This window comes from Pithys albifrons, chromosome 28, assembly GCF_047495875.1.
Source record: "Pithys albifrons albifrons isolate INPA30051 chromosome 28, PitAlb_v1, whole genome shotgun sequence".
Classification (NCBI taxonomy): domain Eukaryota; kingdom Metazoa; phylum Chordata; class Aves; order Passeriformes; family Thamnophilidae; genus Pithys; species Pithys albifrons.
The window spans coordinates 2,792,662-2,933,334 of record NC_092485.1 but is presented as its reverse complement, the minus strand read 5'-3'; the positions used below and the strand labels follow the sequence as shown (position 1 = coordinate 2,933,334).

At 52.0% G+C, this 140,673-nt stretch overlaps 4 protein-coding genes across 5 annotated transcripts; 1 reads left to right on the top strand and 3 right to left on the bottom strand.

Annotated features, from left to right (window-relative positions):
• Window positions 1-52,399: 52,399 nt before the first annotated feature.
• On the bottom strand, window positions 52,400-56,362 carry LOC139683422 (monocarboxylate transporter 1-like). The gene is made up of 5 exons (XM_071578543.1): window positions 56,107-56,362; window positions 55,271-55,414; window positions 54,528-54,816; window positions 53,150-53,724; window positions 52,400-52,766 (listed from the first exon to the last, which is right to left on the bottom strand). The coding sequence occupies exons 1-5, from the start codon at window positions 56,321-56,323 to the stop codon at window positions 52,492-52,494; spliced, it is 1,500 nt and encodes a 499-aa protein (XP_071434644.1). The 5' UTR covers window positions 56,324-56,362; the 3' UTR covers window positions 52,400-52,491.
• Window positions 56,363-64,271: 7,909 nt separating this feature from the next.
• LOC139683432 (monocarboxylate transporter 1-like) lies at window positions 64,272-68,130 on the bottom strand. The gene is made up of 5 exons (XM_071578562.1): window positions 67,914-68,130; window positions 67,078-67,221; window positions 66,335-66,623; window positions 64,957-65,531; window positions 64,272-64,557 (listed from the first exon to the last, which is right to left on the bottom strand). Exons 1-5 carry the CDS (start codon window positions 68,128-68,130, stop codon window positions 64,283-64,285), a joined length of 1,500 nt encoding a protein of 499 aa, XP_071434663.1. The 3' UTR covers window positions 64,272-64,282.
• A 10,820-nt stretch (window positions 68,131-78,950) lies between these two features.
• LOC139683508 (monocarboxylate transporter 1-like) lies at window positions 78,951-93,924 on the bottom strand. Of its 2 annotated transcripts, none has more exons than XM_071578705.1 (5): window positions 93,851-93,924; window positions 84,903-85,160; window positions 81,807-81,950; window positions 80,864-81,727; window positions 78,951-80,477 (listed from the first exon to the last, which is right to left on the bottom strand). In XM_071578705.1, exons 2-5 carry the CDS (start codon window positions 85,117-85,119, stop codon window positions 80,203-80,205), a joined length of 1,500 nt encoding a protein of 499 aa, XP_071434806.1. In that variant the 5' UTR covers window positions 85,120-85,160; window positions 93,851-93,924; the 3' UTR covers window positions 78,951-80,202. The 2 variants fall into 2 exon arrangements, with proteins under 2 accessions (XP_071434806.1, XP_071434807.1); XM_071578706.1 differs by lacking the exon at window positions 93,851-93,924 and adding an exon at window positions 92,722-92,774.
• Window positions 93,925-114,014: 20,090 nt separating this feature from the next.
• LRIG2 (leucine rich repeats and immunoglobulin like domains 2) lies at window positions 114,015-139,804 on the top strand. The gene is made up of 18 exons (XM_071578489.1): window positions 114,015-114,313; window positions 119,070-119,141; window positions 119,615-119,689; window positions 120,181-120,315; window positions 120,856-120,999; window positions 121,130-121,273; window positions 122,019-122,162; window positions 123,159-123,302; window positions 125,931-126,011; window positions 126,825-126,896; window positions 127,032-127,100; window positions 128,459-128,622; window positions 130,496-130,816; window positions 132,261-132,542; window positions 133,623-134,072; window positions 134,562-134,711; window positions 135,517-135,792; window positions 136,658-139,804. Exons 1-18 carry the CDS (start codon window positions 114,054-114,056, stop codon window positions 136,981-136,983), a joined length of 3,309 nt encoding a protein of 1,102 aa, XP_071434590.1. The 5' UTR covers window positions 114,015-114,053; the 3' UTR covers window positions 136,984-139,804.
• The last annotated feature ends 869 nt before the right edge of the window (window positions 139,805-140,673 follow it).

Genomic DNA, 140,673 nt, shown 5'->3' with positions numbered 1-140,673 from the left:
GCAGGTCTCTTCCAACCCCAGTGTTGTTCCCACACATCCCCAGGTCCCCACACTCCCTGTTTCAGGAGGACAATAATTTGGGCTGAATTCTTATACCTCTGTACATCATTTTAGCTGTGGAATAACTGCATTACCTGCCATGGAGACAGTACAACCAGGGAGCAGTTTGGCAGCATTGTGTCCCCGTGTATGTTATTATATCCAGAATGGAAATAATCATCTCCCAGGCATGGAAGTGAAGCTCCTTTGTCATACTCCCAGCAACCAGCTGGGTGTGTGAGGGGCACAGTTCTTACCCCAGCCCTGTGCCAAGGGGGTGAGCCCCTCACAAGTGAGCTTCAGGTCTGTTATCACAGGAATCAGGGCTTCAAAGGACAATTTGCACTCGCTCTAAAGCGGGTATTGAAACCAGATATATAATTTATACCTGGATCTGATCCTTTATAATGCAAATGTAAAGAACTTCAAACGCCAGCTGGTTCACACTCTGCAGGGCTGAACACCTTAACCTGGTGCTGGAAAAGACACTTTCACCCATCAGGGCAGTTTAACACATCAAGGTAAAATTTTTTGTCATTCAGGACACTTTTACCCACCAGTGCCCATCAGTGTCCCATTAGAACAATTTTAGCCATCAGCACATCTTGATGTTCCAATTTCCCTCCCATCCTCCAGCTCCTGTTCCTGGTGGGGCAGGGATGCAGTGCCTTTTCCCTGGAGAAAATGCTCATTCTAGATCTTTTCTGGCCAGTGTCACCATTTTACCCTTGAACTGTCTCACTCTTCAGGCTTTTCACTTTCATTATTCTGCTCTTGCCAGGGGAAGAAGCTGCACGTATAAAATACCCAAACTATAAAGGATGTGAAACAACTGAAGTGACAGAAGACATTCCCAAGCCTAAATCAGCAATAAAATTAGTTGGTACAACAGTCCTTGCCTGGGATTTTCCGAGGAGCCTCCAGGAAAGCCTCAGGCAGGCTGGTCAGACAGTGTGACAGCCAGGGAAGAGCAGAGTCACAGAACCATAGAATGGTTTAGGTTGGAAGAGACCTTAAAACCCACCTCATCCCACCCCCTGCCATGGGCAGAGACACCTTCCATAGCCCAGGTTGCTCCAAGCCCTGTCCAGCCTGGCCTTGGACACTTCCAGGGATGGGAATGCTGCAAACACACAGGAGAATTCAGGAGAAAATGAGATAGCAGGAAAAAAATCCTCAGTGTTGAAGCAAGAGCCTGCAGGGCAGCAGATCTAGAGGGAACCTCTGATGAGTGGAGCCCACACCAATCTGCAGGAGCAGATCCCACCACCCTGCCAGGATGGGCAATCAGCCAGAAGGTGAGGGGAGGTGTGGGCCCTGGACCACCACTGGTGCTGGGTTAGAGCAGTGAGCCTCGAGCCGAGCAGGAGCCTGTCTGTGCCACCACCTGCACGTGTGTCACACTTCAAGGGACATTATTTTCAGGCATTTACTCCCACACCTGGTTTTTGCAGGACACCAGAACCCACGTGCTCTGCCTGAAGCTCTGCTGCTTTTCCCTTTCCCTCACTCAGTGCAAGCCAAGGGTTAACAAAAGCCAAGCCAGGCACATTTACACTGAATTCCCCCCTGCAGATCCCCAAACAAAAGCTGCAAAAATGCCATGAATAAATTTCTTCCTGTTTGGCTGCGGTTCCAGTGTGTTAAATGGACCATTTCTGTGCTCTGATGCCCCAGCAGGGAGAGGGCTCTGGGTTTGCCGAGCAAACGGAGCTCAGTCTGCCTCTGCTGTGCTGTTATTTCATTTTCATCATGCCTGGTCTAAAGACTCGATAATCACAGATAAGCCTGAGTGAACCCTGGTTAAAGCCACCAGGCAAATAACCAGCCCAGCCCAGGGACCCCACAGAGCCCAGGAATTGCTTCTGCCACTCTGCTGCCTCCAGCCACGCAGGAGGAGCAGCTTTTGATCCGCCAACACTCCAAATCGAGCCGTCCAATTGGAAATTTCCAACAGGCTCCTTTCTTTCAAACAGAATAATTTGCAGTTTACTCCGAGTTTTTAAGCCGAGCTCTTTCCCTGCTTATTTTCTGAATTTGCTGCTTAGATGAAAGAACTGCCTCCTCTGCTCGATGGCAGCTCTGGGCTTGCTGCTGCAGCTTCCTTGGCAGGAAGAATGGCCAAAAATCAGAAAAATATCCCAAACAGGGTTCTGCCTTCAAAGGTAATTGCAGTCATGCCTGACCCCCTGACTCTGGTGGGTGTGTGACAGAGGAGAGGAGCATTGAGCTGTCGGGATTCCAAGGACAGCGTGGGGAATGTTGTCTCTGCCCCACCACGCTGCCACAATGAGAAGGGGGTGGGCAAGACCCTTCTGGCAGTGATGCTGATCATTTGGTTCCTTTGGGGGCCCCACCAGTCTCTGTGTTGGGAAGGACCACCCATCCCCAAGGTGGGCGTGAGCCCTGGTGCTCCCACCCCTCAGGGTGCTCCTGATCCCTCAGGGCTTTTCCACCTGGAACAGGAGTGTTATTTCCAAGGCGACTGCTCATGGTGTGGGATCAAAAAGGCTTTTTCACCGTCCTGGGGGTTTCCTGCCCAAACCCTCGATTTCACAAAGAATGACACTTAGGGTCCTTTCTCAAAATACCTAGAAAATGGAATGTGACTAACTCATGAATGACAAAAAACTGCCCAATGTGTCATTTTCTGAACATCCCTTGGGAGAAGGAGAGAGTTTACTTGCAAATAATGAGTTTCATATGTTGATAACAGGGGCTGTTAATTAGCTGTGGGCACCGCTGCCGGCAGAGCCCGAGGAAACGGGAGTGTGAAAACTTACACTTCTGGAAGTCTTTTAATAGTACTTTTAATATGACACTCGGGAGGGAGGGTTTCTGCAAGGAGACACAGCAGCCTCCAAGAGAACCAGCTTAAAGTGACAGACAGGAGGGAGGGAGGAGGGCAGGACGTGCCAGAGATGCTCTGCCAAGGGGTCCTGCACCAAGAGCTGCTTTATGGGTCAGAGACCACCACAACATCCATAGAAATGGATGCACAGTGAAGGCAAAACCTCAGGTTGTGTTCCTCTTCAGGTATTTACCCATTTTTAGGTTATTTAGGAAGGAATTCTTTACTGGTGAGGCCCTGGCACAGGTTGCCCAGAGAAGATGTGGCTGCCCCATCCCTGGGAGTGTTCAGGGTCAGGTTGGACAGGGCTTGGAGCAACCTGGGCTGGTGGGAGGTGTCCCTGCCCACGGCAGAGGGTGGGATGAGATGAGCTTTGAGGTCTCTTCCAACCCAAACCATTCTGGGATTCTGTGATTATTGCTCTTGAGTGAAGCAGACGAAGGATGTCAGGGAGTAAGAGGCTCATCAAGCAGAGTTAGGAGCCAGCCCTCCTTTCCCAGTCCTCATCGTCTCACTGCAGAGCTCAGAAGGAGCCAACTGCCTTATTTATTTATTTATCAGGCATTCATGAGTGCAGAAGATGCCTTTGAAGCTCTCTTAGTTATCTCTCTGTCTGGCTAAGGAATCCTGCACATCTTGGTGTTTTATTCCTTTTGATCTGGCTGCTCCCTCCAAGCTGCTTGCTCGGGTGCCCATCTTTGATGTGGGTTAACAACACCTGCCCAGCCCTTTGAAGCTCCCCCTGAACCTGCTGTTCCATTTTCCAGCAGCAGTTGGGACTGAGCCACTCTCCCTTCCTGGCACCCCCAGCTGGACCCTGGAGTCCAGTTTGGACCAGTTGTTGTGCACACACAGCAGGGGCACTGCTGGGGGCAATGAGTGGAAAAGACCCCTGTTATTACCTGCAGGTGTGGAGTTGTAGGAAATACAGCCCTGAAGTCCCCACTCCCACCCTGCTCTGCCAGAGGGGTCCCCCTTCTCCCAAATACCTTCTCCTTTGGCTCTCTTTGCTCCATCCCAGGGTTTGGCTGCTGTTCCCTGGAAGCACTTTAGAAAATGCCCCCTCAGCTGTGCCAGGTCCCAGGGGAAGGTGCCACGTGGTGCTAACCCATCACCACCCCAGCACAGCCCTGCACCCCAGGACCCCGAAAATGGGACCTTCATCATCCTTGAAAAACAAGGCTCAGCTTTTTGCCAGGAGGCTCAAGGGTAGCAGGAGCAGCTTTTACTTGACATTAAAATCGTTCACACCACGGTGTGCTCTGTGCTAATTGTTGCCACCGCTGAGCCGGGGGTCACTCCTCCCCCTGTACAAACAGCCATTAAATGTCACCTGAGGAGCCCCGTCGCAGCCCAGAGAGTGCTACTTAATGCAGAGCTCGTCCTGGCGTGCCAGCTGCTGATTGATTCCACTTCCTTCCGTCAATATTTTAATTAGGACTGTGTTTCCAGGGTTAGGTAAATTTGAGAGGCAGCCAGCCGTGCCAGGATGCTCTTGGCTTGGCTCAGACCTGCTGATGCCCCGGGCAAGTGGCTCTGGTGAAGAGCTTTCAACCTGCTGCAGACCTGGTGTGTTCCCTCTCGGGGTGCCTGATGCCAAATTTAGGATTCTCTGTGGTCCACAGAGCCCCAGCAGCAGCAGGGCCACTGCTTGACCCCAGTGGGGAGAAGGGACCAGGGGACAGGAGACTTGGGATGGGCATATGTGATCCTGGTGCCAGGCCAGCTGTGCTGGCACAGCATCCTGGGGGGCTTCAGGGGACAGCCACATGCTGGTGGCTTCCCTGTCAAGGACTCTGGTGGCACAGCTGCTCCCACAGGGTGATGGGCAGGATGGGTCCTGCAGAGCTGGTGTGGGGTGTGTGCCAATCCCGATGGCACCTGGGTACTGACAGCACCCTCCTGCTGGGTCACACAGGTATCTCTGAGGCAAACGCCCTCCTGAACACACTGCAGAGCTGGCTGATCTCATTACAGGGATAAATAACACACAGAGCAGGGAGAGGGAGGAGGCACAGAAAGGAACAAAGGACACAAGGGGTTGGATGGCACTGTAAGTGCACGGGCTTCATAGAATCACTGAATGGTTTGGATTGGAAAGGACCTTAAAATCCATCTCATTGCACCCCTTGCCATGGGCAGGGACACCTTCTACTGTCCCAGGTTGCTCCAACCCCATCCAGCCTGGCCTTGGACAGTTCCAGGGATGGGGCAGCCACAGCTTCTCTGGGCACCCTCTGCCAGGGCCCCAGCACCCTCCCAGGGAAGAATTTCTTCTCAATATCCAACCTAAACCTGCCCTCTTTTAGTTTTCAGGCTGCCCTGTGCTCTGTACTGATGCCTGATCCTTTCTAGGGTCTTACCAAGCCTTTTGCAGTCTCAGGGGATGAGTTTCTTAATCTAAGACAATGTAGAGGGGGGAAAACCCCATGGGAGCTGCATTATCCCCAGCACTTTGAGCCCCCTGAGCTCTCAGGGCTCTGCTGCAGCTGATGGATGCTCTGAGACCAAAGAAGAGCAGTCTGGTGGATGATATTGTACACGAAAACTTCACAAAACTCCCCCCCTCCCAGTGGGGAAATAACAGCGGAGGAGGAGCGAGGCAGAGGGGGGAAGGTTATAAGTTATCAGAGGAAACTGCTTTGAAGAAAAGTGTAAGTTTCCCCTCCAGAGGACTAAGAGCATATTATGTTCTAACCCGATTAAGACAGGGCTCCTTACAAATGCAGCTGGAAATGGCTTTGAACTTTTGCAGGGAGCATGATCAGCATACACTGCAGAGTGCAGGGGGACAGCAGATCACGGGGCTGCCTGGCTGGGGAGCACTTCAGCAGGAATTTAATTCCTCCAAAGGGAAGTTTAAGGCATTTCTCTGAGATGAAGGTTTGTTATCTGGCCCCTTTCCTGCCCTCTCCAGAGCCAGCTAATATTGCTAGGGCGTGGGAATCATCGAATCATAGAGTGGTTTGGGTTGGAAGAGACATTAAAGCTCAGCCAGTCGCACCCCCTGCCATGGGCAGGGACACCTTCCACCAGCCCAGGTTGCTCCAAGTCCTGTCCAAGCTGGCCTTGGACACCCCCAGGCATGGAACAAGCACAGCTTCTCTGGGCATCCTGTGCCAGGGCCTCACCATCCTCACAGGGAAGATTTTCTTCCTAATATTCCATCTAACTCTGCCCTCTGTCAGTTTAATGCCATTCCCCTTTCTCCTATAAAAGGATGTGCAAGACACTGGCTCAAGTACCCACCAGGTACTCCTTCTTTATCTCCATAACCTGTATGTTGACTCAAATGTGCCTTCCAGAAAGGCACTACCTCTGCACTATTTCCCTTCCTCCAGTTCACTTTATTTATGTCAAAAATTTACCCCAGGAAAGCTGGAGGGAGAAATTCACATCCTCATTCAACTTCAGGGACTGAGACTTTAGAAAATAAACACCAAAACACCTTGGAAAGCAGAGAACAGCAGAACCAAGAACAGCATTTTAAAAACTATTAGCACTGTGGAGAAGTTTGAGGAGGACAACTGGGAGTTTGGGGGCAGTTCTGCCATTGCTTTTCCCTGCAGAGGCTGAACAGGAGAAGGCACTTGGGGAGGGTACACCAGGTCCCACAGAAGGTTCTGTATGGCCAAAGGAATGGTGATGGGCAATAGCAGCATCTCCTCAGACTCCTGCACAGCGCAGGTTTGGGAGCCCCAAGGACCTGGTCCCTCCCAAGAGACCTGCAGGGAACAGCACGTTCCAGCACATTCCCTGTGTTTAATGGAACAGCTCACACAGAGCGGTGTCAGCACATCAAGGGCACTGCTGACCCTACACACAGGCAGTGAGCACACTTGGCTTGTTATTACCTTTATTAGGACTTTGCTTTCCTTGCTCTGCTCCCATTTAAAACCCTGAATCAACAGCAGACCTTTCCTGCTCTGTCAAGGCTCCCTGGGTGACTCCCTGGGCTCCTCCAGGCTCCCTCCTGCTGACATCCCCACACACAGCCCTACCTGTGTCTGCTGCTTTCCAAGCTCTCCATTATGAGCAACCCAGGAAGCTGGAAATGAGCTGCTGCCTATGAAATTATTGTGTTTTATTAGTGGAGATAAGCTGGAAATTTGTACCTGTATTGTTCTTGATCCAAAACACCCCCATTGCTGGGGGCCAGCCATGCAGGATAGAAAATACAGCCAAGCCTGGGCTGGAATCCTCATGAGATGTGCATTAGATAGATAATAAATAGTTAATAAATGCCTGTACTGTGCTGCTCAGAACCACCACACAGCAACTCTGTGGCTCACATGTACTGCATGTCTTGCACACTCCCAAAAGTGAGAAGATATTAAGGCTGTAGTTATGCAAAATTAAGAGTGTGAGCCCCTGTCAGCCTGAACAGGTTTATTTAGTCTTGCAGAAGTGTCTCTGTGGTTGCTTTATGAAGTCAGATGAGGACTGTGACTCCCTGCAGGAGAGGGGCTTCCAGCACAGCTCCATCAGGCACTGGGTGCTTGCTCAGAGGCCACGTGGGTGTGCTGAGGTGTTTGGGCTCCTTGCAGGGACAGAGGGGACAATGGGGACAGTGGGCACCTGTCACTGGTGCAGTGACTGGAGTGGGAAGGGGGGAGGTGGAAGCAGGAGCCCTGTGCTTTTCTGACAGCCATGGAAGGATCTTTGAAATGCCATCAGGGAAGGAGGGGTCTTGCCTTCTGTTGTTTCAGAGCTGTCAGGAGCTGCAGGGCTGTTCTCCACAGCTGAGCTCCTCCTGTGTTTTCCAGTTTAACAAGGAAGAAGGAAGCTCCCTGGGAGTGCTAGAAGTGTCTGGGAGAGCCCACATGGCTGAAGAGCCATCCTTGTGCCTCCTGTGAGCTGCCTGCACACACAGCCCTGCCAGCCTGGGGACAGTGTGTCACCCAGCACTCCTGATGGGAGCACCCAGGGCAGGGGATATCCATCTCCTTGGAGCCCCCCACTGCTTGTTTCCAGGTGGGAGACAGGGAATGGTTGGGATCAGAACCTCCTGGTCCCCACAGAGCAGCCCCTGGGAAGGCACAGATCTTGGATTTATCACTTTAACCACTAAAAGTAGTGTTTTTCTTCACACACAGCCTTACAAGTTATTCATTTAAATTTGCTCCATCCTTGAAGGTGAGTTTAATACCATTCATACATTTTCATTTGTAAATTTTGTCAGTAATAAGAGAGTTGGCACATGGGAGAAAGTAACTGCATAATTGCAGCTTACACGCTTGTCTTGCTGAAAAACTGCTGGCTCAGGCCTGGGCCGTGCTGGGTGTCATGCATGAAATTGCAAATAGAATTTAATTTGCCCTTGCATCCTGTAGGATCAGCTTAAAATGATTAATGCAGGAAAGAATGTTGTCAGGATTTTATTCATTACAATCTCGGAGGACTGCAGTGCAAAGCCGTCATGTATAACATGACAATGTGTAATATGCAGCTTTCTGAGCTGCTTTCTTGTGGCAAACAATCGTATTTCTGCTCCTTAATTCCACTGCTGAGGCAAGCAGGATTCATCCTGTTCATGTTGTGTTGATCTCCTGGACAGCTGGAAATGTAATTTGTTTAAATTTAGGACATTTGGAGCAGCACTGGGAGCAGGAGGTGCTGCAGGCACAGGAGGCTGTTGGACCTGTGAGAGGTTGGTGTTACTTGTTCCATCACCAGGCAGGAACAGACAAGGCTCTGAGACAGGGGGAGTACAAAAATGTTGAGTTTAGGACCTTCAGTCCTCTGTGAGCTCAGCTGTTGGTTTCTCTCACCCTCCCCTTCCCTCCCCTGGGTGCAAAAACAGGGTCTGGCCAAGCCTGGCATCATCCTCAGCATGGAAACACTGCAGAGTGCTGGGAGATGGAGCAGGAAAAACAGTGGGAAATTTGCTTAATCTGGAAAGGGCAGCCAAGGCAGAACTGCAGGACTGGAGAAATGGCTCAGGAAAGCAGTGGAGAGTGGGGAACCATGAGATGTACAACGTGCACCATCCCCACCAGGACCAGGGAGATGTGGGACCTCGTGGGGGGAGCTAATGGAATGGGTGGAGAAAATGGGACTGGACAAACCCCAACCTGCAACTCTCCACCAGGGCAACTCCATCAATGTCTCATCTTCACCTTGTGGCTGGTTTGTCCCAGTGTGTTCATTATTTGAAGACTGCAAATCTTAAAAAAAAAACCTCTGAAGAGATACATGTTCATTCCCTGAAACTTCTTTTTCCGCTGCCAATGAGTAGCCAATAAGAAAAATCCCTTCTGCTCCGTTGCCACTGGGCTAATTGGCTTAACATGGTGAGAGTAATTATTGGATTGTTCTCTCTAAAAAATCGTCTTAGTGGTGGGTTTGTGAGGAGGTTATGGCTTAGAAACTGTTCTCATCAGAACAGTAATTGAGGAATGAAATATGGGTTGTGATTATGTTATTGAAATGGATTGTCTGGTAATTATATTAATACAACAGAATTACTGTAGATCCCATGTAAACTGCAGTCGGGAGCGCTCCTGTCTCCGAGGAGAATTCCCTCCTGCCTCTGAGTTAATCACTGCATTGTTAGAATGAGAAATGGCTCTCCCAGTCCCTCGAGTGAGAGACAAACATCCTTTTTCCTTGGGTTGAAATCCATTTTTCCCTTGTGATGTCCTGTTGGCTGATCCACACCAGCTGTTGAAGCAAAAGCAACAGGAATCCTGTCCTCTCCCTGCCTGTGCCATCCCGTGGGTGATCCCAGGTCCCTCCTGATCCACAGGGATGCACAGTGGACTGCCTGAAGGTGCAGTCAGGGGCTGCTCCTGCAGCAGGTCGTGCTGCTGTAATTACAGAAGCTGTTGGGCTAATTAAGCTCAGGCACCTCAGCTCAGACCTCCAGCCCACACTTTGCTGCTCGTGCTGTGGCAGGGCCAGATCATGGGTGGGGCTGCCAAAGCAGCACCACAAACCTGCCCCATCTCCAGCATGGAGACCTCCCTCCAAACAGGTTTTTGTGGAAGGACAGAGTGTGCATCATCAGGGGAGCTCAAATGGTGACAATTAGATGGTTGTGGTATAAATCAGTGTCTGCTCTTCAAGTTTTTGGGCACCCATTGGCTTCACACACCTCTCCTGACTCAGCTGGACATGAGACCCTGGCACAGGTTGGGCAGAGAAGCTGTGGCTACCCCACCCCTGGAAGTGTCCAAGGCCAGTTTGGACAGGGCTTGGAGCAACCTGAGCTGGTGGGAGGTGTCCCTGCCCATGGCAAGGGGTGGGATGAGATGAGCTTCAAGGTTTCTCCAACCCAAACCATTCAGGGACTCCATGAGATGTTCTGCCCCTCACCCAGCCCATCAGGTGAAGGTGCATGTCCTTGTCCAGCCACACCTGCCTGTGTGAACACATTTAAAAGGCATCTCATTCTGATAGGTTCCACTTTTGCATTAATTTAGAAAACTGCTGCAAGTAGTAATTCTGCCTAATCCCCTTTGCAAGCCTTATGCCAAATTTTTGTAATTAATTATTAGCAAAAAGAAACAAGTCAGGCTTGAAGAAGCCGACTGGGCCTCCTGGCAGGAGCACCCAAACTAATGCCTTATTGGTTTAGCTGCCAGTTAGAATGAGATAAATCAATGTTAATTTCATTGTATTACAACAATATTGATTCCCTATTAAACAGCAGACAAAGCAGGTTATGGCTTTAGGAAAGCTATTAGGAGTTAAAGAATGTTTTTTCTGGAGAATAAACGGGAAATTAGTGTTTAATACTGCTGGGGCTGGAGAGTCAATGGAGGAGAAGGTGTATGGGAGGGAAAGAGGAGTGAAGGGGCACAGACAAGGCCATGCACTGGTGTCCAAGGAGAAACCAGTGCAGTGATGGACTTCCCCTGGATGCAGGAGAAGGGAATATGGGATTCAGCACAGGGATGCTCCTGCCTCTCCCAGTCCTGCTGAGGAGGATCAATACTCACATCCCAGCCCAGAGTGGGGCTGCTTGCCCTGCCACTTATCTCAGCTTCCAATCGATCATCAGGGCCAGCACAGCAGAAAATCCTTAAGGAATTTCATCACAGAGAAAAGCTCCTGCAGTCTGGAGGCCAGGTGGGAGCATCCTTAACACGCCTCCTCCAAAGGGTTAAACCCTCAGCTGCTGGGGGGCCTGGGATTAAGATAAATAGTTGTTAACTGAATCAATACTGATAACACAACTGGAACTGGGATCTTATTGACTCCTGGAGTCACTTCTAATGGTTCTTTACACAGTGAACTCCATGTTATCTCCCACCCATGTGAGCCACTGGCACAGATGGAAAATGCCCTGATACCACAGAAACTGCTCTGCACCAGGGGACAATAAAATGAGGAATTAGAAGCTGTAAGGTGCACTGTTAATTACCAACAGCCAACTAGCAATCAACTCAAACTGCCATGAAGGGGCAGGGAAAGGAATAACATTTTGATTCGCCCAATCACATGTTTATGTTCTATTTACTATGTAAATACACCAAAAAATAACATTTTAGATACTATTTACTGAGCAAGGCAGTGGCAGGATGAGGGCTGGGATGCTGATAACAGTCCCACCAGGATCAGCCCCAGGATGGGGTTATTGTGTTTATGGAGAATGGGGGATGAGCTGTTACAGCCGGACCAAGAACAAGTCCGTTCACAGAGGGAAAATTCTGTTTAACCTGGTGGCATTTTCTTTGTAAGCAAGTCCAGGGTTTGGTTAAGAACATGACCTGGACATGCCCCAGCTCTGCAGCCCCAAGGCTGGCTCAAAACCACATGAATGGTAAGGGGAAGGAGGAGCATCCCTATGGGATGAGCAGGGCAGAACATCCCACAGAGCATTAGCTCAATCCACTCTGCAAGGAAGTGGATGAAGATTAACCATAACAGGGATCAGAGCTGGAATTTCTGTGTGTTACATTGAGCTACAGCCTGGCTCTGTGCCAGAACAGTCTGCACCAGCCCAAAGGGCCTCGGATTGAAATAATCCAATTTAGGGAAACCAAAAGCATGAATCACAGAACACCAACTACAGCAAAAGCATCCAGGTAGGAATGAATGGGAGCAGCGTTGGCTGGGTGATAAAACCAGCCTGGCAGGAGCTGGAACAGGATGCTGATAAAGCTGTCATCTTTATCAATTTACTAAAATGCCTTTATAAAAGCTGGGCTTCCAGGCAGACACAGGCAGTGGTGGGAGGCAGTTTGAGCAGAGCCTTCCCTGTGCACACACAGAGCTCTGAGCACAGAGAGCAGCACTGCTCTCCTCTCTCTCTTGTGCTCAAATCCCTCTTGGTCAGCTCAGGCCTCTGTGCAGGTGATGCTTCTCAAAAATCAGGGCTTTGGGCTGAGAATGGAGGTTCAGGGATGAGTTTTGGCATTTTGGGCAGTGTGGCACCCCAGGCCAGCTGTGCCCTCCCAGCCCAGGGGTTGGGTCACAGGGAGCACAGGGGGCAGGGCTGGGAGCTGCAGCCTCTCCCAGCTGCTCCCCAGCCTTCCCTGCAGCCTTGGCAGAACAATCCAGCCTGGTTTCCAACAGCACCACACTCATCTTCACAAGGCAAATCCTCTGCCTGCAGAGCCCTGGGAGCAGCAGGTTTGGTGCCTTCGGGATTTGTGGGATGGCACTGCCAGAAACAGAGGTCAGGGCAGCAGTGATGCCAGGGAAAGATGCCACGGCCCCTTCTGGTTAATTACTTGTCTGAGGATTACATAATGCAGATGTGGTATTCAGATCTTAGCAAGGGATTTGAAAAAGAACTCAAAAGAAGGATGAGGAGGAGACACAGAAGCTGGAAAGACTATAAAAGAGCAGGGAATGAAATGGGAAGACAAAAGATCTAATTACAAATGACATTATTTGCATTCTCATCAACTTAATTCAATTTTGTTTTCTTATTGCTTTAATCTTGAAGCTTAATTCAGTGGAACAGAGTGGATAAAGGAGGCAATGAGATGCACACATGGTTGGTTTGGGGCAGGATGTGGTGGGTGCAGCCCCAGCGCTGCTTTTCCATGAGCTGGATATATCAGTTCTCAGGTTATTCCTCCGGTTATGGAGTCCCCAGATGCATCTGGATGTTTCAATTCAAAAAAAAAAAGAAAAAAAAAGGTGATAAAAATTCAACATTCCTCTCCATGCTTATGTGAAATGGGATCTGAACCAGCTCCAGCTTTGATTGGATACCCAGTGTGACCTGACATTTAATCGAGGATGGGAAAGCACAAGGATCTTAAAGAACAGGAGGAAAATAATTCTGACATTGTGCTCCTGATGAGAAAATAGCATTTTCACATCCCATTGTGTGCTACATTACATTTCAGGTACTGAGGGCAATGCAAGTGATGCTCGAAGAGAAACACATTTGGACTCCCAGAGGGAGCTTGTGATGCTTTGGGGGGGGTCACATGAATTTTAAATGAAATTATTAGGCAAAAATCTGGCCCAAAGTTCGAGGGCTACAGTTTATATAAAAATATTTAAATTGTTTGAAGTTTTGCATGCCCCCACAATGCAGCAGAAATCAGTGTGAAGCAAATTAAGTGATCTAAAGAGCTAAAGCAACAAAATGGTTTCATGTTTCATGAGAAATAACACACTCAAGAACCAAACTAAGTTCTGGTGTCTCCATGTCTCTCCTGCATGAGGAACAACCAAGCTGGAGATGAGCTGGGAGTCCAGCTGGGTCCTGCCTGGCAAAGTGGCTGGGATCAAATGCATCCTTGGGGCTTAGAAAAAGGAAGGAGAGGGACTATTTACAAGGGCAGATAGTACAATGAGAAAAGGTTTAAAGCTAAGAGAGGAGAGATTTGGATTAGATATTAGAAAGAAATTCTTCATTCAGAGGGTGGGCAGCCCCTGGCACAGGTTGCCCAGAGAAGCTGTGGCTGCCCCATCCCTGGGAGTGTCCAAGGCCAGGCTGGACAGGGTTTGGAGCAACCTGGGCTGGTGGGAGGTGTCCCTGCCCATGGCAGGGGGTGGGATGAGATGGGTTTTAAGGTCCCTTCCAACCCAAACCATCCTGTGATTCTGTGATTAAACCTCACCCCAGCAGCAGCACGGTGTATTTCACACCACACCATCCTTCCTGGCATGTCTTTTCCCCCCATGCCAGTCCCCACAGAGCAGACCCACCACCACCCTCCCTGTCCCTCTCCAGGCTCCCCTGCCCCATCCTCCTGCTGCAGCAGCAGCACACGACCTCCCCTTTCTGCTCCAGTGGAAGCAGGAACATTCACATTTTAAATTACAGATACTTCAGCCAAAGGGCCCATTTGTGTGCAGTCTTTATTATCATCTTGCACTGTTTTCCAATTGACTAAAAGCAGGCACAGGGATTTTTGGGGGTATATATAACGCTCGTACATGCAGCCAACATATCTCCATGCATTGATTTTTGGCCCAGCTCTGGGAAAGGCAATTCAACTGGCAATTAAATTAGCAGCTACATTTGTCATTTTTGGCCCAAATGAGATCCAGAGAAGAAATTGCCCTGATAACGCTCAGAGTTCATCACTCGATGAGGAACATTGGACATTAAAGCCTGAGCTGAGCTGTGTCTTCATCAGGCTGAGAGTCTGCCTGGGAGCTTCATTCTCTCTGCAGAGGATCCTGTAACATACCTGGAATGGGTTTAGATTAGATGTTGGGAGGAAATTCTTGGCTGTGAGGGTGGGCAGGCCCTGGCACAGGTTGGGCAGAGAAGCTGTGGCTGCCCCATCCCTGGGAGTGTCCAAGGCCAGGCTGGACAGGGCTTGGAGCAACCTGGGCTTGTGGAAGGTGTCCCTGCCCATGGCAGGGGGTGGGACTGGATGAGCTTTAAAGTCCCTTCCAACCCAAACCATTCTGGATTCATTTACAGGATTCTATGATTTTAGGAACAGAGTTATTGGCTACGACCACAATAAGAACTTGGTCCAATGTCTTTCAAGACAAAATTAGGCAAGACTTTTAATATGAAGCTCAGAATTTCCCTCTTGGTTTGCATTTTGACTATTTCTGCAGCCACTCTGTGCCATGCAGGGGAGTTGAAGCAGAAACAGGGTCACATTCAGTTCTGTGTGTGATGCTGAGGGATTTCTGCTCTCCCCTGCTGAGATGCTGTGCTGCATCAGGAGGGCCAAACCCAACAATTCCAGGGTTAGTTTGCACAGCTGTGTCTGCATTTTCTATATCCAGTCTTAGATTTCTCTTCCTTTGATCCCCATCCCAGCCTTTGGCACCAAAACCACCTTCAGCCACCCCTCTGGGAGTAAAGGAGACAGAACTTGTGCCCTGTGCCCTGTGCCAGCCCCTGGGACCTGGCCTGGGGAGGGTTGTCTGCAGAGCTGTGTCCCTGCTGTCCCCTGCAGCAGAACAGGGAGATGCCTCCACCCCAGTGATTTATGGGGAATGCTGAACCAGTCCAAAAGGTTTCCCATCAGCAAAACACCATGTTTATGGCTCTAGGGCACATGTAGGCTGTAAATCTGATGGTGCCAGGAGGATCTGCTGCCCAGAGTCACCTCTGTGCCCAGGAAACCATCAGTGTCCACAACGGCAAAGCTGCTGAGACATCCCACATTCCTGGGCTTCACAGCCAGAGAGAAAAACATGCCCTGTGGCCAAGAATTGCTGCACAGGCTCTTGTCTCTTAAACGTTTTTTATATCATTTTATTCCCCAGCATTTATTGACTGTGTCGGGTACAGCCAAGCTCAACAGCAACACCCAAAAAAACCAGCTGAAAATAATGGTTCTGGTTACCACCAGAGGACCAGAAAGCCACAGAAAGAGGTTTTCAACCCTCATTAAAGCAACAAATAACCAACAAAAAAAAAAACCAACAACCACCCCACGCCTGGAAAATCCCTCAAACACAGGAGCAATTGGAAAAGCTCCTTTTGTGCTCCAAGCCTTGTACTTCTGCTTTCAAAGCCAACAGTGAACAGAAGGCTCAAAAGCAGAGGCAGAGGGATGCAATATTCATAGTTCTGCCTTGGCTGAACATTCTTCTCCCAACTCCTTAATTACCCAGGTAAGTGGGTAACCCAGGCTCGCTGGCTAATTGTACAGGAATATCTGCCATCTGCTACTGTAGCCCAGATTTGTGGGGGCACAGCTGCCTGCAGAGTGCTTAGTGAAACAACAGCAAGCTTTTATAGACACTTACAACTTCTGCCACAATGAATCTGTTCTAATTAGTACTGGGAATAAATGTTTATGATGTAGGAAATGACAAAATGTATTTATCACCAAGCTAATAATTCACTACAGAGGAAACTTCAGGCTGAGCTGTACAGCAGGAATCGAAGTGATCCTCAGTTTCGGTACATCCATTCAGGCAGTTGTAATTGAAACAAAATATCCAGGGTAAAGCCTCTCTTGTTGGAAAGAGGTATTGGGCATCAGCATCTCAGAGCTCTTGGGTTTTCTCTTGTTGAGTTTGAAGCTTGGCAGGAGCAGGTGAGGATACCCCGTGCCCACAGCTGGGCCGTGAAGCTCCAGCCTGGAGCTCAGAGTGAATTCATCCCACCACAGGCACTCACTCAGCTCAAGCGGCTCAACAGCATCAGGAACAGAGATGGAAGGAGGAGTTGGTCCATCCTGCTGAGGATCAGGTGGATTCCAAGTGCCAGGAAGCACCACAGACCTGAGCAACGCCCTCAGGACCTCACACCTGTGGGTTGGTGTGGAGCTCCATCACTTGACTCACCATCCTCACACCCCCAGAGCTTTCCTTTCCTTTCCTTTTCTCCTCTTTATTTCGTGGCTTCTGCCTGAATTTCCTTTTGTTTTGGCCGCTGTGAGGGACAAGAAGCCTCGACAGGCTGGGATTGATGGTGCCACTGGGAGCCTGGCAGCCACCCCCATGCAGAGCCAGGGCTTTCAGGAGCTGTCAGTGTGATGGAGAGCCCGGGCAGGGCTCCTGCTCCACCAACACTGCCCATGGGCTCTGCCTCTCCTGTTGGATGCCAACCCTTGGGCTTCATATCCCCATGGGCTGGGGGAGTGATTGCAGAGCCCAGACCAGGGGATTCACTTTCACACCCCATCAGCAGCTGAACTGAAGGATGGTTATGCCCCAGAGGGGTCAAACCCATCACAGTTTTTCTTTTATTCAGAATAAAACCACAAAGGAGAGTTTTCAGCCACTTTGGCACGGGGCACCACCAGTGGTGCCTGTACTGGTGGTGCCCATGTTGGAGGAAGCCCATCTGGAGGTGCAGCTGCTCAGCTGGCACCAAACAGCCACATCCACACCCAGATTCTTCCCATCACATCCCACTGCCAACATTTCCCACCTCCTGGCATCTGGGAAGAATTTACTGAGGGCCCATCATGGGCACTGGGTGGCAGGGACCAAGTTGTCACCTCTCTCCACCTCCTCCATCTCAAGTAATAAGCCTTTAATTTTACAAGAAAGTGAATCAAGTAACCAGGTCAGGGTTTTACACCTCAAGAACTCATATTCCCAGTCACAAATCTGGGTGAATCATCTTTATTTCAATAAATCTAACGCAATTACTTTCCACTACCAGGAAAATTTCCTATTTCCCCTTGAAAAAGAGCCTATAACATCCCTGAATTCAATATCACCACAAAATGGAAAGCTAACATGATTGAGGGGAGCTGAACTGTTCCTGGTGAGTAACATTTTCCAGATCTTGATTTCTCTTCCAATATTTCCTCTGTCAATTAGCCAAAGCAGTTTCTGCTGACTAATAAAGCAGTTGGTTAAGCTTATTTTCCAATCAAAACTCACTTAATTCCAGCAAGTAACGGTTGAAAAAATAATTGATCAAAAGAATTGAAAACAGCCAGACCTGCTGCCCCTGGAAAATCAAACTGCCTGGCAGAAAATGAAGGAACTCTTTCAGCCCAGGCTCTCCCTGCTGAGGTTTCACTCCCATCAGGGATCCCAGCCCACCACAAATAAATGGACACAGTGGGAAGTGAATTCTCCACGTATTAAATGTCAACCATTCGTGTTAAATGATGCTTTGCCTGACAGGTTTGTTGAGTCAGAGTTTTCCTGACAGTCCTGCAGCATCCCCAGAGCCCACAGCAAAGCACAGGTTGCACAGATGCTCTTCCCATCACAAAGGAGAACACGTGGATTTTTAGGAATCATTATAAAAGATGTTTCCAACTTGGAAACCTGAAGTAATTAAAGGGAAAAACACTGAAGTTTGTATGCTTTTCATGTCTCAGATTACTACCTGTGATTGCAAACACTTCTGCCTCTCCTCCCTGCCAGGAAGATGGATATGGATTTGAGAGGCTGCAGCTCTTGCTGGGCAGGGCACAAGAGCTCAGAGAGGCTTTGCAGCAGGTCCTGAGCACTCAGGTGGGGCACTGAGGGCATTTTAACCCCCTGGCACATGTCCCTTCCATCAGTTCCTGAAGTGCTTTGCTATTCACAGAATCCCAGACTGGTTTGGCTTGGAAAGAACCTCAAACCTCATCCCATCCCACCCCCTGCCATGGGCAGGGACACCTTCCACTATCCCAAGTTGCTCAAAGCCTGATCACACCTCAGCAGAATTTCTTGCTTGATAGAAAGCAGCATAAAGATTATTTTTAATGGTAATTACTGAGTTTTCTTTCCCAGGGATGAACTCTAATTATTCTCTCAGTTTCACAGTGTGTCAGAGGCTGCTGGAGGAGTAGAAGGACACTGAAATAGGCTCCAATTTACTGCACATTACACATCGAGTTACCTCTCATGAATATTGAGAGGGTGAACAGCTACAGTTTTGAAAACAAAAGGCTGCATGATTCATTTTCCTGTGGTTTTCCCTCTCCCTTGGAGCAGCAGCTTTTCCCCCCAGCAGAAATCCCTGGGCACGAGGCTGTGGGTCAGGGCTCTGCCTGGCACTTCCCTGCCTGCTCCTTCTCCAGAGGCTCCAACAGAGACTTCAAAGGGAAACTTCAGACCAGGAATCTGCCTTGGCATCAGAATTTTTTAACCTTGAAGGCACAACCCCACTGATGTGTGCCAGAATGCTAATGAGGACAGGGAGGGGAAGGCACTGAAAGGGGCAGGAGTTTGGGGAATTCTCCCTCAGGCTGCAGAAACAGATGTGGGAACTTCACCAAGGTGCCACATGTGAAGGTTAAATCACAGGGTTCCAAGCCTGGAATTCCAGTGCTGGGGATGGCCAATTCCAGTGCTGGGGATGGCCTTGGATAAGGGGATGCAGTGAGAGCAAACCATGGGGCCTCAGAGGAACCACTGGAGACTCGAGCTCTGCTCCTCCAGAACATCCTCTGCCATCCCTCACAGCTCTAGAGCTGCTCCCATTTCCTGCCATTGTTGAATAAATTTAGTGCTGCAATCATGCCACTAATTGCTTCCTCAAATTTTAATCATAACAGCAGTGCTTCAATCACATCCCTGAGCTTTACTGCCACATCCCCCTCCTGGGGGCAGTTCTTCCACTGCTTCAAATGGAATTTCCATGGCACCACCTCGGATTTCTAGTTGAACTCACTGCACCAGCTTCCGAGGTGGTCAGACCTACAGAGAACCACCAAAACAGCCCAAAATCTCCAATAAACTGAAATATGAGCCTGGGAGGGTGGGCAGGCCCTGGCACAGGTTGGGCAGAGAAGCTGTGGCTGCCCCATCGCTGGGAGTGTCCCAGGCCAGGTTGGACAGGGCTTGGAGCAACCTGGGCTGGTGGAAGGTGTCCCTGCCCATGGCAGGGGGTGGGATGAGATGATTTTAATGTCCCTTCCAACCCAAACTATTTCATAGTTCTACATTTCTATGACCCTGTTACTATTTCCTAAAGTGATGTCTGTCCAACTTCAGCTCCAAACACCCCCAGACAGGGAAACCCTCCGAGACCAAGGGGCACAGAGAGCTGTGATTTGCTCTTGGCACAGCATTCCTCTCATGCCAAGCCCCATGACCATCATGTTGGGAGCTCTTGGCACTTACATGTCCTGCAGTTCCCTGCAGGAAGAGATTATTCCTCATCTTCAACATAAGCTCCTGAATGAAATCCAGCAGCGCTCGGGGAGAGGAGGAGGAGTTCAATTTAACAGCATTTTTGGAGGGATCTGAGGTGAGTGGTTGCAGAGCTGAACCCACTCACAGCTCAGAGCGTGGGGCACTGGGACAGATTTCCAGGCAAGCCATTTGCTGCTGCTCTTGCTGACAACAAGGAATCCTCACAGTAGCCAAATGCAAATTAAATCGCTCTAATGAAAAGCAAATACAGAGGGTTTGAGCTGCCAACACTAAGTCTCCAGATAGGTTGTCCTAAAAATAAAATCTGTGCACAGCCATTACAAAAGCTACTGCCTCTTAAAAGAGAAAAATCCTCCAAAACTCTGAGGACATTTTAGCATCTTCCTCCTGAAGCCTCCCAAGGTTTTGATCTCCTCCCCACTCCTTTGGCTTCAAACACTTTATCTGACTTGCACACCCAGGGCTGTGTGGGCTGAGGGAGGTGGGAGAGGTGTTGCTCCTCTAGGGCTCATTTATTCAAGATTCACAGTTAAATCTTTGCTTAATTGGGCTTGTCTGGGTGTTGAGTCTCAGCCAAGGCCAGGGATGGTGTGTGGTGGCTCCTCCAGCCCTGCTCCTCCCCATGGCACAGTGCCAGCCCTGACCCCAGCAAGGGACATCCCAGATTGCTCAGGTGACTTCTCAGAAGATTTTTATCCCATTTCACAAGATATTTGTGGACTCTGCTACATTTTCCCTACAAACCTGCTGAGTTATTCTGGGTAACTGGGTTTTACTGGGCTCCACAAAGCCAGCCAAGCCTTCCAAAGGATAATTCCCACTGGTGGCCCTGCTTGGGAAGAGGATAAATGGCTGTGGGGAGCCCTGAGGAGCACCAGGGAGGGGAAATGAACACCCCAAACCCCAACACAACTGCCCATTGTGGGGCTGCACTCAGGAGCAGAGCTCTGCACTCAGGAGCAGGTGCAAGTGGGAGCAGAGCAGAAATTCTGAGGGGAAAAGGCTCTTCCACCTCTCTGGCTGCAGGGTTGGGTGTGGTGGTGCTCCTTGAGGTTCCTGAGACCTTCATGCACTGCTGGGCTCAAATTGGGAGGGTTTATAATGCACAGCACTGATGGAAGTGGCTCCTTTGTAGATGCTCGTCCAGAATTCACGTTCTCCTTTGTTCCTTCCTGAGGATTCAGAATCACAGTTTTGTTCACAAACCCCTTCTCTGGTGAAGTTATTTGCTCCTCTGGTACAGTGTGGGGAGAAACAGGGATTCTCATTGCACCTTCTGCCCAAATTAGATGCTTAATTGCCCAGTTAATAACAATTTGCTCTTCTAAATTTGCATGAGCAACTTCTAGTGATGATACAGAGTTAGTGAGGTGAAATATCTGTTCCTTTTAAAGGAAAGTCTTAAAAAATATTCATAGCTGTGCTAAAAGCTTGTTCTTTGGGTGTTCTTGTGAATTTTGAACAAGAGAAGATTTCAGACCAGCCCTTTTATTGCTCTGTTAGTGCTCAATCACTGAGAGAGGAACGTATGAGAGATAAATGAGATCTCATCATCTTCTCATGTTTCTCAATTTATTTTGTGGGGCATATTTCCTCACTCCTCTCTCCAGGCAGCACTTTATCTCTGCTTTCCTTCCATTACATCTCTCCCATCCTTCTTTTTTTCCTCCATTTCTCTTTAGTTTTTACCCAGAAGCTTTACAAGACCATCTGATTAGAGGAATAATAGACAATCTCCTTTGTCTGGAATATTTTCTGGTGAAATTTTAGGTTTCAGGCAACCTCTGTTATTCCTGGGGGACCCCAGCCTAAATCACTAAACTGGTTTCTGACCCCCTGAGTGGCAGCACCCCATTGTGGTTCAGCTGGTGAAGTCATTGCTCTTCAAAGCCCCTCTGAGCCCTGGCAAAGGACACCAAGGAGTTTTGTTGCTAAAGAAGAAGATAACAAAACCCCTGTGAAATTATCTCCCATTTCTCATCTTGTTGCAAAGCAGTTGCACAAATAACTTCAGATTAAACAAACACATCTGCATACAAATGGCTCTGAGTATCTTTGGATGATTCTCACGACCTGAAACAGAGGTTTGGTTGGAAGCAAATCAATGGTTTCCACTGAAGTTTAGTGTGCTCAGATGGGAACTTCCCTGGGAACAGCAGGGCTGACACAGAGGCACCTGCTCCCAATTTTCAGCAGTCCATGTACCTGGAGCAGCAGGAGATGCAATTGCTATCAAATATTCCACACCATCTAGCACAGAAGGTCATTTCAATGCAAGGATTTGAACTACCATGGTAGGAACCAGAATATTTGTCATGGAATCCCAGAGTGCTTTGGGTTGGAAGGGACCTTAAAACTCATTGGATTCCAACCCTCTTGCCTTGGGCAGGAACACCTTCCACTTGCCCAGGTTGCTCCAAACCCAATCCAACCTGACCTTCAACAATTCCAGGGATGCTCTGGGCAACCTGTGCCAGGGCCTCACCACCTTCACAGACAAGAATTTATCCCTAATATCCCATCTAAACCTTCTCTGTCAAGTTTAAACCATTCCCATCTAAACCTTCTCTGTCAGGTTTAAGCCATTCCCATCTAAACCTTCTCTGTCAAGTTTAAGCCATTCCCATCTAAACTTTTTCTCTGTCAGGTTTAAACCATTCCCATCTAAACCTTCTCTGTCAAGTTTAAGCCATTCCCATCTAAACCTTTTCTCTGTCAAGTTTAAACCATCCCCCCTTTTCCTACCATTGCTGCCCTTGTATTAAAAAGTTCCAGATTTGGAGTTCATTTTGGTTTGGTTTTCTGATATCACAGGGCAAACCAGAGTGCAAGCTGTGAATATCTTCTCCACTGAGACTCACAACACTTGGTTTAGAACTTTATATTCTCAGGATATTGTCTACTCTTCATCCATAACTTGCACCACGACTACAGCCCCTTATCTGTTCTGTCACTAAATACTGGAGCCAACTCTCTGAGTTTGGGCTCTGCCAAATTCTCCTGGTGGTATCTTGTACCTGAGCCACTTAAAATGTGGGAAAAGTTTCAAAAATCACTGCGAAAGTGATTTATTGTGACTGTGGGGGCACATGTTTGGGTGAATTTGAGATGTGCCCATCCAGGAACATGAAATTCTCAAGCACTTGAACCAGCAATGGACTTTCAGGAGTCAAATTCTAACCTGTAACTCAAGAACAGTTTTTTAGATGCCATAAATTGATGAAGGTCTTTCAGAGCCTGCTGCTAATGAATGTGATTCTCTTCATGGAGAGCTGTTTCTGCCTTTGCTTAATTTAAACCATCAAGAGGTCAGGCCAGGCTTGGGGGAAGCAGGGAGGGAGAGAAACATCCCTGCAGGCAGCTCTTACCTGCTGGAAACTGTCCTGCAGCTGTGAGGATGAACTCCATTTGTGTCCAGCCATGCTTATGATCCTCCTGAATACATCTGCTTCCCACAGATATTAGTATTTTAATTACACATGGTGTTGCAGAGTGGTGGTTTCTGGCTCAGGGGGTAGAGCTCAGCTCCTGTAAATCACAGCAGCTCCTCTGCCTCCAGTGCCCCCACCTGCCAGGGCCTCTTTATTTGTTATTTATCTCATTAGCTGGCAGCAATAACCTCCTGCCCTGAAATACTCACGTGTCATCTGGGGAGGAAAAGCCCTGTAGGAGCAAAATTCACTGTTGTGGGGAATATTCCCCTTTCAGGAAGGGGAGAGGAGGTGTTGGCCAAGGGGTGCTGCTGGTGGGCTCCATTGGTTGGGTGTTTGGGGGTTTGCTGAACAGAAAATAACAATAATAAACACTGTCCTTCTTCTAAAGAAAGATAAACCCTTAGCTGGGAGCAGAGAGAGTTCAGCTCTGGGGACTCCTGGAATTAACCTGGCATGGGATGAGAGATCTTCCCCAGGGAAAAGCCACTCTGTTTCCAGCCCATGCTCCTCTGCTGCTTTAACACGTGGTGTTTATGTCCTGTTTGTTGAGTGCCTGCCTTTTATTTGCCCAGAAAGGCTGAGCTGGGGCAGTTTGACAGCAGGAGGTGGCAGTTTGATGGCAGTTTGATGGCAAAGGATGGGGCTGCAGCCCAAACTCTGCCCCAAGTGCAGGAGGGCAGCTCCACAATTAAAATAACAGTGAATTCGTATCAGACGAGATAATGATCTCCCACTAGTCACAGGGAATGTTAGTCTGTGGATTCTGCAGTTAATTGTCTCTGTAATTAATGGGAGATCAGATCCTGGTATTACTCTCCTTGTCCAATCGATGAGAGGAGGGTTGTCCCTCCCATGTAGGTAACGACGGGGACGACTCTTCCCCAAAGGAAAGAAATAGGAAAACAGGGGGAAAGCCTCTCCAAGGGAGAGGGAACAGATCTCCACAGAGAGGTTCCACAAAGCACTGGAACCAGATTCAGGGGCACAGGAGGGCACAGGATGTGGGTGTTGCTGGTGGGACAGAGTGGTGGACAGACCTCATCATCTGGACCATGGACTCTGACCAGTGGGATCCCTCCTTTGGCCAAAGGCCAAGTGGCACCACCAGAATTTTGTTACTTTTGTTACTTTTCTCCTCCATGATATATAATATTGCTGAAAGCAACCTTAACATTTTCTTTTAATTCCTGTCTGTAGAAAGCTAATTGTGCTAATTGGGTTTTAGGATCATTTGTATCACTTGCAAAGGGGCTCCTGATTGGGCTATTATTTATCTGGGTATCGATTATAAAATATTAAAAGTGGAGCTGACAGACCCAAAACCTCTTTTGTGAGAGTAATTATAATGAAAATAGTGCTCAGCATCCTCTGAAAAAATGTTCAGGCTAACATATTAAAATCTGAACGGTGGCAAATAGATCTGAAATTAGGAATGTCCTGGGTTTAAATTAGGAAACATTGAGTCAGTGTAAACAGGGCTGAGGTTCCACTAAATCAGGAGAAATGAATGTGGTTCGCTTTCATCTGGAGAGAGAAAAGGCTTAAATGAGAAAGAAGGGATTGCTTTTAAAAACCCAAATCCACCGTGCCTAACAGCAATTAGTGTGTGTGCACATCCTCTGCTCCTGCTGGGTGGGGAGCAGGTGGCACAGGCAGATTCCCACACGCTCGGGGCACTGGCAGCCTTTGAAGGATGATTTTGTGTGTGTGTCCCTTTGAAATGCAGCAAAACACTTCGCTAAACACCTTCATTTGCACTTCTTAATTATTTGCCGTCCACGTGGCCAAGGCAGCTCTTGCTTTCATGGGATAAAGTGTTTTTATTGAAAGCTCCAGGTGTTGTATGGGAAGGAACTTTGCTTTGCTTTAAACTCTGGAATAACTTCCCAGAAAACTATCCCTGTCTTTTGTGCTGCTTTTCCCATCCCACTGTGTAACAGCAGAACCTTTGGGAGGTTCATCTCTGTTTGACAGAAGTTTTAATGACCCCAAGGTGGGAGAAATGACCTTCTCTAGCAGGATCTAAGATGAAGTGGGATGGCATCCCTGCCCTCCGATCTGGGCAGGGCACCTGGAGCAAGGAGGGTCCCAGCAATGAGGTGGCTGTCAGAAAACCCTGTTGGTTCTCAGCTCTGCCCATTCCAGCAGGTTCTGAACAACTCTTTACACCTTGTTACAAGGACAGGGAGTGACAGTGAAAGGGGGAAAGGCTTTAAACTTAAGGAGAGAATGTTTTGATTGGATATTAGAGAAATTCCTCCCTGTGAGGGTGGGCAGGGCCTGGCACAGGTGCCCAGAGAAGCTGTGGCTGTCCCATCCCTGGGAGTGTCCAAGGCCAGGCTGGATAAACTTGGAGCAACCTGGGCAGGCGGGAGGTGTCCCTGCCCATGGCAAAGCCCTTTAAGCCCATTCCAACCCAACCCATTCCATAATTCCCTGCTCTCCACTGCATTGCCAGGCACAGGTGAGGGCTGTGCAGGTCCTGCTCATACAGACCAAGGCACTGCAATGCTCTTGGACTTGCCTGTTCTATTTGCCCGTTCCTAAGAGAGGTACAGCTGGAAGTGCAGGTTACAGGATACCAGGTGTTCCAGCAAAGGTGGCACTGGGGGGTGGCAGCAGCAGTTCCCAGCCCTGCTGTTTGTCCTCAAACCTTAACTTGGGTGTCTGTTGCTTGCACCTCCCCAGTCTGTGCTGCTGCACATCCTGCTCAGCCACACACAGAGAAGCTCGACTTGGCTTCACAAATCATGCTGTCCCAAAGCCCTGCCGAGCTGTTCAGCCCCACCCGGCCCCTCAGAGGAGCGTTCAGTGCCAGGACCCAGCGCTCAGCTCCCTCCTCCCCACCAGCTGCTCCAGACCCGCCCTGTGGCAAACCCCACCTGAGGGAAAACATTCCTCACTCCGTTCCCACCTCCTGGTGTAATTTGTTGGCGAATTCTCAGCCCTCCCCCAGCCTCAGCCAGTGGTTTCACAACAGACTCTGCAAACGAAGCCCCGACACTCGGGGGCAGATTAAAGTGAAAAATCGACGGCGCGTTCCCGACTTCATTTCTCCACGGCACAATCCATCGGTGCCATCTGTCTCAGTCCTCTTTAAATGGCAGCTCTTCTTGGATTGATTGGCAAGTGAATAGATTTTCTGCCACAAAGTTTTGAGGTCAATCAATCACTGTATGTGTATTAATTACGAAGATCTTGAAGCTGCGGTGGGCAATTTTTTTACTCCAATGAGTTACACGTACAGAGTTGCTTAGACTTATTTTTAAACAGCTTATTGGGGTTTTTTGCTGTTGGTCAGAACTCTGGGCTGACAGATTCAAAAAGGGTTTGGCAGCTCCTGTGAGCAAAATGGGGGATCTCAGCAGACCCCACTGCTGGGCTGTGTTGGAGCAGGAACCTGGCACAGACATGGAAAGCTGGATGTCTTCCTACAGATGAGGAAAGAACTCAGGTATTTAGGCAATTAGTGTTTTATAACCCTTTCTGCAACAGGGGGGATTTATAGAATCAAGAATTATTTGGGTTGGAAGGGACTTTAAAGCTCATCCAGTCCCACCCCTGCCATGGGCAGGGACACCTCCCACTATCCCAGGTTGCTCCAAGCCCCATCTAACCTGGCCTTGGACACTCCCAGGGATCTGTGGGAGCAACGAAGCCATGGTCAGTCCCAGAATTCCACCATTCCATGGACAAATCCCATCATTCCAGGATGCTGCCCAAACTCCTTGGGAAATAGCAACAGAATGATGTGGCCTCGTGTTCCCTATGGATTTGTGGTGCTGCTCTGCACAGTTAAACAGATCATGTTTCTCACCCAGAGAAACCTGCAGCTTTACAGGCAGAGCAAAGATTCTTTATACACACACTATTTCTCTCTACGGAGTTGCTGACACATGAAATAGGAAATGCAGGAGATAAGATTGACTGTGTGTGTAATACATACATACATAAATTCCAGCCTGTGTATCAGTTTAACTTTGTAAAGGGCTTGAACTTCTGAGCACAAGAAGGTGACAACTCAAGCAGGAACTTGTTTGCATGTACTTCCAACAGATGTCGAAATTTTCCTGGATTTTTTATAGAAAAATCTGTCAGTATTTCTGGCTAATTCCAATCCAGCTGGCTGGAGGAAAGGAAGTTTTTGTAAGAAGTGGGTTAAAAAGAAACTGTTTTTATATTCTCTATTATGTGAATTGGTTCTAACTAAAATCTGATGGTGGGGAAATGTCTAACAACCTCTGGGTGTTATAACAAGCACCAGAAAAGAAAGGAGCTGGTTATTTTGGGAGGATTCAGCACTGGCTTAACTAATTGCAACTCCTGCAAATGCTGAATTGTGTGAAATTTTACGTGCATTTTGGGGGACATTTGAAAACGCTTGATTTTCTCTAGAATGGGGTATTAATGCTTTTGTAAAATCCCCCAGCTCCTTCCTGCAGAAGGAAAGGCATTGTAAGGAAAGGAGCACGGTGTAATTAATGCCTCTCCTCAGGTTCAGACGCAATGGGGGCTTCCAGGAGGAACTGCACAGGGCAGAAAGGTAAATGCCTGGCAGGGCAGTGGGGGGTTTATTCGAGGGCAGTGCCCAGCTCAGGTGAGGGGGTGGCTCTGCAGCACCCCTGGCCTGGAACACCCCCAGTTTAGTGGCCACAGTGATCCTTGGCCAAAGGTTGGACTTGATGATCTTGGGGGTCTTTTCAAGCCTTGATGACGATGATTCTGCAATCCTGCCCTGGGAAATGGGGAGTGGAGCTGGCCATGCAGCCCCCAGCCAGTCATGGGTGATGCCAAGCTGGCACTGCAGGGTGTTTCCTCCAAGCTCACCAAGCACCTCATCTCCACCACTTGTGAGCAAATATCGGCAGAACTTCTCCAGCTCCTGCTTCAGTTCTCACAGAGACAGAGGGAGAGGCAGGTTCTGTAGGAGCTGTGAGGGGCTGGATGCTGTTCTCCACCTCTCAGCACCATCTTAACACACATGGTGGACACGAGCAGGTTCTGCTGCACAAGAGGGTTTTGTAAATGCTACAATTGTAAGAATTTGTATGTGGAACAGCTCGTCCTCCACCCACCAATTTAGTGCAGTTGAAATTCCCAATCTCTTTTTAGGGGAATAGCTCGAAGGGAAACCCGAGGCTGCAGCTCACCTGGGCTCAGAGGTTTCTATTTCTTGCAAAATAATTTCCCATTGCTGTTTTCTAAACTGCTCTGACAGAAACAAAGCAGTGGGTCAGAGAGCTGCCTTCCCTCAGCAGCAGCCGTGTGGAATTGCAGGTTTGACCTCATTTTATCCTCTGAGTATTTAGAGATTGCTTTCATGCCCAGGAACCATATGAGAAGAATATAGATTCCTTCCAGAGCACACTGAACTTGGAAACAATAAGTGACCTCTAAAGTTGAATTCTATAGCCACGAGAATAAAGAATTTCTTCCTTTAGGGATGAAAGAAACAGGGTTTATATCAACACCAGAAGAACAGCTGCTCAACTAAAAATAACCAATAAAGTAGAAATAGAAAAGCTGTTTCCAAATTACATCCTTTTGAAGAAATCATTATTTCTGTGATTCCCTTATGCTTTCCGTATCTACATCACTATCTAACAGCAGAAGTTGAGGCATGTGAGTCTATCCTGCAAACACAAAGAGGGACCAGTCCTGTTACCAGGTTCAATTCCAGGGAAAATGGGCAATTTTCCACTTAGACAAAGGGAAATTTCACAGAATAGGGGGGAGAAAGAACCCAGGAGCTTCACGTTGTTTGTCTGCTGGAACAGCCTCTGTGGAGGCCCTTGTAGAAGTTACTTCCCCCTAAGGATGGGTGGTCACAACTGTCCAGAAGGAAAGGGAAACCTATCATGGCACTGAGAGTGTAACCAACTCTTTGCCACTCCTGTGGCTCCTGGGAGAGCTGATCCCTGTTCCTGGGGCATGGGCCAGCCTCTCCTGGCCAGAGTTTCCTGGATTGCCCAGCTAAACTGGGCAGGGCAACAGCTCTGAGCCAAAATCACCAGTCCTCCTTCTTTTGGTGGTTTTTTTAATTATTATTACTGTTATTCTAGGTTAAGTTTTCTTTTTTATTTCTATTATTTATTTTCCTTTCCTTCAGCATGGATGTGAGGTTTCCTGGCAGGAGGAGGGAGGGACACAGAGCACCATCCCCATAAAATTACATCACTGATGGCTGGCACAGTGCAAGGGGCCTGGGGACCAGTGAGATGGATGGTGACATGAACAAAAGGGTTTTTTTAAAAAGCTTGTCCTCTCTTAGCACTGCCTGTGCTGACAGGCTGATTTATGCCCTGCTCTTGGAGGGAAGTGGCAGAAGGTCTGAATGTCCTCCCCGTGCGTGGGTTGGATCTCCGTGTTTGCTCATCCCTGCAGCCCTTGGGCACATCCAATCACCCCGGGCATGAAATGCTTCATAAGCAAAGTTTTCCTTTAGCTTTCTAAGTGTCTGTGCTCTTGCAGACAGCAAATTCCCAAATACAGTTGGACAAAAGAGAAGGCTTATACTGATACTGATGGATCTTGGGGGTTTGACTACTAAATATGCCATAAAGGCTGAGGTTTTTGTATTCTGTTGATGGTCAGCTCCCATGAGGAGGAAGACTCTTCTTCTAGGATTAAAGATATGGCTAATAAGGAAACTTTAGTCTTGGTCCTGCAATCATGGGCTGTGCTGCTGCAGTACTTGAGCTCAGCCTCAGCACCCACTGCTCGTGCCCTCCCCTGTCCTGGGCAGGAAAGAGATGGTCCTACCTCCCATCCCGGGCCTGCAGGCTCTGGAAGATTTTCTCCAAAGCAGCTTTATTGCATTCTCTCTGAGTCAGTTAAATAAGGAAACTTGATTTCACAGGGTTTATCAGGTTTTAAACAGAAATTACTGGTGGAGAAAAAAATCCCTTCACACACACACTGGTACCTCTGCCCTCCCTCTCTCCCTTCACTCCTTCCTCTTTGTGGTCTCATCCACTCTCACTTGCATGTCCTGGACAGTGGGAATGAGAAGCTGGAGAGAAAAAGGGGTGGGGAGTGATGGGAATGTTGGTAAAGGTCCCCTCAGAGTGCAGAATAATGGAGGTACTTTGGGCTCAGCAGTGGTGACAAATTGAGGGATCACTGAACAGGAACGAGTAGGAGCTGACAACATTCTCTGCTGCAAACAGCTTGGTAATTACAGATTTTATATATATTTAATTTAGGGAGGACTTTGCTGTCTCATCTCAGGTAATTGTGTCCTGGCTGGGGCAGGAACACCACCCTGCAATGTGTCATCTTCAGCCCACACAGTGGGTTTCCAAGGGCTGCTCAAACACTTCACATCAGGCCATAAATGTGTATCCACCAGTCACCCACCCACGGCATCCAGGGGAATGGAAGCAATTCCTGAGGCTAACAGGAAAAAAATAAATCTTGCCATTTGGAAGGTGATAGCATGGAAGTAACAAGTGCACATGTCTAGATAAAAATAGATGAATTCTGCAGAGGCCAAATTGTCTTTTTGACAGATGATATGAAGATAGGGTCATAAAAACGCTCTCTCCCATAACTACATCCCCCTTGATTTATATTAGGAATGGTGCCAGGAGTCATTATGGATTTAAACACAGCATTTTGCTGCCATGTGCTGTGATGTTTCCAGCCAGATCAGGAGGCAGCAAATGGAAGTGGCTCGTTATGCTGTCATTTCCCAGGATAAGCAGGAGGAGTTTGCACACCTTGGCACCACCATCATATCCCTGTGGGAGCGATGGCCAAACCTTGGGAAGGTGCCCCAGGGCAGGGATTACCCTCCTGCTGGGGCTGCAGCAGCACCAGGAAGGGACACAGGGAATGCTGAAAACAGCATTTTAATTTCATAGAATCATAGAATCATAGAATGGATTGCGTTGGAAAAGACCTCCGAGATCATCAAGTCCAACCCTTGGGCCAACTCCAGTCCCTTTACCAGATCATGGCACTCAGTGCCACGGCCAAGCTCAGTTGAAAAACCTCCAGGGATGGGGAATCCACCCCCTCTCTGGGCAGCCCATTCCAATGCCTGAGCACTCTCTCTGTAAAGAATTTTTTTCTGATATCCAACTTCAATTTCCCCTGGCAGAGCTTGAGCCCATCGTGCCCCCTTGTCCTATTGCTGAGTGCCTGGGAGAAGAGACCAACCCCCACCTGGCCAGAACTTCCCTTCAGGCAGTTCCAGACAGTGCTGAGGTCACCTCTGAGCCTCCTCTTCTCCAGGCTGAACACCCCCAGCTCCCTCAGCCTCTCCCCACAGGGCTTGTGCTCCAGTCCCTTCACCAGCCTTGTTGCTCTTCTCTGGACTTGCTCCAGCACCTCAATATCCTTTCTGAACTGAGGGGCCCAGAACTGAACACAACACTCAAGGTGTGGCCTTGGTCTCAGGTCCCAGCCTGCAGGCAGGGATGGAACCCCCTGTTCTGCCTTGGTTTGTGCTGTGATGCAAACACGAAACTTCAGGTGTTCTTCTCTGCAGGGCAGTTTGGAGATGAGCAGTGGGTTAATTAATTTCGGATGGTGATGTGGTGTCCAACACCCACGAGGGGCTCCTCCCTGCTCGGGGGTCATGCCAAGCCACCCCCAGCCCAGCTCAGGGCCATCCCTGCATGGAAACCAGTAACCACCACCTGCATCCTCGGCAGAGAGAACTGGGTACCAGAGCCCTCCTGGCTCAGCCTGAGCAGCGAGAACCTTAAGCAGAAATTGCCTGGAAATACCCAAAAGAACATGAAATAAAGCGGAAGGAAACTCAGAGCCAGGTGACCCACCCGCCAAAATTCGGACCAGTTGCTGCTCTGCGGGGCAGGACCTGGAGTTTCGCACCCTATTAGCACCTTATTGCGATGTGGAAGTCCCATTAAAGGCGATTATTAATCGCTGCTGGTGTTTACGCTGTTCTGCTCCCAGTCAGACCAGTCTCTGCTGCAGCTTCAGAGGCAGATCCAGCAGCAGATCCCAGGAGAACGAGTGATGGGCTCCCTAATGAAGGGCTCCCTAATGAAGGACTCCCTGATAAAGGATTTAACTGCCTGGGAAAAGGGAGGGAGATCCCCTGAGGTAGAACATCTCCAAGATTAAAGGCTGCTCCCAGCCTTTCTCCCACTGCTTCTCCTTTTGACTTCAGGTTTAGCTCACTAACACTTTATTATTTCTTTCTTTCTCTTTATTTCTCTTCCCTTTTGGCAGTCATGCAAAATAAATGGGAAGAAGGAAAGAAAGTCCAATATCAAAGAGAAAGTGGAAAAACTATCAACTTTAAAAACCTGAATACTTCTTTTCTTTTTGAGTTTCTAAATAATACAGGCAAGAAACTCCCAGAATAACCCACCTGGGAAAAAAATCTTTAGGGGCTTTGGGAGCTTGGAAAGCAAAGCAGATGGAAGAAATGCTTCCCTGTGAGGGTGGGCAGGCCCTGGCACAGGTTGGACAGAGAAACTGTTGCTGCCCCATCCCTGGGAGTGTCCAAGGCCAGGCTGGATGAGCTTGGAGCAACCTGGAACAGTGGAAGGTGTTCCTGCCCATGGCAGGGGATGGGACGAGATGAGCTTTAAGGTTCCTTCCAGCCCAAACCCAATCCAGGATTGTGTCGTGGCTTCCCAGGGCGCATCCCAGGGTTGTGAGCCCAGCCCTGCCTGTGCTGGGGTCTCCTCACCCCCACAGCCCTGCTTTGGTGATGGAATGTGCTGAAGCATTCCCTGCACGGCCAGGGAATGGTGCTTTAGCTCCCTTACTCTGTCAGGAACTTTAATCAGGTGTCCCCAGACATCCTAATTAATTTGTTCTGAGTGGAAATAAATGTCTCTAGACTTCCTTTGTCATTTTCAATCTCTCTTCAATTCCCATCTGTTTCCTTCATGGTTTGTGAACTACGAAAGAAAGAAAGAGGGGGAGAATGGAAAGAAGTTGATTTGAATTTTCCTTATTGAATGCTGTTACCGTAGTGAGGCCCTGGGGAGCCCACGGAAAGGTTGCACACGCCTCCACTGAAATCTAAACAGCTGTGGGAAATGCCCTTTCACTGGAAATGTTGCAGGCAAGTCATTAATAATCTGCAGTTTCATTAGGTGTTGCCAGATGTTAACTCCAGCACTCTGTGAGGAGAGCAGGAGGTCACCAGCTGGCTGGGACATGAGTGGTGGCAGGACTGGTGTCAGGCAGAGGAGGCTGTCTCAGCTTTTCCGTGCCTTGGAGCCTTCCTCCCGAGCTGGGGGGTTCTGGGGGGATGAGGAGCCCTGTCCCTGGCAAGCCCAGTGTGGGGATGTGCTCTCACTCCTGCCCTGCCTGGTGCAAGGCTTGACACAAGCAGGATGCCTGGAAAGGTTGGGAATGTTCCCTTCTTCCTCTTCTTCCTCCTCCTTCAGTGCACTGCATGATTCCAGGAGCAGCCACCTCCAACCTCATCCCAATGGTTGATGAATCACAAAATCCCTGAGGTTGGAAAAGCCCTCCAAGATCGAGCCCTCCCTGTGCCCGATGCCCACCTTGTCCCCCAGCCCAGAGCACTGAGCACCACAGCCAGTCCTTCCTTGGACACCTCCAGAAATGGGCACTCCAAACCTCCCTGGGCAGCCCCTTCCAAAGCCTGACCACCCTTTCCATGAGGAAATTCCTCCTGATGTCCAACCTGCCCCTCCCCTGGCCCAGCCTGAGGCCGTTCCCTCTCCTGCCCCTGTGCCCTGGAGCAGAGCCCAACCCCTCTGGCTCCCCCCTCCTGGCAGGGATTGCAGAGAGGGAGAAGGTCCCCCCTGAGCCTCCTTTTCTCCAGACTGAGCCCCCCCAGCTCCCTCAGCTGCTCCTCATACGACTTCCCCTGTAGACCCTTCCCCATCTCTGTTCCCCCTTCCCAGACATGCCCCTCAGTGGGAAGGGTTGGAGCAGGAGCTGTGGGGGTGTTTGCAGAGCAATCCTGCCCCTTTTCACTGCTGGTGGAACCTCCAGCAGGATCCCCTGTGTTTTTGGGTGGCAGAACAGCTCTTTCAGCTCAGTAGCAGGACAGTGATGGTTATTTTGAAGACCTTGTTGCAGAGAGATTAATTCCTGCTCCTGGTCTCTGTTTCAAGCTGAGCACTTAACTGCACGGGCAGGAGGTGGGCAGTGATTAATTGTCTCAGATCTTTGATTCAAAGAAAGCAAAAACTCACCAAAGTTAATTTTAAGGAGTGGAAATCCTTTCCCAGTGCAGGACAGGTGATTATTCAGCCACAACCAGACACTTCAAAGCCAGCCAGGAGGTCTCAGGAGGAACCTTGCCCAGAATAAGGAGAGTTCTGGGTTCTGTGCCCAGCTCGCCCTCATGTCACCAGGAAAACCAGCTTGGTGGTCCCATTCTGTGCTCCCATCTGCTCCCTTGCCCTGCCAAAGTGACCTGTTCCCTGGGCAAAGGAATGTGTGGGAGAACCCCCACCAGTGATGGGTGATGGATGGTGGGGACCAGGGACCAGGAAATGGCACTGCCATGTGCTACCTCTGCTCAAAAGCCTCCCTGAAGGCAGTGGGGCTGGGGGGAATGATCCAAGGAAAGGGAACCCAGTGCTTGAAAAGCCAATGACACCCTTTCCCCCCAAAGCCTCTGTTAATACCTGGGAAAAATTGAATCTGTTCAGGTCCTAGAGGTTCGTGTTCACCTCTGATGCCACCAGCACTGTCCTCCACAGAGGACACTCATTCAAGGAGCCAGTGATGGACACTGGCCACCTCTGCTGCCCAGCCCATCCCTGGGGATGATCCAGGGTCACCCCAGCCACAGGTGGGGCCTGGAGGTAGGAGCAACATCCCAGCTCAGCAGTGAAGGTCTTTTCCTTCCTCTGCTGAGGATAAAGTCACTTATAAACTGGCCAAGACACTTGAGCTGGGAGTGAGCAGGTTGTTACACCTGGCAGTTGATTTTCATAGCTTTTTTTATATGGTGCATTAGCCGAGTAACAAACCCTATTACAGTTTAATAAACCTGATTGCAGAGTGAACAGCCTGGTTTCAGGGCTGGCTCACGTTCAAACAGCAGGACAGCCAGCTCAGCGCTCACTCAAGAGCAGGGAAGTGGCCTGAAAGCAGAGAGAGAACCATAAATGGATAAAAAACCCTCTTGCCTGAGTTTGGGCTTTCTCACAGTTCAGTGTTTGGGTTGGATGGAGCAGTTTTGGGGCACAGTGAGAGGGGAAGGGCTGTGGATGCAGCTCCTGATGGGTCTGTGGTGCGAGACAGCCTGACCACCCACTCCCCTCTGCTCACCATGACCTTCTGTGTCGTTTTTATTCCTGGCAAAACAGATTTGCCCTCCATGTAATTATAGAAAGAAAATAGTTTTGACCTCTGCTTCATACTTTTCAGCTTAATGTGTATAATTGCTTTGCCAGCCATTCATTACTGTCAGCCTTTCCCGTGGGGGCAGTGGGAGCAGCCGCAGGAGGGCAGGGGGGCCGGCGAGGTTGGAGGTGTGCAATAATAAAAAGCTGTTTACAACTGCATATTAATCTTCGATACAGGCCTGGAGTGAAGCAAATCCTGCTGTCCTCAGGCTCCAAAGGCACACGGGGGTGCAGGTGGAGGTAAACGTGGCTGCAGCCGCTGTCCTGCCCTTGGTGTGCCAGCTGAGAGCTCCTCTCCTTCCAGAGGGGCTGCGAGGCAGGAATGTCCAACACTAATGAGTTATTGATCAGCAGATAATAGGAGTAGCTTTATTTCTAATGGCTGAATTGCTTATTGATCCCGTTCACACGCAGAGGGTGGGAGGACTGAACATTCGCCACGTGTTATTGCCGATGTACCCTTGTCTAATTAATACCCTCCTTTATCTAATTAACACCCCTCTGGGCATCGCCAGGTGTTGTGTGCTGGAGAGGAGCCTGTGCCCAGGACTGGGTCTGAGAGCCTGTAAATCCATCTGCTTTTAAGCAACATTAACAATGAGAGGGAAAACAGCAGCTTAAGGTAATCCTGGGGAGAAGGGAGAGAGGAAAAGGGGAACTCCCTGTGATGAACAGGCAAATCCCGGGAATTGCCGGGTGCCACAGAGCCTGGCATGTGCTGTGAATCCCAACGGGATGAAGTGAGAACCAGCCACCACTTGGATGCGAAGTACAAAGGGCTTCTCACTCTTGGATTTATGGAAATCAGCCAGGTAGAAGAAACGAGGGCTAAATGTTGCCTGATAGTACAAAGTGTTGTGGGGAAATGGTTTTTTTTCAAGTTCTTAACTGCCCTTTGTCCTTTAACCCTGAGAGACTGAACAGGTATTCAAGCCGGCATTATAATTTGCATTTCAAAGTAATATATGCAAAAATAATCACAGATTTCAGCCTTCACAGTTTTAGCTGATTAAAACAGATTGACTCTGGGTCCTCGGTGTTTGTATCAAATTCATCCCACCTTTCAGCTCCCCTACAAGCCCCCACTGGGTCCTTCCCTCCTGCAAAGCCCCAGCACTGGGGTTCACCCAGTGCCTGGCAGCTGGGCATCCCTCCCCAAGTCCTGGTGCTGCCTCCCCAGCCCAAGCTGTGCCCACAGCCCCATCCACCGCTGGCACATCCCTATGTCAGCACTTGGCACAAGCTGCTTTCCTGGCACCAGCACCGTGTGTAGGATGTGTCAGTTCCTTATCTGCAGCACCCAAGAGAGGCTGATGAGCCCTTCCTAATGGCAGCTGGATTCAGAAGAGGATATTCCCTATTTGCCTGTGGATAAGCCTTGAGGTATGGAGGGGAATGGCAAGTGGTGATTCACTGTCAGCTCAGCTCTTTGTGTGTGTTGCCTCATTGGCAGCTGCCTGCCCTGGGCACAGCAGCCCTGGGCCTGCCAAGGACTCTTTCAGTACCTTCTGCACTCTCCTCCTCTCCTAATTCTGTAATGATGGACCTTAAAGCTCATTCCATTCCACCCCCCTGCCATGGGCAGGGCCACCTTCCACTGTCCCAGGTTGCTCCAGGCTCTGTCCAACCTGGCCTTGGACACTTCCAGGGATGGGGCATTTTCTAAGCCTGGTCCTTAAAACTGGTGCCAGCCTGAGCAGCCCAGGAGGATCCTGCCTGCCTGAGCCAGGACGCTGCTTGTGTGCTGGACTGCAGCCTGCTGATACAGGGCAAAGTGAAAACACAGAGGGCAATTTGCAGCCAAGTTGCTCTTTATTCTGCCTTACTCTTTACCTCCACCTGGTCGTCTCTCCATCACTGCAAATCACTTTCTAAGCAGGGTTGTGCTCTGCACACAAAGCCTCAGGCTGGACTAGATCAGGCATTTCCCAGTCCCTTCTTTGCCTTGGGTCCTGTCTCTGTGACCTCATTCCCTTCTGATAACACCAGGCCTTAGACTAACCTGAGCAGCCTGAGTGCAAGGCTGAGCTCAAGAGCACTCCTGGTTGGGCTCAAACCCGGGGAGGAAGAGGAGGGAGCTGCTCTGAGCCCTTCCCCACACTGGGACACCAGAGAGAACATTGTGCCAAGTGAACAGAGTGGTGCTGCTTGTCTGAGTGCAGTGCCTGGGCTGAGCTGAGCCCCAGGAGCTGAAGAACAGGCTGGGGCATCCCCAGGGTCATGGGCAAATTGCTCTGCCAGGCTCAGGCCCACCCCGGAGCACTCCTGCCAGGCAGGATTGATCCCTGGCAATCCTTACAGCACCCAGTTCATTCAGGAAAAAATGCAGCTGAGCCTCTGCTGCAGAGTAAACCACACACTCAGAGATTCATAATTCAGGAGCCGAGAAAAATAATGATAAATATTTAAAGGCAGTGAAGCTGCGACGCCTTTGGAGTGGCACCGCTCCCTTCCCCCCACCATCCCAACCTCCAGGGGGATGTTACCAGGAACAGCCACAGGAAGCACCGCTGCCACCGGCCTTATGGACCTGGAAGGCGTTTCCCTTCTGCATTAAGGACCCAAATTACATCTGAAATGCTCTGGGACCTGCAGGTTTCCACAAGGATTACGGGGTTTCACCCTGCAGGGATGCAAGCGGGACATAAATGGTGTGTGCTGTGCCTCTCAGGATGAGGATTTCTGGGCTCTGCTTTCCTGTAGATCTGCTAAGTCTGCAGTGGGTAGGAATTCCAAGGCAGAGCCACCAGCCAGTCCCTGTGCCCTCCATCCCTCCACTGCAGGGTTAGCATCACCCAGTGTGACAAAGGAGCTGCACTGGGGCAGGGCAGCTCCTGCTGGGGGGACACTGAGCCCCCCCCCCCCCCCCCCAGCCCTGCTAAACCTCGTACTGTCCCTTTCTGTCACTGTCTTAACAGTGACATGCAGTGGCAGCATCATGCAATGCTGGTTTAGAACAGTATCATGGCAAACAAGTAGAGCACGAGTTATTATTGAGGTAATACCAACAAACAAAAATATCCAGTTGTTTTACATTGTAAAGCAGACAAAAGGCCTGTAAAGGACACTGAGCTGATCCTACACTGCCCATTCCAGAAGGGCCCAGGGGAATAATAATAATAGGGAAAATCCATAATAATGACAGGGAAAACCCATGGTAATGGTGGGGGAAACTCAAAATAATGATGGAGAAAAATAAGTGATGCTCAATGTGTGTGTGCAGGTCTGGGACAGCTTAATCTCAAAAAAGTACATAAGCTTTGGGGAAACCACACCTTCACTGCAAAGGGCCACTCCCAAGGGGTGGGAATCTCCTGACCTGCTCCTCCAGGCTCTGACCTGGGCAAGCATCCATGTGGCTGTGAATGCTCCAGCTTGTCCAGGTGCTGCTGTCCCCAGGGCTGGTGGCATGGGCAGACCCTGGTGGGCACACAGCAGGGGTGTAGCAGGGAATGGGAACAGAAGTGGAGCTGGGAAGGTTAGAGAGTCACAGAGGGGCAGTGGAGCAAGAGCACTGCTCAGCATCCCAGCGAGGACTGACCTTCATCACTTCAGCTCCTTCAGTCATCTTGACAAGAAGCTGGATTGATGGGTGTGCACGGGGAGGCAGGAACTCCCAGGCTGGTGTCTCTGAGGAGCTCCCAGCTGAGGCAGTGCTGGTGACAGCTGGCTCTGAGGAGCCATCCCAGCCTCGCCCAGTGAGCCCACCCACCTCCCACACCCAGCAGGGGTGCCCGGGGGCCTGAGGAGGCACATGGGCAGGGAAGATTAATTCTCTTTGAAGGCTGTGGGCTGTGTGAGGGGAAACGGGCACAAAAATCACTGCTCTGTCAGAATTCCCCCTGTATCTGCATCAGAAGTGTCTTGTGTGTCTTCTTTTGGTGGATGAATATGGTCACATCAGTGCAAACCTTCAAATGTCAGTGATTTCTGGAATCTTGGCTGTCCCTGGTGAAAGAAAAGCCTGTTATTGACACACACAGAAGAACACCAGAGATGCTTTTGGACATAAAGGAAATAATTTGGCTTTAAGACAGGAAAATAAGTGAATGGCACAAAGTGAGAGACTGGGACACAACACCTTCACTTAAGAAACAACAAATCACTGTTCAGGAGGAAGAATTTCTTTCCTCTCATCAGATCTGATTGCATAACCCAATTAAAAGATGGGTAATTCCCCTTTTCTGATTAGCACCATCCAGGCAGTGTGCAGTGCCACCAGCCCCATGCTCTTCTTCACTTCCCAATCTAATTAGTGGTGAGGAAGGTTGGGGTTGAGCAGCAAAGCTGAGTGTGTTATTGACTGTTGTGCTCTCCTGCTGCTCCACGTCCAGGACAAGGATTAGACATTAATCCTCTGGGCACTGGAGGGTTCCTCCAGCTTGTCACTGTATCAAATACTGTTCATACAACTCATTTAATTTGGCATTCGATGAGCAGCACCAGTGGCAAAGTATCCAGCTAAAGAAGGGGGTTGGTTTGCCTGGCAACCAGGGCTAGTTTTGGTACAAGGAGCTTTCCCAAGGACAAACAAACTGTGGAGAAAAGACCAGGGGGAAGCAGGACACGGGAGGGTGGCAAAAAGGCGAATACACTCCAGGCCATGGTGGCACAAATAATTCCTGATCAGTGTCCAGGGGCACATCTGCAGCCATGTGTGGCCCAGGCTGGCACTGCCACCCTGCCCTCCCCAGCCTGGGCTGTGATGCTCAGCCTTGGCTCTCCAAGCTGCCTTCATCCCCCTCGAGAGAGAAGAGCTTTGCAGCTTTGCTGCTCCCCAAAAGGGCCCACATCCCCCCCTGCCTGCTCCTCCTGGGGCTGAGCGTGGATTAGCAGGGATCTTCCCTCTGGCTTGGGAGGATTAAACATGTTATCCCCCTGCAGTCATTATGGATTCAGTTTATACTTTTCATTGTAAAAAGCAGCTTTCAATTTTGAGATGTCTCTTTTTCAGCCCTTCAGAGAGGCAAGTCCTGGGAGAAGTCAGAAACTCTGGAAACTCCCTTTTCTCTGCTGGTCAGGCCACTCTCTGCAGAGCAACTCTTTGCTGCAGTGCCCTGGAATCATGGAATATCCTGAGCTGGAAGGGACCCAAAAAGGTCATCCAGTCCCAACTCCTGTCCCTGCACAGGACAATCCCAAAATTCCACCATGTGCCTGAGAGTGTCCAACACCCTTGAGCTCTCACAGCCTTGGGGTCGTTCCTCTGCCCTGGAGAGCCTGTCCCAGGGTCTGACCAACCTCTGGGGGAAGAACCTTTCCCTGATATCCACCAAGGACCATCCCTGCCCTGACTGGGTTGCTGCCTGTGCCAGGCAGGACCAGTTTCAGGGCAGGAGCTGTAACGAGCAGAGGAGGAGGGAGGAGGTGGTGGAGCTTGGCAGGAATATTCCTGCCTGCACAATTAGCAATGAACAACTCCCTAATGATTGTTATAAAGTTTTAAACCAGCTAATGGGTCCTGGGAAGAAGAAGTTCATTGAAAGTACAAAGCATAAAAGAGCAAACACAAGCTGTGACATTTTAAATGAGGAGGCAGGAACCAGTCTCTCTGCAAGTGATTATGGAATTATAGTGCTGCTGCAGTTCTCCGTTAGCCAGGGATGTGCTGGGAATGCAAAGCCAGGGCAGTGCATGCAGGTTCCCAGTGCCAGGGGTTGCCAGGTGCAGGTGGGCACAGCCTGACAAAGAGAGCTGCCCATGGGGCAGGTTGCTGCTGGTCAGACCTGATGCCCTGATGAGAGGAATGCCCAGACCTTGAGTGATGCTCCCCAGCTGGGGGTCTCGGGGGGCTGCCAGGGCCAGGGAGAGCCTGAGCTGTTTGTGTTCATGTATTTCCCTTGCCAGTGTATCAACCCTCTCACCTGCCTGGCACCTGAAGCCTTGGAGCTGTGCTGGGGATGGCGATGGGAACATCATCCCTCTGGGGTGGGCACTCACCTCCCATTGGGGTACAGCTATTCAGAGTGAAACTCAGGGTGCCCACCCTGCTGCCAGCACTGTGGTGGGACCTCCCTCTTTAGCCCAGAGCAGAAACCAGTGTCACTTTGGCCCACAGATATCCTCTGGAGTCTGAAATTCTTGCTGCTTCCATCACAACCCATCACTCCATGAGCTCCCAAATCCCATCATGCCACACCACGTCCATAAGAGCAGCTTTTTGACCTTTCCTTCCTTCCCAGGCTGCAGGGGTGTGTGTTTGCTGACAGGCACCCGTGCCCTCCCTCTCCCTGCCTGGAGAGGAAACCTGGCACAAACTGGTGGTCCAGAAGCCACAGGGGCAGGGGATGCAGGTGAGACCCCACCTCACCTCTGCTCACCAGCCAGGGCACAAGGAGGGAGATGAGAAAGGCTCAGGTGGTCCCCACAGAAGCCTCAGCCTTTCCTTTCCCCGTGCCCACAGGGGACAAGGTGCCCTTGGATGCTCCACAGGGTGAAGGACAACCCAGCATGTGCCAAACCTGCTGCAGGGCCAAGACAGGGAAGAAACTTTAAATGCCCTTATTAGATTAATGTGCTGTGGCATTTTAAATTAAAAAATATTAAAGTGGAAATAATAGGGATGTGTGTGGGTAATTTTTCTTTCCCCTGGGCAGGCTGTGAGGAGTGAGAGGGCTGAGGGAGAGTTGCCAGAGGAGTTTCCACTGCCCAGGGCTAATCCTTCCCTGGGAGGGTGGGTGGCCAGGGAGGGGCCCATGCAGAGGCACACACTGCCCCAGGAAGGCTCTGGATGGGACTCCTGAAGATTGGGAGCCTTCCCCGTGGCCTCACAGAGACTCCCATGCTCCAGGCAAAGGGTCTCCTCCTGCCCCGGGCCCCCCCACTGCCCTGCAGCCCAAACACCCACCCAGCCCCTCCACAGGAGCCCTGCCCAAGTCTACACCTTCCTCTTTTATTTGTGACTTTCATTCCACTTTCTGCTGACTGTCTGATGGCACCGCTTCAATTTGGTTAAGTAAATAAAGAAAGGGATTAATTTGGATGTTGTGGATTCTGCTGTGAACCCTCTCCTGGCTCCAGGATGGGCAGGAGACACCAACCTGCCCCCAGGTGCCCCCAGTATCAGGCTGTGTCTCCTGTGAGTTCAGCAGAAATCCATGGACATCCGTGTGCTCCGACGGTGTGACCAGGGCTGGGGTAATGGAGAAGGGCTTCAGGACATCCCTTATTCCTTGGGCATCCAGCATTCCTGGCTCCAGAAGCTGGGCTGGAAGGACAGGAGCACATAAAGTCAGTTTGTGGCTTTGTGGCTGTAAAGAAAGACTGAGCAGCATTTTTCCACTTAGTTTGGAAGCAGAGCATTTGTTTAACACTATTCAGAGGACAATATGGAATAACTGTGTTAGTGTCTAATTATCTTTGCTATTGACTCAGTGCTCCCAGACAGTTTGACACAATACAGGATTTTCCCCTTAATGTGTTATTTCCAAGTAGCCATGAAATCACACAGGATTACAAACTTCCCCTCTTTGGTGGAAACTCATCCTGCTCTGAAGGTTCCTGCGTGGAATAGAGAAAAACATTTTAATGTGTCAATGAATTAGGAAGAATATTCCTTAGTCCAAAGGATAAATCCATTTATTACCTCTCCTGGGGCTGATGAGGATGCGCTTTACAAAGAGCTCACCCAGCCCAGGGGTATGGCAAGAGATCCGTCTCTGAGGTGCAGGAAAGGAGATAAAGCAGGTATATGGAGATAAAGCTAATTAACCTGAGATTTGTGGGCGCAAAGAAAGTGCCTTATCTGTGGGAAGGGCAGAGGGGAGGGACTGAGGACACCTGGCTTCTAATCTCCAGCCTCCCCTCAGTGTGTTGTGTTGCCTGAGGCGAGTCACTTAATTCTCTTTTTTGTGTTATTTAACCCTGCACTGAGATAAACCAGCCAGCTATTTACATGCTTTGCAGCGATAATGAAGCTTGGGAATGCCTGGGAATGTTCTGAGATCACACCTCATAGTTCCAGCTCTGGACACCCACGACCCCCAAGCCCAGCTGTGACCACATCCCAGTGTGTCCCTTGTCCCCAGTCCTGGGAGCAACAAGGAGCCTTCGCCTCCCACTCCACCTATTCCCTGCAGGGAGGAGATTTGGATTTTGCTGAGATATCTGGTATTTCTGCACCTCCTCTTGCCTGTTTGTCACCAGCAGCTGAGGTTTCACCCCAGGGAGAAGGGAATGTCCTGCACAGCTCGGGGCAGATAGAGAAGTGCAAACCCAGGTGACGCTCAGCAGGGTTTTAAGGGGAGCTGCAATAATATTTATGATTTAACCAAACCTGAGATCCAGAGCTAGCGGTGAAGGCAGCAAGAAGAAGATCAATATGGTGGCTAATGGATACAGAAGGGCAATTTAATTGGGTGTTGTGTTTGATAAATCATTTGGGAAGTTAAACACACAGTGAAAGTATCGCGGACCTGCCGGCTCGGGAGGTGAGGAGCCGCCCGGCACAAACGGAGCCTGGATGATTAATGGTTATAAACACCAATGTTTGCCAAACTGACAAGTCACCGAGAGGAAAAACAAAGCAGGAATATTTGTAATTGAGTTTTATGTGTGTCTCCTGGTTGGAAGCGGTTTGGGAGCAGGTCTTTATTTGAGTCAGGGAGTCGGAGTGCTGGGCTGTGCTCACGGGCATCGCCCCCACAGGGCAGCCCGCAGTGCCCCGAGGATGTGGCAAAGCTGAACAGGAACGTGGTGCGAGAGGCTGAGAGAGCTGGGGCTGTTCAGCCTGGAGAAGGGAAGGCTACGGGGAGACCTCGGAGCCCCTCCCAGTGCCTAAAGGGGGATTATAAATAAGAAGGAGACTGACATTTTACACAGGCAGATTGTGACAGGAAAAGGGGGAACAGATTTAAACCAAAGGGGGAACTGATTTAAACCAAAAAAAGAGAGTTTTACAGTAGAAATTCTTCTCTTTGAGGCTGGTAGAACATTTGCTCAGGCTGCCCAGAGCAGCTGAGGCTGCCCCATCCCTGGGGGTGTCCAAGGCCAGGTTGGACAGGGCTTGGAGCAACTTGGGCTAGTGGAAGGTGTCCCTGCCCATGGCAGGGGAGTGGAATAAGATGAGCTTTAAGGCCCCTTTCAACCCAAACCATTTTGGGATTCCATGATGATTAAGCAAATTACTTTTAAAAATACAAATTTTCTTTGCCAGTACGGACTAAGCAGAAGACAAGAGCTGGCAGCTTTCTCCATCCTGCTTTGCTTACGTCCTGAGCCAGGACAGAAGTCACTGGATACGCTCAGCAAGCTCTTCCAGCAAGCCTCATTTATGCAAATCCATCATGAGAACACGTGTGGTGGTGACAGTGGGGAACTGAAGCACTGCAGCCCCTTTTCTTCCCTCCTCCGTTTCCTGCAGCTGCTGTGCCTGCGCAGCACAAACGCATCACCTGGAGCTGTGTCTGTCTCTGCTCTTTCTTCTCCATCCTCCTCCCTCCCTCCCTCCCTCCCTCCCTCCCTCCCCACACGCCTCTTGTCCTTGTACCCACCAGCTGGGTCCTCTTCACACACGGCTGTGCCTTCCTGCTCCCCCGGGCACAGGATCCAGCTTGTCGTGCTCCTGAGCAAAGCAATTTGGGGCAGAAGAGCCGTTCTGCAGCCCCTGGAGGGGGGTCAGCCAGCCCCTCACCGGGGACCCACTAATTACAGCCAAGGAGTTTGGAACTAATGAAAGGAGTGATGTGAGCTCACAATGACCAAGTCTCAATGGAGTGGGTTCTGGCACCTTTTCAAATTGATTTTAAATAGGAACTCCCTTTAATCCTCCTCCTTTATCTCATTCCCTACATCGCTGATTCCTCATCAAACAGTTTAAATTAATTTGAGCCTGCCGTTCTCTGCCCTGTTATCTTTCCCCCCCTCATTTATGAATTTTAAATCAACTTGTTAACAACCTACTTAGTTGCATAATTTCCCTGTAATAATCCCTGCCCTTGGCCGATTGTGCATTAATTCTGGAGATAACACGCTCAGCAGCTGATGGCACAGTCACTGCTCACCCTGCCAGCAGTGAGGCAGTGACAAGAAAATTGCTTCATACAGACCACTAGCCCAGTGGCCACTGGAATTTGCTGCTTTGCCACCAGCTCCTGCCCACTGTTCCCCATCCCAGACCATTCCCCACCATGCTGGCTTAGGCAGGAAAGGGATCTGTGGTTTGGGGCTGCACAGGAGCACAGGACATTTTACTTGCTGGGCAGGTGGTCCTGCTGTCCCTGCTGTCCCCTCTGTCCCCTCTGTCCCCTCCCCTCCAGCCAGCACACACCATCTCTATCCAGCCTCCCAGGCCGCAGGCTCCAGAGTCAGCTGTGCTGCTGACAAGGCCCATTTTCAAGATGGAAACTGAAGATACAATCTATAAATCATTTCCTAAGGGTTATAATAATGGATTATGGATTAATAGGATAGGGTAGAGAAAACATAGGAAGTGCTGGAGGTCATAAATCCTGTAAATTAGGTAACTGTGTGGGTGTCAAGTGATGCTGGCTGTGTGCTCAGGTCCTTGCGTGGCAGTGGATGGATTTCCTGCCTTGGGGAAGTTTGAATTCCCACCAGTATCAGGGCCAGGGACCTGCCCTGGGCTCCCCAGGAAAGGCTGAGGGACAGCAGTGCTGAGTCCCATGGGTTTCCCTGGGGGTCCACAGGTCATTTCAGTGAGATGCTCAAAGTTCTGTCTGTGCAAAGTTTAATTCCCCTCCCACCCTTTGCTTTCATTCCCCCTTTCTTGTCACTCTGAAGTCACTGAGAGCAGCACTTCTTTATTCGACCCTGCTGTGCATTTTTCCTGCTTGTTCTACCTCCACAGAGACATCCCGAGAGTGTTCGTAATTATTTCTCCTGCTTTTTGTTGTTCTGGTTGGTCTGGTTTTTTTTTAAATTCATGGCTAAAGAAAAGCTGTCACAGAACACAATCATACAATCATTGAGGTGTGAAGAGACCTTTAAGATGACCCAGTCCAACCATCAACTGAGCACTGTCACTGTAACCCTAACTCTGAACCACATCACTCTTCAACACCTCCAGGGATGGTGACTCCACCACCACTGCCAGACCTCTCTAGCAGTGCCAAACATTTTTATAATATCAAATTTGAATCTGCCCTGTCAGTTTAAGGCCATTTCTTCTGTTCCTCTCACTGCAAGCAGAAGAGACCTCACAGCAGAAGAGACCTCACAGCAGAAGAGACCAGCCCCCACCTCACCACAACCTGCTCCCCAGGGCTGTGTAGAGAGTGATGAGTTCCCCTCAAGCCTCCTCTTTTCTATACTAAGTCATTACCTCTACCAACAAACAAGACAGAGGCTCCATGACCACCGTGTCCAGCAGCAAATGTTTAACTGGAGAAGGCACCAGGGACACCTCAGAGCCCTTTCCAGTGCCTGAAAAGAGGTGGAGAGGGACTTGGGACAAGGGATGGAGTGACAGGACACAGGGAGTGGCTTCCCACTGCCGAAGGGCAGGGCTGGGGGGGATATTGAGAAAGAATTCCTCCCTGTGCAGGTGGAGAGGGGCAAGGCTGGAATTCCCAGGGAAGCTGCGGATGCCCCATCCATGGAAAAGTTCAAGGCCTCGGGGCTCCCCCTGGCGGCTCCGCCGGGAAGGGCTCCGGGCAGCGAAGGGGAGCGGAGAGGTTTGACCTTCACCTTGACCTTGGCCCTTCCTGAAGGAAAGCGACCCCCAGTCGACCCCGCCTGAGCAGCCAGCACTGCGAATAGGACCGTTCCTGCCCCAAATGGGACATCCCCTCTATGCCAATACATGGATGCTCACTTTGTCATCAAAGTGGCCATGGCATCAAGGAGCGATTCCAGGGGGGTCGTGTGTCCCTGTTACCCCCCTGACCTACAGCACCGTGGAAATGCCCCCCTGCCCACCAGCCCAGAGCCCTCCCTGCTGGGGAAAACAGTCCCCACCACTGCCTGGGCACCCTCTGGATGATTAGTGCTCACTGGGGTCTTGGGGTGTGGGGTGGTGGGTGGGAGATGTTCTGGTGACAAATTTTAAGAGTCCACATGGCCACAGCAATGAGGGCAGCAGGTGTGTGCCAAGGAGGGGTGATGTGGCCACAACAGGCTCCATACCGGCCCCATGGCAGTGGCAGGGGTGCCAAAGGATGCTGGCTGGGGTGCATTGGGGGGCTCTCCCAGACCTGCTGATGCTCTCACACACACTGCTCAAGAACCAACAGCTCCTCAGCCCCAGCACACATGGCCAGAGGGGACAGGATTGCCCCATCCCACTTACCCTGTCCCACCCATCCCCTGGCCCTGGGGATGGGGCAGACCACACCACACCCTTTGGGAAGCTGTGGGTGCACATCCAGAACCCTCATGTCCCAGAGCCATTCCTGGCACTCATGCCATGTCCTGTCCTGGCACAACAGGGATCTCTGATCTGCTGGGTCATAGACCAAGGCAGCCTTAACTTCTGGGAAAAGCAGGCGCCTGCAGAGACTATCAGTGCCCTGTCCAGGAGATTATAATGTGCATTCAGAAATCATTATAAATAATTAGTAAGCTGGTAGTCCAGGGCGATATCCCATAATTAAACATAATGATTTCATAGTGTTTGGCTGAGGGAGAGCCAGGCATTTCCAGCTAATGGCTTGCTTTGCCTTTTCTTTGGCGGGTATTAGATCCTCATATGGGCTCCAAAGCCACTATTAGCACAAGTGTCCTTTGTAATTAGCTGTGTTCTGACTTGTATGTTACTCATTACATGCTTAAACCTGGTAAAATCTCATTTTTAGGACAGGAGGAAAATATGGCTTCGACTAAAGGGAGACTTCACCCATTTTGACCCAAGATGTGACACAGCCACTCTGGTATGTGCCACCTGCCTGGACAGGGCAGTGTCGTGGTGCCCAGCACGGGACAGCACAGACCCCACAGTGCCACAGAGAAGGGTTCAAAGGCAGCACCACTCCTTCCAAGGCAAAACTTCCAAGCCTGAGGCCTGGGAAAAGCATCCATGGATCTGCACCTCATCCTGGTGGTGAAGCCCAGCAGCTCTGACTGCCCTGAGAGTCAGGCAGTGCCAACAGGGAGCCCATTCCCCCCCAAGGCAACAATGCCACCCACATGGGTGGGACCAAATCGTCCCATCCTGCTGTTCCTTCCCTGTGTGCAGGAAGGAGCTGGGAACAGAAGCTGCTAAATTATTTTACAGACATGTTCAGCTGTTTCCTCAGCTCCTGTGTGAGATCTGGACAGCACAGGCTGTTCAGAGCTGCAGAGCTGCACGTTTGGTGAGGACACTGAGGGGGATGATGCCTGTAAATGTGACTGCACATCGTGGGTGGGTGCAGAGCTGAGGCTGCCGGAGCACCTTTGCCAGGGGGCTGGGACTGAGGCCAGATGTGCCTTTTCCTCCTTTCAGTTCACAGAACAATAGGAGTGGTCCGGTGCCAGTCAGGATTCGTGCCAGGATGTGGTGCCCTGACTGGCTTCTCAGCCATTGCCTAACTTGGGGCTGCCCTGAAGTGGTAGCAGGAGTTGTTCTGGGGGAGAGCAAGTGTTTTAGTGTCACATGTTACTAATGCAGCAGTCCCTCACTGCTCTGCTCTCTGCCCCACCACCAGCTGGGATGTCCCGCAGAGCCCCACTGCCCTCTCAGGCAGCCCCCGTGCTGCTCCTGACTCTTCCCAGGTCACTCTCCCACTGGAAAACAGTTCCAAAGCCCCCCGGTAGCCCCGCGGGCTGCACGTAGGTGCCAGGCAGAGCTGGGGATGCTCCACAGCGCCCACTGACAGCGCAGGACCGAACTCTCCGCCAGCAGCTTCCCCTGTGCCCCGATGTGCTGGGGTGGATCAGGGGATTAACCTCGGCATGTCTCCGGGAAGGGGATAATCACCCGTCCCTTTGCTGCAGTCTCGCTTGACAGCCGAGGAAATCTGCTCCCTCCATGCAGATAAAAGCAATGAAGATATCAGAGATGTGTCACACCGCAGTGGGGGACTTGACTCTTCATTCCTGAGTCAGCTGACTGCAGGATTGATTCCGTTTTCACAGGCTTTAGTGCAGTTCAAAGTCTGCTGAGCTTCACCCTGGCATTGTTTAAGGGTCGTGGGTGCTCCTGACATGGACATCAAAGGAAGGGGAGCTCTGCAGAGGTCACAGAGGGCTCGGGACCTGCACCAGCACGTGGCAGCAGCTCAGGCTCTCAGCCGAGGAGCTGTTGGGACACTGCTCAGCTCCACTGGGCTTGGACACCCCACACCAGCCACTGGCGATGGGGTGGTGGGGAGATGGGAGCCCAGCACTGCTGGAAGAGGGATGCAGGGAGCCCAGCACTGCTGGAGGAGGGACGCAGGGAGCCAAGCACTGCTGGAGGAGGAATGGAAGGAGACCAACACCGCTGCAGGAGGGATGCAGGGAGGCCAGGACCACTGGAGGAGGGATGCAGCTTCCAGTCTGACAGGGAGGAGATGGAAACGAGATGCTGATCTGAAATTGCAAACAATTAAATTCACAAAAACAGGCTCATTCTCATGCACAACATGTGGCCTCTAATTAAATTATAAACATGTTTCATTTTCTGTCTTTCCCCCCCTAATTTTCCATAGGAGCTAATTAGTGATCTTTCTTTCTGTGGGTACATAATTAATTAATACTTTGTTAATCATGGTCAGGATCATACTGGTTTGATTTACTCAGCTTTAGTCTTTTCCCAATGCAGTTACTCCCAGCTTTCATGCCCAGAGTCTCAGGTGCAGGAACCTGGGGTAACTCAGCACAGCCCCTGGAGGATCCTGTCCTGGCTCCCTCTGCACCCCTAAATTCACCAGCACTGTGCTCCCACCTCACTCTCCCGCTGTGGGAATCGGCCCCAGCAGGCACATTCCAGCTGTGGGAACTGTCAGGGAGCAGCATGCAGCCCCTCTGGGATGCCCGTGGGCTGTGGGGCACAGCGGGCACACGGGCTGGGGGTGCCGCTGGGCAGTGGGGCCGTGCAGGGGTGGTTGCCACGAGAGGGAGCTCATGGAGCTGGATCCGACTCCGCAATGGCTGCGCAGCTCCTGCCTGTAAATGCTCCCCCAGCGCAGGGCACCGATGCTCTGCCCCAGCCCTAATTGCACCAGTGACCGCCTGCTCTGTCTGTAAATTCTGGTCGTGGCTCTACAAGCCACCGTCACAGCCCCTTCTCATGATTAATAGTAAGAATTAAATTCATATCAAGCCACAGCAAAACATCGTGGGACAGCACGGCAATAAAAGCCGCTCTTGAGGAGCTGACAGGCAAGAGGAATGAGCAGGCGACACTCTGCAGCCCCAGGAGGCTCTGCTGATTTACAGGGGGGTAAATCATAGAATCAGAGAATATCCTGAGCTGGGAGGGACCCTCAAGTGCCATTGAATGCAGCTCCTGGCTCTGCACAGGACAATCCCAAAATTCCATGTCCCTGAAAGTGTTGTCCAAATGCCCCTGGAGCTCTGGCAGCGTTAGGGGCCTTGCCCACTGCCCTGGGGAGCCTCTTCCAGTGCTCAGCCACACTCTGGGGGAAGAACCTTTTTCTAATATGCAACCTAAACCTCGCCTGGCACAGCTCCAGCCATTCCCTCGGGTCTTGTCACTGTTCACCAGAGAGAAGAGAGCAGTACCTGTCCCAGTGAGCACCTCCTTCTCTCTCCAGAGTGCAGGATGGGTGAAGGGCACGGGGTGGGCACAGATGGGCATTTGGCATTCAACCCTCACAGTCATGGCCCTGCTCAGTTTGGAGAGAGACAGCACAAGCATCTGTCCTTCACTCAAACAGGCTTTCAGGTGTGTGTCCACCCCTTCAAAATCAAGAGAGTTCTCAAGGCTTTTCACAGCCTTCTAAAACCAGTGCATGAGGACACTCTGCTGCAGCCATCCCAAACCCCAAACAAAGCCTCCTCCTGCAGCTCAGGACATGGGAAAGGAGCATCTCACCCTCTCAGGATGGGTTCAGCTTCTGCAGAGAGCAGGAGCAGCAAGTGAAGACCCAGGCCCTGCAACATCCCCATTACCTCTCCCCAAAACTGACCCTCCATCTACATCATCTGGCATACAAAAGTGTGACTCTAAGAAAGAAGTTCAACATTTGATGGGTAAATTGTAGAGGAAAACAAACAAGTTTATTTGAAAAAACTCAGCCTCTTAACATGAATTCTGATCAACATGTACTAGAACTTGAGAGCCATTAACCTGCTCCATGTACATTGAGATATTTTCCCACACTAAAAAATAAAAAATAAATACATACAAATTCTTTCCTCCCCCTTACGTGTCCTAGATGTGAGAGGTTCGGCACCCACCACCTGAAGATCTCAGTTGAACAGAAGCAAGTAAAAGAGGTTTCTCTAACAGGTAAAAGAGCAAAAGCAGAAAGTCTCAGGGATGTACCATCTCCACATGCCCCACCGCTCTGCCCGGGGTCAGGCACCCAAAACACTCCTCTGGGTGGGATGCTGTGGCAGGAACCCCAGGCAGGGACAGGGCAGCACAGCCCTGCAGCAGGATCAGTGCCAGCACCCCAACCTGGGCCCCCCAGTTCACATCACCCAGAACTGGGCTGAAAAGAGGCACCATCAGGGCAGAGTGGGGAGGCAGGGGAGACCCTGGTCCTGCCCAAGGAAGGCTCAGGCACACCAGGGCTGCCATGGCCCCACATCGGGGAATGCTGCTCAGCAAGAGCCACAGCCATCCTTCTTGAACCTGAATATCCCATAAGAGAACAGCTACAAAAACAGGGATTTTAAGGAACTACAGTAGCTAAAACCTCAAAACACAGGCATACACCTCCCACCCCCCCAACCCCAAGCAGAATACAGAGCTAAAGCACAGTTTAGAGCTAAGGCTCATCCAGATTCAACTAAATATGGGGACTGTAAGGCACATATTAGTACAATCATGTTACTGTCATGTTACAGTCCCTCACACGTGGGTCTCCTCCTCTTTGACTGCATCCTCAGAGCTCTTCTGAGGAGAGGGGCCCACATCGGTTTTTGCCTCTTTCTGCTTCTCAGCCTCGTCAACGTTGGTCTCCTCCTCCTTCCCTTCCTTCTTCGCCTTCTCCGCCTTCTGCTCCTTTGCCACCAGGCGGTAGTTGATGCCCATCCCGATGAAGAGGTAGATCCCGGCGATGATAAGGACGACACCAGACGTCCAGTATGTGTACTTGTAGTCACCATACATGTCATGGAGCTTCCCTGAGGGACAGAGAGGGGTCAGCTTAGTGAGAAGCCCACAGCCTAGAGCAGCTCCCTGAGTGTGTTTCCAAGAGCAGCCCAAACCCATCACTGTCACCTTCAGGCAAGGACCTTTCCCGCATTCCTTCATTGCCTGTTCCCCCACCCCATGCCAGGGGCTCAGACCCCTCTTCCTCAGCCATCCTCACATGCTGGGGTGGCCTCCTCATCCCTGCCCCAGTGCCAAGGGCTGCCCTCTACTCAGCAGGGCCAGGCAGGACCGCCAGAGTCATGGAACCATTAAGGCTGGAACAGACCTCTAAGATCATCAACCCAGCATCACCACAAGTGTTCACCACTAACCCACGTCCTCAAGCGAGTCCCCCAGGCACAGCACAGCCTACCTAGCATAGGGGGTCCCAGAAGCACAGGGCAGCACTCCACGATGGTCACCAGGCCAACAGCGCTGGAGAACCGCTGTGCTCCCACCAGGTCCATCAGGGTCTCAAACAGGATGGAGCAGAGCCAGCCAAAGGCAAAGCCAAATACTACAGCATAAATGCAGAAGCCAGCATAGGTGGTGGACATGGGGGCCAAGAGGTGGCAAACCCCATTGTAAATCACAGAGATGGCAAAGAAATACTGGACATGAGGTCTGATCCACTTGGTGTTTGCCACCAGTCCCATAGAAGGTCTGGCCACCATGTCCACAAAGGCCAGGATGGAGAGCAGGAAGGCTGCAGACTCATTAGGGACCTTCTTGCTCTTTGCATAATTGCTGAGGAAGACCAAGGGAGCAAACAGTCCAAAGAACATGATCATATTGCCTGAGAGATAGAGCAGGAAGCCCCTGTGTGTGAACAGAGACAGGTCCAAGAACTTGTTGATTGTCTGAAAGAACGAGCTCTTCTCTTTCTTGGCCTTCCCATCGATGAGGTCTGTGCTGGTGTCACCATCATCCTTTTTCCCTGCCTTACCATAGAATCACAGAATCATAGAATCAGTTGGTTTGAAAGAGACCTCTGAGATCATCAAGTTCAACCCTTAATCCAACCCCACTTTGATTGCTAGATCATGGAACTCAGTGCCACATCCAGTCTCACCTTAAAAACCTCCGGGGTCGGAGAATCCCCCACCCCCCTAGGCAGGACATTCCAATGCCTGAGCACTCTCTCTGTAAAGAACTTCTTCCCGATATCCAACCTAAACCTCCTCTGGCAGAGCTTAAGCCCATGCCCCTTTGTCCTGTTGCTGAGTGCCTGGGAGAAGAGACCAACCCCCACCTGGCTACAACATCCTTTCAGGCAGTTCTAGAGTGATAAGATCTCCCCTGAGCCTCCTCTTCTCCAGGCTAAACACCCCCAGCTCCCTCAGCCTCTCCCCACAGCACTTGTGCTTCAGTCCCTTCACCAGCCTTGTTGCTCTTCTCTGGACCCGCTCCAGCCCCTCAATCTCTTTCCTGAACTGAGGGGCCCAGAATTGAACACAACACTCAAGGTGTGGCCTCACCAACACAGAGTACAGGGGAAGGGTCACTTCCCTCATCCTGCTGGCCACACTATTCTTGATCCAGGCCAGGATCCCATTGGCCTTCTTGGCCACCTGGGCACATTGCTGGCTCATGTTCAGTCTCCTGTCAATCCAAACCCCCAGGTCCCTTTCCCCCTGGCTGCTCTCCAGCCACTCTGTGCCCAGCCTGGAGCACTGCAGGATGTTGTTGTGGCCAAAATGCAGGACCCGGTACTTGGCCTTGTTGAACGTCATCCCATTGGAATCAGCCCAACCTCCTGCTGCACCTCCTTATTGGCCTCTTTCTTCACCTGATCTGGCTTCGGGCCTATGGGCCGCATCAGGGATCCAGCCACGCAGCAGTTCAGCAAGAGGCCACCAAGGATGAGGAAGCTGCCACGCCAGCCAAATATGCCAAAGAACATCTGGTTCAGGGGTGCCAGGGTGGAGAGGAAGACAGGGCTTCCTGCCATCGCCAGCCCATTGGCCAGCGGACGCCTCTTGAAGAAGTACTTGCCGATCATGGTTAAGGCTGGGTTCAAGTTGAAGGCGAGTCCAAGGCCTGCAAGAGAAATGAGGGGTTCAGGACTCAGACACTGAGCCACAGAAGGGCTTGTGGGACAAGCACAGTTTCAGTTGTGGGGGTTTCACAGCTCGGTTTCCAACTTAGAATCATGGAATCATTAAGGCTGGAAGAGACTTTAGAACCATTGAGTCCAACCATTAACCCAGCACTGCCAGGTCCACCACTCAGCTATATCCCCAGTGCCCCATCTACATGTTTCTTAAATGCATCCAGGGATGGAGATTCCACCACTGCCCTGGGCAGTCTGTTCAATGCCTGACCACCACCTTCCCAACTGCACAAGCAGCAGTCAGCCCCCGCTGCAGGCTGGGGAGGAGGCACCCAGGCAGCAACAGGGGTCAGAATTTACCCAAGTTCATAGATATTCCCTACCATCCCTGGGTTTAAATCACTCCTGTCACAGACCTGCTGGGGCAGAGCCACCACTTACCCCCGATGACCCCAACACAGAAGTAGAGCTCCTCCACCGTGTTGCAGAAGGAGGCTACGATGAGTCCACAGCCCGAGAGACACCCGCCCGCGATCATGATGGGCCGGCTGCCGTACTTGTTCACCAGGATGCTGCTGATGGGACCTGGGGGCAGAGGGAATGCACCCAATGTGAATTATCTTTGCAGGAGAGAGCACACAAACACACAAGGACACTGCAGCTTTGCTGCCCAGAAGCTTCCAGCTTTCACACAGTGATGGCTTCACCCAGCGAGGGAATTGGGGTAAAGGGAAAGCCCAGGAGGTTCAGAGGCAGCTGGAGATAAGAGAATCACAGAATGGTCTGGGTTGGAAGGGACCTTAAAGATCAAGTTGTTCCACTATCCCAGGTTGCTCCAAGCCCTGTCCAACCAGGCCTTGAACTCCTCTAGGAATGGGGCAGCCCCGGCTGCTCTGGGCAACTTGTGCACAGGGAAGAACTTCTTCCCAATAGCTAATCTAAACCTACCACTAGAAGAGTAGGAATTGGTTAAAGCACAGAAAATCCTGAGCAAGTTGCCTTCTGTGGGCTAAAACAGGAGCTGCTTAGGCACCAGTTACCCCCACAGAAAGGGGTTTGGGAGAGGGTGAAGCCACACTTGCATCATGCTGTGGGCTCTGCTCTGCCTGCAGCCACCTACCCACCATGAGCTGGGGTCTCACATAAGTAGAGAATTCCAACTTCTAGCAAAGTTTTGGTTGTTTCACAACCAGGTGGGCATCACCAGCCTCAGCAGCAGAGCAGCATCCTCTGCTGTGACACAGGAACATACATCCTGGTGCCTCCAGCCCACTCACCTGCTGCATACATAACAGCCAGCATGATGGAGGAGATCCAGGAGACCTTGCTGCTGGATGCATTGAAGATGACCTCAATCTCTTTGAAGAACACAGTGATGGACTTGGGGAAGGCATAGGAAAACCCAATGGAGATGAAGGCTCCGACGACCACGGCCCATCCCCATCCTCCTTCAGGAGGAGTGTATCCCACGGGGCCTCCGACGGGCGGTGGCATCTTGAACCAAGTTGATGATGACTCAGTTGGGGTTCAAAGACCTGCAAAGGACAAAGAATTGACTCAGCTGAATGCAAGATGGCAAACAACTGCAGAGCTCAAGTCCTGCTCACAGCACCAGTGCCCCCACCACCTCCAGGAGAGCTGATCTGAGGGGTGGGAACACTTGAGGATCACCAGCACACTGGGCCACCCTGAATCATAGAATCATAGAATCGATTGGGGTGGAAAAGACCTCTGAGATCATCAAGTCCAACCCTTGGTCCAACTCCAGTCCCTTTACCACATCATGGCACTCAGTGCCATGTCCAATCTCACTTTAAAAACCTCCAGGGATGGGGAATTCACCCCCTCTCTGGGCAGGCCTTTCCAATGCCTGATTACTCTCTCTGGAAAGAATTTCTACCTGATATCTAACTTAAATTTCCCCTGGCAGAGCTTAAGCCCATGTCCCTTTGTCCTATTGCTGAGTGCCTGGGAGAGGAGACCAACCCCCACCTGGCCAGAACTTCCCTTCAGGGAGTTCCAGACAGTGCTGAGGTCACCTCTGAGCCTCCTCTTCTCCAGGCTAAACACCCCCAGCTCCCTCAGCCTCTCCCCACAGCACTTGTGCTTCAGTCCCTTCTCCAGCCTCGTTGCTCTTCTCTGGACTTGCTCCAGCACCTCAATCTCTTTCCTGAACTGAGGGGCCCAGAACTGAACACAACACTCAAGGTGTGGCCTCACCAAGGCAGAGTCCAGGGGAAGGGTCACTGCCCTGGGCCTGCTGGCCACGCTATTTTTGATCCAGGCCAGGATCCCATTGGCCTTCTTGGCCACCTGGGCACACTGGTGGCTCCTGTTGAGCTTCCTGACCCTCAGTCCACCCAGTTCCCTCTGCCTGGCTGCTCTCCAGCCACTCTGTGCCCAGCCTGGAGCGCTGCAGGGGGTTGTTGAGGCCAAAGGGCAGGACCCGGCACTTGGCATTTCTGAACGTCATCCCATTGGAATCAGCCCATCTCTCAAGCCTATCCAGATCCAGCGATGTGGAGCCCACCCAGGGGCCGAGGGCTCCGAGAGGGCTGGTGGGAGCGATGAGGAGCTCACCCCGGGCCTGAGGGCTCCAGGAGCGCTGCCCATGGGGCCGGGGGGCTCCCCGCACGCCCCTGAGCCTCAAACCCCCCACAGCCGCAGGACGCGGTTCCCACGCGGCTCCCGAGGCCTCCCTGCCCTTTTCAGACGACAGACACACACATAAATCGCTCCTTCCCCGCGCCCCGAGCGCTTATCGGGCACCCGCAAATGGCGCGGGGGATCCTGCGGGGGACGCGCGGCCTGAGGGGACCAGGAGCCCCTCGGGGCACGGAACCCCTTCCTGGGAATAGAAACCCCTTCCTGGGAATGGAAACCCCTCCCTGGCCTAGCGACCACCCCTCACAGGGCAAGAAGCCCCCACCCCGGCGCAGGGGGCTTCGCGGGACCTCCGAGGTCCCCCCAAGCCCAGGCCCCGCGGGTCCCAGGGAGAAGGGCCGGGGGTCGGCGCTGCCGGAGGGGCCGGAGCTGTGGGACCCTCACCACGCGGCGACCACCACAGAGCGCGAACAAAACAGGGCTGTGCCAGCCCGCGGGGCTCCCTCTGAGAGAGGGAGAGCGGCGAGAGGCCGGAGCGGCGGCGGCTGCAGCGCGGCCGGAACCGCTGCCGGGGAACCGAACGGCGCGAGCGCCGCCGGACCCTCCGCGGGACGGGCAGAGAGGGGCGGACAGCGGGCTGGGCTGGGGGTCCTGTTCCGGGGTATGGGGTTCCTACGCCGGGCTGGGGGTCCATACCCCATGGTGTGGCGTCCCTATCCCGGGCTGAGGGTCCCCATGCCGGGCTGGGGGGTCCCGATCTCGGGGTGTGGGGTCCCGATCCCAGGCTGAGGGTCCCTATCTCGGACCGGGGATCCCTATCCTTGGCTGGAGAGTCCCTGTCCCAGGCTGGGGGTCCCTATGCTGGGCTGGTGGGTCCCGATCCTGTGGTGTGGGGTCCCCATGCCGGGCTGGGGGTCCCTATCCCGGGTTGAGGGTCCCGATCCCGGGCTGGAGGTCCCTATGCTGGGCTGGGGGGTCCCTATGCTGGGCTGGGGGGTCCCTGTCCCGGGCTGGAGGTTCCTATCCTGGGATGTGGGGTCCCTACACCAGGGTATGAAGTCCCTGTGATTGGAGAAACTTATCCTTATTGATTGATAATGATATTAATTGACACATCTATCATAGAATTTGCTTAATAGTTATTATAAAAATCACTTTATATAAAGTAGCTTAGCATATGGCAAAAATCATAAGGTACAGATCTGTAGGACCTGTCCTTGAAGCTTCTATACTAAGGGACCTTAGGGATTTCTAAACTAAAATAGACTGGACACCATATGAAACAAAGATAAATCAGAAAATATGTCAAAACCCGAGGATAATTAGAGGAATTCGCCAATTAGACCAGTTACAGTTGCCAACAGATCCGGTTTGGAGCAGTTTTGAGCCAAAGGTGAAAGTTCACATGAGGGAGATTCCAAACTTCATCCCCAAAGATCCCCTCGTCCCCAATTCCCAGGAGGAAAGAAGGAGGTGCATGGGGCGGAGAAGATGGAAATCAGTTCATAGAATCATAGAACTCATTATAATAACCCTGCCTTTTCTAGAAAATAATGTTTATGCATGAAGAAATAATGAATATGTATAACTAGCATATAAACAAGTTGTTAACTCAACCAGGAGTGTGGTTTTGGAGGAGCCATCCCCCCTGCACCCTTGAATAAACGTACCTCTCTATAACCTTATCAGATAGAGGGTCTTTTCTCCACAAATCATTTTGGCAAAGCCGGACAGGAGACTCTCCATCCGGCTGCAGGATCAACTGAGGAACAGACGGATCTTCTCGGAGGGAACTCCACTCCCCGCCGGTCACTGCAGGGTGGGCAAGAGCTGCCTAAGGCAGCAGGTAAGGAACATTTACATCTTTTTTGATAAAAGGGGAAAAGGGACTCTTAAGTCACTGGGAACGCCCGTGCTGAGTCCAGGCTGTCAGGAAAACATGAAGAGACGTCTATGGTGTGGCAGCCTTAGGGGTAAGGTGATCACGCAGTAAAATCTCAATGGAAATGTTTGTATAAAAACTGGTAAAGGAAATGGGATGGTGCCTTGGTAATATGTGGAATACTGAAGTAATTGTTATTGTGGTACTTTGTCTAATTATTTGTATGTCTGTGCAAAAAATGTCCATTTCTGGCTCTCTGTAATATCTGCCCATTTTGTGTATAATTGTGAATGGAACATGTTTTGCTTTATATACTTTAATGGGCAGCAGTGTTAACCCTGGCTGGCAGTGTCACCCTTAATGCTCAGAGAGAGGATAAACTCCAAAGTTACACTGAGAATCTGTGTCAAGAATTCAGTGGAAGAGAATTGTTGCAAAGTGTCAGAAAAGGTTTGCTTAGAAAAAGGGAGAAAGAAAAAAAACCACTGAGGATGTTGATACATTAAATCAGGTGACTGCAGAGACTGTCAGTGCCCTGTCCAGGAGATTATAATGTGCATTCAGAAATCATTATAAATAATTAGTAAGATAGTATTCCAGCGTGATATCCCATAATTAAACATAATGATTTCATAGTGTTTGGCTGAGGGAGAGCCAGGCATTTCCAGCTAATGGCTTGCTTTGCCTTTTCTTTGGCGGGTATTAGATCCTCATATGGGCTCCAAAGCCGCTATTAGCACAAGTGTCCTTTGTAATTAGCTGTGTTCTGACTTGTATGTTACTCATTACATGCTTAAACCTGATAAAATCTCATTTTTAGGACAGGAGGAAAATATGGCTTCGACTAAAGGGAGACTTCACCCATTTTGACCCAAGATGTGACACAGCCACTCTGGTATGTGCCACCTGCCTGGACAGGGCAGTGTCGTGGTGCCCAGCACGGGACAGCACAGACCCCACAGTGCCACAGAGAAGGGTTCAAAGGCAGCACCACTCCTTCCAAGGCAAAACTTCCAAGCCTGAGGCCTGGGAAAAGCATCCATGGATCTGCACCTCATCCTGGTGGTGAAGCCCAGCAGCTCTGGCTGCCCTGAGAGTCAGGCAGTGCCAACAGGGAGCCCATTCCCCCCCAAGGCAACAATGCCACCCACATGGGTGGGACCAAATTGTCCCATCCTGCTGTTCCTTCCCTGTGTGCAGGAAGGAGCTGGGAACAGAAGCTGCTAAATTATTTTACAGACATGTTCAGCTGTTTCCTCAGCTCCTGTGTGAGATCTGGACAGCACAGGCTGTTCAGAGCTGCAGAGCTGCACGTTTGGTGAGGACACTGAGGGGGATGATGCCTGTAAATGTGACTGCACATCGTGGGTGGGTGCAGAGCTGAGGCTGCCGGAGCACCTTTGCCAGGGGGCTGGGACTGAGGCCAGATGTGCCTTTTCCTCCTTTCAGTTCACAGAACAATAGGAGTGGTCCGGTGCCAGTCAGGATTCGTGCCAGGATGTGGTGCCCTGACTGGCTTCTCAGCCATTGCCTAACTTGGGGCTGCCCTGAAGTGGTAGCAGGAGTTGTTCTGGGGGAGAGCAAGTGTTTTAGTGTCACATGTTACTAATGCAGCAGTCCCTCACTGCTCTGCTCTCTGCCCCACCACCAGCTGGGATGTCCCGCAGAGCCCCACTGCCCTCTCAGGCAGCCCCCGTGCTGCTCCTGACTCTTCCCAGGTCACTCTCCCACTGGAAAACAGTTCCAAAGCCCCCCGGTAGCCCCGCGGGCTGCACGTAGGTGCCAGGCAGAGCTGGGGATGCTCCACAGCGCCCACTGACAGCGCAGGACCGAACTCTCCGCCAGCAGCTTCCCCTGTGCCCCGATGTGCTGGGGTGGATCAGGGGATTAACCTCGGCATGTCTCCGGGAAGGGGATAATCACCCGCCCCTTTGCTGCAATCTCGCTTGACAGCCGAGGAAATCTGCTCCCTCCATGCAGATAAAAGCAATGAAGATATCAGAGATGTGTCACACCGCAGTGGGGGACTTGACTCTTCATTCCTGAGTCATCTGACTGCAGGATTGATTCCGTTTTCACAGGCTTTAGTGCAGTTCAAAGCCTGCTGAGCTTCACCCTGGCATTGTTTAAGGGTCGTGGGTGCTCCTGACATGGACATCAAAGGAAGGGGAGCTCTGCAGGGGTCACAGAGGGCTCGGGACCTGCACCAGCACGTGGCAGCAGCTCAGGCTCTCAGCCGAGGAGCTGTTGGGACACTGCTCAGCTCCACTGGGCTTGGACACCCCACACCAGCCACTGGCGATGGGGTGGTGGGGAGATGGGAGCCCAGCACTGCTGGAAGAGGGATGCAGGGAGCCCAGCACTGCTGGAGGAGGGACGCAGGGAGCCAAGCACTGCTGGAGGAGGAATGGAAGGAGACCAACACCGCTGCAGGAGGGATGCAGGGAGGCCAGGACCACTGGAGGAGGGATGCAGCTCCCAGTCTGACAGGGAGGAGATGGAAACGAGATGCTGATCTGAAATTGCAAACAATTAAATTCACAAAAACAGGCTCATTCTCATGCACAACATGTGGCCTCTAATTAAATTATAAACATGTTTCATTTTCTGTCTTTCCCCCCCTAATTTTCCATAGGAGCTAATTAGTGATCTTTCTTTCTGTGGGTACATAATTAATTAATACTTTGTTAATCATGGTCAGGATCATACTGGTTTGATTTACTCAGCTTTAGTCTTTTCCCAGTGCAGTTACTCCCAGCTTTCATGCCCAGAGTCTCAGGTGCAGGAACCTGGGGTAACTCAGCACAGCCCCTGGAGGATCCTGTCCTGGCTCCCTCTGCACCCCTAAATTCACCAGCACTGTGTTCCCACCTCACTCTCCCGCTGTGGAATCGACCCCAGCAGGCACATCCCAGATGTGGGAACTGTCAGGGTGCAGCATGCAGCCCCTCTGGGATGCCCGTGGGCTGTGGGGCACAGCGGGCACACGGGCTGGGGGTGCCGCTGGGCAGTGGGGCCGTGCAGGGGTGGTTGCCACGAGAGGGAGCTCATGGAGCTGGATCCGACTCCGCAATGGCTGCGCAGCTCCTGCCTGTAAATGCTCCCCCAGCGCAGGGCACCGATGCTCTGCCCCAGCCCTAATTGCACCAGTGACCGCCTGCTCTGGCTGTAAATTCTGGTCGTGGCTCTACAAGCCACCGTCACAGCCCCTTCTCATGATTAATAGTAAGAATTAAATTCATATCAAGCCACAGCAAAACATCGCGGGACAGCACGGCAATAAAAGCCGCTGTTGAGGAGCTGACAGCCAAGAGGAATGAGCAGGCGACACTCTGCAGCCTCAGGAGGCTCTGCTGATTTACAGGGGGGTAAATCATAGAATCAGAGAATATCTGGAGCTGGGAGGGACCCTCAAGTGCCATTGAATGCAGCTCCTGGCTCTGCACAGGACAATCCCAAAATTCCATGTCCCTGAGAGTGTTGTCCAAATGCCCCTGGAGCTCTGGCAGCGTTAGGGGCCTTGCCCACTGCCCTGGGGAGCCTCTTCCAGTGCTCAGCCACACTCTGGGGGAAGAACCTTTTTCTAATATGCAACCTAAACCTCGCCTGGCACAGCTCCAGCCATTCCCTCGGGTCTTGTCACTGTTCACCAGAGAGAAGAGAGCAGTACCTGTCCCAGTGAGCACCTCCTTCTCTCTCCAGAGTACAGGATGGGTGAAGGGCACGGGGTGGGCACAGATGGGCATTTGGCATTCAACCCTCACAGTCATGGCCCTGCTCAGTTTGGAGAGAGACAGCACAAGCATCTGTCCTTCACTCAAACAGGCTTTCAGGTGTGTGTCCACCCCTTCAAAATCAAGAGAGTTCTCAAGGCTTTTCACAGCCTTCTAAAACCAGTGCATGAGGACACTGTGCTGCAGCCATCCCAAACCCTAAACAAAGCCTCCTCCTGCAGCTCAGGACATGGGAAAGGAGCATCTCACCCTCTCAGGATGGGTTCAGCTTCTGCAGAGAGCAGGAGCAGCAAGTGAAGACCCAGGCCCTGCAACATCCCCATTACCTCTCCCCAAAACTGACCCTCCATCTACATCATCTGGCATACAAAAGTGTGACTCTAAGAAAGAAGTTCAACATTTGATGGGTAAATTGTAGAGGAAAACAAACAAGTTTATTTGAAAAAACTCAGCCTCTTAACATGAATTCTGATCAACATGTACTAGAACTTGAGAGCCATTAACCTGCTCCACGTACATTGAGATATTTTCCCACACTAAAAAATAAAAAATAAATACATACAAATTCTTTCCTCCCCCTTACGTGTCCTAGATGTGAGAGGTTCGGCACCCACCACCTGAAGATCTCAGTTGAACAGAAGCAAGTAAAAGAGGTTTCTCTAACAGGTAAAAGAGCAAAAGCAGAAAGTCTCAGGGATGTACCATCTCCACGTGCCCCACCGCTCTGCCCAGGGTCAGGCACCCAAAACACTCCTCTGGGTGGGATGCTGTGGCAGGAACCCCAGGCAGGGACAGGGCAGCACAGCCCTGCAGCAGGATCAGTGCCAGCACCCCAACCTGGGCCCCCCAGTTCACATCACCCAGAACTGGGCTGAAAAGAGGCACCATCAGGGCAGAGTGGGGAGGCAGGGGAGACCCTGGTCCTGCCCAAGGAAGGCTCAGGCACACCAGGGCTGCCATGGCCCCACACCGGGGAATGCTGCTCAGCAAGAGCCACAGCCATCCTTCTTGAACCTGAATATCCCATAAGAGAACAGCTACAAAAACAGGGATTTTAAGGAACTACAGTAGCTAAAACCTCAAAACACAGGCATACACCTCCCACCCCCCCAACCCCAAGCAGAATACAGAGCTAAAGCACAGTTTAGAGCTAAGGCTCATCCAGATTCAACTAAATATGGGGACTGTAAGGCAGATATTAGTACAATCATGTTACTGTCATGTTACAGTCCCTCACACGTGGGTCTCCTCCTCTTTGACTGCATCCTCAGAGCTCTTCTGAGGAGAGGGGCCCACATCGGTTTTTGCCTCTTTCTGCTTCTCAGCCTCATCAACGTTGGTCTCCTCCTCCTTCCCTTCCTTCTTCGCCTTCTCCGCCTTCTGCTCCTTTGCCACCAGGCGGTAGTTGATGCCCATCCCGATGAAGAGGTAGATCCCGGCGATGATAAGGACGACACCAGACGTCCAGTATGTGTACTTGTAGTCACCATACATGTCATGGAGCTTCCCTGAGGGACAGAGAGGGGTCAGCTTAGTGAGAAGCCCACAGCCTAGAGCAGCTCCCTGAGTATGTTTCCAAGAGCAGCCCAAACCCATCATTGTCACCTTTTCAGGCAAGGACCTTTCCCGCATTCCTTCATCGCCTGTTCCCCCACCCCATGCCAGGGGCTCAGACCCCTCTTCCTCAGCCATCCCTCACATGCTGGGGTGGCCTCCTCATCCCTGCCCCAGTGCCAAGGGCTGCCCTCTACTCAGCAGGGCCAGGCAGGACCGCCAGAGTCATGGAACCATTAAGGCTGGAACAGACCTCTAAGATCATCAAGTCCAACCATCAACCCAGCACCACCACAAGTGTTCACCACTAACCCACATCCTCAAGCGAGTCCCCCAGGCACAGCACAGCCTACCTAGCATAGGGGGTCCCAGAAGCACAGGGCAGCACTCCACGATGGTCACCAGGCCAACAGCGCTGGAGAACCGCTGTGCTCCCACCAGGTCCATCAGGGTCTCAAACAGGATGGAGCAGAGCCAGCCAAAGGCAAAGCCAAATACTACAGCATAAATGCAGAAGCCAGCATAGGTGGTGGACATGGGGGCCAAGAGGTGGCAAACCCCATTGTAAATCACAGAGATGGCAAAGAAATACTGGACATGAGGTCTGATCCACTTGGTGTTTGCCACCAGTCCCATAGAAGGTCTGGCCACCATGTCCACAAAGGCCAGGATGGAGAGCAGGAAGGCTGCAGACTCATTAGGGACCTTCTTGCTCTTTGCATAATTGCTGAGGAAGACCAAGGGAGCAAACAGTCCAAAGAACATGATCACATTGCCTGAGAGATAGAGCAGGAAGCCCCTGTGTGTGAACAGAGACAGGTCCAAGAACTTGTTGATTGTCTGAAAGAACGAGCTCTTCTCTTTCTTGGCCTTCCCATCGATGAGGTCTGTGCTGGTGTCACCATCATCCTTTTTCCCCGCCTTACCATAGAATCACAGAATCATAGAATCAGTTGGTTTGAAAGAGACCTCTGAGATCATCAAGTTCAACCCTTAATCCAACCCCACTTTGATTGCTAGATCATGGAACTCAGTGCCACATCCAGTCTCACCTTAAAAACCTCCGGGGTCGGAGAATCCCCCACCCCCCTAGGCAGGACATTCCAACGCCTGAGCACTCTCTCTGTAAAGAACTTCTTCCTGATATCCAACCTAAACCTCCTCTGGCAGAGCTTAAGCCCATGCCCCTTTGTCCTGTTGCTGAGTGCCTGGGAGAAGAGACCAACCCCCACCTGGCTACAACATCCTTTCAGGCAGTTCTAGAGTGATAAGGTCTCCCCTGAGCCTCCTCTTCTCCAGGCTAAACACCCCCAGCTCCCTCAGCCTCTCCCCACAGCACTTGTGCTTCAGTCCCTTCACCAGCCTTGTTGCTCTTCTCTGGACCCGCTCCAGCCCCTCAATCTCTTTCTTGAACTGAGGGGCCCAGAATTGAACACAACACTCAAGGTGTGGCCTCACCAACACAGAGTACAGGGGAAGGGTCACTTCCCTCATCCTGCTGGCCACACTATTCTTGATCCAGGCCAGGATCCCATTGGCCTTCTTGGCCACCTGGGCACATTGCTGGCTCATGTTCAGTCTCCTGTCAATCCAAACCCCCAGGTCCCTTTCCCCCTGGCTGCTCTCCAGCCACTCTGTGCCCAGCCTGGAGCACTGCAGGATGTTGTTGTGGCCAAAATGCAGGACCCGGTACTTGGCCTTGTTGAACGTCATCCCATTGGAATCAGCCCAACCTCCTGCTGCACCTCCTTATTGGCCTCTTTCTTCACCTGATCTGGCTTCGGGCCTATGGGCCGCATCAGGGATCCAGCCACGCAGCAGTTCAGCAAGAGGCCACCAAGGATGAGGAAGCTGCCACGCCAGCCAAATATGCCAAAGAACATCTGGTTCAGGGGTGCCAGGGTGGAGAGGAAGACAGGGCTTCCTGCCATTGCCAGCCCATTGGCCAGCGGACGCCTCTTGAAGAAGTACTTGCCGATCATGGTTAAGGCTGGGTTCAAGTTGAAGGCGAGTCCAAGGCCTGCAAGAGAAATGAGGGGTCCAGGACTCAGACACTGAGCCACAGAAGGGCTTGTGGAACAAGCACAGTTTCAGTTGTGGGGGTTTCACAGCTCGGTTTCCAACTTAGAATCATGGAATCATTAAGGCTGGAAGAGACTTTAGAACCATTGAGTCCAACCATTAACCCAGCACTGCCAGGTCCACCACTCAGCTATATCCCCAGTGCCCCATCTACATGTTTCTTAAATGCATCCAGGGATGGAGATTCCACCACTGCCCTGGGCAGTCTGTTCAATGCCTGACCACCACCTTCCCAACTGCACAAGCAGCAGTCAGCCCCCGCTGCAGGCTGGGGAGGAGGCACCCAGGCAGCAACAGGGGTCAGAATTTACCCAAGTTCATAGATATTCTCTACCATCCCTGGGTTTAAGTCACTCCTGTCACAGACCTGCTGGGGCAGAGCCACCACTTACCCCCGATGACCCCAACACAGAAGTAGAGCTCCTCCACCGTGTTGCAGAAGGAGGCTACGATGAGCCCACAGCCCGAGAGACACCCGCCCACGATCATGATGGGCCGGCTGCCGTACTTGTTCACCAGGATGCTGCTGATGGGACCTGGGGGCAGAGGGAATGCACCCAGGGTGAGTTATCTTTGCAGGAGAGAGCACACAAACACACAAGGACACTGCAGCTTTGCTGCCCAGAAGCTTCCAGCTTTCACACAGTGATGGCTTCACCCAGCGAGGGAATTGGGGTAAAGGGAAAGCCCAGGAAGTTCAGAGGCAGCTGGAGATAAGAGAATCACAGAATGGGCTGGGTTGGAAGGGACCTTAAAGATCAAGTTGTTCCACTATCCCAGGTTGGTCCAAGCCCTGTCCAACCTGGCCTTGAACTCCTCTAGGAATGGGGCAGCCCCAGCTGCTCTGGGCAACTTGTGCACAGGGAAGAACTTCTTCCCAATACCTAATCTAAACCTACCACTAGAAGAGTAGGAATTGGTTAAAGCACAGAAAACCCTGAGCAAGTTGCCTTCTGTGGGCTAAAACAGGAGCTGCTTAGGCACCAGTTACCCCCACAGAAAGGGGTTTGGGAGAGGGTGAAGCCACACTTGCCTCATGCTGTGGGCTCTGCTCTGCCTGCAGCCACCTACCCACCATGGGCTGGGGTCTCACATAAGTAGAGAATTCCAACTTCTAGCAAAGTTTTGGTTGTTTCACAACCAGGTGGGCATCACCAGCCTCAGCAGCAGAGCAGCATCCTCTGCTGTGACACAGGAACATACATCCTGGTGCCTCCAGCCCACTCACCTGCTGCATACATAACAGCCAGCATGATGGAGGAGATCCAGGAGACCTTGCTGCTGGATGCATTGAAGATGACCTCAATCTCTTTGAAGAACACAGTGATGGACTTGGGGAAGGCATAGGAAAACCCAATGGAGATGAAGGCTCCGATGACCACGGCCCATCCCCATCCTCCTTCAGGAGGAGTGTATCCCACGGGGCCTCCAACGGGCGGTGGCATCTTGAACCAAGTTGATGATGACTCAGATGGGGTTCAAAGACCTGCAAAGGACAAAGAATTGACTCAGCTGAATGCAAGATGGCAAACAACTGCAGAGCTCAAGTCCTGCTCACAAGGCTGGCACAGCACCAGTGCCCCCACCACCTCCAGGAGAGCTGATCTGAGGGGTGGGAGCACTTGAGGATCACCAGCACACTGGGCCACCCTGAATCATAGAATCATAGAATCGATTGGGGTGGAAAAGACCTCTGAGATCATCAAGTCCAACCCTTGGTCCAACTCCAGTCCCTTTACCACATCATGGCACTCAGTGCCATGTCCAATCTCACTTTAAAAACCTCCAGGGATGGGGAATTCACCCCCTCTCTGGGCAGGCCTTTCCAATGCCTGATTACTCTCTCTGGAAAGAATTTCTACCTGATATCCAACTTAAATTTCCCCTGGCAGAGCTTAAGCCCATGTCCCTTTGTCCTATTGCTGAGTGCCTGGGAGAAGAGACCAACCCCCACCTGGCCAGAACTTCCCTTCAGGGAGTTCCAGACAGTGCTGAGGTCACCTCTGAGCCTCCTCTTCTCCAGGCTAAACACCCCCAGCTCCCTCAGCCTCTCCCCACAGCACTTGTGCTTCAGTCCCTTCTCCAGCCTCGTTGCTCTTCTCTGGCCCCACTCCAGCCCCTCAATCTCTTTCCTCAACTGAGGGGCCCAGAACTGAACACAACACTCAAGGTGTGGCCTCACCAAGGCAGAGTCCAGGGGAAGGGTCACTGCCCTGGGCCTGCTGGCCACGCTATTTTTGATCCAGGCCTGAATCCCATTGGCCTTCTTGGCCACCTGGGCACATTGCTGGCTCCTGTTGAGCTTCCTGACCCTCAGTCCACCCAGTTCCCTCTGCCTGGCTGCTCTCCAGCCACTCTGTGCCCAGCCTGGAGCGCTGCAGGGGGTTGTTGTGGCCAAAGGGCAGGACCCGGCACTTGGCCTTTCTGAACGTCATCCCGTTGGAATCAGCCCATCTCTCAAGCCTATCCAGATCCAGTGATGTGGAGCCCACCCAGGGGCTGAGGGCTCCGGGAGGGCTGGTGGGAGCGATGAGGAGCTCACCCCGGGCCTGAGGGCTCCAGGAGCGCTGCCCATGGGGCCGGGGGGCTCCCCGCACGCCCCTGAGCCTCAAACCCCCCACAGCCGCAGGACGCGGTTCCCACGCGGCTCCCGAGGCCTCCCTGCCTTTATCAGACGACAGACACACACATAAATCGCTCCTTCCCCGCGCCCCGAGCGCTTATCGGGCATCCGCAAATGGCGCGGGGGATCCTGCGAGGTACGCGCGGCCTGAGGGGACCAGGAGCCCCTCGGGGCACGGAACCCCTTCCTGGGAATAGAAACCCCTTCCTGGGAATGGAAACCCCTCCCTGGCCTAGCGACCACCCCTCACAGGGCAAGAACCCCCCACCCCGGCGCAGGGGGCTTCGCGGGACCTCCGAGGTCCCCCCAGGCCCAGGCCCCGCGGGTCCCAGGGAGAAGGGCCGGGGGTCGGCGCTGCCGGAGGGGCTGGAGCTGTGGGACCCTCACCACGCGGCGACCACCACAGAGCGCGAACAAAACACGGCTGTGCCAGCCCGCGGGGCTCCCTCTGAGAGAGGGAGAGCGGCGAGAGGCCGGAGCGGCGGCGGCTGCAGCGCGGCCGGAACCGCTGCCGGGGAACCGAACGGCGCGAGCGCCGCCGGACCCTCCGCGGGACGGGCAGAGAGGGGCGGACAGCGGGCTGGGCTGGGGGTCCTGTCCCGGGGTATGGGGTTCCTACGCCGGGCTGGGGGTCCATACCCCATGGTGTGGCGTCCCTATCCCGGGCTGAGGGTCCCCATGCCGGGCTGGGGGGTCCCGATCTCGGGGTGTGAGGTCCCGATCCCAGGCTGAGGGTCCCTATCTCGGACCGGGGATCCCTATCCTTGGCTGGAGAGTCCCTGTCCCAGACTGGGGGTCCCTATGCTGGGCTGGTGGGTCCCGATCCTGTGGTGTGGGGTCCCCATGCCGGGCTGGGGGTCCCTATCCCGGGTTGAGGGTCCCGATCCCGGGCTGGAGGTCCCTATGCTGGGCTGGGGGGTCCCTATGCTGGGCTGGGGGGTCCCTGTCCCGGGCTGGAGGTTCCTATCCTGGGATGTGGGGTCCCTACGCCAGGGTATGAAGTCCCTGTGATTGGAGAAACTTATCCTTATTGATTGATAATGATATTAATTGACACATCTATCATAGAATTTGCTTAATAGTTATTATAAAAATCACTTTATATAAAGTAGCTTAGCATATGGCAAAAAGCATAAGGTACAGATGTGTAGGACCTGTCCTTGAAGCTTCTATACTAAGGGACCTTAGGGATTTCTAAACTAAAATAGACTGGACACCATATGAAACAAAGATAAATCAGAAAATATGTCAAAACCCCAGGATAATTAGAGGAATTCGCCAATTAGACCAGTTACAGTTGCCAACAGATCCAGTTTGGAGCAGTTTTGAGCCAAAGGTGAAAGTTCACATAAGGGAGATTCCAAACTTCATCCCCAAAGATCCCCTCGCCCCCAATTCCCAGGAGGAAAGAAGGAGGTGCATGGGGCGGAGAAGATGGAAATCAGTTCATAGAATCATAGAACTCATTATAATAACCCTGCCTTTTCTAGAAAATAATGTTTATGCATGAAGAAATAATGAATATGTATAACTAGCATATAAACAAGTTGTTAACTCAACCAGGAGTGTGGTTTTGGAGGAGCCATCCCCCCTGCACCCTTGAATAAACGTACCTCTCTATAACCTTATCAGATAGAGGGTCTTTTCTCCACAAATCATTTTGGCAAAGCCGGACAGGAGACTCTCCATCCGGCTGCAGGATCAACTGAGGAACAGACGGATCTTCTCGGAGGGAACTCCACTCCCTGCCGGTCACTGCAGGGAGGGCAAGAGCTGCCTAAGGCAGCAGGTAAGGAACATTTACATCTTTTTTGATAAAAGGGGAAAAGGGACTCTTAAGTCACTGGGAACGCCTGTGCTGAGTCCAGGCTGTCAGGAAAACATGAAGAGACGTCTATGGTGTGGCAGCCTTAGGGGTAAGGTGATCACGCAGTAAAATCTCAATGGAAATGTTTGTATAAAAACTGGTAAAGGAAATGGGATGGTGCCTTGGTAATATGTGGAATACTGAAGTAATTGTTATTGTGGTACTTTGTCTAATTATTTGTATGTGTGTGCAAAAAATGTCCATTTCTGCCTCTCTGTAATATCTGCCCGTTTTGTGTATAATTGTGAATGGAACATGTTTTGCTTTATATACTTTAATGGGCAGCAGTGTTAACCCTGGCTGGCAGTGTCACCCTTAATGCTCAGAGAGAGGATAAACTCCAAAGTTACACTGAGAATCTGTGTCAAGAATTCAGTGGAAGAGAATTGTTGCAAAGTGTCAGAAAAGGTTTGCTTAGAAAAAGGGAGAAAGAAAAAAACCACTGAGGATGTTGATACATTAAATCAGGCGACTACAGAGACTGTCAGTGCCCTGTCCAGGAGATTATAATGTGCATTCAGAAATCATTATAAATAATTAGTAAGATAGTATTCCAGGGTGATATCCCATAATTAAACATAATGATTTCATAGTGTTTGGCTGAGGGAGAGCCAGGCATTTCCAGCTAATGGCTTGCTTTGCCTTTTCTTTGGCGGGTATTAGATCCTCATATGGGCTCCAAAGCCGCTATTAGCACAAGTGTCCTTTGTAATTAGCTGTGTTCTGACTTGTATGTTACTCATTACATGCTTAAACCTGATAAAATCTCATTTTTAGGACAGGAGGAAAATATGGCTTCGACTAAAAGGAGACTTCACCCATTTTGACCCAAGATGTGACACAGCCACTCTGGTATGTGCCACCTGCCTGGACAGGGCAGTGTCGTGGTGCCCAGCACAGGACAGCACAGACCCCACAGTGCCACAGAGAAGGGTTCAAAGGCAGCACCACTCCTTCCAAGGCAAAACTTCCAAGCCTGAGGCCTGGGAAAAGCATCCATGGATCTGCACCTCATCCTGGTGGTGAAGCCCAGCAGCTCTGGCTGCCCTGAGAGTCAGGCAGTGCCAACAGGGAGCCCATTCCCCCCCAAGGCAACAATGCCACCCACATGGGTGGGACCAAATCGTCCCATCCTGCTGTTCCTTCCCTGTGTGCAGGAAGGAGCTGGGAACAGAAGCTGCTAAATTATTTTACAGACATGTTCAGCTGTTTCCTCAGCTCCTGTGTGAGATCTGGACAGCACAGGCTGTTCAGAGCTGCAGAGCTGCACGTTTGGTGAGGACACTGAGGGGGATGATGCCTGTAAATGTGACTGCACATCGTGGGTGGGTGCAGAGCTGAGGCTGCCGGAGCACCTTTGCCAGGGGGCTGGGACTGAGGCCAGATGTGCCTTTTCCTCCTTTCAGTTCACAGAACAATAGGAGTGGTCCGGTGCCAGTCAGGATTCGTGCCAGGATGTGGTGCCCTGACTGGCTTCTCAGCCATTGCCTAACTTGGGGCTGCGCTGAAGTGGTAGCAGGAGTTGTTCTGGGGGAGGGCAAGTGTTTTAGTGTCACAAGTTACTAATGCAGCAGTCCCTCACTGCTCTGCTCTCTGCCCCACCACCAACTGGGATGTCCTGCAGAGCCCCACTGCCCTCTCAGGCAGCCCCCGTGCTGCTCCTGACTCTTCCCAGGTCACTCTCCCACTGGAAAACAGTTCCAAAGCCCCCCGGTAGCCCCGCGGGCTGCACGTAGGTGCCAGGCAGAGCTGGGGATGCTCCACAGCGCCCACTGACAGCGCAGGACCGAACTCTCCGCCAGCAGCTTCCTCTGTGCCCCGATGTGCTGGGGTGGATCAGGGGATTAACCTCGGCATGTCTCCGGGAAGGGGATAATCACCCGCCCCTTTGCTGCAGTCTCGCTTGACAGCCGAGGAAATCTGCTCCCTCCATGCAGATAAAAGCAATGAAGATATCAGAGATGTGTCACACCGCAGTGGGGAACTTGACTCTTCATTCCTGAGTCAGCTGACTGCAGGATTGATTCCGTTTTCACAGGCTTTAGTGCAGTTCAAAGCCTGCTGAGCTTCACCCTGGCATTGTTTAAGGGTCGTGGGTGCTCCTGACATGGACATCAAAGGAAGGGGAGCTCTGCAGGGGTCACAGAGGGCTCGGGACCTGCACCAGCATGTGGCAGCAGCTCAGGCTCTCAGCCGAGGAGCTGCTGGGACACTGCTCAGCTCCACTGGGCTTGGACACCCCACACCAGACCCTGGGGATGGGGTGGTGGGGAGATGGGAGCCCGGCACTGCTGGAAGAGGGATGCAGGGAGCCCAGCACTGCTGGAGGAGAGATGCAGGGAGCCAAGCACTGCTGGAGGAGGAATGGAAGGAGACCAACACCACTGCAGGAGGGATGCAGGGAGCCAAGCACTGCTAGAGGAGGGATGCAGCTCCCAGTCTGACAGGGAGGAGATGGAAACGAGATGCTGATCTGAAATTGCAAACAATTAAATTCACAAAACCAAGTTCATTCTCATGCACAACATGTGGCCTTTAGTTAAATTATAAACATGTTTCATTTTCTGTCTCTCTCCCCCTAATTTTCCATAGGAGCCAATTAATGATCTTTCTTTCTGTGGGTACATAATTAATTAATACTTTGTTAATCATGGCCAGGATCATACTGGTTTGATTTACTCAGCTTTAGCCTTTTCCCAATGCAGTTACTCCCAGCTCTCATGCCCAAGTTGCAGGTGCAGGACCCTGGGGTAACTCAGCCCCTGGAGGATCCTGTCCTGGCTCCCTCTGCACCCCTAAATTCACCAGCACTGTGCTCCCACCTCACTCTCCCGGTGTGGAATCGACCCCAGCAGGCACATCCCAGCTGTGGGAACTGTCAGGGAGCAGCATGCAGCCCCTCTGGGATGCCCGTGGGCTGTGGGGCACAGCGGGCACACGGGCTGGGGGTGCCGCTGGGCAGTGGGGCCGTGCAGGGGTGGTTGCCACGAGAGGGAGCTCATGGAGCTGGATCCGACTCCGCAATGGCTGCGCAGCTCCTGCCTGTAAATGCTCCCCCAGCGCAGGGCACCGATGCTCTGCCCCAGCCCTAATTGCACCAGTGACCGCCTGCTCTGGCTGTAAATTCTGGCCGTGGCTCTACAAGCCACCGTCACAGCCCCTTCTCATGATTAATAGTAAGAATTAAATTCATATCAAGCCACAGCAAAACATCGCGGGACAGCACGGCAATAAAAGCCGCTGTTGAGGAGCTGACAGCCAAGAGGAATGAGCAGGCGACACTCTGCAGCCCCAGGAGGCTCTGCTGATTTACAGGGGGGTAAATCATAGAATCAGAGAATATCCTGAGCTGGGAGGGACCCTCAAGGGCCACTGAATGCAACTCCTGGCCCTGCACAGGACAAGCCCAAAATCTTATGTTCCTGAGAGTGTTCTCCAACTGCCCCTGGAGCTCTGGCAGCATTAGGGCCCACTCCCCTGGGGAGCCTGCTCCAGTGCCCACCACACTCAGGAGGAAGAATCTTTTTCTAATATGCAACCTAAACCTCCCCTGGCACAGCTCCAGCCATTCCCTCAGGTCTTGGCACTGTTCACCAGATAGAAGACAGCAGTGCCTGTCCCAGTGAGCACCTCCTTCTCTCTCCAGAGTACAGGATGGGTGAAGGGCACAGGGTGGGCACAGATGGGCATTTGGCCAAGGCACTGGCCCGAGCAGCTGTGGGTATCTCTGCTCTGCCAGCATGAGTGGGGATGCTCAGGATGTGCCTGGGTCCGTCATGGGGCCAGCACAGCCTCTTCCCCCCATGCACAGCCCCAGCTCACAGCTCAGACAGGACCTACCTGCCCATTGCATATCTCCAAACAGTGTTTCCCACTAACTCCTCCTTTGCCTCGTTGGCCCAAAGCCACCCTGAGCACCCCATGGGCATGTGGGGGCAGTGCCCCAGCCCTGCCCAGGCAGCACCACACACCCCAGACCATGGGGCTGCTCCCAGAGGCTGCTCCTGAGCAACAACACAAGGACACCACAATCTCTGCATGAAGCAGAGCAAAGGTCCTGGGTCCACCCAGGGGAAAAGCATGGGCAAAGTGCAGCAGGGTTTGTCCTTGGCTGTGTTTGCAGTGAACACAACCCGCGTGCCCTGTGGAGCCACTCTGGGCGTGCACTGCACCCGCATCGCTCACCCTCTGGAATGGCTCCCTGGGGCATCTCTGACCCCCTCTGGAATGGCTCCCTGGCAGTGGGGCATTGCTCACCCCCCTCCAGAACTGCTCTCTGACACGGCAAAGAGCTCTCATTAACAGGATATAATGTGCACTCAAAATAATTGATGATCATCCTGCAGCATTGATGATCTGTCTCCTGTAATGTTCCTACTTTAAGGGGCTTTTGGTTTTCCCCAGGGAATCCAACCCAGGCAGCAACGGCTGAGCCATGACCCTGTCCACCTGCTCTCTCCAGCCCATCCATCCCTGTGCTGTGCCATGGGAAGGGATCTCCAGCCTGATTCAGGGCTGAGTCAGGGTGCTCATTGTGCAAGTGTACTCTGTCTGTGCCAGGCACAAGCCCAGACCCAGCCCTGTCCTGCAGGCAGCCCATGGAGGAAAAAGAGGAGAGGGAGGAGATGGAAGGCTTTCCTGAGGACCATGAGCTCTTCCTGTGGGTTCCTCCTGCTCCTCAGCTCCACGTAGGGGTCTTTGATGCTGGAGCAAGTGTCTCTGCAGTCACTTTGGCTCATCCAAAACCTCTGTGAGAGTCAGGGTGGGCACTGGAGGGCTGTGCTCATGCCCATATACCTACCTGCAGCAGAAAGGTGGCAGCTGACATCAGCCATGCGGGTGGCACTGGCCACCCTGCCATTTCTTGGAAGTGTCCAGGACCAGGTTGGATGATCCTTGGAGCAACATGGTCCTCCTGCATGTCCCTGCCTGGACAGGGGCTGGAATGAGATAAGCTTGAAAATCCCTTCCAACCCAAACTATTGAATGACTCTGATCTTCCCTGTCCCGGCCAGGGCAGGAAGTCACGGCTGAGCAGTGCCAGCTGTGGGACAGACAAGCCTTTCCCAGCACAGCCTCACCAGCACCCTGGTGGTGGCTGGGAACAGCAGCGTTTGTTTGCAGAGCAGCAGACCCGAGCACTCAGAGGGAGCTGCACACTCAGCAGAACCCAAATCTCCAAAAAAAACTGAATAAAGTCCCTGGGTGGAGCAGGCAGGGCCCCAGATCCCCTCCTCATGCCTGTCACATGAATGAGCTCTGCGGCTGGACTCCCCTCTCTCCAGGAAGGGGATTGAGCTGCATTGTGGGGAGGATTAGGCTGTTTCTGGAGGCCAGGAGTGCCTGTCTGTAGGGCTGTGGGGCTGCCTGGCCTCTCACAGTACCACAAGCACCACTGCAGGAGCTTCCTGCCCCACAGACCTGGGAAAATGGGCTCAAGGTTCCCTATAGGGTTGGGGTGCACTTGGGCACCCCTGGGAAGGCAATGGAGGATGTCCCCAACACCAAGGAAGAGGCAGCAGCAGCTCCCAAGCCCACAACTACCCAGAGGGGTGCCCCCCAAATTCCCTAAGAGAGGGCAAGAAGGAAAGAAGGCAGCTGGAGTCTGCCTGCCTTGTCCTGGCTCCCAGCAGGGCAGCAGCTGGCAGCGGTTCCCAGCCGGCAGCCACAGCACCCGCCGGCTCCTCTGGGAGCCCCAAACACCTCCCCAGCTGCTGCTGAGCATTTCTGGCCAGGGAGCTCTGATGTTTGGGAAAACAAACTGCACGGGAATTAGCTCCCAACTATTTCCTCAATTCTGCCCGCTATGAAGGGAATTTGATTTCACTGCCCCCGCAGGAAGGAAGGCGGCGTGGCAGGGCCTGCAGAGGAAACCTGGGGAAGAGCAGGGGCAGCTGGCCAGCAGTGCCCCCACTGCTCACACCTCCTGGTTTGGGGAGCAGGGAGGCCCCCACATCCCCGCGGGTGTCCTGTGGTCCTTTGCAGAGAGATCATCCCAGCCCATCCCAGTCTGCTCTGGTTAGGCAGCGCTGTGGGTTCAGCCTGCAGGGCACCCCAGGGACAAAGACTCTCACAGCAGCACCAAGGACTGGTTTGAGCATCCACTGCCCACTCTCACTCATCACCATGGGGAGAGCCAGGGCTCCCACCCGACACCCTGTGCTTAATTTTAGCTCCTGGTTTATGGGTAGGCAACAGTGAGATACCCTGGGAGCCCAGCTCTTGTACCTCCCAGCACTACAGATACCTTTGCTCTCAGAAATAACGTGACTAAGTATAGTCCTGCTGCTCCTGCGAGCTGAGCCAGGAGGAACAGGCACAGGGACAGCCCTTGCCCTGCAGGACAGGCTGGCCCAGGGCAGAGTCCTTGCCCTAGGGTGGTGCCAGCCCTGCCAAGGCACAGCAAGGACTGTGCTCTAATTATGGCAATTAATAGTTTACAGCCTAATACAGGGCAAGAACAAGTTTCTCTTCTCGCCGCCACACACCTTCCTCCCTTCACCTGCACTTCCACAATGCTGGATCCCAGGAGCAGTCCCACAGGAGGTCCTGGAGCCAGGACAGGGCAAGAGCTCAGCTCCAGACAGGGCTTTGAAGCCACCCTTAGAAAACAACTGGGATTTACTACTGAAGTGTTCCCAGCCAGCCACGTCCAAGCAGCAGGAAATTATTTAAACACTTTTTTCCTTACAAGCAGGGTTGGCTCCCTGCCCTGGCTACGGGGGCCTCTCCCAGCAGCACTGACTACAGTAACACCCATGCCAGCTGCAGTGGCACCACAGCCCAGGCAGGACACCCCCAACCCAGGAGAGGTGGGGACCACCATAGCAGGGTGGAGCACATCCCTCACTGCCAAGGACAGATGCTCCTCTCTACAGGCAGCTCCAGTGCTTTGTGCCATCAGCCACACATTTGGTAGAGGAGCTCAAACTACATCCCAGCCCCTCTTGCAGCCCCCATCTGGGTTACTTTTACTTACTGGGAGATCCCTCCACACATTTGCTGTCTGTATCTACAAAAACCAGGGTAACAGGGGCAGCTTCTCAGGAGTGGGTTACTGTGATGTGATCCATTCCCTGCAGTCCAGCAGACACACCAGCTCTGAAAATACAGTTACTTGGCTTTACAGTATCACAGCTCAGCACTGTAAAACATCCTCTTGTACAAGACAATCTCTTGGCTTTATAAAGCTACTCTATAGTATAAGAAACCCAACTCAGCCTGCTTTCTGTGAGATCTAGACCAAAGCAAGGCCCACAGTGGCCTCACAGCCAAGGGAACACAAGGAAAGCAGCTGCAGTGGAGGGCCTGACCCTGCCAGGGGTCCAGGGACCCCCAGGACAGCAGCCTCAGGACCACCTTCATTTAACCCTGTTTGGTTTCAGCCTCCCCAGTCACGGCCCTGCTCAGTTTGGAGGGAGACAGCACAGACAGACAGCAAGAGCATCTGCCCTTCACTCAAACAAATCTGTGTCCACACCCTCAAAATCAAGGGAGTTCTCAAGGCTTTTCACAGCCTTCTAAAACCAGTGCATGAGGACACTCTGCTGCAGCCATCCCAAACCCCAAACAAAGCCTCCTCCTGCAGCTCAGGACATGGGAAAGGAGCATCTCACCCTCTCAGGATGGGTTCAGCTTCCACAGAAAGCAGGAGCAGCAAGTGAAAACCTAGGCCCTGCAACATCCCCATTACCTCTCCCCAAAACTGACCCTACATCTACATAATCTGGCATACAAAAGTGTGACTCTAAGAAAGAAGTTCAATGTTTGATGGGTAAATTGTAAAAAAAAAAAACAAGTTTATTTGAAAAAACTCAGCCTCTTAACATGAATTCTGATCAACATGTACTAGAACTTGAGAGCCATTAACCTGCTCCACGTACATTGAGATATTTTCCCACACTAAAAAATAAAAAATAAATACATACAAATTCTTTCCTCCCCCTTACGTGTCCTAGATGTGAGAGGTTCGGCACCCACCGCCTGAAGATCTCAGTTGAACAGAAGCAAGTAAAAGAGGTTTCTCTAACAGGTAAAAGAGCAAAAGCAGAAAGTCTCAGGGATGTACCATCTCCACGTGCCCCACCGCTCTGCCCAGAGTCAGGCACCCAAAACACTCCTCTGGGTGGGATGCTGTGGCAGGAACCCCAGGCAGGGACAGGGCAGCACAGCCCTGCAGCAGGATCAGTGCCAGCACCCCAACCTGGGCCCCCCAGTTCACATCACCCAGAACTGGGCTGAAAAGAGGCACCATCAGGGCAGAGTGGGGAGGCAGGGGAGACCCTGGTCCTGCCCAAGGAAGGCTCAGGCACACCAGGGCTGCCATGGCCCCACATCGGGGAATGCTGCTCAGCAAGAGCCACAGCCATCCTTCTTGAACCTGAATAAGAGAACAGCTACAAAAACAGGGATTTTAAAGAACTACAGTAGCTAAAGTGTTTTCAAAACATACCTAAAGACCACCTACAGAGCCAGGAGGCACTGGGCACGGGGGACGGGGAGCACCTTGCCCCATGCCCAGCTCTCTGCCCCTGCAGAGGGCCTGCAGTAAGAAGCGTGTGAAGCAGTATTCATCCAGGGCTGGCCCTGAAGCCCATCGTGCTCCAACAAATCCAGTATCCTGCTTTTTATGGCTTTTTAACAACAAACTCCCCAAAACACACACATACACATCCCACCCCCCTAACCCTAAGCAGAATACAGAGCTAAAGCACAGTTTAGAGTTAAGGCTCATCCAGATTCAACTAGATATGGAGACTGTAAGGCACATATTAGTACATTCATGTTACTGTTAAAAAGCCAAGACTATAAAACCCACCCACCCCGTCCCATGACACATGAGGATACTGCATGTGTAGGCCTGTGACCTTTGTTGAACACAGATGGAAAGACAACTCAGAGCCCATTTAAAAATGAACACCTGGTTTAAACACTTCTCACAGCTGCCCAGCGCCAGCAGAGCTGTGCCCCGGCCGCCCCGCCAGGGCAGCAACGCTTCCCCGACACTCCGGGATTGAGACCAGTCCCTCACATGCGGCTCTCCTCCTCTTTGACTGCATCCTCAGAGCTCTTCTGAGGAGAAGGGGCCACGTCATTGTTTGCCTCTTTCTGCTTCTCAGCCTCATCAACGTTGGTCTCCTCCTCCTTCCCTTCCTTCTTCGCCTTCTCCGCCTTCTGCTCCTTTGCCACCAGGCGGTAGTTGATGCCCATCCCGATGAAGAGGTAGATCCCGGCGATGATAAGGACGACCCCGCATGCCCAGTACGTGTACTTGTAGTCACCATACATGTCATTGAGCTTCCCTGAGGGACAGAGAGGGGGGTCAGCTTAGTGAGAAGCCCACAGCCTAGAGCAGCTCCCTGAGTATGTTTCCAAGAGCAGCCCAAACCCATCACTGTCACCTTCAGGCAAGGACCTCTCCCGCATTCCTTCATCGCCTGTTCCCCCACCCCATGCCAGGGGCTCAGACCCCTCTTCCTCAGCCATCCCTCACATGCTGGGGTGGCCTCCTCATCCCTGCCCCAGTGCCAAGGGCTGCCCTCTACTCAGCAGGGCCAGGCAGGACCGCCAGAGTCATAGAACCATTAAGGCTGGAACAGACCTCTAAGATCATCAACCCAGCACCACCACAAGTGTTCACCACTAACCCACATCCTCAAGCGAGTCCCCCAGGCACAGCACAGCCTACCTAGCATAGGGGGTCCCAGAAGCACAGGGCAGCACTCCACGATGGTCACCAGGCCAACAGCGCTGGAGAACCGCTGTGCTCCCACCAGGTCCATCAGGGTCTCGAAAAGGATGGAGCTCAGCCAGCCAAAGGCAAAGCCAAAGAATCCAGCATAAATGCAGAAGCCAGCATAGGTGGTGGACATGGGGGCCAAGAGGTGGCAAACCCCATTGTAAATCACAGAGATGGCAAAGAAATACTGGACACGAGGTCTGATCCACTTGGTGTTTGCCACCAGTCCCATAGAAGGTCTGGCCACCATGTCAACAAAGGCCAGGATGGAGAGCAGGAAGGCTGCAGACTCATTAGGGATCTTCTTGCTCTTTGCATAATTGCTGAGGAAGACCAAGGGAGCAAACAGTCCAAAGAACATGATCACATTGCCTGAGAGATAGAGCAGGAAGCCCCTGTGTGTGAACAGAGACAGGTCCAAGAACTTGTTGATTGTCTGAAAGAACGAGCTCTTCTCTTTCTTGGCCTTCCCATCGATGAGGTCTGTGCTGGTGTCACCATCATCCTTTTTCCCTGCCTTACCAGCCTCCTGCTGCACCTCCTTATTGGCCTCTTTCTTCACCTGATCTGGCTTCGGGCCTATGGGCCGCATCAGGGATCCAGCCACGCAGCAGTTCAGCAAGAGGCCACCAAGGATGAGGAAGCTGCCACGCCAGCCAAATATGCCAAAGAACATCTGGTTGACGGGTGCCAGGGTGGAGAGGAAGACAGGGCTTCCTGCCATCGCCAGCCCATTGGCCAGCGGACGCCTCTTGAAGAAGTACTTGCCGATCATGGTTAAAGCTGGGTTCAAGTTGAAGGCAAGTCCAAGGCCTGCAAGAGAAATGAGGGGTTCAGGACTCAGACACTGAGCCTCAAAAGGGCTTGTGGGACAAGCAGAGCCACCACTTACCCCCGATGACCCCAACACAGAAGTAGAGCTCCTCCACCGTGTTGCAGAAGGAGGCTGCGATGAGCCCACAGCCCGAGAGACACCCGCCCGCGATCATGATGGGCCGGCTGCCGTACTTGTTCACCAGGATGCTGCTGATGGGACCTGGGGGCAGAGGGAATGCACCCAACGTGAATTATCTTTGCAGGAGAGAGCACACAAAGACACAAGGACACTGCAGCTTTGCTGCCCAGAAGCTTCCAGCTTTCACACAGTGATGGCTTCACCCAGCAAGGGAATTGGGGTAAAGGGAAAGCCCAGGAGGTTCAGAGGCAGCTGGAGATAAGAAAATCACAGAATGGTCTGGGTTGGAAGAGACCTTAAAGATCAAGTTGTTCCATGGGCAGGGACACTTTCCACTATCCCAGGTTGCTCCAAGTCCTGTCCAACCTGGCCTTGAACTCCTCTAGGAATGGGGCAGCCCCGGCTGCCCTGGGCAACTTGTGCACAGGGAAGAACTTCTTCCCAATACCTAATCTAAACCTACCACTAGAAGAGTAGGAATTGGTTAAAGCACAGAAAGCTTTGACTTCCTTGAGCAAGTTGCCTTCTGTGGGCTGAAACAGGAGCTGCTTAGGCACCAGCTGCCCCCACAGAAAGGGGTTTGGGAGAGGGTGAAGCCACACTTGCCTCATGCTGTGGGCTCTGCTCTGCCTGCAGCCACCTACCCACCATGGGCTGGGGTCTCAGCAGCAAGGCAACTGCACGGCAACTGCCCATCTCCAGCCAGAGGTTTCTTACCAAGGCCAGACAAAGTTGTGAGGAAACACCTTCTGTGGGCACAAGTGAAGCTCACAGGGCTTACAGAAGGAGCAGCACTGCTCCAGAAGGGGTGCTTCTGTTTCCACTGCTACCCCTAAGTCAAACAGGACCCAATTGCCCTTTTAAGTACTTCACTATCAGGAGCTTTAATCCAAAGCAAACAGTGATTAGATACTGCCAAGCATGCTCTACAGACACTAAAATGTATTTAAATACACTGAATGAACATCCATTGAATAGTAACAGACTCCGCTTTGCCATTAACAGACAGAGAGGTTGTCAACATGTTATTCACGGATCCTCGGATGCTACTTGACCTTTTTGCCCAGTTTAAACAAAGCCTGGAGAAGGTTACGGAAGCTTTGGAGCCGCAGAGGCTGCCCAACCCCACAGCATCCTGCTCTCTGCATCCACTGTGGTACCAGCATGGGAATGGGCCATGGCCTTGGTCTCGTGAGAGGGAGGAGCAGCACCCAGGAGGTGCCACATCACCCCAAGTCTCACAGGTCTGACCACAGAAAACAGCACTTTGCAAAACCTGGACCTTGAACTCAGCAAACGTGATGACCCTGCACAGAGTCTAAAGGCACTTGCGACCCTTTCTCCGGTAAGTCCAGCCGGGAGCAGCAGAATCCAAGGGCAGCCAGCAGGAAACCACCCAGCTGGGCAGTGCCAAGTGCCCTACTGCTCCAGTGCAATTCAGACCCTGTAAAGGGTCTGGTTCAGGGAGCAATGAGTGGGGCAGCAGCATGTTCCTCTGCTCCAGCAGTTGGGGAATGAATCACAGGAAATCCTGAATTGGAAAGGACCAACAAGGATCACTGAAGTCCAACTTCTGGCTCAGCACAGGACAACCCCAAGAGTCCCACCCTGTACCTGAAACCATTGCCCAAAGGCTCCTTGAGTTCTGGAAGCCTTGGGGCCATGACCACTGCCCTGGGGAGCCTGTTCAGTGCCCAACCACACTCTGGGTGAAAAAATGCACTTCAGCAAGTCTGGGGTACTTTTGGCATCCCTGGCACCAGTCTATGGACAAACAGTTCAAGACCAGCAGTTCTTGGAATTTAATGGCAACAAATCAATGGGGGAAGGAAAGACAGTGCCAGTGTGGACAGAGGGGGACAGCCATGACCCCAGGGCTGGAGGAGGCAGCTCTCACCCCTGCTGCCAGGCAGCTCCAGCCAGTGCTGCCCTCAGGGCACCCAGAGGAACCCGCTCTGAGCTATTAGGAGACGAGGACTGGCCCAGATTGGGTCTCATTAAGGCAGTTACATGGTTTACAAGCTTGTTATAACATCAGAGCAGGGAAATATGCTGGTCTCTTCGCTGGCTGAGCGAGGACAAAGCAGAGCCTGTTCCCCCCAGAGGAAAAGCCTCGTGCTCAGCCGGGAGCTGACGTCAGCTCCTTTGGATGCACAAATGCAACGAGGCCGTGGGCACCTCGCCAGCTGGGGATGGCAGCAGGACAAGCTCCCATTTGCCTCTGAAGTGGCCACAACAGCAGGCTCCCAGTAAGAGTTTCTTTCAGCCCAGTACAAGGCTGTGTTTGCAGGCGGGTACAAGATCCCAGGGCCTGGAGACCAGGAGCACCCTGCCTGCTCCTCACCCATTAAAGACGAGCATAAAGCACACGGCTTGGGGATTAAAAGCCTTCAAAAGGCAGTTTCTGAAGGACAGGAGAGGGGAGCTGCTTTAATTCAAGTGGGTTTGCCTTATTCTGCTCATGTCTCTGTACTTTCAGTGCACCCTGCCATCCTCAAACAGCACAAGCTACTCATGACACTGCTCGGCACCAGAAAGGAGGAACAGGCAGCAAAAAGCTTCAGTGCACTCCAAGCATAGCTGAGCTGACCAGGAAATAGGGACAGATCCCTGGACAGACCTACTGTGCACTGAATTAAAAAAAAAAATCAATGCCTTATCTAAAAGAAAGTGCCCCAGGAGTGGGGCTCTCACATGTGGCACAGCAGCTCCCTGGCCTTCCAGAGGGTGCTGGGAGCAGACAGAGTCCACAGCCCACTGTAACAAGGACAAGGGCACAATTACACAAGTCGTAATTCCCCGGAAAGATTTTACTTACAGCTTTGCAGAGGAGGACAGATTAACCTGGTTTTTGCATTCTGGGCACTAAATAGAACTTTTAGAGCAACCTCCTTCAAGAAAACTCATTAAGGGAGGTTTTTCTCTCACGTAAGGAGAGAATTTCAACTTTTGAAAAAGTTTTGGTTGTTTCACTACAGCCAGGTAGGGATCACCAGCCTCAGCAGCAGAGCAGCATCCTGTGCTGTGACTTACCTCCTGCATACATAACAGCCAGCATGATGGAGGAGATCCAGGAGACCTTGCTGCTGGATGCATTGAAGATGACCTCAATCTCTTTGAAGAACACAGTGATGGACTTGGGGAAGGCATAGGAAAACCCAATGGAGATGAAGGCTCCGACGACCACGGCCCATCCCCATCCTCCTTCAGGAGGAGTGTATCCCACGGGGCCTCCGACGGGCGGTGGCATCTTGAACCAAGTTGATGATGACTCAGTTGGGGTTCAAAGACCTGCAAGGGACAAAGAATTGACTCAGCTGAATGCAAGATGGCAAACAACTGCAGAGCTCAAGTCCTGCTTACAAGGCTGGCACAGCACCAGTGCCCCCACCACCTCCAGGAGAGCTGATCTGAGGGGTGGGAGCACTTGAGGATCACCAGCACACTGGGCCACCCTGAAATACACACTCAGATTGCAGCTGGCCTTTAAGAGCCCTGGTCAGTATGTGTTTGTAAGCAACAAAATTAAGGTATGACCTATGCTGGAAAGGCCATGCAGTGTCTGGGACAGCAGCAGTCAGGGCTCACCTACATGGGCAGAGACTCCACAACATCTCCAGAAATGCAACCCCAGCACCTCAAAATCCCAGGAAGCCCCAGGCCACCAGAAGGATGGGCAGTACATCCAAGTTACTGACTGCAGACACACTGAGGGACATAAGCCCCCACACATGAGCCAGGATACCTCTACTGCTAAATAGCAGTCCAGCGTCACAGCACACCCACCAGCCCTAAAGGTCAGGAGCTGCAGCTAAACTTAGCCTGAGCAGTGACCAGGGAAGGCTCCTGTGTGCTTCCAGGAAAGGGGGAGGTAGATCCATGTGGAGCAGCCCCAGCAGAGCCTGGTTCCCAGGGGACTCGGCCCTGGCAGGGCATTCTCCTGACCCAGCTGCATCCAAACCTTACTCCCCAACCGAAAATGCTATTGCAGGTTTCACAAAGCACCCAAGTGTAAGAAACAATTCACCTAAAAAGCTGAAAACCAGAAGAGATTAGAAAACAAAGTAAACAAGGAAGTGTCACACAGTCTTGCTGAAGTGTGGAATCCCCTCCGAGAGGCTGAGCAGGGAGAGGCTGATTGGGAGCGATCCAGAGGCCGGCAGGGTCAGACTGCTCATAAATGGGCCCACGCTGCAGCTGCTGCACAGCTGGATCACACCCTGGAGCCACAGTTCCTCCAAACCAAGGCTGCTCCAGGCAGCCCAGACAGCATGAGCCACCCCAGGGAGGGACCACAACCAGGGGAGCTGCTCACAAACATGGGGGACAACATGCAAAGCAACAGGAAATCACTACCAACCCAGAACTCCTGTGTGCCCCCAGGGATTTTAGAAGACACTTTCTGATGCATCATGGCCCTCCCCAGCCTCACAGCCAGACACTCCCTGCCCATATTAAGGGCCATCAGCCAAGGAAGAGACATTGGGGCTCTTTCACCAGGGCCCACCCCTCACTCTGCAGTTTGCTGCTCAGGTCTGCACTCAAGGAAAAAGCCACCTTCGAGCAGGAGAGCTTTTTCCAGAGCTCCTCAGGTCACATCAGGCACAGTGACAACTTCAAAGCGCCGTGGTGCTGGCTCGGAGAGGTGCAGCCTCCTATTTATAGCACGAATCCGCCCCAGCTCGCCACGATTACCATCTCACCCACAGCTGCTGACGTGCCAGCATCTACCTGGGATGTCCCCTCGCACACACCACGGGGATGGAGGCACTTGCCACTTGCTCCATGTCACTCTGGTCCACATCCAAAGCCGGGATCTGGGTGTTCCAGACAAAGTGCAGCTGGTGACCCAGAGCCACGGGGAGACCCTGCTCCCACTTGGCACCGGCGGCACCAGCAGCAGTTACCTGATATAGCACCGGGTTTGCCAGGGCCACCCGACACCTGGGCGTGCTCAGGTGATGCCCCAGAGGACCCAGAGGGGCGAGAGGAAGCAAAGCACGGGAGGCCAGATTCTGTAAGCTGCTAAGACTGGTTTAGCCCGACCCAGACAGCACCTTCTCACTGGCAGGGTATTTTCCTGCATCCCCGCCAGTGGGACACATGACCATCACGAGCAGCTCCGAGCCACCCGCCGCTCCAACAAAGGAATCATTGACAAGACGCTGCCCCTGGCACGTCCACAACTGAACTATGCCCAGGAGTCAGGCACCTTTTCCTCTGATTTCCTCTCTGGGACTCACAGGGATGGGTTGACATTGGGATGAGCCCACGTCAGGGTCCAGCTGCAGGGAGACCCCTGGGCCAACACACCTGGCAGCTGGGGAGGGAAGTGCCAGAGACTCCTGATGCACTGTGGCCTCTTGGGACACCAGAGCAGCCCACCCACCATGAGCACTGGGAATTGCTGAACATCTCCCCACACAAGCTGCACAATGGAGTTTCCACCACCTCTTGCTTTGAGCTTTCATGGCCTTCAGCGAACTTTAAAGCCTCATCCAAGCACACTGATTTATCCAAAAGGGTTTTTAAAAGCTCAAACTGCCAGGTGTTGGCTATAAAAACTCCCAGCAAGGAATACAATCTACTTGTGAGCACTAATTAAAACTACAGGCAATAAAAGCCATCCAAGGCAAAGGCTGGGGGGATGCTGATGAGGTGTTGGGGATTTTTCCCTTTTGCCCCTGAGACACATAACCTGGTTTAATTCTTCCACCTCTCCTGAAGAGCTCGACTGCTCCGAAATGACTGTGGCTTTGGTTCATCTATTTGTTCTTTCCTTGCAAGGAGCATTCCTCCTCCTGTGGGTGCTGAGGTGGCATCTCTATAAAATAAAAGGCCTCTGGCGGGTTAGACATGACTTCTCTTGCATTGCTGAGGTTCAGTGAAAAACCTTCAGCTGAACAAGGTTTTGAGACCATGAAGCAAGATTCCCAAAGCCTGATGCCAGAGGGTTCACATGAGGAGTTCTGCATGCCACAACACTTTTCCCTGACTCATTGAAAATCCTTATTAAGAAAGACTAGTTTTAGAAAGCTCATTCTCAACCGCATTAAGGCTTCTTGCTGATTTCCTCCTTGCCCCCACACAGAAGTAGTTTCAAACAAGTGGGGAAAAAAAATAAAACACATGGAAGGCAGGCAGCCTAACTGGAAAGATACCTCCTCTTTGCAAAAAGGAAAAAAATCACTCTGAACATAGTTATGACATTTCCAGCTCTGTTTTGGAAGAGCTGCAACGTGTAAGACGTGTTTGGAAATCAAATTCACAGCTGCCAGGCAGCCAGCTACAGTTTGCCCTATTAGGAAATAAAATAACCATATTTGCAGTAATTAAGACTGATGAGACCAAGTAATGACTGTGAGTATCACATCTGCTCGCTGTAAAAGTCCTGACTAATCCACAGGAATGGGTAGCCTACAGCCACCCTGCTCTGCACACCGATAGCGAGAGCAGGAATAGAGGCAACGAGGACGGTATCACCTCAAAACAGACCCCACAGGAGAGCAAAGCCCTTCCCTCTCTCAGGTCCCACGCACAAGCACTGTTATCCCTTCTCTAAAGGGGCCTGGAACAGGATGATTTCAAGACTTTTTAGTTACATAATGCAGCAAATTGCTGCGCTTTTCAAAGCCTGGATTGGCAGGACTCCAGGGCAGAAAGACAGAGGCTCACATTTATAAAGCACTGCAAATGCCACAAAGTATTTCTGGGGCAAAGCCTTTATGAAAGTGGCCTCACACCACTCCTTTTTGGGGTCAGAGGAAGAGGAACATCCCCCACCCACACAGGGGCCGTGCCCGGGCACAACGCACCTCTGCCTCTGCTCGCACATCCCTCCAGCTCAAGGCTGTCCCACTCTGGGCATACACGGCAGCAGATGCTGCTGAGTGGAAGCTCACAAAGCCTTTCCCATGCTCAGAGGGCCCAGGAGCTGGAGCTGGAGCAGGACAGACAGAGAGCCCCAGATCCTGCTCTCACAGCCCATCACCACCCTGATGTCCACACAGGCTGGCAGAGGCTCCCCCAGCACACCTTGGCAGGTATCAAGTTCACAGCAGCTCATCCCAGCCCTGCTGCCTCCACTTCCTGCCTTCTGCTCCTCCTGTGCTCCTCCAGCTCCAGAGATGGAAGCAGCAATGACTGGAGTGGGATCTCCACAGCACAAAGATGACCAGGGATGTCCCAGCTACACAAGTGGCCATTTGGGCTCCTTGTGCCTCTGGTCAGCTGGATCTGGCCTTTGGCCTGGGAGCACCAACACTGAAACATCCAGACAGGACAGGCACAAAGTTGTGCTTCACCAGCAGCACAGACCCCACTGCCCGAGGGGGCTTCTCCCTCAAACCCCCAGAGAGCAGGCTGCTGTTCTCCAGAAGCCTGCTCCCACCAGCACCATTCCAAAGCATTAGCCAAAGGAGAGCCTGACACACATCTACCCCTCCCAGCACAACCTCCCCAAGCCCAGCTCATCACAACAGGCTCTTCCAGTGCTCAGCACAAGGCCATAAACATTCCACAGGTCATTTGTCCAACATGGGGAACTGGTGGAGTCCCAGCATCACTTCTGGACCCTGAAACCAAACTCAGATCTCACACTGGGGAAACGAAGGCACTCACAGCCAAAAACCCTTTATACCTTCAAATTTGGCCTTTTTCTGGCCAGAAACAAGACAAAATCAAGATTGTCAGGAGCTAATGAGACACCACTTTCACCAGTTTTAAGCGGGTTTAGAGCATTAAGCACCCACAGCCAGGGTTTAACCTGGCAGCACATGGCCTACGTGACTCCCCCGCGCTTCCAAGGGCTCTGCACCAAGACAATGGTCGATTGAGGCCCCGCTCAGCCCCAGGCTCCACTGCCAGGGTGAGGTGAGGTCAGCAGCACGGGCAGGGCTCGCTCGAGGCCGCCAGCCCGCACGGGCAAGTTCAAGGTTTTGGCCAGAATTTGCCAGGCCCACTCAGTGTCTCTCCCCACCAGGGACAACCAATGCACCCTCAGACGTGCCCTGGTCTGCCGGCCTGGTGAGCCAACGCTGATGTGCAGACAGACAGACAGACGCCACGGGGCACGGCACTGGCAGCTGCCCTCCTCCAGCTCTGCTGCCAGCACGAGCCCCAGCCTGCAGAGACAGGGATCATCCTCCTCACCCCACCAGGCAGGGCCACAAACCTTCCCTGGACACCTGCCATGGACCTTCCCTGGACACTCACCACTGACCTTCCCTGGACACCTGCCACAGTTCTCTCAGCAAACACAGCCTTCCAACCTCCAAATGCTCCCAGCGCGACACAGGCTGTGAGCTACCCTGCACAGTCAGATGTTGGGATGGTCTGTCAGCAGCTTTGCGGGAAAACAAGCAACCAGGCAGAGATGAGCAGCTATTTCTGCCCACCAGATGAGTTCCCATCCCCAGGGACACCTGCCATGCCTGGTTGTTAGCAGCAGTCGGGCTCGGCCTGTCTGAGTGAGGACTAAGTATCTTATTTGCAGGAGAAAGCGTGAAATCAAGCTTAAACAAGATACCAACAAGCCCAAGTCAAAAGCCTAACTTATTTCTACACCAGAGCCTGGCTGTGGCCATGGCTCTCATGTAGAAATAAGTTAGGCTTTTGACTATGGCTGTGGCCATGGCTCTCCCAGAGCACTCTGACCTGGAACCTGGTGGCTCAGGCCACTTACAAGAACATTATGTGCAGCAGCTCTTGCGTGTCCTCTGGGCTCACATCAGTTTCAGCCCCAGGCACAGCACCCAGATCCCTCTCCCTAACTGTGCCCCTATCCCTAGGGAAAGGAATTCCCACAGCACAAGCTGCCAGCCAAGCCCCCCAGTCTCAGGAGGGGACAGGGGACACTCAGCCCCTGTACACGGTCTAACAGTCCCACCCTGAGCACAAGTCGTGCTCTGCCAGGACACAGAGCTGATCCTCCCTGCACCAGCAGTGCTCAGGAACGCTCCCAGAACACCCTGTGCCCGCCAGGAAATCCTCAGAATGAGAAAAATGTGGTACAGAATAGCACCGGCATTCTTTCATTAGACACCCGCACTGCCAGCCAGGGACAGCTCTGGGTATCTGGGCACAGCAGGGGCTGCAAACCCCCAAAAAGTCAGTCACCATCCAAACAGAAGTGTCTCTTGCCTAAGAGCAGGAGCCTGAGCTTTGCTCCCAGCCATTGCCACATTATCTCTGCCTTGGAGCCCTCAAAGAAGGCATGAGGAAGCACTGGGATGGAGCTGGGAAAGGAGGTCACATCAAAGACCCAGCATTCAAAGCAGGGCTGAGGCAGCACCAGGATGGAGGTGGAAGACTCATACCAAAGACCCAGTCCTCAAACCAGGGCTGAGAAAGCCCCAGGAATGAGGTAGAATCCCCACACCAGGACCTGGATGGAGGTGGGACAGGGGGTCACACCGAGGACCCAGCAGCACACAGGTGATTGTGGTTTCAACAACTACAGCTCCACATGGATATTCTTTGGCTACAGTACAACTGCAACTACACTGCAGCGGCTCTAAGGGCACGCTTGAAAGTGAGTCATAGCGATACCGCTGCTGAGAGGCTCCCACTTTCTCAGAGTGACTTGTTATAGGCTGATTCCAGAGAAGGAAATAGGAAAAGCCATAAAAGTGCAACAATACATTTGCACTATAGGGCGTAATGAGATGCACCTCACCTCCCGGAGCCTACGTGCAGCTTTTCAACTCCTCATAAAGGAGATGTAAAATGACAGCATGAAAGTCACTAAGTATTTTCCACCTTAGCTGCCAGATAAATCAGGCCAACTGTGCAAAGTAGAAGCCAAAAGAAAGCACATACGACCATTCACACCTTTTCCAGGGAACACCGCCTGGAAGAGAACGATCTTTCACACCTTCCTGAGGGGCCAGGACGGGCACAGGCACTCCCGCGACTTCTGGGCAGGCAGATTTGCCATACACTTGGCAAAACTCGTTTGTAATTAAGAGATCACTCACCCCAGCGATTCATCTAAGACTGAGAAAGCCCCTTCTCACAGAGCCACCAAAAAGGAGCTCAGGGAGTTTCTCTACACCCAGCACACCCCAGCTGTTCCCTCCCCCGGCCCGTTTCTCAGCACTGCTCCTTTCCTTCCAGACACAGCCAAGGAAACCTCAGAGCAAAGACACCCAGGAGAATCAGCCAGCACTAAATTACCTCACTTAGCATGAAAATGGGATGCCTGTGCACCACAAAAAGGCTTAAGGCTTAGAGAAGGCACAAAAACAGAATCATTAGACCCGGTTTCTTGTGATGCAACTAAGAAACCCCATCTTTTTCCTCAGAAGGAACTTCAAGCCAGAGAACATGAGTAAGCCTGGTGCAAAGGGAACACAAATAACTGCGGTGCAAAGAGCCTGCCCTCGCAGGGCAGGGTGTGAGCCTGAGGAAAGGGCTCTGCAGCACCCAGGTCATTTGCTGTCCCAGAAAAGGGCACAAATCCACGTCTCCTGCAGGTACAAGTGACCCACAACTTCCTTCTGATCCTCCTGTTCACGCTCATCTCTTTTCCTCAGGTCAACTTCCAAACCTTCCAGCATTTTGTGACACACCTGGGGGCCCTGGCCTGAGTCAGGACACCCAGCCTGGGTGAAGCACCCCAGCAGCACATCTGGAGCCCAGGTATGCTCAACTCCCACAGCATCTCATGCTGGAGCCAGCAAACACCTGTCAGAGGCCACTGGGCTTCAACCACAGCAAACGCCAGGACTGGAGCAAGTCGGTGCCAGCTCCGGGAGTGTTTCGACAGCCCCTCGTTGCCGGCTGAGTGACCACAGGGAGCTCCAGCAGTCCCTGCTTCCCACGACACCTCTCCGGCCGAGTGACAGCCCACCCGCACATCTGAGAGTCTGTGGCACCGTCGGGACCACCGCCTTGTCCTTCTCCCTGAGCAAGGCAGAAACAGGCGTCAAAGGCTCCTTTCCTAAGGCAGCAACCCACGCTCCCTCCTGCAAACCCCAGCAGCGGATCATGGCACTTTGGCGACTCAACACCCGCCCGGCCTCGAGTGGCCGAGGGGTAGCCCCGAGCACTGCCCAGAGGAACACGCAGCGATGTGGAGCCCACCCCAGGGCCGAGGGCTCCGGGAGGGCTGGTGGGAGCGATGAGGAGCCCACCCAGGGGCCGAGTGCCCCAGGAGCGCTGCCCATGGGGCCGGGGGGCTCCCCGCACGCCCCTGAGCCTCAAACCCCCCACAGCCGCAGGACGCGGTTCCCACGCGGCTCCCGAGGCCTCCCTGCCTTTATCAGACGACAGACACACACATAAATCGCTCCTTCCCCGCGCCCCGAGCGCTTATCGGGCACCCGCAAATGGCGCGGGGGATCCTGCAGGGGACGCGCGGCCTGAGGGGACCAGGAGCCCCTCGGGGCACGGAACCCCTTCCTGGGAATAGAAACCCCTTCCTGGGAATGGAAACCCCTCCCTGGCCTAGCGACCACCCCTCACAGGGCAAGAACCCCCCATCCCGGCGCAGGGGGCTCTGCGGGACCCCCGAGGCCCCCCCAGGCCGTCCCCCGGCCCAGGCCCCGCGGGTCCCCGGGAGAAGGGCCGGGGATCGGCGCTGCCGGAGGGGCCGGGGCTGTGGGACCCTCAACACGCGGCGACCACCACAGAGCGCGAACAAAACAGGGCTGTGCCAGCCCGCGGGGCTGTCTCTGAGAGAGGGAAGGGGGCGAGAGGCCGGAGCGGCGGCGGCTGCAGCGCGGCCGGAACCGCTGCCGGGGAACCGAACGGCGCCGGGGCCGCCGCGTGACCCTCCGCGGGACGGGCAGCGAGCGGGGCCCCGCGCCGGGCTGGGGGTCCCTGTCCCGAGTTATGGTATCCCTACGCCGCGGTGTGGGGTCCCTCCCTTGGGATGTGGAGTCCCTACCCCGGGGTCGCGGGTCTGTACCCCCCCGGTCCCCCCTCCCGCGCCCGTCCCGCCGCGCCACGTGGGAAGGACCGGCCCTGCCGGGCCCTACCTGCGGGTGCCGCCACCGCCGCCGAGTGCCGCTGCCCCCGCCCCCGCCGCTATAAGCGCGGAGGGGCCCCGGGGGCGGGCGCGGGCCGGGCCATGCCGAGCGCCGCCTCCCCCGCGCCACGTGCGCCCCGCCGGGCCGACCCCCGCCCGCCCCCACGGGCCCCGCGACCGCCGGGCCCGGCCGTGCGCCCCGGCACGTACCGAACGCCTCGGGGCTGGCGGGGCTGGGGGCGCCGCGATCCCCGCTCGGGGCCGGGCACGGCACAGCGGCGCTTCCCGGAGGTTGTCCCCACGCGGAATGGTGGCTCGGCGCGGGGTCCTCCCTACTGCCCGCTCGGCCATCCCCGGGGGGACTGGACCTGCTCGCAGGGATCCTGGCGCAGGTCCCAGGGGTTCTGGCCCCACTCCCGGGGGTCCTGACTCCAGTTCCACGGGTTCTGGCCCCACTCTGGGGGTCCTGGTTCCAATTCCAGCGGTTCTGGCTCCACTCCTGGGGATCCTAGTTCCAGTTCCAGGGGTTCTGGCTCCACTCCCGGGGTCCTGGCTCAGTTCCAGGGGTTCTGGCTCCAATCCCGAGGGTCCTGGCTCCAATTCGAGGTGTTCTGGCCCCACTCCCAGATGTCCTGGTTCAAATTCCAGGGGTTCTGGCCCAACTCCAAGGGGTCCTGGCTCTAGTTCCAGGGGTTTTGGCTCCACTCCTGGGGGTCCTGGCTCCTCTACAGGAGGTCTTGGCCTTGGTTTTGGGGTCCTGGCCCTGCTCCTGGGGAGTCCTGCCCTTGTTTACAGAGATCCTGTCTGTCTCCACTCCTTGAGTCCTGTCTGCATTTCGGGGCTCCTGGCCCCACTTCTGGGGTCACTGGCCCTGCTTTTGGGATTCTGGCCCTGCTCACAGAGGTCTTGGCCCCATTCCTGGGGTCCGTGGCCCCACTTCTGGGTCCCTGACCCTGCCTTTGGGGTCCTGACCCCGCTCACAGAGGTCCTGGCCCCATTCCTGGGGTACCTGGTTCCACTCTTAGCAGTGCTGATTCCGCTCTTGGGGGTCCCTGGCCCTGCTCTTGGGGGTCCCTGGCCCTGCTCTTGGGGGTCCTGGCCCTGCTCTTGGGGGTCCTGGCACTGCTTTGGGGGGCCCTGGACAATCCCCCCATGTGTCTGTATTCAAATCCATCAGCACTTAAAACTCCATTAAAATCCATCTCATGGCACGTTCACCACAACATTTCCACCAGCCTCGCTGGCAGCTGCGCTCCCATGAAAACAGGGATGTGCTGCCGGGGGGAGGGATGTTCCTGGTGGATCACAATCACTTCAGTCAGAGTCACTCCTGTGCCCCAAGGATGTGGACAAGTTGGATGCCCTAGTCATTCCCCTCAAAATGTGCCTTTGCAGGATAAAACAGGTCTGGGCTCTGCATGCCCAACTTCTCAGTGTGTGGAAGGGACCCTTGCTGGAAGTTTGTCCCCATCCCAAGCAGAATTCCTCACCCTCTGGATGCAAACCAGCCAGTGCTCTTCTCTCCCCAAATCCTGCACCAAGGGGCTGTTACCTGGGAATGTTTTTCTCCAGCTGTTCTCTCCCGCAGCCTAATGACACTAATTGTCTTCTGCCTCGCAAGTCTAATGTTCTAATTTGTTTTAGAGCCGAAAGGAGCGTGGTGTAGTGGTGTAGTTCAACTGGGAGCAGAGGGAGGGAAAAAAGGGAATAAGCAGTGACACTCCACAGATGGAGCCTGGGCAGCTGCGGGGAGATGCGAGCGCTTCCATATCAAAGGAGCCGCTGCTCCTCCATCGAAGGGAGCGCGGTCACGGGTGTGCTCCGAGCATGTCGAGGCACTGAATGGACCAGGTGCACTCCATAAAAGACCAGGGACTACAACCAACTCCTTCACCCACTTCTGAGGCGAGACACCATAAGGTGAAAAGAGAGTGGGTGGGAGGTTCCCTTGATCCCTCTGTTGCTGTGTGACTGAGCAGGGAGAGGCCTGCGCTTTGTTTTGCGTAGACAACAAGATAAATAATGATTCAAAGGGGCAATTTTGGATGAAACTCAAAGTGCCACTTGGCTCTGCTGTTCTTTAAGATCCTATCTAGGCTCCAGTGCTCTGCTCTGCTGGGCCTGAGCGGTGGGAAGTGCTGCAGGGGATCCCAGCTGGGACACAGGCTTCCAGTTTGCTTTGAGGAGACGCAGCACTCCTGGGATGAATGAAGCCAGAGAGCATGTCCTTCACCTGGCACTGATGTACAGTGCCCCAGGCACGTCTGGGTTTTAGAGCAATGCACAAAACAAGGGGCCAGGGATGCCAGAGCTCAGGTGAGCAGGGAGCTGCCAGAGCAGTGATGGGCTGGTGGGTGAGTGAGGAGCCACAGAACAGCATTACTGCCTCTGTTCCTGCTGCTTCTCCATCCTAGAGAAAGTGGAAAGGAGTCCATTCCACTCTGTGCTGCTGCATTTTTTCTCCTTTAAAAGACGGATTTAATATTAATCCCATTAGGAATCTTTTTCTTGTGAGGAAAACAGGATATTTTTTCAGGATATTGGGCAACAAAGCTGTCCTTGAAAAGCAATGCTAAGCAGCCTTGCAGTCCTGCTGCTGAGTGCATTTGTTGTGGACACTAATCAAGTTCAACATCCGGGACAGCCAAACCATTTCAATCCCAGAGTGTGAGAGAGGCCTCGGCACAGCAATTCGAGTTCAGGTTCTCTGTGCTCTGTTGTAAATACTAAGGACCTCTAGTAATCTCAAAACATAATCACTAGCTCTGATTTCTCTTGGAATTAATGTCTCTAGCAGGTGTAAAAGTCTGACCCTCATCTGTCATGTACACACATGTCCTGCTTGATAAGGGAGATAACAACATGAGTCCAAATCCAGGAATTATTGAAAATCTCGTGGGAAAGTCTGTTCTATTGAGATATCCATCCCAGTTTCCTGACTAGGCTTTGAGAAAAGGTTTTCTGAACTTTTGGATTCACATTTCACTTCAGCTGAGCTTCCAAGCTCTGAGTTTACCTATCATAGCAACCCTGTGACAATGGATGGGGAAAAGAAGGCGTCGGAGTGCTGTCCTCAGGGAACACACAGGTTCTCTCCTGCTGGATGATGTAGGCACGACATTGTTCAGGGGGGTGTTGGTGTAACAGCCTCTGTCATTGTTTAGAAAATAATCTGCCTGCCAAGATGCTCAAAATGGCCACGAATGCCATAGAAAACTTTTGTGGTTGTGGTCATTTTTATGCTCATTTAGGTCAACACTTCTTCTCACCTGTCTGGGCTCCTGTGTCAGGCTCACACACACATCTCCTGGGGACACAGACCACCCCTTAGCAAGGTTTTGTCTCCCCAAAGTGGTCTCAAGTCCCTTGGATCCTGACACTTGTGGCCTGCATGAAGAGCCAAATACGTGTTACTCAGTGACAGTGGAGATAATTCCTTATCAAAATGGGCTGTAGCAGCACAGTGTGGCCAGTGAGTGCTGAGACAGACAGTGATTTAGGGCATGAGATGATGTGAGGCCAGCAGAAAGAGGACAATCTCCCATAACCTCTCAGCAGCCCTGACTGAAGGGGACTGCCACTTCCCCATGAGCCCTCAGGGAAGGGAAGTGAAAGTGAGGGGCACAGCGTGGGGTGGGGGCAGTCAGAGGCACAGGTCATCTGGTTTCACTGTTCCTGTTAGGAAGAGGGTACCTGTGCCCTGTGGAGAGCTTTGCTTGCTGCATTTGCTTTGGTCTGGCTTTGCTGCGTCCTGCCTAGGAAAGGGAAGGCTGTGCTGTGCCATATGCTGGCTCCAGACAGATTCCAGCAGCTGCTGTGCCCTCTCTTCTGTGCCAGGAGAAGCACCCTGTTCTTGGAGAGCTTGTCTGGAGGTAAGGGATCCTTGACACATGCAGACCACATGGCAAATGCTGATTGCTGTGGTACTCCCTTGCCGCTTGCCCACTTCCTCATTCTCTGGGGTGAGAAGCAGCCGGCACCGGCACGTCACCTTTTGCCAAGGAGCTTATCTGGCACAAGAAATAGCGTCTCTGTTCCTCCTCCCTCTCCATCCCTGGAGCCAGAGGAAAGTGATGCTGTTTGATGCCCTTTCCAATGCTAATTCAACGCTTTGTGAGGACTCACTCATGAGGGTCTCTGCTTGCTCTTTGAGGAGTGTGGGGGCTGCAAATTTCCATCCCATATGTTCCCAACGCGGTGACTCGTTCTTTCCATGCTCTCCTTCCTCATTTCCCTTGTGCTGGCCACCTGACAAGCACATCTTGGCAGTGCCTGTCCTCCACACAAGCAGGCAACTCATCCCTTAGAGTCTGGAGCTGGTGCCTTCATGCAGGCAGGAGAAGGGGCTGGTGTCTCCTCTGGCATGAGGGGCTCAGTCCTCTGCTTGGGGGGTGATTCTCACCCCAGGGAGCTACAGCCCACTGCAACAGGGCATGACCATGTGCTGAAGAGGGCACAGAGGTGATGCTGGTGGATGAACACCCAACAGCATCCCAGCCACACTGCTGTGCTCTCAGGGCTGGGGTCACCCAAACCAGTCTGACCAGTGTGAGATCCTGTTCTGCTACATACACCAGATGCTGGGGTCATCTTTCTCCAAAAGCTTTCTGGCAGAGCTGGGGACCCCTGAGGCAAGAGGCAGGGGGATCAGGTCAGGCCACAGCTGGGGATTGTACCTCTCACTGTGTCCAGCTCTCCCATGGGATCACTGCTGTCCCAGAACATGCTGTTTTAATGACTGTATTCCTGTTCTTGGGGTGGGGAGGAAAAGGTGGGGGCTCTGCAAATAATTTAACCATATCCTGCACCAAACAACTTCAAATGTTGATAACACTACCTCACCTGCATTTCACTCTCCCTTGTATCCCTGCCCAGGGAGGCTGTTTCCTCCTGGTTTCATCCCTGACTGTCAGAGGCTGGTGGCATTCCTGACCATGTCTCTTGATCTCCAAACAGGCTGCAGCAGCTCTCCCTCTCCACAGGACTACACATCTTTAGGATCAGTTTCCACTGCTGATGGGTTTGGTAACTGGGCTGCTTCCAAGACGGTGGCACCCCCAGGGTAGCATCACCATGGGGATGAGCTGGAGATTCAGGCTATGCTCCAGCTCTGGTCCTGCTTTGGAGCATCTAGAGCAGCTGTTTACTTGGGATGTTGCACAAACCCAGCTTCTCGCTGTAGTACTTGACATTTTTGGTACTGCGTCATCTCAGAGGAGCTTGGCGCACTCTCAGAGGTCTGAGGAGGAAGGGAAAGGAGTGCAGGCAGCCTGAGAGTAAAGAGGATTGCCAGCTGGCCCTGACACCTGTGAAGGTCCCTCTCAGTCCCCATGTGCTCTGCTCCCACCCTGCAGTCACCCAGGGGTGCCCACGGCACTGGGGCAGCTATTGCTACTGTTATTCCCAGTTTGGGGGAATCACTGGGGAGACCCATTTGGTGCTTCAGGACATGAATGTGTGGAGTCCAGGGCTCCACAGGCCAGGACTGCATCAGTTACAGAGAAGGAGGAGGCTGAAACAGAGGGTGAGCCCTGGCCAGGGCAAGTGCCATGGACCTGGGCATGAATCACCTGCTGCAGCCTCAGTCACCATCGGGCCACTCCTGCTGATAAATGGGTCTGAGCACTCACACCCCACAGAAGTGCTCCCCTCCCAAACCACATCGTGGCCCAGGATGGCCACCAAGAAGTGGGCAGGGATGGCCACTGAGAGGCCACAGCTGATCAAGTCCCCGGGGAGGCAGCAGTGCCGAGCCAAGAGCCTGCTGAGAACAGACAAAACACAACCCCCAGTATTTGTCCTGAAACCTGCCCAGAATTGCTTTGGCCTCGGTGAGTCTGGAGGATTATTTTCCTTAGGTATTTTTAAACTGGAGCCTGGCAAGTACCAGAGGGCTGGGATTTCCTGGCTTGAGCACACAGGTCGTGGACAGCATGGAGCCTGCTCCTGCCACTCCACCTGGGAGCCCTGTTTGCCAGTGCAGCTGCACTGGGGTGGCCAAGTTGGCAAGCACTTGGGGAAGAAGCCACCAGTGGAGCAGGCCATGAAGGTCACCCCAGGGCCATGTGTGCAGTCCCCTGTGGCTGAGCATTCATCCATCCTTGAGGGAGGCACTGAGCCCTCTCCCTCTGCCAGGCCAGCACCAGTGCAGATCCCTGAGCCATAAAACCTGGGCTGCTCCATGTCTGAGGGACTGTCAGGGAGGAAAAGCAGAAGCATCAGGGAGGAAGGCAGGGATATGCTCCCATTGTCCTGCATCAGTAGTGGGGATGCAGAGCCCTCGTGTGAGCTCCTGGTGGATCAGACTGAGTATCTGAGCAGGAGCACTCTGGAGTCACATTTGTGTCTGTGGAGTGACAGAGGGGACAATGGTCTGCGTGTCTGTCCCCTGGCACCCCTGCACAGGTGCCCCCACCTCTCCTGCCCAAAGGGATGGCAGCAGTGTGGGACCATCCAGCACTACTCTCCCTCTGTGGGCTGGCTCAATACCTGAATATTCCCCCAAAATAACCCCTCAGAGCCCATCAGAGATGAGAAGGGAGAGAAAGGTGGTACCTGTGGAATGCTGTGCCAACACCCCAGCCAGAGCAGCTGCCTGCCCCTTCCCTGCAGACACCACTTCCCTGGAGCAGCTGCCTGTCCCTTTCCTGCAGACACCACTTCCCTGGCCACATTCCCAGCTCCGCAGCAGGGAGAGATGCCCCAGGGCACTGGGCACTGCTCTGCTCTGAGATCACGGGGCATGAGGGAGAGCAGAGCCCAGCTCAGAGGAGGCAGGAGGTGTTTAAACATGCAGCCCCCAGCCCATCAGGCTACATGGAGGTGACATGGATAGGAAAGCAAACGCTGGTGGTTTCTTGTGGCTGAATGTGGCTGCTGTTTCCATCCTCCCCTTGCTGGTAGGGGCTGGCAGCAGAGCAGCCACGATGTGCTCCCATCCTGCAGTGTGAGCACACATCCCATTGTGTGCACATGTAAATACATGTTTGTGCTGCTTGTTCCAAAACCCCACTCGCTCCGTTCCCAAAGAGCCAACACTGACAATGTCAGGAAAGCCTCTGTCCCCCTGGCTTTGTTCGACTGTGCTTGTTTGGAGGAAAGATCCCCGGAGAGGAGCTTGGGCCACTCCATGCCCTGGCACAGGGGCTGCTGGCAGGGAGCAGCCCCCAGTTGTGGGCAGTGAGGACACCCTGCGGGCTCTGCCCCCTCCCAGGGCACAGCCCAGCCTCGCTGCCAGCCCTGGGCAGGGGAGAGCAGGGAGCAGTGCCCGAGGCTGGCAGTGGGGCCCCAGGCACTGGCTGGAGCCCGTCCCAAAGGCTTGCTTGGAGCCGGCTGCTTCTGAAGTGGGTCAGGTGCCTTCCCTGCACAAACACAGCCCTGAGTCTGGCACCACCAAAGTACACTGACAGCTGGAGGCAGCCCTGGCCCCAGGACAGGCTTCGGGGACTTTGCCTTTTGCTGCTACGGCAGCTGGGATTTCATGCTGGGGTGGGATGCAGGTGGATTGTCCCTGGGAAGCTCCTGCTGCTGCTTCTTCAGGGACCTGTTTACTGCCACATTCACCGCTCATCAGCACCTGCCTCCCATTCCATCCTATTAGGATGAGCTGCCCATTCTGCCCTCTCTGCCCACTATGCACGTCATCGCAGAACCATAGAAATATTTGAGTTGGAAGGGACTCCAGAGACCATTTCATTGCAACCCTTGGCCATGGGCAGGGATGCCACTCACTAGGACAGGTCCTGCTCCTCTGTCTCTGAAAAAGTGCTGTCCACAGTGGTGAGCAGCCAAAATGTTGTTTTGGGAGACAAAACACACCTACAGACCCCAAATCCTGCCTTCCAAGTCCACCTTAAGGTGGATAAGATTTGGGTAAACACTGTGAAGTGTCCATCAAAACTTGCTCTTGAGGGCAAATTCAGTCCTGCCTCATTCACATGCTGTTTGTGTTGGTTTTACACTCACACTGGTGGCTGAGCTCTGCAGGCAGGAGGAATTGCATAAAGCAATGTAATGAGTCTTATGTGCAAGCCAGAACTGCTTCCTCACCTGGGCAGGTGCCCTGTGAGCTGACTTTTGACCCACCCTGGCGGCACAACCACCCACAGCTCGGCTGCTACATGGGCACAGGGCGGGGGCATGGTGCTGACTCCAAAAACCCTCAGCAGAAAATCCTTGCAACAAGCCCAGGAACAAATCCCAGATCCTCCATAATGAGAGAACAGGGTTAAATGTGCCTAATAAGCTGTTCATTCCGAATTGCCATCCCTGCTCTAATAATAGCTGATAAGCCAGTCTTTTGTGGGACAACAAACATTTCTGTTATTCCCCAAGCCCTGCTTGGGGATAAATAAAGCCAGCCCTTGTTTTAAAGCAGGAGGTCATGCTTCATCTTAGGATAAAGGCTCTGCTACCCCTTCCTTGGTTTATAGGCTTAAAGGAATAAAATGCATTGAGTGATACAAAAAGTCAGAGAAAATTAGAAAATTAGAGCAAGAGCAGCTAAAGACAAGTCAGATCCAGTGGCATTGAGCTCCCTCCACATGTGTGTTTAGCAGATAATTTGTTATCATCCCAGTTCAAAGTTAACCTGCTGGAAAGCTGCTGTGGGAGATTTGGCTGATCCACAGTGTTTCAGATTTCCATGTTTCAGCTGGGCACAAACAAACCAAAAAACACTCTAGAAGCTTGTTTTTGATTAAACCTGCTGCTGCCGGGTACAAATACTTGTTTTCTGGGTGGAAGTTCATTAGGGCACAAACACCAAACATGATTAATCTCCGGGAACACACAGACTGTGCCCAGAGCTGTGGTTTGGGTGGTGGCAGCTCTTGATGATACCCTTTCTTCACTTTTCCATCCGTAGCCGGAGGCAGGAGGGAGGAGGAGGATGAGGATGGAGTTTCCTACCACCCTCTGGCTTGGGGGATGCAGGCACCAGTCCTGATGGGCTGGGGTCTCACACCCCTGCACCAACCCCCCTCCCCTCTCAGCAGCCCCCCAAGCCCCCGTTTGGCTCCGGATGCCCCAGCGTGGGGACAGTCTCCATCAGCTCCATCTCGGCGGGGCAGTGGCAGGAAGCTGCGGTCGGTTGCGGTTGTTTGTCTGCCCCGGCTCATCTGCTATTCTTACACACCTCGGGGGGGCAGCGAGCCGTGTTTTCGTTGCCTCCTCTCTGTTGTGCCTTGGAAAAGCAGCCAACTGCAGGGAGCAGAGGGGGAGGTGAGTGCTCTAGGCTCGCAGGAGGTGTTTGTCCCAGGGCCAGCAGCAGCTGCAGACCCCGCTCCCAGGTCTCCTGCAGCATCCCACCCCTCCAGCCCCTTGTGCCAAGCAGGATGCCCCGACCATGCTCCCCTGGGATGCCCGGGGTTCAGGTCTCCCAGAATGGAGGATTTCCCTCTCTGGTCCTGAGCTGTGCCACAACCAGCCCAGCACTGATGTTGCATTGCAGGCTGGGTGGCCATCTCTTCCCTCTGCCCACGGGGTGAGACCCCAGCCCCAGCGCCACCAGGGCAGGAATGGCCACACTGCCACATGCCAATGCTCCTCATGCACCCGGGGGCTCAGTGCCCTGCCACAAAGCCAGGGCACCATGTCCCAGCCTCTTGTGTGCCTTGGATAATGCCAGGTCCCAGCTGGCACCCACCCCCCCTTGACTAACTGACCCCTCCTCTGTCATCTGGTCTCAGACCAAGCCCCAGCAAAGGGACATTCCAGGCAGGTCCTCATGTGTCACCAGCCACGGGCACAGTAGGTCTGTGCGTGCACGTGGCTGTGTAATGCCATAACGAGATTACCCTGTGACATGATGGCTGTGAAATAATCCACAGTATCATTCAGCAAATCCCAGGATCCAATTACCCTCCCACATGACACCCCTTCCCAGGCATGGGGAGGCCAGGGGGCTGCAGCCCAGTGCCCTGCCCCTCCAGCAGCCTCCCCCTCACCTTCTCTGCTCCCCTGCACCTCTGTGCCTCGGTGTCATTTAAAATTACCAAAGTTTGTGTTTCCCTGCAGGAGCCCCGACCCTCTGCCAGGCTCTGTTGTGTTTTCTCGCCCGGCTGTTCACTCCCCAGCACCGTGCTGACCCCCATGCCCAGCCAGCCTCAGCTCCCTCCCCACCCTGGCAGCACCTGACCCATCTGAGCAGCTACTGGAGTGGCCCAGCCTGGCTGGGCAGGGGGTCCCCAGGACTCAGGAATGCTGAGCACGCTGTACCCAGAGAGCCCTGATGCCCTCCCGCAGCAGCGCTGCTGTTTGCAAACATTTTTATTTCTGGGGCATTCTCCTCATCCTGGCAGCTGCCCCTTGCAGCCAGCATATCCCTTTCTGTGAGCACAAAGGCCGGGGCACAGGTACAGCTGTGCCTGGTGGCCCTGGCGGCGGTGCCAGGGCACGCACGGTGCCCCACGGCCGGTCCGGCGCACTCCGCTGCGGGCGCCGCCGCCGCTCCTGGCCCTGGCAGGTGTTCAGACACCGGTGCTGCTGCCAAGCCAGGCAGGGAGTGTGGCCAGCTGCAAACTTCAGCTCCGTTTTTTGGAGCCTCTGAATCACTGGCCATCTGCCAGGGTTGTTATTTGTTAGCCTGAGTATTTCTTTTCCCAAGTGAATTTTAAGCTGGCGAGAGGAGCTGGGCAGAGTAAATTTGGGGGGGTACCTTTGGTATCTTTAGTGTGGGGGGAGTGAGGGCAAGGGCAGGATGCTGGGGACTGCTCTGCCCTGCCCAAGAGACCCCCCCAGCACAGTGGGCAGAGCCCTCACACCAGAAAACCTTTAGTTTCATATCCCTTGTGAGGGAATACAGCTGAAACTGCCACTCCCGTGGCAGAATCCATCGATCAACCTGCCTGGAGCAGAGTCTGCTCCTCTGTATATCCCTAATGCTGCACAGGCCTCGATGAGGTGTCAGAGGCTGTGACTCCAGGTGTGGATCCCTGAGGTGAGCAGGGGGTTAGTAACACCATTTTCTGCCTGAAAAAAAAACCAAATCCCACCTGAGGCAGGGCTCCCACACTGCCCACCCACCCTCTGGCATGGGGGGTTGCTCTGAGCTGCAGCTTCCTGCTGGGCCAGCTTGCACTTGCTGAGTCCAGGGGTGCAGGCAGCTCCCTGGGTAAAGCACCCGGTCCTGCATCCAGCAGAGCCATGGTCAGAGCTCAGGGTGGGCTCATACTCTCCAGGGTGGCCCTGGGTGCCAGCAGGAGCCACCACAGTGCCTGTGACCTGCCCGGGGGCAGCAGCCCCAGCTTCCAAGGCTGTGAGAGCAGAGTCAGGAAACAAAACAAAGCAGGGGCAATTTGCAGGGGAAGAAATTGCTTTTCCACCTTGGAAACCTGAGACTCAGATCCACTGGTCTCCAGAGAAGGGAAACAAAGGCTTTGGGAGGGCAGGGCAGCTGCCTGGGAGGGATGGGACTGTGGCCGGAGGCAAGTGCCAGCAGGAGGGATCCTGCCGGGCTCTGGCAGGGGCAGGGCACAGGGACCGGAGCATGTCCTGTCATTCCCCCGCACTTCCCAGCTCCGGGCCGCCTTCCCTGCCATTGTTCAGCAGCCCCGGGGGTGAAGCACGGCATGGAGAGAGGCTGCCCTTCCTCCCTGCCTCCTGCCTGCCCTTCCGCCCAGGGCATGTGCCACCAGCTCCTCAGGGACACCGGGCTGGGGCACCCTCTGTGCCTGCCCTGACACCCCACCACTGTGGGGAACAGCAGCTGGCTCAGCCCAGGACAGGTTGGCAGCACCCAGCACCTCCCCAGGAGCCAGTCCATGGCCAGGAACAGGGCCAGGATCTGGCCCCACATGGCCAAGGACACCCACAGCAGTCAGAGGGGCTCTGGTGATCCCTTGGTGCCCCATGGCCCTCTCTGTTTATATGGATGAATCCTCCATTATCCCATCTGCATGCAAAGCCATTTCTGTCACATTGGCCTCATTCCCCTGACATTAATGTGGTGGATTTTGCAAGGGATATTTCCACTGAACTGTCTGAGTGTCTTTGCTGTGGCTCAACAGTGGCCACCACAGCCTTATCAAGACCTCTCTCCCCAAGGCAATCCCAGCCCATCTGATGGCAAACTGGAAGGCTGATGGAGTGGGAAAAACATGGGTGTTGAGCAGGTCAGTGCTGGAGGGGTGGTCCAGATCCCTGGAGATCCCTCCCTGTGCAGGGACCCCACTGAGCACAGAGCCCCAGCTCATAACCCGGGAAGCCTCCCAGGCAGCAAAGGTGGGAGCCCCCAGTGCTGCAAGTCCCACACGAGCCTGAGAGATTAATGACCTTTTTCCAGTGTTTGCTTTAGGCAGAGGCTCGTGCTCCAGGGCTTTGCTCAGATAACGGTCTGGTATGAGAATGAGCTCCCCTGGTGAGGTGCAATTTGGAGAACTTGAATGGAGGCTCCAAAACCAGTTTCCAAGAAAGAGATTAAGATCAGTATTTATCCTTTTCTTTTCCTTTTTCCTTCCTAGTGGAGCAAAAATATTCCTGTTTATTGCCATAAACCCTTGGGGGCTGTGTGGTAAACTCCCAGTGGGAATTACTGTCTCAGGAGATCAGAGGTCCCGAGAACATCCCCTTGCCAAATTTACACTTACTGTTAGCTCTAATCAGCCTTGTTTATCTCTCCCTGCGGTGGTATTTGGGCAACCAGCTCAGGTCAACCACGGGGCAGTTCTCATTGTTACCAGATATCCGAAATCTCCCTTCAGGCCACTCCAAATCCCTCCCTTGTGGACCTTCCTCATGCCTCTCCCGGAGCTCTGGGATCCTTCGTGTCAGGGCTCAGGAAGCAAATGGCAGCTCCTGCTCCAAGGGAGCTGCTGGGAAAGGACCAGGAGAGGAGGAGAGCCCGTTATTCCAAGCCCAGCACAGCCCCCAGCCTGCCCAGCCACTCAGCTGTGCTCACACCCTCCCTGCTCTATATTCTTCCAAAGAAAAGAAAGCATCACTGTCCTATTAATTATGTGATTTCTGGAGCAATATTTTTCCCAGAGTCACCTACTGGTTCACATATTCGTTTTCCAGGCAGCTTAGTCAGTAGCCTGGCAACAGGGTGACCTTATGCTCTGCTCAGCTTTGAGCATTTTATTAGCCACACTGGACTCTCTCCACTGCTCCATATTGCTGAGCCCCTCATTAGTACAATTAATAAGCTGCTTCTGTCAATTCAATCAAATGCCAGGCTCGACAGCAGGAGAAAGCTTTGGCAGATCAAGTAGGGGAGATTCTGGGTAGCACTGGGAAATTGTAGGAAACCTTTCATCTCCCCCAAGGAGCTGAACAAGAATGGAATTGTGGGATTGGGATTCTCTCAGGTCATGTTTATTTATCGCCGGCTCGTTAGTATAATAAATCAGGTCCCCTGTCACTTTGAATGAAGTCATAGGTTTGCTGGAAGGAACTTGGCAGAACACCTTGATATTATTAGTGATGGGGTGGACAAAGCCCCATGAAAGGCAATGCCCTGGCTGGGGCACACGGACACCCTCACACGCACCCGCTCGGCCCCGCGTCCCACCGCGGTCATCCCAGGGGACAGGATGGTCTCAGGACACGCCACTCAGCATGTCCCAGGTACCTGAAGGCCACAGGATGTGCTGCTTCTCACAGGAGACACCCATGGTGGGAGACATCCCCATCCTGCTCCAACCCACGGGTGTTGCTGGAGCAGAGCACTGTAGGCGACGTCCTGCGCCCGCTGTCACATGGATTGGGCACATGTGACAGCACTTTGCCTTTCACACCTCTCCATGTCCTGCCAGACTTTGCCCTGGCTCTGACGTCGGAGTGCTCTTTGGATCCCACACTGGCCCCGCAGCTCCTGCCGTGGCAGTGCTGGAGGTGCTGGGCAGGACGTGGCCGTGGGGCAGAGCGGTGCCAGCACAAGGCCCAGTGCTCACAGGGCTGCAGCTCCTCAGCCTGATCCCTGTGTCCTCTGAGCAGGACCTGCCAGCAGCAAGGGACCAGGAGGTGGCTTTGCAGAGCCTTTGTCGTGACATCTTCCCCTGAACTGAGTGCCCAGATTGGTGGTCTGCCAGAGATGCTGGAGAACTCACAGCCTCTTTGCCTGGATCCAGAACTTTTCCACTGCTGGGTGGTTCCAATCCCATTGCTGGAAATCATGCTGGGTGACAACAAGGGAGAGTTGTGCCTTATTCCATGGTCTGAGTGCCCCAAATAAAGCAACATCACAGGTGTATGTCCCAAAAACATTCCTCAAATAAATTCCCCAGGAAATCCTTTGATCTGGTCTGATGGTGAAAACATAAATCTGAACAAAGTCATATTTTTAAGAGATTGATTTCCATTTAGTTTACATATAGCTTAAAGGTTATAAAACAACAGCTCTGTTTTATTGTTTAATTTATCACAATATTTGGTCTCCATGCTGGGATAAACATTGAACTGCTCCTAATTTTTTACTCAAAGACCCACTTTTGCTGTGGGTTGATTTCGTTGTCTCTGAGCTGGACCCGCAGAACCCTTGAAATGCAGAGATTCCCCACTCAGCTCTGTGCTGCTGGAGCATTCCCCAGGCCAACCAACCCCTTCCCATCCCCATCCCATCCCCATCCGCAGTGCAGAACAGCCTGGGAAGCGCCGGGGGCCATGCTCCTGCTCATTAGCTCTCTTGACTCCAGCTGACCTATAAATGCTGAAGGAAACAAAACAAACGGCTGGGAGGGAGAGGAAGGGCTGTAGGTGTTGGCCACATGTCAGCAGAGCCAGGATGAAGATGCTATTGTGTTGCAATGATTTTCCTGGTAAAAACAGGCCTGGAGATCTCCTCACTGTTCCTGGGAAGCACTTAATGACCGGAGGGTGTGGATTCGGGGCAGCCCGGAGGCTGAAGGGTGGGGTTGGGGGTTTTGCTGTTACTTCATGATGACGCTGTGGATGTGACCCTGGACAGGCATGATTCAAACCCACAGCTCTGCATTTCCTGCATGGCAGAAGGACTGGATGGGGCACCAGTACCCAGCTCCGGCTCCCATGGCTGGCAGTGCCAAGGCTTGGCTCCGGCTTCTGACCAGACAACAGTGTCTGAAAGGATGTGCAGACACTGCCCTTGGAGAGGTGCAGGAACATCAGCTGCTGTGGAATGGTGGTCCAGTGGCCACCAAACCCACGGACCTGGGGCCAGGGAGGAGGTTGTGGCAGTGAGGTGTCTCCATGTGTGCTGTGAGCCCTGGCCAGGCCCTTCTCTTCAGCTGCTTCTCTTTGGACTTTGCCGCCCCTTTGAAGGGCAACATCCAAAGTCCTGTCCAGGTTTGTTGTCAGAATGGATGTGGGAAGGTCAGTGTCCGGCTCCAACCTTCACCTGACCCTCTGGAGCGACTGTGGCAGATTGCTGCATCCCAGGGCTGTTTGGAGGAGGCAGCAGTGCCACCAGTCCTGGCACTCACCCCTTCCTCCCAGCCAAGCACAGTGCCCTGGATATGGGGGCCATGGGCACACAGCCAGGATCACCCACCTGCATCCCACCCCTCGGGGCTGGGTTGGTGCAAACACCCTGGGAATGGGCTTGAGGAGATGAGGACACTCCACTGAGCCCCAGTCAGAGCCCAGCCAGGCTGCAGGCCCTGGATCAGCCTCACATCCCTGTGCTGTCAGGAGGGTCTGTGGGTGACAGAGTCCTCCCTGCAGTGCCAGTTGTCTCCAAGGCTTCTCAGGCAAATCACTTCCATCTTTTTTCAAAGTCTGGCCTAACCCACCACTTGAGCATCCCATGGATCCCCAGTCCCCCTTGCTCAGCGTGGTACCTGGAAGGCTGTCTGGGGACACAATGCTGTCCCCTCCTGCACCACAGGGGAACCTCCTGCATCCGCCACCCCTGGACAGCCAGAAAATGCCCCCTCCCTCCTTATCTTTCCTTTAGCAGCAGGGGTCTTGGCATCTCCTTAGCCCCTGTTTCCTCTCCCAGGTCCTGTTGACACGGTGGCTGTGGGAGAACAATGGGGCCAAGGGCAGCAGAGAGACACTCTGTCCCTTCCTCTGGCTGCCCACTCACCTTCCTGGGCACAGCTGGGGCACCCAGACCCTGGGGACCCATGGCACGGCTGATGAGATGACACCACTGGGGCAAAACCAGGGCAGGGTGACCCCACAGGGCATCCACAGCCTGGGCATTCTGGTGCTGCCACATCCCAGCACCACAACATGAGGCCACCCTGCACTACCTGGATGCTGGTGGAGTTGCCCCCTGAGGGAGGGACACAGAGATATCTCTGTGCTGGTGGGAGATGGGAGAACAGGCATGAGAGGGTGACAGGGGCAGACAGAAAAGTGGCTGTTTGGGGACTGGGGGGAGAGAGGGGTTTTTATTGTGAGTTGTTGGCCAGGCTGACACCCTCTGCCTTCCAGCAGAGTTGTTGGCATGAAGGAAGATATTAAATAAGCAGCTCGTTTCAGCCCGTGCATGTCAAGGCCGACAGGTTTAAAAACCTCCCCGAAATTCCAGGCTGTGAGGAGCAGGGAGGTGAAATCGCCCTTATCTGCAGGGAGTGCTGGTCAAGAAGAGCCTTGCGCTCTCCGAGTAGCGTCTGGACGCCCGGAGGTGCGGCAGATACTGCCCAGCCAAGGTCAGAGTCCCGCTCCGAGCCAGTCCCCGACATTCCCCAGGGCGGTGAGGAGGGAGCAAACCTGCGGGGCTGGGAGTGCAGCCCCGCCTGGCACACCCCACCCGCTCCCCTCAGCTCCCCCCGGCACACCCAGGCCGGAGCTGACGGGCTTTGCTCAGCACCCCAAGGACCACTCCGGCTCCTCTGCTGACACTCGTGTGCCATCCAGTGGCAGCACAGGCTGAGCTTTCCCACGCTGCAGCTCAGTGCTGAGAAGGAGGGAATGCTGGGCTGGAGTCTGGGAAGCATCTCCCCAGGGATGACTCGCTGCAGAGGCTGCAGACAGCAAGGGGATGAGCTGATTCTCCATTGCCACACAGCCAGGGAGGCTTGCCCAAGCCAGGGGGACTCCTGGAGGGATGGGGGGCTCTGGCACATGCAGGATCGCAGGCTCCCCCTTGGGATGTTTGGGAGAGCAGCCCAGGGGCTGGAAGAGGAGAGTGGCCTGAGGGGAACTGCAGAGCTGGGCTGCAGCAGAGCCTCCTGCCCCTGCCATGGGGATCCAGGAGTGACCTGTGATGGGGAGGAGGGACGCTCCTCACCTGAGGGACAGGGAGATGTTCAAGTGCTTCCCTGGTGATATCCTGGCCACTTCACCCCTCTTGTCCCAGCCAGGGACAGGACAGGGATCAAGTGCCTCCCCCATACTGAACCACACTGGCACTGCTGGGCAGGCTGGAAGCACCTCCAGCAGGATCATTTCTGCTCGAACCCCCAGGTGTGCAGCTGCCTCCTGCTCTGCCAGGGCTTGTGCCCCACAGCAGAAGCAGCAGGGCTTGGATTTGGGGCACCTGGAGCAAAGCCCAGGTGATCTGGGCACACAGGAGGTGCCCTGCATACAGCACCAGCCCTGTGTGTGCTGATGGCTCCCAGAGGCAGGATAAACCCCCAAGATTTCACTCCTAAATGGATGCTGTGGGCAACTACAAGGATCCCAGGAGCTGGGACTGGCAGAGGGAGCAGGAAGGAGAGCTTTGAGAAGGGAGGAGGAAGGAGAGCTTTGAGGAACTTGGCTGGGAAGGCAGGGCCCCCAGCAGTGGCAGTTGCAGCTCCATGAATCACAGCAGGCTCCTTTCTGCTCTGAGACATTAGGAGCACCAGCTTAACAATTAAGACTGGCTTCTATTAATATGCAAATTTATGCTGCCATGGCAATACTCTTATAAATGCAAATTGCAGTGGGAACTATTGTTGGAAAGACCTGTGCTGGGCCCTGGATTTTGTCCGAGGGGATGCTCCTAATTGAGCCTCACCCAGCCTGTGGCCCCGGGGCAACTGGGGACAGCACTTCCAGTGGCCACCCCGATGCAGAAAACAGATTCCAACTGGGAATTTCAGCAGATTCCCATACTTGTCGCTGCTCAGATCTCAGGCCAGTTTGCACAGACCACTGAATCAGGGAATATCCTGAGATGGAGGGGATCCAAAGGGATTACCCAGTCCAACTCCTGGCTCTGCACAGGACACCCCAACAATCCCACCATGTGCCTCAGGGTATTGTCCAAAGGCAGCTCTGGCAGCCTTGGGGTCGTGCCCACTGCTCTGGGGAGCCTGTTCAGTGCCCACCACCATCTGAGGGGAGAACCTTGTCCTGATCCAACCTAACCCTCCCTGACACAGCTCCAGCTGTTTCCTCTGGTCCTGTCACTGCTCACACAGAGCAGAGATTTGAGCTTCCCCTCTTAAGGAAGCTGCAGACTCCGATGAGGTGTGACCTCAGTCTCCTCCTTTCCAGGCTGGACAGACCGAGTGACCTCAGCAACTCTTTCTATGGCCCCTCCACATCCCGCACCATCCTCACAGCCCTCCTTTGGACACTCTCTCACAGCTTTACATCGTTGCCAACACTCCAGCAGCAACAAGGCAGGGCGGCTCAGCCGCTCCGTGGGAATCTCCTTCCACCTGCCCCTGGCACCCAGTTCCTGCCCCTGCAGGGCGCAGCAGCCGTGCCCTGAGCTGCCCTGGGATCGGGCATGTGTGCGGCTCCCTCCGCCTTCCCCACGCAGCCAGACTCGCCCGGGGCAGCCGCGGGGATGCTGCGGCTGGCGCGGCCCCGAGCACCGGCCCCGGCTTGCCCTGCCCGAGGGCAGCACAAATCCCGACCCGAGGGCAGAGAGGATCGGGATGTTTTCTCCCGAGCCTGCTCAGGATGGAGTCTCCGGCAGCCGCGCCCCGATGGGGCGGGCCGGGTTTGCCGCGGGTTGCGGGGCTGTGCTGGGGCTGCCGTGCCCGCTCCTGGTGCACCCCAGGCCGGCTGCGAGGGCTGCCGTGCCCCGGGACGTCGGGCACACTTGTGCCCTCCCGGCCGGGGCCAGGACCACGAGGTGGCAGTGCCTGAACAGCGAGGATGGTGTCCTGGGCTCCCAGCAGGTGTCTGTCTGTCTGTCCCACCACCTCCCTGTCTGGGGGGGGGACACCTCCCCAGCACCTGCACCCCAGAGACGGGGTGACGCCCTGGTGGCAACACCTGGGCCGTGGGAACACAGAATGTTTCAGGTTGGAAGGAACCACAGTGGAGCATCTGGTCCCACCTCCCTGCTCAGGCAGGGTCATCCCAGAGCACACAGCTCAGGACTGTGTCCAGAGGGATCTGGGATATCCCAGATGGAATGGGCTGCCCAGAGAGGTGGAGGATTCACCATCCCTGGAGGTTTTTAAGATGAGACTGGATGAGGCACTCAGTGCCATGGTCTGGGGATCCCAGTGGGGCAGGATCAAGGGTTGGACTTCATGATCTCAGAGGTCTCTTGCAACCCAGTTGATTCTATGACTCTATTCTATGATTCTAGAGGAGATACAGGGACTCCTTGAAACAATATCTCAGCCTTGGCTATACTGATTATCATCAGTGGTCCACTCTGCCTCCAATCAGGAGACATGGAGACACACCTTTCATAAAGCTGCTGCTTCCTTTGAGAACACACACAGAACTATTCTTGAGGAGAAAAGGCAACGCACAAAGAACCGTGTCTTGCCAATACCACCTAAGGAGACTTTCCACTGTGCCTTTTGCAACCAGAGCTGCCCATCCTGCATCGGCCTTTCTGGCCATCAGTGTGTTTGCAGCAAGCGTGGGGAGAGCCCTTCCCAAATCTGCGTTTGCAAAGCCCAGCCATGAGGATGATGAGGATGATGATGATTCTGATTTTAACAAGTGGGCGGGGCTGGCGCTGTAGGCGTGGCTTAAAGTAGCCCCGCCCCCGACTCGCGGCCACGCCCTTCATGGCTCGCATAGCGGCGTGCTGGCAGTTGTGGGCGTGGCTTGGATGTGGCTACGCCCCCATCGCACAAGGTATGTGTTGGGGCGTGGTTTCAGTGTAGCCCCGCCCCTTCTTCCTCGCCCCCTCACCTCCCACAAGGGTCGATGTGCCGCTACGGAGGGCGTGGCTTCGTTTGCGGCCACGCCCCCTCACCGCCCTCACGGCGATGAGCTGGCATCGATGGGCGTGGTTTCTCAGTGGCCACGCCCCTTTCTGCCCCGCCCATCGGTGCCCGCGAGGCTTTGGCGCGCCCCGCGGTGGGCGTGGCCTGTGGCCGCCCCGCCCCTGTCCGCCTGCGCGCTGCGGCGGGTGCGGGCGGGCGGCGGGGCCGGGCCGGGCGATGCGGGGAGCGGGCCCGGCCGTGCGGGCCGCCCGTGGGGCGCTGCCGCCGGCCCCGCTGCTGCCGCCGCCGCCGCTGCCGGTGTTGCTGCTGGTGCTGCTCGTGCTGGCGGCGGCGGCGGCAGCGCTGAGTGCCGCCCCCGAGCCCTGCGCCGCGCCCTGCTCGTGCCGCCGCGGCCTGCTGGACTGCAGCCGGCACCGCCTGCCCGGCGCGCCGGGCCCGCGCAGGATCCCGCCGCTGCCCGCCGGCATCACGGCCCTGTGAGTGAGCCCGGGAGCGGGGCTGGGCGGGGGTGGAGGGGCCTGCTCGCTCCCTGCGGGGATGGGGAAGGGTCTGCGGGGAATTCGTGTGAGGAGCGGCCCAGGGTGCTGGGGGGGCTCAGCCTGGAGGAAAGGAGGGTCAGCGGGGACCTGTTTGCTCTCTGTGACTCCTTGAAATAGGTTGTAGCCAGGTGGGTGTCGGGCTCTGCTCCAGGAGGAGAGGGAACGGCCTCATCCTGTGCCAGCGGAGGGGCAGGTTGGACATCGGGAGGAATTTCCTCGTGGAAAGGGTGGTCAGGCTTTGGAAGGGGCTGCCCAGGGAGGTTTGGAATCCTCACCCCTGGAGGTGTCCAAGGAACGACTGGACGTGCACTCAGTGCTGTGGGCTGGGGGACAGGGTAGGGATGGGGGGGGACAGGGTAGGGATGGGGGGGGACAGGGTAGGGATGGGGGGGGACAGGGCCGGGATGGGGGGCACAGGGCCGGGATGGGGGGCACAGGGCCGGGATGGGGGGCACAGGGTGGGCTCGGTGATCTTGGAGGTCTTTTCCCACCTGAACAATTCTGTGGTTCTGCCCGGGGGGTGCTCGGACAGAGCCTGGAGCATCACGGGCAGAGCAGTCCAGGCCCACAAGGAGAAGCCTCAGTGATCCTCATGGGTCCCTCCAACTCTGAATATTCTGTGATTCCTTAAGAGTGAAAGATTGGAGCAGATCCTTGGAGAGAAAAAGGGTCTGCCCCCGATGGCTCCGTGTGCCAGGGTCGCAGGGTGGGGGTCACACTGGCCTTGCCCTGCTGGGTGTGAGAGGAGGGTGGCACAGAAGCAAAGTGTGGTCAGGAAGGCTGGGGGTGATGCCACTCAGGTCAGGCTGCAGGACACAGTCCCTTAGGATTGTGCTTGGAAATGTTCCTGCCAACCCAGCCTCAGCTGCGTGTTGTGGCAATTCCTCCTGCTCCTGGTTTCCTCTGCATCCCTTTTGCAACCGAGGGAATCCCTCCTTTTCCCTCCTTTAAACCATTGTGGACTCCCCTTGGCGTTTGCTGTTGTTTATCCAAAGAAATCCCACAAAGCAATTAAGAGCCACCCATAATCTCTGCTCCCAAGTATTTAATTACTAGTCTGCTAAATGGTGTTCACACAGGTCAAGCCTTTGTCCTTCCTTGACTGTTACTGTCACAGTCACCGTTGCTTTTGTCACCTTTGGCTACAACATACACAGGTGGAAGTGGTGCTGGAATATGAGGGATATCAAAACCTCCTTCTTGGCACGGAGCTCTCAGTCCCTCTTGGAGTGATTGTGTTTCCCAGTTGATTGAAATGACATTATTCCAGACCAAGAGAAAATTAAACCTGTTGGGCAGGTACTCTAAACATACAAACCACTGTTCAGTTAACTCCAGGAATTCCACTAGCAGGACTCAGCAGTGTAATCTGTGTTAAATACTGGATGTGTCCAAGGAAGCTTCTCAGCTTTTTCCCATTATGTGGTTCTCTCCTTTCCCTGCACAATCAGCAAGTGGAAACGTTTAAGAAAAAAAATGTATATTTCAGCATGGAAATACCATACCTTGTGTGTAAAATCTTCCATGTTTAGAGAGATCCAAAGAATATTTAACTTGTCAGGGAGGGTGTCAGTGCCTGGGGAAGGGAGTTGGCAGTTCATCAGGAGGCTAATAAGCAAGATGATATCCATGCTGGTTGGAAGAGCAAGTTTTCAAGCTTCAACAAATACTTGCATCTTCTCCAAGCTGATAGAGGGTGTGTTTAAAGCTGCTTGGCACAATGTGCAGTGGGAAGAAGCAGAGCTGGCACCGTGCTGTGTTGTGCAATCTGCCATGCTGCAAACAATGAGGGTATCCCAGACTGGTTTGGGTTGGGAGGGACCTTAAAGCCATGGGCAGGGACACCTTCCACCAGACTAGGTTGCTCCAAGCCCTGTCCAACCTGGCCTTGGACACTTCCAGGGATGGGGCAGCCACAGCTTCTCTGGGCACCTGTGCCAGGGCCTGTCCACCCTCACGGGGGAGAATTCCTTCCCAATAGCCCATCTAACCCTGCCCTCTGGCAGTGGGAAGCCATTCCCTGTGTCCTGTCCCTCCATCCCTTGTCTCAAGTCCCTCTCCAGCTCTCCTGGAGCCCCTTTAGGCCCTGCAAGGGGCTCTCCGGTCTCCCTGGAGCTTCTCTTCTCCAGGTGAACATTCCCAGCTCTCCCAGCCTGTCCCAGAGCAGAGGGGCTCCAGCCCTTGGAGCATGTCCATGACCTCCTCTGGACTCTCTCCAGCAGCTCCATGTCCTTCTGATGTTGGACCCAGGGCAGGAGCAGCTCTGCAGGGGGGTCTCACCTGAGTTGGCAGAGGGGCAGAACCCCCCTCACCTGCTGCCCACACTGTGGGACCTGCCCAGCCCAGCCCTGGGGAGGTTTCTGTGCTACAGACACTCATGCCTGGCTCACACTGAGCTTCTCATCACCAACATCCCCAAGTCCTTGTCCTCAGGGCTGCTCTCCATCCTCTCTGTGTCTGTCTCTGTTGTGGCTTTCAGGATTTTCACACATGAAGTGTGGGTGACGTTTTCTCTTCCCTGGGACTGCTCTGGCAGTTCTCAATCTAAATGAGCTATAATGCTTACCAGCTGTTGAAAATTAATCAAAACCTAATTTTTCTGACATGATCACATCCTTGATGTGCTTTTCTCTTAGCTCTATGATATCACTTCACCTGGCTCTGAGGAGTAAAAATTCTTCCTTTTGCCTAACTCTGAATTTCAAACTCCTTGCAGGCAATGCCTGCATTGTGTGGTGGGGTTAGTTTTCTTTTAGATTTTTGTTTCTAATAAGGCCAGGATAGAACTTTTGGAACTTATTCTCATGATGGAAGTGTTCAGGCATCAGTAACTTCATTTTTCCTGTCAAGATATATGTTTTGTGGATTACTTGGCAGGTGATGAAAAGGCTAGGGAAGTCTAGGAGTTAGGAAATATTTTTTTATATGTCTGCAACTTAACATCAGATTCTTTAGAACAAGGAGTTCCAGCCCTGTTTGAAGGGTGGTTGTTGGAAAGGGGAGAGGGAAGCACAATGCTGGTGGTCTCTGTAGTGGTGTGTTTATATATCCTGGTAACCAGAGAGACCATGAATAAAAGTAGATTAGGTATCACTTAATTAGTTCAGCAAGTTCCATTCACAGTAGGTTTTTTGGGTGAGCTCAAATAACTCCCTGCACTGACACCTGTACCAGCACAGGGCCCCAGCTCAGCTGGGCTGGATTAAGGTCATTCTCCATCATCCATAATCAGTTTGGGGGGGATTCTGTTTTATTTACTTAGGAGTTGAAAACCATTTCAATTCAGAATGAATGTTTAGATGTTATGAGCAATACCAGATGAATCTTTAAAATACAAATTTTGCCTGTTTGCTCTGTCTGCACAGCCCTCCCAGTTCCAGTGCAAGGGCTGCTAAAATGATGGATTCTCCCATTTTGGTGTTTCCAAAGCAAGGGAATTGCATCTGGTTCTGCAGGAAAGCAGGAATCTCAGCTGTGTGATGGAATGATCACAGAATCATAGAATGGATTGGGTTGGAAAAGACCTCCCAGATCATCAAGTCCAACCCTTGGTCCAACTCCAGTCCCTTTACCAGATCATGGCACTCAGTGCCACGGCCAAGCTCAGCTGAAAAACCTCCAGGGATGGGGAATCCACCCCCTCTCTGGGCAGCCCATTCCAATGCCTGAGCACTCTCTCTGCAAAGAATTTTTTCCTGATCTCCAAGTTAAATTTGCCCTGGCAGAGCTTGAGCCCATCGTGCCCCCTTGTCCTATTGCTGAGTGCCTGGATCTCTAAACACAGAAAATCAGCCAGTGGGTTTCACTCTGTGTTTAGTGATCAGTCAGTCTGTTTGTAAAAGAAAAGCATCAGTAACAGAAAGTAAATATAAATAATGTCAGAACTGGTTTAAATATGAGCTATTCCCAACTTCTTGAAAGAGGACTTGCTGCAATGAGAACTTTGTTGTAGTTGAAATATGAGTAATAGAAAAACACTTTTCTGGGCTTTTTAAATTAAAATCTTAGTTTCTGACTTGGTAATTAGACAGCAGGTCCTCATCACCCAGGGCTGTCAGTGTTTAGGAGGCATTTGGACAGTGCCCTGATTAATTTGCTTTAACTTTGGGCCAGCCCTGAAGAGGTCAGACAGCTGGACTAGAGGATTGTAGATCACCTCCAACTGAAATATTCTATGCTATTCTCCCTGAAAGCCTTAGAAAAATCAAGTTTCAGTTGCACTCAGCATCCCTGAGGATGGGAATGCTGCTGAGGAACAGCTCAGACTGCCCTGTTTTTGTGTGTCTGGCATTTGGGATTGGCTTCATTGCCACAAGTACCGAGGGACCAAACCTGCAGTGGCTGCACTTGGTCTCTGCTCCAGCTCCTCTTGATTCCCCCTTTTTTTTTTTTAATTGTAGGAATGAATAATTGTTTGCAAACCTGCTTGCTGCTCTATCTGTGTAATTTGCATCTGGCTGTAATTAAAAGAATGCATTAAGGACCTCCTGACTTGCCATGACACCCAAGGTTTTAATAATTCATGGCTAAAATGGGATCTTTACACTGAACCTGAGGGGAATTTAACAACAAATTATCAAGTGGCAGCTCCTTGCTCTTTGCTCATAGGTTTTGATCTTACATGGTTTGGTCTTTTTTTTTTTTTAATTTATTTTATTCCAGGAGCTAAATAACTTCTCTCTCTGTTCCCTAGGGATTTAAGTCATAATCATTTATTATCATCCAACTGGAGCATTGATTTGTCTGTTCATACTCTGCAAGAAGTGTAAGTTGGTTTTTCTGAGGATAAACTCTAAAAGACATCCTACCTAATTCTAATTGGAACATTTCATTGCATGTAGAGGTGCCTGGTCTGACTTGCAGAAATTCAGTAGGAGTTAATTAAAAATGGATGTTCTGTGTTGGCAGCTCATTTTATGTATAAAACTGTTGCTTTTTCATAAAAGATTAAAAGTCCAATGTTTTTAAAGAGAAGTGAGATGCATTTGTTTTGGCTGTAGCTGATTTTAAATGAAAGAGAAGTAATAGTATCCATGCAAATGGGAAAAACTACCATGTTTTACACTTAAATTGTTCAAATTATTAGTATTTAAGCTTTTAGGGGTCTTTTTTGTCAACTGCAAAGTATTATTACTATAATAAACTCATTAAATGCATTGTGATATGAATTATTTCTGCTGGGTAAAGAAGGGTTTTCCTTCTCTTTGAAGTGCCAGTAATTTTTTTTTTCTTTTTAAGGAAAATGAATTACAATGAGCTGAGTGAAATTCCCTATTTTGGAGAAACAACTTCCAATATAACTCTCCTCTCACTGTGAGTAGCAGCTCATCTGCCTTTTTCTTGTTTAACAAATGGGGGAATGTGGTAGAGTTCTGCCATCAAATTGCAGGAAAACATCTCCTTTTGTCTTGAAATGCTGCTCATCTAAAGGGCTTTAGGGAATATGTAAGCACTCTTTAAAGAAATACAAATCAGTTAGACAATCAAGTCACCCTAAATTACCAATAAAGTGCAGTCAACCAAGGCAGGCAGCTTTGAGGGGGAGGGATTCAGGCTGGGAATGACAGTTCCCACAAGGAACAGCCCAGCTACAGGCCTCAGAATGGGAATCTATTCATATGTCAAGGTGGCAAATAGCTCTTGGATTTGCAGTATTGCTTTAGGAATTAACACTTTTGGAAGCATGTGGTGCGTGTCCCATCCAGGAGGTTCATTGATGTTGATACACAGGATCCTGTAGCTGTTTTCAGCAACTGGGAGGATGAGATGTTTTGATAATCATATTTGTTGCTGATCTTTTCCAGGGTGCACAATACCATTCCAGAGATAAATGCTGAGCAACTCCAGCTCTACCTTTCACTGGAAAATCTAGATCTTAGTTCTAATCTTATCTCAGAAATTAAAGCCTCTTCTTTTCCACGGATGCAGCTGAAGTACCTGTAAGTACAAGAGATCTGTTGTGTCTGGGATTTCTGGCTCTGCCATGGTAGTGTTGGAGACCTCACTACTCTTAAGTTACTGTCTTAAAGTAGAGAGCTCTGTTGTCTTTGAACTGGCAGCAGTGCCTGATGGAGCTATAGATGTGCTTGAAATAAAATACTCTTCATACCAATCCATATCCCATTTTCCCAACTAGCATGGGAAACAACTCTGCTGTTGTCCAAGTGCAGGAACATCAGCCAGCAGGGACAGGGAGTGATTTCTGCCCTGTGTGAGTAGATCACCGTGGACAGTTCCTTAACCATGGACATTTTCTTAACCTTGTCTAAGTGAAGCTGGACATGCAGTAAAAACCAGCTCCTTGCACTGATTCCTTTGGGAAAAAGGATTTAACTTGGTATCCCAGAATTCAGATTTCTGATGTGACTACACAAGGAACTTGAGTTCTAATAATATGTGGTCACTCTGAGATGTTTGTGCCATTGTGTTCATAAAGCTCTCCACGTTCTGAAAGGCCTCTTTCCCTTTTCCTTTCCTAGGAATCTGAGTAACAACAGGATAACCACTCTAGAAGCAGGTTGCCTTGATAACTTATCTAGCTCCCTGATGGTGGTAAAGCTGAACAGAAACAGGATTAGTGTGATTCCCCCAAAGATCTTCAAATTGCCTCACGTGCAGTTTCTGTAAGTGACAGTCCTGAAAGCACAGACCCAACATTTCCAGCTGGGTTGGTCACCTCAGCATGTTCTCCACTTTCCCAAAGTGTGCTGCTTGTTGAAAGGTGTCTTAATATTTGATATCATCTTTATAAAGGGAACTGAAAAGGAACCGGATCAGAACAGTGGAAAGTCTGACATTCCAAGGACTGGAGTCCTTAAAATCCTTGAAAATGCAGCGCAATGGGATTAGCAGATTAATGGATGGAGCATTCTTTGGCCTGGGTAATATAGAGGAATTGTGAGTATGGCTATTTGTGGAATTTCTTTAAGGGTCCCTGGCTCTGGAGGGTGTGTTCTGTACAGCTTCCTTTTTTACAGCAAGGCTGTGCTGAGATGTTGATGAAATCACATGAAAAAAGTATTTTTGCTTAATTTTTGTGTCATGTCTGGTTACTTCAGAGGTGGAAAGATACATTTCCTCATCCATGAAGTGCTCAAAGCCAGGGTGGACAGGGCTTGGAGGAGCCTGTTCTGGTGGAAAATGTCCCTGCCCATGGTAAAGGGTTGGAAGTGGATGAGCTTTAAGATCCTTTCCAATCCAAACCATTCTGTGATTCCATGATATTGATGCTTTTCCCACTTGGTGATCAAGAATATTTGACTCTGTAGTTGCTTTCTTGCTGGTTTTCATTTGCAGTCCCCATAACATGGGGCTGTTCTTTGCTCTGTGACTGACAGAGCAAACACCAGGGTGTGCCATGCACTGTTAGCAAAAGGCTTTTAAAAAAGGCAAATTATCTTTGCAAACAGATTGCAGGTTTGTTTCTGCCACTGGATCCCTACAGCTGGTGTTGAGTTACTCAGTTCTTCATGTACTTTAATTAATTCTTTGGATTTTGATGGACTATGGATATAATTGTGCATTTTGTGTTGTGTAAGGCCTCATGTTAGCAAACAACTTTGAGATCCACAAGGTGAAAGTTTATAAATAGATATTTCATCGATTATCTACGTGACAATTGTTTCTCCTTCTAATTCCTTAGAGAACTGGAACATAATAACTTAACAGAGGTAAACAAGGGCTGGCTGTATGGGCTGAGGACATTGCAACAACTCTATGTTAGCCAGAATGCCATCACCAGGATCAGCCCAGATGCGTGGGAATTCTGCCAAAGACTTGCTGAGCTGTAAGTCCTGGGCTGCTTTTCATTAGGGATTTTGGAATGTTGCAATAACAGATTGGCAAGAATTAATTACCCAAGGAAGTACTCCATTTCCTGGTCAGGCCCATGATAATGCTGGGTATTTTACTTATAGGTGTTCTGTAGAGAAATTAATCAAAACACAGTAGTTAATCAGGTAATATCTTCATAAGTGCCGGGTCCTGCCCTTTGGCCACAACAACCCCCTGCAGCGCTCCAGGCTGGGCACAGAGTGGCTGGAGAGCAGCCAGGCAGAGGGACCTGGGGGGACTGAGGGACAGGAAGCTCAACATGAGCCAACAGTGTGCCCAGGTGGCCAAGAAGGCCAATGGGATCCTGGCCTGGATCCAAACTAGTGTGGCCAGCAGGCCCAGGGCAGTGACCCTTCCCCTGGACTCTGCCTTGGGGAGGCCACACCTTGAGTGTTGTGTTCAGTTCTGGGCCCCTCAGTTCAGAAAGGATATTGAGGTGCTGGAGCGAGTCCAGAGAAGAGCAACAAGGCTGGAGAAGGGACTGAAGCACAAGTGCTGTGGGGAGAGGCTGAGGGAGCTGGGGGTGTTTAGCCTGGAGAAGAGGAGGCTCAGAGGTGACCTCAGCACTGTCTGGAACTGCCTGAAGGGAAGTTCTGGTCAGGTGGGGGTTGGTCTCTTCTCCCAGGCACTCAGCAATAGGACAAGGGGGCACGATGGGCTCAAGCTCTGCCAGGGGAAATTGAAGTTGGAGATCAGGTAGAAATTCTTTGCAGAGAGAGTGCTCAGGCATTGGAATGGGCTGCCCAGAGAGGGGATGGATTCCCCATCCCTGGAGGTTTTTCAACTGAGCTTGGCCGTGGCACTGAGTGCCATGATCTGGTAAAGGGACTGGAGTTGGACCAAGGGTTGGACTCGATGATCTTGGAGGTCTTTTCCAACCCAATTGATTCTATGATTCTAAAATTAATCCCCCCTACCTGCCTTTAAATTGTGTGTTCGATGTTTCCAGGGACTTGTCGTCCAACCAGCTCACTCGCCTCAAGGAATCTGCCTTTGTGGGCCTTGGCTTGCTGGAGAAACTAAACCTGGGTGACAATCACATTAGTCACATTGCTGATGGTGTCTTCAGGGGTCTCACAAACCTTCAAACCTTGTAAGTACAGAAAACTTCTCTTTGAAACTTCAGTTTAACGCAGCAGGAGCCTTTGAAAATAGAGACAGTGGGTATTGCACTGTGGAAACCTGAGGGCATTGTGGGTCTGTCCTGCCTGCAGGTGTGGTGGGGCTGGTAATCTTCTGGTTTGCCAAGATAACAGGATTCCAGCCCAGCTAAAACAAACCAAACACTCAGCTTTAGTGGTGGGAAGAAACTGTGACTTGGTGACCTCGTGTCCCGCTGGTTCTGAGAGGTGTGGGCAACTTGTGTACATGCCACTCGTGGAGCAAATAGCCTGGAGCTCTTTGTTCCAGAGGGTTTTGTTGGGGTTGGAACCCCAGAAACCCAGTGGTGAAGCCTTTTGTGTTGCAGAAGGTGTGGCTTAGGCCACCCTGGCTGTGCTGAAGTCACAGACTAGCAGGAGGTCTCGGGTTCCTGTTGCTGTCACAGCCCCAGCTCTGCACTTGTCAGGACCTTTGGCAGCAGCTGCAGCTGTTGGATGTTTCTGAAAAGCCCCAATCCTGTCCCAGGTAGATCTGAGCAGTTGTAATTATCCTAAACAATGGTACTTGAGGAAGGAGTGAAAGTTTACAACTCCTTTGTCACTTCATTAAATAAATGCTTAAATAAGCAAACTCACCAGAGAGATTTATGTAAGCAGTCATATTCTGTTAACCTTAATGCAACCTTTTAATGAAATAATTAAACCTAATTTCTTAGGTTTAGAGCAGCATGAAAAAGAACAAGAGCAGATTAATTAGTAGGTTTTCCTGGGCTCTCAGGGGCATCAGCAGCCAAGGGCCTGGCCCTTTTTTGGGGCTGGAATGTGCAGCACAGAGGGCAGTGGTGATTAACAAGGCTCCAAGCATTCGTGCCCAGCCAGCCATGAGGAGCCAACTCCTCTGTTCACACAATGAGGGGCTTTTTTTTAGGGCTGCTCACTCATTTTGCTAAGTGGTCTGAGTAGTGGAGTGTAAAAATACTTCAAACAACAAGAGACACGGTGTGGGTGCAGGATTAGTTCCATTGTTGGTTGGGTGCTGGTTGGTTCAGTGCTGCTGTAAATATTGCTGTGTGTTCAGCTCCTGCCACTCTGCTGTGCTGCAGAATAAACTGTAAAACTGGCATTAACTGCAAGGTAATCAAAGCAAGGTAGGATTAAAGGTGTATCTAAAAACAGCACTGAAGTTTTCAGTCTTGCCCCATTATTTACTCTGTAATAATGTGAATAGTTTGGCATTTACATTCTCCAGCATTCACTGTCTAACATTCTGAAGCAGACCCTGAGATAATTCTGGAAACAAGTTTTAAATCACAAGAATTAGCAACGTGGAAATAAATTTGGCATATTATTCATCTCATTATATCACATCCATGTCAAGTACTTTAGCTTGAGTAATTTTTAAAGAGAAAAATAATGTGAGCAAGTCTCAAGGCTGTATTTGTTTGGACCTTGTGATGCATGAAACATGAAATTCCTTTTATTTTTGTCCTAAAATTTAAAGTGTATATGCATTAATTGTGGAAGTGACTGCTGCCTGGTGTTAGGAACAAGACTCTCATTTCAAAGAATAATAAGCATCTAATGTATTACCACTGATGGTGTTCTGGAGGTTGATCCCAGTCTCTTCCAGGCTGATGTTCTACACAATTTACAGTCTCAGCTAAGGGATATTTCATTTTTCCACCATCAGCACACAGAAGGAGGTGTTTATATGAGTGTTGTATAAAGTTGCCTGTGTATGTAGGTAGTTTTGTGTCACTTGGAAGCTCCATCAAGCTGTGGCATAGAATAAAACACAGACTATTGTTTATTAGTGTGCTTTCCTTTAAACACACTCCTGTCTGCAGGACTCCTGTGCATGGTGGTATCAAAGCATGCTCTTGGCTCAGTCCATGCCATTCAGGCTAAAAATGCAACTGAATTTATTTCTTCTCCTTTCTAAAAAGCATTTAATCCTCTCCAAACCATATTGCTCTGTTGCCTTTGCTGTTCAGACCTCTCTTCTCCATAAGGGGCTGAAGTGCCTTGCAGAGGTCAATCAGAAATCCCATTAGCTGATAACGAGATTTGTGAGCAGAATATCAACTTCATTCTGAAAATCCACCACTGTGTGCCTGGCAACCCTGCACTGTAACCTGTGTGTAATCTCTTAATATGCTAATGCTGTTATAAGCCTGTTACTGGGGCAGATTAATTCTGCTGCTCTATTGCTTAATTTCCTGACATGAACCAACTTGCTCCAGGAGCCTCTCCCAGCTCCTGGCAAATACTCCATCACATGACAAGTGCTGGTCAGACTGGGGCTTTCCTGAAATACCACATCAGAAAGTTGTGCTGCAGAATTTGTTTGTGGTTCTGGCTGCAGAACTGATCAGGAACAGCTTTCCCTTGCTCCTCTCAAGTGGGATATTCATCTCCTGGCAAGATTAGTTTTTGTGCAAGATTTGAGACCTGCCAGGTGATGCTGTGCCAGAGCACTGTACCTGGCCCAGGCAGCACCAATCTCTCCCCCAGCTCACCACTGGCCATGGTCATGATGATGTTCCAAGGCTTCTTTCTAAATAAAAAGCTTCATTCCAGCTTTTTCAAGGCTTCTTTCTAAGAAAGTTTTTCTCCTGCAGGGACCTGCGGAACAACGAGATCTCCTGGGCCATAGAAGATGCAAATGAAGCCTTTGTGGGACTCAGCAGGCTGGATAAACTGTATGTGTTACAGAGCATGGGAGTGACAGCACTTCCCAGGCATGCAGAGGAGAGAGAGGGCAAACTATTGAGTAATTGTAAAGCAGTGACAGGGCAGGAAACCTTTCTAATGGCAGCTCTTCATTGTTTCCATTTGTGTGCCAAAACCTCCTGATATAAACTTGGGTTCCACATTCAGGGGCATTGGGGTTTAGCACCAATTCAAAGAAATTAAGCATAAATACTTCATTTATTATTGAATACTCACTCTTTGTGATGATGATCAGTTTTTGCACTGCTTTGGTTTGGGTAAAAGTTTCTACTTTTCAAAAAAAAAAAAACAACCCCAAAACTCAACGTATTTTTGAGCAAATATGAAACACTGTTGAATTAACAACTTCTCAGCACTCAGACTGTGCACTTCTCATCCAGTGCCACGTGCTTTGTAGGAAGCTCCATCCTGTGGAGCTCCAGACATGGCTTATTACAAATAGTCTGGTCTGAGGGTGCAGTCCAGGAGCTCATGTGATGGGGCAAACTGGTTTTGGGGAGTTATTTCTCCACTCCCAAGTTCTGCTTATCACTGTTTCATTCTCCTGACTTAAATTATCTTCTGCCACATCTATAACCCAAATCTTTTAAGTTAAGAATAGAAAAGAAACCCTGTTCGTGGGAAAATTAGTTGAGCCTTTAAGGTAAAAAATTAGTATTTGGTGCTTTAGCTCAGCTGGAATTAGAAAAAAACATAGTTAAGCATCACAGGGATCTCCTTTTAGGTCTGGTTTGTGAACTCATAGTGACATTCAGACTGGGATCTGTGGCTTTGTCTTTCAGAATCTTGCAAGGAAACCAGATAAAGTCAATTACCAAAAAAGCATTCTCTGGTCTTGAAGGACTCCAACATCTGTAAGTACTTTACTTTGTACAACTTCTAATTATTTATCAACTTCAGTCTTGTATTCTCTGTCAGTTTTTCAAGAATTTAACTGAAGGCATCATGTGAAATCTCACCCATTATTGTGCTCTTTGCTTAACTTACAGAGATTTAAGCAACAATGCAGTAATGTCCATCCAAGAAAATGCCTTTGCCCAGGCTCAGCTGAAGGAGCTGTAAGTTCATGACAATTATATAGAGATTCTCTACAAGCCCTTCCTTGGCAAGAATCCCTCAGCCATTGGCTGAAGTTGTCAAAGTGTGTCTGCTTTCATCCTGAAATATATGTAGAAATGCTGGTAAATTAAGATCTTAAAGTTGGGAGCTGTATATTTAGATTTAAGGCCTGATAAAATCTACACTTCCATTTCTTTAGTTGCAATTAGTAGGAGGTAATTTTTTCTGGCAGTGCTGAACCATTAAGTTTTTCATATCTTACAGTTTTGCAGCAAGTTCAGCTCAGCCCTCACTTGAATGTGAAACAAAAGAAATAATCCATCAAGAATCTTTCAGGGGGCTTAGCAAACCCTACATTGTAACTTCCTATTTTTGAGGCTAGGGAAAGGCTTTAAAACTTGCAGCTAGACAAGATTTTTTACATGCTCAGCAGATGTTAAAGCTGCTGGAACCTCTTGTGGTCTTCAGACATTTGAAGTACTATGATGTGAAGTGACCTTCACACCCAAGACCAATCTTCCTGCAACACAGTCCCTTCTGTGAGATAAAGTCTCTGCATATCATGTGATCTGGTCTAAAACTGCTATTCCATTTCATAATCTTGGCCAGATGGATTCAATCTGCAAGATCTGCCAGTGTGAGGAGACAGATTGGAGGTGCTAAAGATTTCTTTGCTTTCTCTGATGTATTTTGAAAGTGAGGAATCATTGGTATGTTCAGGCAAAGAGCAGGGTGGGATCCTGGCTTGGCTGGTGCCTCTCCTTTCCCACTCCTGGATTCATCTCTTGGCAGGTCTCCAGTCAGTCATAACTCAAACATAATATTTAGGAAACTTGGGAAGCAGGTGGTGGGGAGGAAGTGACCCCTTATTGTTTCTTGTTGGCAGTTGTTCTGTGGGGCAGAGAAAACGCTCTGCAGTTGATACCTGTGTGAAAAAAATCAGTGTTAAATCTGTATCAGCTGGCATGAAAATGAGAATTGAGGCTTCTACTCATTTCTTAGTGGCAAGTGTGTTTAGTTGGAGACATGGAGCTGCTCTGCAGTGTTGCTCCTTTTAATTGCTTTAAAAAGGGATGAGATAGTTGTAAAGATGGGCTTAGTGTTTGGGGGGATTTTTTTAAGAAGTTGAAACTCCAAGGTTATGTTCTCCAGAATTAAAAAGAAATTTAAGGTTTTAATGCTGACGTAGAGGAGATGTTTCTGTCTTAAATAGCCAAGATTTTGCAATAAATACCCATAGGTTGAAAATAATACTCTAAATCCTGGCAGTTTTGAGAGCAGTAAGTTGTTTTGCTGCATGGAATCAGCAATGTGAAATATCCTTTAATCACATTTTTGCTTTGCCCTGTTTCTGCAGAGTTCTGAACACCAGCAGCTTGCTGTGTGATTGCCAGCTGAAGTGGCTGCCCCAGTGGCTCACTGAGAGCCACCTGCAGCAGGCTGTGGATGTCACCTGTGCCCACCCCGAGTGGCTGGCAGGACAGAGCCTTCTCAGCGTGGCCCCTGATGACTTTGTCTGTGGTTTGTATTTTTAATGACTCCTGATACAGAAGCATGATAGTACAGGGCTGTGCAGCTGAAATGAGGCTGCAGTGGAGTGGAGTCTCTTGGTCTTGGCTGTGATGCACATGTACATCAGGTTGGGATTTAATCCTCACAGAGTCAGAGACTATTCTGTGTTGGAAGGGACCCACAAGGATCATCGGGTCCAACTCTTTAAGTCAATGGCCCACACAGGGGATTGAACCCATGACCTTGAATTCTGCTTCTCTTTGCTCTGTTCTGGGGTGTTTGAGCACTGCAGCTAACCTGAGGGAGTAATGCTCTGAGACTGCATTGTTTTTTTTGTTTAACTTACTATTAAAACCCAATTTTGCTGCCATCCTCTCTGCTCATGAATCCCATGAGCTTTAGAAGGGCTGTTTGACACTTCCTTTCTGGTTCTTGTCCATACCAGCAAGGCTGGAGTATCACAGAATCATGGAATGGTTTGGATTGGAAGGGACCTTAAAGCCTGTCTCATTCCACCCCCTGCCATGGGCAGGGACACCTTCCACCAGCCCAGGTTGCTCCAAGCCCTGTCCAACCTGGCCTTGGACACTTCCAGAGATGGGGCAGTCACAGCTTCTCTGGGCAATGATTAGAGTAGTTCAGACTCTGGCACATTCTCTGGTGCTCCATTTCTGTGATGTTTTTCTGGTCTCTGCTACCACAGTTTCAGACATAAGCCTGTTGAGTTTTGTATCCAAACTGTGAGATGAAAAGCTCAGAGACTTCACCAGAGTCCCAGGTGACATCTGGCAGGCCTGGAATTACCCTGGTGTTCCCTTTTCCAGGTGAGCAGTCTGATAAGCGTTACTTGAGTATAAGCAGTTCTTTTATTGCTTTGGGAGTAAAGGCTGCAATAATCAGCATGTAGGTGCAATCACCCACTTCTCCACTCCACCATCACCGACCGCTGTGGTGCCTGACAGAGCTCTGTGTGTACCTGTGAGAGTGTCTGTGCTGAAATAATGGGTTTTGAAGTCACTCTCATTGAGTGGGATGAGATAGTGAACTGCCAGCTTGTTACACATTGTACTTGTAGAACTTAATGGCTCTTCAGGATATTTAAACTATCTGAAAGTAAGTGTCAGTGCTTCATAAAGCAGCCTGGCTCTTCAGCTGGGCAGGGCTTTTGGGTGTGAGCTCAATATAGCAGGTTCCAGACAGCTGGATCAAAGGCAGGGCTGCTCAGCACCACACTTGCACGCTGCTGGTTTCAGTGCTGCTCCTGCCTGCCTGTGGCTCTAACCCTCCTGCCCAGAGTGACTTGACTGAGGCTGGTGAAAGGACTTGAGCACAAGTGCAGTGAGGAAAGGCTGAGGGACCTGGGGTTGTTTAGCCTGGAGAAGAGGAGGCTCAGGGGAGACTTATCATTCTCTACAACTACATGAAAGGATGTTGTAACCAGGTGGGGATTGGTCTCTTCTCTCAGGCAACCAACAGTAGGACAAGAGGGCATGGGCTTAAGCTCTGCCAGTGGGGGTTTAGGTTGGATATCAGAAAAAAATTCTTTACAGAGAGAGTGGTCAGGCATTGGAATGGCCTGCCCAGAGAGGGGGTGGATTCTCTGGCCCTGGAGGTTTTTAAGATGAGACTGGACGAGACACTGAGTGCCATGATCTGGTAATCAAAGTGGGGTTGGATTAAAGGTTGGACTTGAGGATCTTGGCGGTCTCTTCCAACCCAACTGATTCTATGATTCTATTCTATGATTCTACGACTTCCAGCTGCAAACAGCTGAACTTGTGATGTCTGTTCCCAACATTTCCTTTCTGCTCACATCGAGTTCTCCTGCAATATTAATCCAAGCTGAAGAGAGGAAAGGAGCTGATGGTGGTTTTCTTTGCAGACAACTTCCCGAAGCCGCAGATCAGGGTGCACCCCGAGAGCACGGTGGCCCTGCGGGGCACCAACGTGACCCTTCGCTGCAGCGCCGTCAGCAGCAGCGACTCGCCCATGGCCACGGCCTGGCGCAAGGACAGCGAGGTCCTGTACGATGCTGAGGTCGAGAACTTCGCCAGGTACCAGCAGCAGAGTGCTGAGGTGCTGGAGTTCACCACAGTCCTGCACCTCTTCAACGTGAACTTCACCGATGAGGGCAAGTACCAGTGCATTGTCACCAATCACTTCGGCTCCAACTACTCCAACAAAGCCAAGCTGACTGTCAATGGTAAGTGGTAATGGCCACAAAGGCAAATCACTTTGCACCCAATGTAGGGGTGACTGTAAGTGCATCCCTTAAGGAAAGCAGTTTGGAGTTCTCCCTTACAGAGAAGAGAGCTACCTGTGGTGTGTGGGGGGGTCCTGTGACCAATGAGATGCTTTGGTGAATGTGAGGTGAATGGGCCAGCCAATAATGTCATGGCATGTTGGATGTGAGAGGATATAAAAGGTGTGCATGTTACTGAGAATAGAACTACTAGGAACTACTACTACTACCATGAGCTATGAGGAAACTGTGAAACTATCTTGAATAAACTCTTGTAAGCCTTCTGATCAAACCTTCTGATGCTGCGGTGCCTGAGCTCTTCTGACCATCATTCACACTGCCCCGTTATTCGGGATAAGGGAACCCCAATAAATGGTGACCCTGATAACCCAAAGCTTTATTTAAAAACCTACAAGTACTTTCCACTAGAGCTGGCCCAAAATAGTCTTGTGGGTCTGTCTAACTGGGATTTAAAAGTATCAAATCGTAAAGCAGGAAAGGAAAGGAAACAAGAGATTTTGGTTTTTCGTGGGTGAAAAGCCTCTGTTCACTTTTGGAAAGTGGCAGTTATCTCCCATGCTTTGTTAGAACACAATTAGTTGTTCATCTAGTTAATTGGAGGTGGAATTCTTTAAACTAAAAGCTCCCTCTGCTGTCGCCTCAGAACTCAGCACCTTTCCCCGTGCAAAACTGGGGAAGGCACATGAAAATCAGTGGTGGGACTGGAAACATTCTGAAAAGTTGAAAGAGAAGTCTTTTTTTATCTTTAGCCATCATGATTCTCTTTGAGAAGCCAATGTTCACATCAGTCAGCAGATCACTGATCCCCAAAGTACCTGGGAGCAGAGATGATGAGGTGAAGTTCACCTTTCCTGTTACCAGGGGAAAAACAAGTGGGACGAAGAGTTTAGGTTTCCCTGTCTGTTCCCCATGAGAAATCTGGTTCTTCACATCATCTTAAATGAACTTAATGGTTTTGAACAGAAAGAGAGTAGTTTATATGGGATATTAGGAAGAAATCCTTCCCTGTGAGGGTGGGCAAGCACAGGTTGGGCAGAGAAGCTGTGGCTGCCCCATCCCTGGAAGTGTCCAAGACCAGATTGGACAGGGCTCGGAGCAACCTGGGCTGGTGGCAGGTGTCCTGGTCTGGTGGCAGTTGAGCTTTAAGGTCCTTTCCCACCCAATCCATTCTATGGTTCTGTGAACACTGTATACACTGTATTTAATTTTGTAAGAAAAGCTCTTCGAAATTATCACTAAAAGTTTGTGCAGTTCTTCCCAAGAATTTGCCCCATTCCCTTAGGGACAACCTCAGGTACATTTCACATGTGTTTGTTTCCAGATTTTCTCTCTGCTGTGGAGCTTTTGCTGCTATTTCCCTGAAACTGTGTGTGCTTTGATGCAGAGCTCCCTTCTTTCCTGAAGACCCCCATGGATCTCACGATCCGCACCGGGGCCATGGCCCGGCTGGAATGCGCTGCCGAGGGCCACCCCACCCCACAGATCTCCTGGCAGAAGGATGGGGGCACAGACTTCCCAGCTGCAAGGGAGAGGAGGATGCACGTCATGCCCGAGGACGACGTGTTCTTCATCGCCAACGTGAAGATGGAGGACATGGGCATCTACAGCTGCATGGCCCAGAACATCGCGGGGGGGCTGTCGGCCAACGCCACCCTGACCGTGCTGGGTGAGTCCTGTGCTGGTCCTTGCTGGCAGATGGATCCCTCCACCCCTGCCCTAGTAATGAAATCCCAGGAAATGGAGGTAAAATGCACAGAGCAGCACTTGGTGTGGTTTTTGAAAGGTGAAGCTTTAGAAGCTGAGCTCCAGGGCTGCCCAGTGGAGCTGGAGGTGGTGTGAGCTTCGAAGGGGTCTGAGGGACCACTCTCACTCCAGCAGTGTTGATCAGGCAGGTAATTTGTGTTGCCTTAGAGCAAATTTAGTCACAGGTAACATGAACCTGTGGTCAAGAAGGCCAGTGGGTCCTGGGTGCATTAAGAAGGGCATGGCCAGTAGGTCAGAGAGGGGATCCTGTCCCTCTACTCATCCCTAGTGAGGTGCATCTGGAGTGCTATGTCCAGTTCTGGGCTCCTTGGGACAAGAGAAATATGGAGCTTCTGGAGTGGTTCCAGCACAGGGCAACAAAGATGGTGAAGGGACTGGAGCATCTCTCTTACAAGAAAATGCTGAACAGTTGGAATTGATCCTCTTAAAGGTCTTTTTCCAACTTAAAGGATTCCATGGACATCTGGGGGACCTGGGCTTGATCAGCCTTGGGAGAAAATGGATGAGAAGGGACCTCATCCGTGTCTATCAGTATCTGCAGGGAGGTGTCAGAGAGCAGGGTTAGATGGGATATTGGGAAGGAATTCTTCCCTGTGAGGGTGGGGAGGCCCTAGAGACGCTGTGGCTACCCCATCCCTGGAAGTGTCCAAGGCCTGGGTGGATGGGGCTTGGAGCAACCTGGGTTGGTGGAAGGTGTCCTGGGGTGGAATGAGATGAGCTTTAAGATCCCTTCCTACCCAAGTGCTCAGGCATTGGAATGGGCTGCCCAGAGAGGGGGTGGATTCACCATCCCTGGAGGTTTTTAACCTGAGATTGGCCGTGGCACTGAGTGCCATGATCTGGTAAAGGGACTGGAATTGGACCAAGGGTTGGACTTGTTGATCTTGGAGGTCTTTTCCAGCCCAATCCATTCTATGATTCTATGAAACCATTCAACAAGTCTGTGAAATCACAACTTCAATTTTTTCCTCCACCACCCCAGAAACCCCTTCCTTCGTGAGGCCCCTGGAGGACAGGACGGTGAGCCGTGGGGAGACCGCAGTCCTGCAGTGCATAGCTGGGGGCAGCCCTGCCCCTCGCCTCAACTGGACCAAGGACGACGGGCCCCTCACCGTCACCGAGCGCCACTTCTTTGCCGCGGCCAACCAGCTGCTCATCATCGTGGATGCTGGGCTGGAGGACGCTGGCAAGTACACCTGCATCATGTCCAACACGCTGGGCACTGAGCGTGGCCACATCTACCTCCACGTCCTGGCATCCCCCAACTGTGACTCCTCCCAGAGTGGCATTGCCCACGAGGACGATGGCTGGACGACCGTCGGCATCGTGATTATCGTCGTCGTGTGCTGCGTGGTGGGCACGTCCCTGGTGTGGGTCATCGTCATCTACCACATGAGGAGGAAGAATGAGGATTACAGCATCACTAACACAGGTAAAGTGCAAAAGCAACAGGGTTTGGCCCCATTTTTCATCCAAAACGCTTGAAATTCCTGGATTCATTACAGATGGATAAGATTAAAGAACTGAAGACTTCCTTCTCAAATCCCTTCAGGGATTTGCTCAAATTCCTTCATTTTAGAGGCTCTTTTAAATACCCAAAGTGTGCTAATTCCATTCCTTATACACTAGATCTGTCCTACATTGAGGGAAAGCAGTAAAGTTTGGAAGTAAATATTTGAATGAACTTAGAAATATTTTCAGGACCTGGAATAATGTGTGTAAATTTCCATTCCCTGTATGTTTAGAACCAGCTATGTGGATTTTTAATCACTGATATAGAAAAAAGATAACCAGGTAGGAAAGAAAGATACCTACATGTGAGTTGAAATTGTGGATGTTCTTGTTAATGTGGAGAGAAGTGCTGGAAATACCTTGAAATCTTCATGCTGTTGATGTCCTGAGTGTTAATTGTGCCTTGCAGAGGAGATGAACCTTCCTGCTGACATTCCCAGCTACTTGTCCTCCCAAGGAACACTGTCAGAGCCTCAGGAAGGCTACAGCAACTCAGAGGCTGGGAGCCATCAGCAGCTGATGCCTCCAGCTGGCAGCTACGTGCACAAGGGCACAGATGGTAAGCAGAGCCCTCAGGTGTGTTACCTGGGCCTCAGCAGATGCCAGGGCACAGTCTCGTCCTCAGGTTAAGTGCCAAGGTGGATTTTGCTCCTGCTGCTTTCCTTTGGCATCTCAAGAGCCCAGGCAACAAAAGTGGAAGTAGGTTTTGCTGGGATGATGATTTGCTGTACCTCTTGTCCTTGGTGTAGAGTTCCTGCCTCTGCCAGACATCCAGTTGGCTTCCTACAATCATAACTAAGGGCGCTGCACTGTGTCCTACCTTGTTTGGACACTTTTCAGGATACTTGTGTCATTGATGCTGTTTTTTACCATCAGTCCTTCTGTAGACTGGCTTGAAAAGGGGCCCCTCAGTGTAAGTTTCTCACTCCTGTCCCATGATCCATTCCCTCTGGTCCAGTCCCACTGCACTGGAATGTGTATCAGGAAGGAGATGAGAAGCAGCTCATCTCAGTGACCAGTTTATCATCAGGTCTGAGGTGTGTGGGCAGGCAGGGACAAGTCAGGTCCAAGAGCAGATGTGCACAGCTATCCCAGTTTGATCCCAGGGCTCTTCCAACCTAGTTCCCAACAGGGCTGCACCCTTTTACCCATGAAATAGGGGAGCATGTCCGTGGTTTCCCATGGTCACCCTCAGAAGGGCAGTGCTGTGGAGAATTTGAGTGAGGAGAGCCTGGGATTTCTCATGTGTCCTCTCAAGCCGAGCAGTCTGAACTCTATGAAGGCCCTTCAACCTGTGCTGCTGTAATCCACCAGGCACCCTCATCCTTTCTGAGAGTATTTTGGTTTTCCCTCCTGTTCCTCAGGTGGAGCAGCACCATTGGTGATCTGCCCAGACTGTTACGACAATGCAAACATCTACTCCCGCCCCCGAGAGTACTGTCCCTACGCCTTCATCTCCGAGGAGGACCCCCTGGACCCAGCACTCCCCAACCTCATGGTGCCCAAGGAAACGTACTCAGCATGCTCCCAGCATGAAGCCAGTACTCTGGATAATCTCTTGACTGACAGAGACATGCCTGTCTTTCTTACCAACCACGAGAAAATCAGTGAAAAGAAAATCTCCTCCCAGCAGATTAATGGTGAGTGTCCCCTTTTTCCTTTTTGTTCCTTTGTGTTCGTTTGGCTTTCCTTGTGCTGCCCTTCACTGTGGCCACACAGTTAATCCTTCAAGTGCCTGTAGTCTGTTTATTAACCACCTGATCCCCAGTCTAGCTCTCAGTTTGCATCCAGTACTCAGGATTGAAGAGAGTGATGTTAAAAATACGGAATTTCTGCAGTTCATCTCTTAAAGTTTGTGGAATGTGAGCCTTTGAATGCACTTCAAGGACATCTATTAACCAAAAGCTGGAGCTTCACTTGAGAAATTCAAATAGCCCTTCTGTTTGAGCTGGCCTGAGGTTCAAAGAACTCCCTAAATTGGTTGTTTTTCTGTTGACTTTCTTCCAGATCTCCTTTTTAAAAATTCATACTGAAACCGTGTGTGTTTCTGGTTACTGAAACAGATTGCTGGAAAGGGAGAGCATCCAGTAAAATACACTCTCCAAACCCGAGAAAATAACCTCAGGACTGTTACTGCTGAGTCACACAGCTCAAATCTGTCTGAAATCTGAGTGTGATTGATCTCTGCTCTGTGTGAGCAGTGACGGCACCCGAGGGAATGGCTGGAGCTGTGGCAGGGAGAGTCAGGTTGGATCTCAGGGAAAGATTCTTCCCCCAGAGGGTGGTGAGCACTGAACAGGCTCCCAAGGGCAGTGGGCACAGCCCCAAGGCTGCCAGAGCTCAAGGGGTGTTTGAACAATGCTCTGAGGGACAGGGTGGGATTGTTGGGGTGTCCGTGCAGGGACAGGAGTTGGACTGGATGGTCCTGGTGGGTCCCTCCCAGCTGAGGATATTCTGTCATCGCATGAACTCGCTCCTGTTCACCTTCTCATTTTCCTTCCTCAGAGCCCTTCCAGGTGCCTCTGTGGGGAGTCAGCAAAGACCTGGCTCACCCTCACCCACATTTCCTGCACCACCCTCCAGCCCGGGAGGTTCCACGGCCCCTCCGGAGCGACGGAGCTGCCGGCAGCGAGCGGGACCAGCCCTGCCCCAGGGGCTGCCCTGAGAGGGACCAGCCCTGCCCCAGGGGCTGCCCTGAGAGGGACCAGCCCTGCCCCAGGCCCTGCCACGAGCAGGACCAGCCCTCCCCCAGGCCCTGCCACGGGCCACGGGAGCACAGCTTGGATTTTAGCAGGACACGGAGCGTTCACGACCACAGCGAGACCACGTAAGGCACTTGAGTGACGCCTCGCAGGCAAACCCCCATCAACTGACTCTTTTCTACCTCAGGACTAACCCCAAGGCCAAAGATGCTCGTTTATGTGTGTCTGCAGTTATTAAACAGCCTCTCTTTGGAGGAGGTGGCACATGCCCTTTTTCCTCGGATTTCTCTGGTGGGAAATGGGACTGTGCACCAGAGGACACGTGGATGATTGGTGCTGTCTACAAAAATAGCATTAAAGCATGGATTGTGTGGTGCTGGGAGCAGCCTTTGTGTTGGTGCATGCCTTGGAAAGCTCTCAAGAATGTGTGTAGCTATTTCACAGTGCTCTGTCTGCTTGGAAACAAACCATCAGGGCCTCCTTCATGGAATTCCCCAGGAATTGTAAGCATAAAACTCTTGGCCAGCTTTTCCTTCCTCAGACTGTTGGCAGGTGTCTGTTACCAGTCTGTTTGGGGCTTGTTTTCTCCTATGAATAATGGACTCCAGTTGTAAATAAATTTGCATTTATAAATATTTTGTATACACTAAGCATATAAATGTGTTGGCTGTAATGTAAATATATTTTTTATTATGCCAAAGTATGTATCATACTGTTAGTCTTGACAGCTGCATATCAAGCCATATGGGAGGTTTGGGGGGTACTGAAAGCTCGTTTGTGAGGGGATAGAGCTGTCTTTGTTTTGGAAAGGAGTGAATTTACTTATAGATATGTGGTGAAACTGTGATGAATTTCATTGTTGCCTACAACTCTGTGTGCATTAAGCTGATCCAGTGTGTGATACTCGCAGAATTCCAAGTTTTATCTAAGCTTTTACCTTTAAAAGAACCTTCATATTGTGTATATTGAGAGTCTCAATGTATTTTTCCTAGCTGACAATTAAGTGAACTTCTAAAAAGAATGTGATGGTGAAAAGGATCAGGTAAATTGGGACAGCACTTGATAAATACTTAGTGAACTATACTGTGGGTTTTCTGTCTCCTCTTCACAGCCAAAGGCATAAAACACTTGTGCCCTTTTCTGTTGTAAAGTATCAGACAAAATTGTTGAACTCAGTGTGGCCTTAGACCTCAGTGTGGCCAAAATGTTTAAGTGTTTGACAGGTGGGAAATGAAACAATGCAGGAAAACGACTCAACACTGAAACTCTTGCTGAGACAGAGGAGGTGCAGACTTCATAACTCCAGTGGGATGTGCCTGACAAAATTAGGAGGAAGAACATTATAAAGACTTCCTGAGAAGTTCTTTCTTCTAGGAAAGTGTCCTGTTGTGTAAAGGGGTTAAAGACTCCTCAGGGATGGGTTTTCAGCAGGTGCTTTGTGCTCAGCTGTGCTCTGTGCTCACACCTGAAGACTTGAGGTGGCCTTGCTGGTCCCTGGTGCCTTTTTTGGAGCTGTAGGATTTGTACCCAAACAACACCAGCTGTGTGGTATTTTTATAAAGACAGAAAACCCCGTTTGGCCCAGCCCAAGAGAGGTATGTGAGACTTCCCATTGATCCATTCCTAGACAGGAGAGTGTGTGACTGAAGTGTGAGGTGCAGCCGTGCAGAGTCACAGCTCAGACTTCAGAGGCTGTGGAGTATTTGAGTAAATGAGGAAACACTGGGAATAATGATTCTTTTCCCACGGCTCTTTGGGCATGAATAATAGTCAGATCTGTGCAAATGAGCAAATATTATCAAGGGTTCTTCCCATGCTCTCAAAGCCAGTGTGGCTGCTTTGAGAGCAGTTTGAGTGGGAAGAGCATCCAGTTGTCCCTGACCTTTGGGTACAGCAGTGTGAAACACAGGTGTGTTAATTTTGGGGTTCTGACAGCTGAAATGTTTTCATAACATAAAAAAGAACCTTAAGTTCATTCCTTTCTGTTTTTATTTCCTCCAGGCTTTTCCTCCCCAGACAGCATTTAAGACACGGTGCTTATTCTCAGTCCTGAGTGATTCCTGCTGCAGGAACCCAGTACTGTCACTTTAAATCCAGATGAGAAAGGTCATGTCATGAAACTGCAGCAGCAGCAAAGTCTCATCCTTCTGGGCTGCTCTCTGCAGGCAGCCCCTCAGGGTGCTGCTGGAATGTGACATTCCCGGGAGTGGGAAAAGGCCATCCCAGCTGCTGCCCTGTCTCCCATCACTGCCTGGGAAACACTTGCTCCTTTTCCTTTCATCCCTCCCTCTCTCCTGAGGAGCTGAGCTCACTGAGATCTGTCCCAGTGCCCCTGGGGGTGTCCCAACCTTGGCAGTACCTGGGGCACAACTCCCTGGAGTGAGGGAATTCCTGTTAGGGAGGTGAGACCTGCTTGGCCAGGACCAGCATTTAACATTCCTGCTGTGTGCACCAGGCCAGGGCTGGCTCCTGGAGCCTCTGAGGAGCTAAAGCTGCTCCCCTCTGAGGCCTATGGAAGCTGCCACCCTGAATTAGGACATTTACAGCCTTCCATGAGCATTTAAAGTCCATAAGCTGGTTGTAAATAGCCGATGATTGTAAGTAGGTGACACTTTGCTGCACTGGGGAAAAACTTCCTTGGTAGACTTGGGTTAAAATCCTGTGTCTCTTCTCTCCCTTTGCTCCAGGGGTACAGAGGGGACAGGGTGGCCTTTCTTTTTTCAATAAAAACAAGCAGTTTCTTCAATCAATGCCAAAGCACTACCAGAACAGGAACTTAGGGGTTCAGAGGCAGCAAGACCAAAGCTGCTCCTGCTCCCTGTTGCTATTTCTTAGTGTCTTATTTATATTTTTTTCACATAAGAATGTATATTTTGTATAGCATGTGTAATATATGTTTGTCTATTGTAATATACATCCATTCAATAAAATGATATATACATTAAGCATCCAGAGTGACACTGTTGATTTCCAGATGGAATAATTCAATTTTGTTCTGTGATATTTAATTTTCATAGGGGGGAAAAACAGAGTAGACTGCTGTCTAGGTGGGTTCTTGGGAATCTGGTTCTGAGGGTTGGACAAGGTGACCTCCAGAGGGTTTTTCCACCTCAATCATTTACTGATTCTGTGATTCTCAGTTCAGCTTTCCTGCAGGAAGCACCTGTGCCCTTTTTGGAGAATGTTGGGTGGTTCTCCCATGGTGCTGTTGCCTCTGGGCCAGGAGCCTCGTGGATCACTGTGCTCCCAGTGCTGCCCTCCTGCCTCTTGGATCCTCTGAAGCACCAAAGAGATTTTTCTTTCCAGCAACAAACTGTCAGCAGAGCAGTGAGAGCATCTTCCAAGGGCCTGCTGCAGGAGGTGCCTCCAGCTTCCCTCCTGAAAGCCCATGTGAGTTTTTTGTTCCTTTGAATAACTCCCTCTCTTTCTTCTGCTGGTTGATGTTCTGATAATTAATCCCCTTTGCTCTCCTGTTCTTTGTTCTTCACTGTGAATCCCATTCCCAGCTCCCAACGTGGTGTAGCTTTTCCAGATTAACCCAAGTTCCTGTGGCTGCCTCATCCCCTGCTCTTGCTGACAGTGACGTTTGCACCCAGGGTAAGGGCTCCCAAGAGAGGACTTTGCACAAGGGCAGGTTGTGACAGAACAAGGGGAGTGGCCTTAAGCTGAAGGAGGGAAGGTTAGATTAGATATTGGGAAGAAATTCCTCCCTGTGAGGGTGGACAGGGGCTGCCCCATCCCTGGAAGTGTCCAAGGCCAGGCTGGACAGGGCTTGGAGCAACCTGGGCTGGTGGGAGGTGTCCCTGCCCATGGCAGGGG

Bases quoted from the DNA above. Each gene is read 5' to 3' on its own strand.
- LOC139683432 (XM_071578562.1), bottom strand. From the start codon at position 68,130: ATGCCACCGCCCGTTGGAGGCCCCGTGGGATACACTCCTCCTGAAGGA. The intron at 67,222-67,913 runs GTGAGTGGGCTG...CTCTGCCCCCAG, and splicing joins GGCTGTTATGTATGCAGCAG to GTCCCATCAGCAGCATCCTG. The intron at 66,624-67,077 runs GTAAGTGGTGGC...TTTCTCTTGCAG, and splicing joins CTGTGTTGGGGTCATCGGGG to GCCTTGGACTCGCCTTCAAC.
- LRIG2 (XM_071578489.1), top strand. From the start codon at position 114,054: ATGCGGGGAGCGGGCCCGGCCGTGCGGGCCGCCCGTGGGGCGCTGCCG. The intron at 123,303-125,930 runs GTAAGTACAGAA...TTTCTCCTGCAG, and splicing joins CTCACAAACCTTCAAACCTT to GGACCTGCGGAACAACGAGA. The intron at 127,101-128,458 runs GTAAGTTCATGA...CTGTTTCTGCAG, and splicing joins CAGGCTCAGCTGAAGGAGCT to AGTTCTGAACACCAGCAGCT.
- LOC139683422 (XM_071578543.1), bottom strand. From the start codon at position 56,323: ATGCCACCGCCCGTCGGAGGCCCCGTGGGATACACTCCTCCTGAAGGA. The intron at 53,725-54,527 runs TGGGCTGATTCC...TCTGTGATTCTA, and splicing joins AAGGAGGTGCAGCAGGAGGT to TGGTAAGGCAGGGAAAAAGG. The intron at 52,767-53,149 runs GTAGGCTGTGCT...TCTGTCCCTCAG, and splicing joins TCTGGGACCCCCTATGCTAG to GGAAGCTCCATGACATGTAT.
- LOC139683508 (XM_071578705.1), bottom strand. From the start codon at position 85,119: ATGCCACCGCCCGTCGGAGGCCCCGTGGGATACACTCCTCCTGAAGGA. The intron at 81,951-84,902 runs GTAAGTCACAGC...CTCTGCCCCCAG, and splicing joins GGCTGTTATGTATGCAGGAG to GTCCCATCAGCAGCATCCTG. The intron at 80,478-80,863 runs GTAGGCTGTGCT...TCTGTCCCTCAG, and splicing joins TCTGGGACCCCCTATGCTAG to GGAAGCTCAATGACATGTAT.